General features: G+C 33.6%; 10 protein-coding genes across 14 annotated transcripts in view; 5 read left to right on the top strand and 5 right to left on the bottom strand.

The window, feature by feature from the left end:
• The window catches only part of LOC114720827 (prolyl 4-hydroxylase 1-like), an 11577-nt gene extending 3703 nt beyond the window's left edge, over positions 1-7874 (bottom strand). The window contains exons 1-5 of the mRNA XM_028906547.1: positions 7766-7874; positions 2352-2399; positions 1728-1780; positions 1349-1414; positions 809-883 (exon numbers count right to left, since the gene is read on the bottom strand). Of these exons, the coding sequence (XP_028762380.1) occupies positions 809-883; positions 1349-1414; positions 1728-1780; positions 2352-2399; positions 7766-7874 (351 nt within the window). The remainder of the gene's footprint in view (positions 1-808; positions 884-1348; positions 1415-1727; positions 1781-2351; positions 2400-7765) is intronic.
• Positions 7875-22876: 15002 nt separating this feature from the next.
• On the top strand, positions 22877-40292 carry LOC114720805 (uncharacterized). 4 transcript variants are annotated; one of them, XM_028906513.1, is made up of 20 exons: positions 22879-23942; positions 24697-25239; positions 25334-25453; positions 25533-27506; positions 27579-27695; positions 29440-29622; positions 29717-29779; positions 30687-30758; positions 30851-31114; positions 32020-32139; positions 33364-33423; positions 35607-35647; positions 35751-35828; positions 35934-36018; positions 36594-36759; positions 37902-37952; positions 38609-38672; positions 39234-39294; positions 39908-40012; positions 40091-40292. In XM_028906513.1, exons 1-15 carry the CDS (start codon positions 23136-23138, stop codon positions 36726-36728), a joined length of 4662 nt encoding a protein of 1553 aa, XP_028762346.1. In that variant the 5' UTR covers positions 22879-23135; the 3' UTR covers positions 36729-36759; positions 37902-37952; positions 38609-38672; positions 39234-39294; positions 39908-40012; positions 40091-40292. The 4 variants fall into 4 exon arrangements, with proteins under 4 accessions (XP_028762348.1, XP_028762347.1, XP_028762346.1 ...); XM_028906514.1 differs by lacking the exon at positions 37902-37952 and having other exon boundaries at positions 22878-23942; positions 36583-36759; XM_028906512.1 differs by lacking the exon at positions 37902-37952.
• A 15490-nt stretch (positions 40293-55782) lies between these two features.
• Positions 55783-64519, bottom strand: LOC114720826 (prolyl 4-hydroxylase 1-like). Its single transcript, XM_028906546.1, has 12 exons — positions 64468-64519; positions 63851-63898; positions 62104-62156; positions 61291-61356; positions 60737-60811; positions 59928-60002; positions 58933-59003; positions 58794-58845; positions 58620-58709; positions 57332-57424; positions 55954-56062; positions 55783-55826 (listed from the first exon to the last, which is right to left on the bottom strand). The coding sequence occupies exons 1-12, from the start codon at positions 64517-64519 to the stop codon at positions 55783-55785; spliced, it is 828 nt and encodes a 275-aa protein (XP_028762379.1).
• A 3427-nt stretch (positions 64520-67946) lies between these two features.
• LOC114720825 (prolyl 4-hydroxylase 1-like) lies at positions 67947-76191 on the bottom strand. The gene is made up of 10 exons (XM_028906545.1): positions 76140-76191; positions 74590-74642; positions 73772-73837; positions 73238-73312; positions 72348-72422; positions 71335-71405; positions 71196-71247; positions 70991-71080; positions 69539-69631; positions 67947-68072 (listed from the first exon to the last, which is right to left on the bottom strand). The coding sequence occupies exons 1-10, from the start codon at positions 76189-76191 to the stop codon at positions 67947-67949; spliced, it is 753 nt and encodes a 250-aa protein (XP_028762378.1).
• Positions 76192-78665: 2474 nt separating this feature from the next.
• LOC114720824 (WUSCHEL-related homeobox 8-like) lies at positions 78666-82012 on the top strand. Its single transcript, XM_028906544.1, has 4 exons — positions 78666-78789; positions 79590-79599; positions 80428-80756; positions 81873-82012. The coding sequence occupies exons 1-4, from the start codon at positions 78666-78668 to the stop codon at positions 82010-82012; spliced, it is 603 nt and encodes a 200-aa protein (XP_028762377.1).
• A 486-nt stretch (positions 82013-82498) lies between these two features.
• LOC114720803 (prolyl 4-hydroxylase 1-like) lies at positions 82499-90683 on the bottom strand. 2 transcript variants are annotated; one of them, XM_028906507.1, is made up of 12 exons: positions 90480-90683; positions 89878-89925; positions 88901-88963; positions 87734-87786; positions 86960-87025; positions 86356-86430; positions 85600-85674; positions 85047-85117; positions 84906-84957; positions 84713-84802; positions 83769-83861; positions 82499-82750 (listed from the first exon to the last, which is right to left on the bottom strand). In XM_028906507.1, exons 1-12 carry the CDS (start codon positions 90529-90531, stop codon positions 82643-82645), a joined length of 846 nt encoding a protein of 281 aa, XP_028762340.1. In that variant the 5' UTR covers positions 90532-90683; the 3' UTR covers positions 82499-82642. The 2 variants fall into 2 exon arrangements, with proteins under 2 accessions (XP_028762340.1, XP_028762339.1); XM_028906506.1 differs by having other exon boundaries at positions 88901-88969; positions 90480-90682.
• A 21430-nt stretch (positions 90684-112113) lies between these two features.
• On the top strand, positions 112114-127691 carry LOC114720823 (putative E3 ubiquitin-protein ligase LIN). Its single transcript, XM_028906543.1, has 11 exons — positions 112114-113784; positions 114121-114369; positions 114484-114511; positions 114622-115231; positions 119788-119929; positions 122449-122715; positions 123135-123441; positions 124188-124299; positions 124392-124429; positions 125950-126013; positions 127586-127691. The coding sequence occupies exons 1-11, from the start codon at positions 112114-112116 to the stop codon at positions 127689-127691; spliced, it is 3594 nt and encodes a 1197-aa protein (XP_028762376.1).
• Positions 126025-131608, top strand: LOC114720802 (cyclin-B1-2-like). Its single transcript, XM_028906505.1, has 5 exons — positions 126025-126452; positions 128506-128679; positions 129119-129219; positions 130953-131050; positions 131421-131608. The coding sequence occupies exons 2-5, from the start codon at positions 128551-128553 to the stop codon at positions 131519-131521; spliced, it is 429 nt and encodes a 142-aa protein (XP_028762338.1). The 5' UTR covers positions 126025-126452; positions 128506-128550; the 3' UTR covers positions 131522-131608.
• Positions 131609-134113: 2505 nt separating this feature from the next.
• LOC114720822 (GDSL esterase/lipase At5g03610-like) lies at positions 134114-140920 on the top strand. The gene is made up of 6 exons (XM_028906542.1): positions 134114-134118; positions 135349-135425; positions 135542-135703; positions 137454-137728; positions 139754-140075; positions 140513-140920. The coding sequence occupies exons 1-6, from the start codon at positions 134114-134116 to the stop codon at positions 140722-140724; spliced, it is 1053 nt and encodes a 350-aa protein (XP_028762375.1). The 3' UTR covers positions 140725-140920.
• Positions 140921-142238: 1318 nt separating this feature from the next.
• Positions 142239-143616, bottom strand: LOC114720821 (pentatricopeptide repeat-containing protein At3g05340-like). The gene is given in 2 exon segments (XM_028906541.1): positions 142239-142633; positions 142750-143616. Coding segments are annotated over 2 exon segments (1023 nt in total). The 5' UTR covers positions 143378-143616.
• Positions 143617-144179: the final 563 nt, after the last annotated feature.

The raw sequence follows: 144179 nt of genomic DNA, 5'->3' as shown, positions 1-144179 counted from the left end.
CCTGAAACAAGTTTTCATAGACCAAAAATCATTGGTTTCAAATTTTAGGGACTGAAACCAAAATAAGGTTAAGTTTTAGGGACTAAAGATGATCTTAACTCAATATTAACAATATACTACTATCTCTGATTGTTAATATAAGAACTAGTTTGACTTTTAATTTGGTCCTAAATATAAAATCCTAATCTACTTTCTTTTTTATATTTATCCTTTTTTTCCCCCAAAGTAGTCATTGTAGTAGTTGCACATATTAAATGTTCCATCAAATAGTAGTTTTAGTTAATACACATGATTAGCAAGAGTATTCTAGGAAAAGGAACATTTATTACAAATAATTAATTTAACTAAGTTTTTTAATCTCTCTAAATTAGTTAACTAAGTCTTATATTAAAGACCAGAAGTAGTATGTACAATAATTGTGCAGACTAATTTAATGTCGCTAATGATGCAGATTGTCTTACTGTCAAACAAAAGGTTTCATTCTCTTTTATTCCTAGCTTCTGACGTTATAAGAGTGAGGAAAGGAAGGAAAAGGCTTGTTTCAAAACGATACTATGACTTTTTCTAGTGGCATTTGACTTTCCAATCATAGTTTTCTATGGTTTCTTGGAGACCCGCCCAACGAAATATACCCAACATGCCTCACGCTACACCGTCCTAGTTTTAACTGAAGAAATGTAAAGCTAACCTCATTTGTTGCATCTAATGGAAGAGGTATCATAGAAAACCACCAAAAGAATTATAGGCATCTAAGTTCATATTTTGGATGTCTAGATAATGAAAACCAATAAAAATTAAACCAAGGTACCTTCCCTGTTGTCCGATTTACCACTTGTGTATGTTCAAGGTGAGGGTACCCTAACTCCTTGAGATACTCACATTCCTGTAAAGAAAAACTAGCTTCAATTTCAGTATAAATGGCCCCGCAAAGTTGTAATGATGAACAACTTTTTATTCAGAAGCTAAATTTGTTAAAACTGATTAGCACTGATGTTATTGCTCCATACAAGTCATGACTTTTTTTTTTCCCTCCTTAGGCCTTCAATGAGGTTGCTGAACAAAATAAGGACATCGTACACTATTTTACAATTCCAACCAAGGAGTACCACATGGGAAGTACCAGGAAAAGATCCGCCAAAAATTATGCTTTTTCTGGAGAAAGTAAAGTACGCATAAATGAATGGAGAAAGTGAAATATGGTTACAGCCAATGCTTGATCCTATTTTCCAGAACCGATTTGAAATAAACTGAGTCAGATAGCCATGGTAAAACATGCATTTGTGTGTTGTTAAAGAAAAAAAAAAAAACAAAGAAAAGCATAAACTTGGCCATCATAAAAAAGTCATACCTCCATGCTTAGGAAGTTACGCAGTAAAATAATTCTTGGAGACCAGCTAAGAACTTCAGGTTTGATCTACAACCAGAATTAGGATCACAAGCGAAATTAAATTAACAAAGGGAAATCACGTGTTTTGGACTTTAGTTGACACCCAAAAAAAAAAAAACACAAGACATTAAAGTAACAAATATCATAATATACAATCTCGGCATATTAAATTCTCTCACAGGTGTCTGGACAAAAAACGATAAAATACTTCCTATAGTTACGCTGGCCTTTTTACTTTATCTGAGGTTGGAAGTTCTTTTAAAATTACTGAACAAAAACTTTCAAACAAGAATAATAACTTCAGGTATTAATTGTTGGAGAAAAAAAGAAATCCACATACATATCCAAGACGTAAGGTTTCTGCTTCCGTGTCATTTTTCCAAAATGAAATACCTGAAAAATCAGAAAATATAAATTTAAAAAAAAAATTAAAAAAGGGCATGGTCACCATCAATGTTCATAGTAGCAAACATTAATTGTCCTTTATTCTAATCCTTTTCAGCATTTTCTTTTCTTCTGCAAACACCAAAATCTATTCCTTACCATCTTTTTCTCTGGTTTGGGAGGAATTGCAGTATCTTTATAGTACAAGTTTCTAATGGTTTCCATCAATGCTTCTCCCACAAGTCTTCTTTTTGGAAAATTTATTTTCTCTGCCAATAATTGGGTTTCGGATTTTTTTAGGTCAGGATTTACAAACAGAATGCAGAGTTCTTTTGAGCTATTATTCCACTGTCATAATTTCTTAATAATTCCATTTGATTTCTTTCTTCTTCTTTTTTTCTTTCTTTGTCATGAACGCCTATTGGCCTACCCGAAAAGAAAACAAGATAAATAAATATATAGAACTGGTATCTCAGTTCCACATGAATATTTCAATAGTTGTAACCACACTGCGATGGTGGAAAGTCTATATATGTAACAAAACAGAACAATTTCAACATATCCAAAAATAAATGTTTACCAGTTGAATCTTGCCGTAATTGTAAAAGTGCCAATTGAGAGACAACACCTGTTATTCAAAAACAGAAAACAATCCATTCATGTGATTGCATTAGGCCAAACTTTTCTGAAATTGCTAATCAGTCATCCATTATTTCTGACATATATCATCATTCTATTTCTGTTATCAGCTTTACATCAAAGTGGAATATATCATTCTCCTTTTTTTTTTTTGGGGGGGGGGGAGGAGGGGAAGGTTGGGACTTTCATCCTGTTTCTTGGAAGCCGATAAGTTTTTCATGAAGGCAAGACAGGCAAGTTTCCAAAAGAACAAATTCCCCAGTTGTGGTGGTTTCATGTTGTTGGATGCATTCGGACATCATCTCTTTTGTTGTTTTGTTCACATTTTTAGGTGGATAACAACAAAATCAGGACAAAATATATTATGGACGAACAGGTTGTGGGCTCATCAAGTGGGGTCCATTTCTTTCTTTTTTTTAATGAATTTTTTGTCCTTTTTTTTTTCCTCCTTCCAATACATTGTTTCTTTTTCTTAGTAACTTTACAGTGAACAATAGTGCAGAAAAACCAGAATGTTAGTAAGCTCTAATGAATTCATGATCACCCTCACAAAACAAACAAAACAACATGAGCACATATAATTTTATATGCCATTTTTCATTACCGATGATCAAGCCAATGGTGGCAAATGAGAGAAGTCCACAGATGAACTTCATGGTGGTCGAAACAATGCAAAACTTTCGGTGAAGAGACAAATAGAAAATGAAGAATGAAAGAGGAGTGAAAGAAACAAATACATTGATGGCCCTTAAGAACACGAAGAAACAACATTGATGGCCCATCGCTTGTGAAGAGTCAATAATGACTCTTCTTTCTTTCACTTTCAAACTTTGATTTCTTTTCGGTAAAGAATCATACTCCTATACATGGTATTCATTCAAAGAATAATTAACCCAAACAATAATTAATTGAACTAAAATTAACTCAAACGAACTTAGGCAAATTTACATGTTCAAGTTTCTCTTTTTCTTTTCTTAGTCGTAGTTCTTTTTTTTTTTTTTTAAGCTTTTCTTAGCTTGAATTGTTTTCTTCTTATTGCGAAGTAATTTTCCATCTTTAAAATTCATATTCTTTTATTATGGTCATGTCTAGCATATAAAACATCATTTTCATTGAATTGTGTTTCAAGTGACGCCTCTTGGAATGGATCATCTTTAATTGTACTATCTTCATATTTTATCTTCTAATTTATTTTATTAGTCAACAAAACAATATGTCATTCCTTATTAGCAAGATCAAAGACATAGAACATTTGTATAGTTTGAGAAGGCAAAGTAAAAAGCTCTTCTTTATACCCCATGCTTACTCAAATTTAATTGTATAAACCGTAAGTCATTAACTCTCAAGGCATTATTAATGACAATCTAATTGCTCCCAGATATTGAGACCAAATTCCAATGTAATATAACTCTCAAATATGCTTGATAACCCCAAAGTACTCATTCCCATAGATAGGACTATTATCTTTGGTACTTGATATATGTATGATATTAGCTACAAGAATTACACCACTATTTTATAACTTTCCTCAATCATCATGTTCTTTGGTATATAAGGTGAGCTCATTAATGATGTAGTTTGTGTAAGAAAGTATATATTTGCATAGATTGTTTCCAAAGAACTTTAATTTCTAAAAAACTTACTCAGGATCAACATCATACTTATCATGCATGTGCTCTTTCAACTATATTGTAAATTATTTATTGTGTACTTTAGCATACTAATTTTTTTATTTTAGGGTTAGCCTTTTTAGGTTCCTCCCTATTCTTGTCTATAAAGTCTTCAACCTCTTTGAAGTTGTGTAATCCGTACAGATGTGATTTCGTGTTGGTTTGAGATCATAACAACTTTCCTGCCCATCATCCCTTTCTCACTTGTCCTTCCCTCACACTGAAACACTAGGAGTCTAATATCACTGACATTTTTTAAACATTTGGTGAAAAATTTAACAACCTCTTCGCAAATATATCATTCAACAATGCAACCCTCTAGTCGACTATGATTTCTCACATAACCTTTTAATATCTTTTATGTAGTGTTCAATTGTGTATATCCATCTTAAATAGGTCGAGTCACTCAATTGTATAAAACCCACGAATCTGTCAAAATTCGCTTGAGCTTTCACGGCTGCTCGACCATTGGTCACCGGAACTTTAGTGACCAGCAATTTTTTTTTTTGAGATTTTTATAACTCTAGTAACGTGGTTAACAAGTTCTTTAATGCTATTAAAAAGTTCAATATAGTAGTTAATAATAGGTTTTTCAGAAAATTTAAGAATCGGCATTTTTACAACTTCAATAATACAGTTAACAAGTTCTTTAACTACCACTGCCACGGGAAATAAAGAAGAAAAGATGGGATTCTTGGAAGATTTCATAAGGGAAAAAATGACTCAAGAAAACTAGATATATAGTGCTGGTGGGGGCGAAGGTGGGGCGGTGTATATGGGTCAAAATGAGATGAATATTACTAAAAATCAAAAGCAGAGAGGAAGAGAGGAAGAGAAAAAAGCTGTACAATTTTCTCTCTCTATTTTTTGAAATAGCCCTGCGATAATGGGGTTGATTTTCTCCCTATCATGAGAAAACAAGAAATTTGAAGAGATTAAAGGCACCGCTAAAGGTTGAAAGCTTGTTGGAGTCTCGAACTATTTTAGTTCCTAGAGTGTTCTCGAACTGGAATGGCAGAGGGATGAGGGATTGATGCAAGGTATGATTGTGAAGGTGCTTGGGAATGGATTTGATGACAGAAACATAAGAGGAGTGATAGTGGAGTTTAGGGTTTCTCTTTTTAGGTTTGGGGATCCATGTTTTTCAAGGTAGGATTTATTTTTTTTAAAGGTTGGATTATTAGATATTTAGACTTGGACTGAAAAATAGCCCAACTTTTTTATGCAATTTAGTTTTTTGGTTATAACCAAATTTTTTTTTACTCCAACTGAACTGAACACCGAAAATTGAACAAATGGCCGATAAAAACAAAAAAAAGAAAACCGAAAACTGAATTAATCAAACCAAAAAAATCAAATTGATTTTGGTTTGATTCGATTCTGAATTTTAGTTCGGTTTTGTTCACCTTTAGTGGGAGGAGCCAAAGTTTAAGATGTCGTCACACATTAAGTGGTCTTTACGACCTGTCGTGGTTGGCATAGCACGTTAGAGACAACGGTTACAGTGGGCATTCCGGTGAGTAAGCAAGTTTAAATATTTTTGTTTGTTGCTGCAAATATGTGTAGTTGATTGAGGAGAGGGATTGACAAATTTAGGGCAAAAAATGATGATAACCCAATTGTGATTGATTGCCGAGATTGTTGAATTCAGGGCTGGAAATGACGATAAGCCAACTGTGATTGACTGGACGTACTTTTATATTACGATTTTTTATTTTCAATAAAAAAATGATATATATTAATTTTTTATAATACGTAATTACATAATACTGTGTATTTTGATTATATTATACGTCTAAAATATTGTGTGATATAAAAAATATAATATATAATGATATAATATATTTATTATATAATTGAAATAATTTATTGAGGACTGAATTGAATTATATTATTAATTTTTTATATTTAATAAAACTTGTAAAAAAAAAAAAAGGGTAAAACCGCTCACATTGTCCCCCCCCCCCCCTTTCTTGGGATGATATGGCCATGTGCTTTTAAATAGATATATAGGCGGATGGATACGGCGCTAATGAAAGACGTAATAATTAAAACAAGATAGTACACTTAAGTCATACCCAAGAATTTAGTTAATTCATTTTCACTACTTTTCCGTGGTACTACCTCCATTTCTTAATATATTAGAGCTAGTAGAGGATTTGATTTGGTTTTAAATATAAATTTTTAACTAATTTTGTCTTAAAATATCTTTATTAATTGTAAAAGTTTCCATCAAAGAATATTTCCAATGCACATGATTAAAAAGAGTAGTTTACGGAAGTCATTGTTACAATTAACAAACATAATTAATTTTTTTAATCTCTCCAAATTAGTTATATAGCTCTTATATTAAGGATTAGAGGTAGTACTTGACAAATTAAATCTAAAATTTTGGTAAAGCAAACTGTTTATTTTAAATATTTAATGACCAAATCAAGTAATACATTCCTAACTTCAAGAATCAAATATTTTAAAATATTTATCATGCTTCTTTTAATTTTCTTATCCAGAAAGAGCTAGCTTTGCTCAAATTATTGCATTGCGGCTTCACTCATTACTTATGACAAGCAATTTTTGATATGGATGCCTAAGAATTTCTCGATTACTTAGGGTATGTTTGGATTGGTGATGGGCAAAACTGACTTCTAGTCCAACTGACTTTTCTAACTGAAGTTAGAGTAAAAGTTAGTTGTGGTATGTTTGGATAAGTGCTTTTAAAAAGTCAGTTGAAAAAGTTAAAAGTTGTTTGGATGAATAGAAAAGTTAGTTCAGTTGTAAAATGACTGAAAATAGCATATACTATATTGAATAGTAGTGTTTGATATTTTTAATGTGATAACTGTTAAAAAAATAAAAAATTATTATGATAAAATAAAAATAATTTATTTGTGAGATTATAAAATAAAAATATATGTTACCAAGAAAAATTTAAAAACACATTATAGATAATTAATTAAATATATATAATGGACAAACATGAACATAAATTAAAATTTATTTCGTCTCTAATTAGAGTAAATGAAATTACATAAGTAATTAGATCGTACTTAATTAAATATATATAATGGACAAACATGAACATAAATCAAATTAAAATTCATTTGGTCTCTAATTAAAGTAAATAAAATCACATAACTAATTAGATTGTAAGCTTTGCACAATTTGGTCTCTAATTGAGTCATGAACACGATTCATTTGTGCGATAGATGTTAAACTTGACGAGGATGCTTCACCAGCTGGATGATTATTGTCTTCATCTATTATACTTCCACACTCAACTTGTATAAAGCAGTCATCAGTTGGAGAATTTTGCCTGATAAAATTATGGACAGCCATTGTTGCATAAACTATGCAGACCTGTGCTAGAAACTTGAATCTAGGCATATCTCTTAAGATTGCAAACCTATTCTTCCAAACCCCAAAAGTTCTTTCAATAGTGCATCTCAAACTTGAATGATAATAATTGAAAGCCTCATTCTCATTTCTAAATCCTGACTGACGATTAAAGTCTGGAAGGTGATAGCGCTCACGTCTGTACGGGCCAAGATATCCCACTTGTGATGAATAACCAGTATCAACCAAATAAAATTTGCCTAGAAAATCATGACTCAATTATGTTAAGGTGAAAATAATGCAATTGAAGCTTAATTTTAAAATAATTGATTTGAAATTTACAGAAACATACCTTCAGGTGGATGACGGAAATTCATGGATGGAGTTGAAATAGTAGATTGAAAGACACGAGCATCATGTGCACTACCTTCCCAGCCCGCCAACACGAACGTGAAGCACATATCCCAATCATGATATTTTGACTTGTCTAGCTTGACTAACTTGACATTTTATGTGGGTGCCATCAATTGCGCCAATTGCATCCTTAAAAAATGGGAAGTATCGTGGATCATTTGCTATTTTTGGGTGGCAATAGGAGAATGCAGGATCAATGGGCCTGATATTTTCTCGAGATAAATTGAGGCAAGCATCCAACACTCTATGAAAATGCCGACTGACAGTTTCTCCTGAACGCTGAAACCTTTCTTGAATCATCCTATTACACTGACCATGCGCAATTGTATTCAAGAACATGGCAACAGATTCATGGACATCTATGTACTTAGAATTTTGCAACCCATGTTCAACCAATTTAGAACATAACCGATGGAATGTCTCTGTTTCCATTCGAAACATTTCCTTAGACTGTCCTTCATGCCCGTGCAAAAGTCTTGAACCCATAAATAACCTGTTTGTTCGCTAGTTTTGCATGGCTGTTTGCATAGAAAAAGTGTCACATACTGACCCATTAACACACTTAGTTGTGATAATTGTGTTGTGTGTTCATGTAAAGCGAGAAGTAATTGAGACTGTTCGTCGTCCCAACCCTCCCCCCAACCCTCGCCCCAACCATCCGTTGAATCAGACATGGATTATGTTACCTGTGAGTAGTTAAATACTATGTGAGTACTATTTTCACAAAAAAAGAAGAGAAAAGATAAGTGATAAATAGCCATTAAATTGTAACATAATAATTATACATAGTCATGAAACACAACATTAAACAAAGTCATGAAACACACAATATTAAATAAAGTCATGAAACACACATAATCATTAAACACATTGTCATGACACACAATAACCAAATACATTAAGATAGATAAACAGAAATCATAATAAGTCACTAGGCACAACTCAAGGATTCTTGGGTGCAGCATATGGTGGCGGGTTTGCAGCATTGTGCTTCAACCAAGCTACTAATACCTCCTGATTTTCTCTCAAACCAGCATATATGTCCCTGAATGTCTTGTTTGCCAGCAAATTACAACAGATGACACATAGATGAGTGTCATTGACAATTTCAGGCATACTCAGTGGATCAGTGGTAAGCTCAGTAGTATTATCACTGTTGGGGATTTTGTTTATTGCCTTTGCTGTACTAATTGAAGCCTTCTCAATCGAACTCACTGAATCTGCTATTCTTCTTGTCGCTGGCATTTTTTGCTTCTTGTACTTGTCCACCCCTTTACCTCTCTTCCTCTTCCCTTGACTCCCTGAAGCACTAGGTACAGTGGGTGCAGTGTTCGATGTGTTTGCAGTTAAATTGATGCGTCCAAATAGTCCGAAACTCCTGCACAGCATCCAATGTCATCTTCACTATCCCCTGAACCTTCTTGCCAATCCATTGTTTGTTGGTAGTCATTTGGCTGATCACCCCTCTCTGGCTCAGGCACGATCCAAGATGGTGCCCACATATCATCTCCTGATGCCATAGTGTCCTTGAATATAGTTTCCAATTCAGTGAGAAACCTTAACCCATGGTGCCTAAACTTTTCATATGCTAGATTTTCTGTAAAGTTAAAAGTAAACCAAAGTTAAATATATTCCAAAAGTATAATACCGCTTCTAAATTAACACAAGCTAGTTCATACCCGTAATTTCCTCTCCCACCACTCATCAGATGCCACCACTGTGTTCCTTTCAGGGTCCCACCCTATACCGGTCTCCTTAGCAATTAGTTTATCAAATGTCTTCCACTCTTTTCTCAAGTTATCTAACCTATTTTTTAGCTACTTTCTTTCATATCCTCTCCCTGTCTTTTCATTGAAAGTTTTATGAATGTTGTCCCAATCTTGTTTTGTAAATGAAGATCCTTGACGAAATTTGCTATAGATCTGGTCAACACATATTTTGAGAAAAACACCTGTAATGCTCACGTCCCAATGTGCTTTGCCTTTATCGTTACTCATAATTCTTGTTGAAATTACATATATATCAAACCCACAATTAGTCAAGAATCAAACAGTATAATCAAGTAGTATATACCCAGAATATATGTAAATCAATTTATCACCAAAAGTGCATTAATTCAAGCAAACTTGGGGTATGCTAACCTTAATACTAGAATTTTTAGCTTAAACAAGACCATAACAGATTCAACTCAACATGGGCGATGAATTGAAATGGAATAAACATCACTAAAAATTGGCAAAGCTCTAAATTCATGTTTGGATCAAAACTTCAAACTCAATGCTCAATGTAGCTGGAAAAACCATAAAATTTAAAATTGGTCATGACTGAGTACGGATAACAGATTGTCATTAGATAAAGTCGGGTCATTATAACATGACCCTTTTACACCCAAATACAAAAATTATAGACAAAGTAACACAAGATAACAAGGAGTAAAAGATGCAAAGCACACACCAGCTGCCACAAACTCAACAGAAAACATAGAATCACAAAACACAATAGATTTGCCAAACTTTCAATATAATCAAGCAGTATAATCAATCGTGTGAATGATTTCTTTTTCCAATATTCAGATTGTTCATACATGCTAAATATATCCACATATCCAAATATAACCATGTGATTCAAAAGCTTCAACCAAGCCGGAATACATCCACATATCCTAGCTAAATATATTCACATATCCTTGATTACCATCTTTGTATTTTCCCCCCTAAAGTTCAGAACATCGCACACTCATTTTAATTCCTCCACTTTCTTCCCTCATTATTGTTTGAGAATTCTCAGATGCAATCGAGAGGAGAAGTAGTAGATCGAAATGAGTTCTAGATATCTCAAATCTGAAAGCAAGTATCTGAATTGCGCGTAAAGATTGGAGATCAGAAATGGAGAAGTCATGCACTCTACTGGTTCACTTTGACAAGGGTACACCAGCACTTGCCAAACTATCATATGCTTCGGTCAAAATAGAACGTCCGCAGGAGAAGGGAAAAAAAACAAAGAAGATGATTCTTTGCACACACAACAACAACTACAACCAGAGGAGAAAGGAAAAAAAAACCTCACCTCCTTCAGCCACGGTCAGCATCGACAAGGAGAACAGAGGATCTGAAAGTCGAATAGGGAAAAGAAAAGAAAAGCAACCACGGTACCTTGAGCGGTGGAGGAAGACAGCATCAATTCTTTGCACACACACGCCGGTGATGGTAAGGAAAATGACACAAATCTGTAGCGACAGTGATGGAGGGAGAACAGCCGCCGAGACCCACGAATGGAGACGCCGGAGAGAGCGACGAATGGAGACACAGGCAACAGCAATGGATGGAGACGCTGGCGAGAGAGACGGACGGAGAGAGTGCCAAGAGTGATGGAGGTAGAAGGCCGAATACAGAGCAAGAGGAGCCTCCCTGTTTGTTGCTCGGTCGAGGTGTTCTGAAGGAAAGATCTGCTTTGAAGAGGGTTGGGTGGAAATGATAGTTGAGAGAAACTGAATACCCATTAATAGGGCTGTTCACGGGACGGGACGGACCCGTCCAGGTCCCGTCCCGATAAATAGTAACGGGACAAGAAATTTGTCCCGTTTCTCGTCCCGTCCCAATATTGTCCCGGTCCTGATCGGGACGAGATGGGACCAGGACGTCCCAGTACTCTGTTTTTTTTTTTTGAAAAAATGCTGTGGGGCTTCTGAAAATGCTGTGGGCCTTTTAAAAAATGCTGTGGGCCTCTTTAAAATGTTGTGGGCCTTTTAATAGGGAATTTTAAATGATATGGGCCTTCAATAGAAGATATACTATCCATATATCAACAATTTTACAATCTAAACAATAACAGACAGCTTTATATCTACTCATTTACTAAATGCTCATGCAATATATAGTGAGGATACACTGAAAAATAAACTATTACCCAGCAACATCATGATAATTCAAGTATTCAATAAATGGGACATCACGAAAACAAAGTTAATCATGTGATGGATCTTGTCATCTTGGCGGGACAGGAAGTAGGAACAACTAACAAGTAACAAGCCAGAAAATAACAAACGGAACCAAATCCATTGACTGGAAAATGGTCTCAAACCGTAAAGAAACTTAACAAACAGTCCAAATGTCCAAGGAGGCAACAAGTCCATCACCAAATGACTACACTACATCAAAAACACTTGTCCAGAAAATAAGCCAGAAAATAACAGAACCAAATCCATCCAGCAGCACACAATCCAACATTTACTGGTTATTCACTTATTTGGTTACTCCTCTTCATCCAATAAATTTGAGGCAGCTGATTCTTCTACAAATGAAGACAAGGAAAAGAAAAATTGTTAAATGTTAATATGAAGTTAATAAATCAGATAAAAAAGGAATTTTAAAACTGTCCATAACAAATTATGAAAATAAAAAAAATGAAGGAATGCCTGGATTTGGAAAACCATTCAATTACTCAACCGGTGCCATTGACTTGAGAAGGCATCCAAATATAACAAGTGCGCAAAGGAGACAGCCACACTGATGATATATAGGCCTTTCAATACATGCATCAGAAGCATAAAGGAAGGATTGTCCCATTCAAGTAGAAATATTGAAACCACCTTCCCCTCCTCCCCAGTATGTTGAAAACTCATAGTACCAATTCTTTTCTTCAAAAGAAACGAAGTTGACATGAATTCATGTTCTACTTGCTTTGCTATTGATAAGAGGTGTGTGATCATATATCTTCAAATAAATGGCCTTGGACCACAAATAAAATTTACTATGATTATCAACAACTTTGCGCACGCATTGGGAGGACAGCATTTTTTCGTTGTTCAAAATTTTCCAGAATTTATGTATGGAGAAACTAAGAAAAAATCTTCAAATATTAATTTTCAAGTCCTTTAACAAAAATTAATGTGGAAAAGAACTTTTAAAAAAATTTAATGTGATGCTAAATTGATTCAGTAGTGATATTGTAATAAAATACTACTCGAAAGGGCCTTATGCTTAGAAAATGTTTAAAAGGAAAACTGCACAGAACTTTTAGATGCCTAGTAATCCATATAATCTTCAAGTATTAACAAACATGATTAAGCATGCAGAGACTAAACCCAGACCCTGATAAATTATAGAATTAACAGATTCGCAATTGGCATCAAGTCCAAGACTAAACATGTTTGACGAGGAATTATATGAAATGTTAAAATTTTTTTGGCTTCAATCAAATGCTACTAAAAGATAGATATTACCATGTGCCGCAATCTCAGTTTCATTGAAGTCATCAATGTCTAGTCCTTTCATCTTCACTCTTGATGGAGATAGCCAATTTTGTGTACAAATTAATGCCTCAACCATTTTTGGGGATAAAGAACTCTTGAAGTCATCAATCACACGACCCCCCGTGCTAAATGCAGATTCTGAAGACACGGTAGACACGGGTATGGCTAAAACATCACTTGCAATCATTGAAAGGACTCTGTACTTCATAGCATTAAGGTTCCACCAGGCCAAAATGTCAAAGTCAAGCTCATGTGCTTCAACTAACTCAGCTTGCAAATACTTCTCCACCTCTGCATACTTATCTGATTGAGTCTCAGTCTCAAATCGGGCAACAAACCTTCGAGCTGATCACTTACGATGCACAGAAGTTATAGTTGAGCCTGATTGTTCTGAAGCACAGGTAGATGCACTAGTAGTTTCACTTACAGCTTGTCTATTCCTTTGTCCTTGAATTTGCATATGAAACTGAGATGTGTCAAGCCCACCCGAATAACAATCATACAACTGATACAAGACGGTTGAGACTATTTTTAACATGTGTTCACGTTGTGTTTGGCTTTGAAACATCTCCTCAACGGCAAAGGTGAGATATTTCATTTTATACCTGGGATCAAGTACCACTGCTATCACCAAAAGAGGATTAAGAGTTTGCAAGTCACCCCGATACTTATCATACTTAACCTTCATCCTCATAGCCATCTCACATAGCAAAGAATTAGGATCCTTTGCATATTCATTTAGAATAGTAAACACATCAGCTATATTTTGAAAGCATATATTTGAGGTGATAGTGGTTGATCCAGAAAATTGCAATGTGATGTCATGAAACTCTTGCAAGAAGCTACAGAAAACTTTAGCTTGTCTCAAATCATATGCATCAGGAGGACCAATTAAATTCTTCTCCAAGAAGTGGTTTGTGTAATCCCTATCTTCTTTTGCCATTCTTTCAAAAACACTACTAAATTTAATAGCATTTTCCAGCATCATGTAGGTTGAATTCCACCTTGTTAGGCAATCCATGCTTAATAGACTCTTCGAATCAATTTTCATTTTTTCCACTAGATCCTTAAACTTACGAAACCTTGCAGGTGAGGATCTTACATATTTAATGGCATTCTGAATTGCTTCAATACACCTATGCATCTCCTTCACACCATCAGAAACAATAAGATTCAGAATATGTGCACAACAACGCAAGTGTAAGAACTCCCCATCGCAAACTAGACCATTCCAATGTTTCAACACATCTTTCAAAGTTGATATTGCAATGTCATATGAAGAAGCATTATCCACTGTTATAGTAAACAACTTATCAATGCCCCAGAATAACAAGCATCTCTCAATCTCTGCTGCAATAGTATCGCCTTTATGGTTTTCAACCACACAAAAATTCAAGATTCGCCTCTGGTAAGCCCAACAATCATCAATCCAGTGAGCAGTTAGACACATATAGTTGGTATTCTGATTGGAAGTCCATGTATCAGTGGTAAGAGAAACACGAGCATTTAAAGTTTTAAAATACCTTTTCAACCTTCTTGCTTCTTCATAATATAGCTTTAAACAATCCCTAGTTACTGTTGCTCTTGAGGAAATTTGAAAACGAGGTTCTAGTGCCCTTAACAGCTCTTTAAAACCTTCACCCTCCACTGTTCGAAAAGGCAATTCTTCCAACACTAAAAATTTGACTAGAGCTCTCCTGCAAAAGTCTTGCCTAAAGACATGATGAGTCAAACTTTTACCACTAGCCCCTGTTGAGAACATGCATTGCTTTAGCTTGTTAGCTCTGTGGGGATTTCTAGGACACCTCTGTAAATGTTTAACAAGTCCACCTGTCCCGTGTGTGGTAGGGTGGCAGGCAATTGTCGTTGGGCAATACTTGCACTTTGCCCTTGGTTCTCCATTTTTCCACTGCTCTGGAGGCAATTTCTCAAAATGTAACCAAGCTAAAGATTTTTTTTTCTCTTTCTTGATCCATCAACATTTGATTCATCCCCCTCTTCTTCACCTTGTGATGTAGTAATTTGATCTTCATTATCTGCTTGTCCTGAAGCTCTTTCAGTAGTTTGTGACTGTGTTTGAGTATTTTCTTCAGTCGTTTGAGTGTTTCCTTCAGCGGTGTTTGTGACGGAGTTCATGTTTTTTCACAAAGAGAAGTTCTTCAAAATGATCATAAAGGCTCAATTAGCTTTCAAGAATAGATAGTAAAATTTTCATACAGTTTTAATAGGAACATCTAGAAATCAAACACTGAACTGAATCTACAATCATGTATATATTACTACTTCACAAACCATCAACCAGAGAATGATACATACAAATTATAAAAGAATTCAACAACCAAGAAAATTCACAAAACTAGCGAATGAGGCAAATCAGACAGATCCCAATCGGCCAATCCATAGTCCATATTCATACAAAGAGGCAAAATATCATGCTGGATATTAAGATGAAATCAACAAGCATAGATAGAGAAAAAGATATTAAAAGGGATTTTTAAAGACCCCAAGATCAAGAAAAGCAGTGAAAACTCACGGGTATGAGAAACATAGAAAGCAGAAATTGAGGTTGGAGATGAGATGAGGCCCGTCTGCAATCTATACTCTACAGCAAAGACCAACGCCGACGATGGACTGGGGGCTGGAGAGAAGCTACAAAGCTTGCGACTTCAATGGAGGCTAGAACTGGAGAGTGGGACCGTGACTCCGTGAGTGAAGAGTCGAAGCCGAGACAAGAGAGGCAGAGTGAGTAAGCACTGAGCAGTGAGCACTGCTCTCCGATAGCCTCTTTCGCACTTTGCAGGTGAGAGAATAGCCGAGAGCGGAGACTGAGAGGTGACTCATGAGAGTGCGACCAGCCACGCTTCACTGCTCTGTCGGCCGTCGTTGTCTAAAATCTGAAGGGAATGGAAGTGAACATTGAAAATTGGAGATTGGAGAGACCGAGAGAGGCTACGCCGTAGAGACTAGAGACAATCAGACATTCAGACAGGGCTTACTGGCGCCTAAGGGCTTCCGCTTCGTATTTCATTTCTTTTTAGTTTTTACATTTTAACATATAATAATATTAATAGAAACTGATAATATAAATAAAATATAAGAATTAAAAAAATATATACATATCGGGACGGGACCGGGAGGGGACGACCCTGTCCCATGTCCCGTCCCGTCCCGAACATATTTTTGTCCCGTCTCGATTTGTCCCATTCCAACAAATTTCAGGACGGACCTGTCTCATTCCAATAAGACCGGGATCAGGACGGGTCAACCGAGACGGGCCAACTATGAACACCCCTACCCATTAATGCTTATTTAATGGTAAATTTCATTTTGAAACGGTGGAGAAGCTCCTCCAGGTAGCGTTCAAAAATAAGCAACTTTTGCTTATAAGTCAGTTCTAAAAGCAAGACATCCAAACAATCATTTTTACTCAAATAAGCCAGCAACCTTAGTTACACCCTTTCCTAGGTGCTTTTAGCTTCTCTGATGACAATCCAAACGTAGCCTTAGATACACACAGATTTTGAGATCTTATGGTGCTGGCTTAGGTTGTAACTATAGTCTTGATGCTGGTGAGCCAGTAGGTATTGGGTAATGCACTTTTGTACTTTTTCTTTTTGCTAGCCTTTATTGTACTAGTGATTCCATTAATAAAATGCATTATTTTGTTAAAAAAAATTAATAGAAGCATCCTTGGAGTGTAAATCAGGTCAACTTCCTCCCTTCAATCCTTTGCCTGCTGCTATACATGGTTGTTATTCAGATAAATCTTTTTGCAAACCATCCACTACCTTCTCAATATTAAATCGGCATGTAATTTTCTATTTACAGGTACCCAAGAGCGTGTAGACAATATATGGAGACTTATATGCAGATGGCAAGTACCTAAGAAGATCAAATTGTTCTTTGGCTTCTTTTACATGAGAGACTTCATATGACGGAGCTAAGAAAGAGAAGAGGAATGCTTGAGGTTGCCTCTTCTCCATTTGGATGCCAGGAAGAGGAGGATATCATGCCCCTAATCAGAAATTGCTCTAATACTACCAACCAATTAGTGGTTTTTTAGGGCAAATAGGACACCTTTTTCTCCAGACTCAGTTTCGGTGTGAAGCATAATGAAGAACACTAAGAGCTCGTCATTAATGCACACTGTTTCATTAAAATAAGAAGTGAGTTCCCTTTATTCAGATGCCAAGCGACTTGGCTTCATCCCTCCTTAACTAGAAAAAAAGTTTTTCAGCTGATAGAAAATTGCCTTCATAACTTGCTGCTGTTTTTTTTTTCTAGCCTTCATAGCTTATGCAATGGGTTTTTTTATAGCCACAAAAACCACACATCCAACATTGTCACTATTTGATTAAAGTAGGAACCGATGCGAGATTAAAATAAAAAAGGCAACCTTCCACCCTAAATTCATTTAATTATACCATTGATCATAGGTTGAATGAAGTTAAAAGTAAAAGTCAAATGGTAGCATCAATGATCACAAAACCACCAAGCTCCAATTCACTTCTCAACTTAAGATCAAAAAGATAGGAGTAAGATTGCCCTTGTGCAAACTTAAACTAGTGAAGTAGTTCCAATAAGGTGGCACTTGGCATTAGAATTGTCCAAGAACAGTAGCAAGGGAGAAGAGGATACAGTCATATTAGAGCAACAAGTTATGGAGGCAATTATCTGTTATATGAAAGCCTTTATTTTTTTGAGTTAAAGAGGGATGAAGCGAAAGATGCTAGGTGACGTTGCTTGGCACCTGAATGAAGGGAACTCACTTCTTATTCAAGTGAAATGGTGCGCATTAATGATAAGCTCTTGGTACTCATCATTATGCTTCACACCGAAACTGAATCCTTTTTCTCCTTGTATCAGGAATGAAAATAGGCCAGATGACTTGTCAAGAGCCTATAGCCTTTTTAAAGACCTATTTCCCTTAACAATCTAAACCCAAGCTCTCTGACAAACCTATTAACCCTGTCAACTGGCCTAGGCCTATTATATTTTTTTAAAGGTTATAATTGTAATTAACCTTTCTATAGAAACCTATTTTGAAAGAAATGAAAGAATCAACCTCTTCCTTTCATAAACCTAGTCACCACTCTTCACTTTTTCCTTCAACCTTCAATCTATCATGCTCACTACTCATTCCCAAGTTTCACTCTCTGTCCTTTCTAACCTCCATTCTCCATCCAGTGTAGTTGAAGAACACAAGAGGTAGTCAAATCAAAGAGCCTTGATGCAAAATGCCCCTATCACTACCTCCCATCCTTTTCTTATCTGTTGGCATCTTCACTCTTCAGTCTTGAGATATTCAACTTTTCTTCCCTCAGTGTTTGAATTTTCTTCTTCATTGACTATTTAATTTTATCTGTATATGTGGGTGTGTGGATGTGAATAAATAGATTGGTATCTACTGTAAATTTTAACTTTTCTTCTTTTAGTGCTCGTGCTCTGTGCTTTTCTAGTGTTTTAATTATATATTGTTATGTTTCTCTTTTGAGGATATTTTAATGGAAATTTCTCTGCTCTGGGTGCTTGTTTTGTATTTGATGTTGTGATGATTTTCTTTTGTTTTTTTTTTTTGGGCAGTTCTAGTCTAGTGATTCAACTGTCAAATCTGTTCGGTGATATGGTCCTTACAGTAATAGTTTCTTAATTCATATTCTGGTGACCATGACATTGTCAAAACATTGCTTCAAGTGTTGACAGATGTACTTTATCCATTTGAGGATGCCATTTATTATTTTGGTTTGAACTAGATAGGTTGTTTAGAAATAGTATTGAAGTGCATTTGTTGAATCATGCCACGCATATCTTTTAGTCTCAAGTCTATGAATGGCATTATTAAGTCTAAGATGATTTGCCTTCATTCCTTTACTCAATTTCTCAATTTTTTTTTTTACAAATTGATTAGAACCCATCAATGGATTATGTTATTATTGATCTAATATACATTTGATTTCTTCTTCTCGAGGCATTTGAACAAGAAGAGGAAATTGTGTTGAAGATTTGATGCTTTGCCATTTGAAGATTTGTTGTGATTGTAATAAAAATTGTTAAGGTATTTGGTGTTGTCTTCTTCATTGATTAGATTATTTCATATTTTATGCTTTTATTTTTGACCATTTGGGTTGAGTTGTTGTAATTTTGGATTGATTTATATATGTTTGAAATTCAAAATATACAGGCTTCTTAATAGGTTTCAAGTCATGCCAAGCTTTTGTGCAGGTAAAATCTAGGCTAAATACAAGGCTTGTCATAAGCCATAGGTCAGTTTCAGGCTAGCAGGCTTCAACACAGACCTAGCCTGTTAAGGATAAAGCCTAGCTTGTTTCTGCCCCTTCTTGCAGGGATCAAATTAGATTAAATGGAATCTACAACATGACATGGAAGTAAATCATGCCAGGAAAATTCAATGGAGTGTTTTCTTTGGATACATATGCCAAGATATGTGGGTCCCTCTTTGTGGACAATTTTTTGATCTATTGACTAGAATCCAAAATGAAAATGCAATTGACACCCTGTTCCGTGCAAGCGCAGACAAGAATTTGGCTGACAAGTGTGGTGTCTACAATTACCAAAGAAAGAGAACAGATACATGAAGTGGATGCAGTTATTTTGGAAACAAATGGTTTGGTGTTGCAAAATGGTTAGAGTGGCTATGGAGGAGTACTATGATTAGGACAGGGGGAGTGGGTATGCAGTTACCAGTGCAAACTTATTTTAGTCCCTCCAACAATAGCTAAAATTTTTGGAATTTTGTATGGTTTAAACACATGTTGGGCTAGGAGATACAGGAACATAGTTGTTTTTTCTGATTGTACTAATGCTATTAATCTTATTATGAGGGGATGTGATCTTGACCACCCCTTTAGGGGTTTGATAGATGATACTAGACTAGTTGTTCATAGGAACTGGTAAGGTAGTTTTTCAGATATTCATAAGAAATATGTTAGTACGGTTGATTTCTTAGCTAGCTCCTCTCCCCAGGTGGGAGATGCTTTTTGCATCCTTGATCACCCTCCACTAGAATGTCGAGAGATAGAGTTTGATGAAGAATTCTGATCACTGTGGCTTTTGTTGGGTTTACCTCACTTGATTGAAATACAGTGTTTTACTCAAAAAAAAAAAAACAAAAAAACCTTATAGATAGAATGGAGGGAACAAAATAATGATAACTAAATTTTATAATCTTTCAATAACGAAAATAACTGATAACCTAAACAAATATGACATCGCTAAGAAGTCATAACAAGTGAGCAGGTAATAAAATCCAACGACGAGATTTTTTTAAGTTTGTCCTTTTATCTCATATTTAGATTATTAATATCAAATCATCAATTTCTTATTATTTTTAGTATGCATGATACTATTCCATCAATTAATGATATACTAATTATCAGCCACATAATTGTAAATTATATACATTTCAAATGGTAACGTGTTATAAGATTATTTATTCATGATTAATGATGCTGAATTATTGTGTAATATATGTTTTTTTAAAAATATAATGCTAGTTTATTTCTACAATGTAGTCCATATAAAGGTGATTATCAAATTAATATTAATAAATTATTTGTGCATAAAAGGTAGTTAAAAGTAACTAATTCATAACCAAACATAATATTTTTCTGAATATTGCCTACAGCCTTCTTTAAATACAAGTTTATCCAAGACCCGTTTTATTTTATCTCGAGTAGTTATATGTTTTTCACTTGTTCTGCCAACAATTATAGGGTTTTTACTACATGTGCAAAAATTATTACATAAATATCTAAAATTGTTATTTCACATGTATCATTCTGTCAATTCGATTAATGATATACTAATAGCGACTACTCTTGTACTAAATATAAGCCATTTGTAGCATATATAATGTTTGTTTTTCAATTTTTTTAAGGAAAAAAAGACAAAATGATATATAAAAGTCTAAATGTCACAGTGAGATATTAAGCGGATAAGCTGCCTTAAGGAATTAAGAAAAGAAGATAAAATTTTTTTATCTTTATTTGATTCTCATGGGAAAGAGAAAAAGAATGAAAAGATTTAAGAATAATTTGTAAATGTACAAAGATGTTTGGCAACTCTCAAAAGCACTTTAAAAAAAATACTTTTACACAAATTAAGATAAAACTGTTTTCACATGCTTATCTTGAACTTTGTAAAACCATTTTTAAAATTATATTCAAACAATCATGTAGAGAAAGAAAGAGAAAATTTCAATAAGGGTAAAATTAAAATTTTTTTATCAATTTAATACATTTCTTGATATATAAAAATGTGGTATAAATGACTTACGTTAAAAACTAGAACCAAAAAATTGGTTAAGTTACCCATTTGAACCCATTTAATTTGAGAATGGAGCCTGTGATTTGGGGTTTTTACTGATTAAATTGAACTTAAAAGAATTAGCCTTGAAGAGTGGAGACTGATTGACTAGATATCTTATTTATATTTACTTGTCGTCTATTTATTTATTATATTTTTTTAAACTTTAAAAAGCAACACAACACTCAAACTCTCCCCTCCGACTCACTCGACACTCTGGTTCACTCTCAGCTCATGTCTCTCACCCTCCCCTCCAAAATTTTTAACTAAGGGTGTGTATGGCTTTATAGAGGAAATGAGAGTGGGTATTTTAATAGAGGGAAAGGAGATAAAAGAAGATGAGGAATTTTAATATTACATTATTTGGATTAATATAAGGAGAGGGAAGGAATTTTAATATTAACTTGTTTGGTTTAGGAAGGGAGGAGAGACAAAATATTTTTTGTATGGACAATTTTGTCCTTATATTATTTAAGTTGATTTTTACAAACTTTATAGAATAATTAATAAAATATAATTATAAATAGCATTTAATATATAAGATCAACTTTTTATAATTAACCAAATTAAATAAATATAATGATAATACGTAATTAATATCTACTATATATCCAATGACTATAATTGTATTTATATCCAAGATATTGTCTCATGAAGTAAATATGTTTAATATGAGTATGTTTTTTCTAGCTTTCATTTTCTTTTGTGTTATTGGTATGAGTAGTCAGATAACTTTTTTAACGACAACATAGATAATTTATTTGTATGTTTTTGTTTTGTGTTCTTGATTTGCATTTGAAAATTACAGTGCTCTTGCTACGAATCCATCCTGTTTGTTACGAGCATTCTGTGCGGCACGTTTGGTGCGTTTTTCCATCCCAAATTTGAAATCTCATTCATTATCCTTCATGCTCAAAATTCTTGCCCCGTGACGGGAGTTTTACCCCTTTTTTTCCCTCATAAACTTCCCTCCAAAATTGAGAGAATTTAGGAAGAAAGGGTAATATTTTGACTTATATTGATTAATATGTTTATATTATTTTCTTCAAACTTCTTCTCTTGGCATGTCAAGAAAGGGCTTCAATTGCGAAGCTTCATGCTTTGATAATCTTGACTGGTCCTTTCACCCAAAATAACATTGGTGGACAGCTCATAGCATCTTATGTACGTATTGGTTCTAAACTCCTTGCTTCCATTCTTTTTCATTTGGGTTGAAGATTATCAATTGTCCTGTAATTTCCAATTTTCCATGTCGATTGTTCATATAAAAACAATTTATATTAGATAATAAAATATTGAAACTTGAAAATACGGTTGATGAAAGCCCAGAAAGCCATCTTATTTAAATAGGTTCTGTATTTTAGTGGTGGGGTTGAGAGATGCGAATTTATTTAATTACTATATTTAGCTCTAAATATACAAACTAATTTAATGTAGGCCTCGTAACCTATCATAGCATCTAGGGAACGTCTCTCCGAAGTTCGGATTAACGACGAAATGCGGCACTTAAATGTGACGACCCTCAAACTGACAAGGAAAGGAAAATTGGGAGAAACAGAAACCGTATAGGCGACAAGTTGACCTTTCTCAATGCTCTTGAAAATGCTCAGCAGGCATTTCAACTTGGAATCGAATTCTGCTTACCGCGGATGGATACATATCTTGCTATTTACGTCTCTGCTACTGCGATGATTGATAATCGCTGAACGGAATTCTAGTTTCACGCTTCTTCATGGCTCACCAGCAGCTTATCGACTCACTCACCTCCCATATCTCTCTCTACAATTCTCAATCCCTTCCTTCGAACCCCAACCCTAACCCCAGGTCTGCAATTCTGAAATGGTTCTCATCTCTCTCCGTTCAGCAGCGCGTAGCTCATCTCACCACTGTCGATTTTAAGTTCGTTCAGGTTCTGATTCAAATGTTGTGCAAGGTTCGAGCTCATGGCCATTGCTCCTTCATCATTCTTCCCGATCTTCCCTCGTGGGATCAATTACCCAGCCTCTGTTGCAAGAAGTCTCGTGGGCTTTTGTCACGTGTGGCCGAGTCGAACGAGTCAGAAAGGTGGGTTTTTGAGTCCATCCGGTTATTTGGGTCGAGGGAAGGGGAAAATATCGAAGCTTGCTCGTCTTCAGTGAAGGGACTTGATGCAATGACTGTGACGGAGGCCTTCGTTGAGAATGTGGATCGGATGGTGGAAGCAATGGATAGAATTTCAAACGGAGGTTTTTTGAGAGGTGACACGAATGAATTAGGAGCTGATTGGGTGGAATTACATTGGTTAAAATCAAAAGGATATTACAGTATTCAGGCTTTCGTGGTGAATAGGCTTGAGGTTTCCTTGAGGCTGGCTTGGATAAACTGCAACAGCAGTGGAAGAAAGAGAGGGGTGAAATTGAAAGAGAGGTTAGTTGGGGCAGGGGTTTCAACTAATGTGTATTGGAGGATAAAGGGTTGCGTGGACTGGTGGGGGAACCTGGATGCTGCAGCAAGGAAGAAGGTCCTGACGACTATCATGGGGAAAGCAGCCAAAAATTTGGTATTGATTTGTTCCCTTTAATTATCGTTTATTTGATATTTATGCAAATTGGGTTACAAATGCTTTGTACTAGCTAACAATCCAAATTAAAAACGTAGCAAGGTTATGGTAAGTTATTTAGAAGGGTGTTTCTGACAACATTATTTGATTATCCCGTTCTGGGTTAAATTTATACACATGGATAATATGTGTCACTTCCAAGATCAGCTTTAATGGACCTGCCCAACTTATCAAATTTAGCCTTCTGGAATTGCTCACTTCTACTCATTTTGCATCTAGAGTTTTCATCTGGGAGCTCAATCTTGTTGGGCTTTGTATCAGCAAACGTATTTAAGAAAATTATACCTGAATTTGGGTAAAAAATAATTTTGAAAAATTTTTAAGATCTGATAGAGTAAAAATGCATGGAAACCTGTTTGCTAGTTTCCTAATTGCAAAAGGAAACAAAAAATTTAAAAAGTAGATGTAGTTCTTTTATAACATTAACCAACTGACGATACTAAGCTTGGCTTAATTGGTTCCTATTTCATCTGCCCACGGCCTTGTGCTATAAGCTTGATTCAAAATATCATGAACAGAGACATCTGTGTTTATATTATGTTTAAGCATTAGAGCCCCCTAGCATCGGGGACTTAGTTATATGAAGGCTTTCTTTGTTCACAATAACTTTATAGCTTCTGGGACTTTCTTTTGTATTTTCGTAAATAGGCCTTATCTAATCCCCATGCTGACTTTTGATTTACATGTTTTTCAGATTTATGAGGTTTTCAAAGTGGCACATGATGCTTTGGAAGATGACACATGGCTGTACAGTACAGGGGTAGGACAATCACTGCCATACAACTATTCTACATCAGCTGAAAGGTTGATTCGGATATTTCCTGATGATGTAGAATTTGGAAAAACTATCAGGCCACCCACATTTTCTAGGAGACCTGCTTCTTTAGCCAGAGCCTTTAATTCATTATTAGTGCTTCAGGATCTTAATAAAATGATATCATTGTGTTGTAATAGTGATTATGATATAGAAAAACTATTATTTAGTTCTTTGTGTTCTGTTTGTACCATATCTGATTGTATAACAAGAAAGTTGCGAGGGTTTTTGATGGTTATTTCAGTTGACTCCACAAGACTTGAACTTTTAGGAGAGGAATGTGACAAGTCTTCATCAAGCAAAGCTAAAGAAAAGCTCAGTAATTGTAGCCATAAAAAGAAAGGTCGGGCCCGCAATTCTAAAAAGCTAAACCCTTTACCAAAGTCATGTGTGAATGATATTTCACATAAAATTCCTCCAAAGGTACTAATTCCCATTTACTTAGGTGGCTGTAACCCTGTTATTATAGACATGCTACCTGTTTGAATTGTAACTTGTTCCCTAAATGTTATTCTAGGATGTCGTCGGTGTAGTGGAGAATCAACAGAAGACTAATTCAACAGGACCCATGCAACTTCCTGATGTATCTCTGGGGAAGGATGCTTTTAGGGGAAGCTCGTCCTCAACTGCTGAAATGGTTGTGATCTAAATTTTTCTTCTCAAGTTTGAATCTTATTTCGAGCTGGTGATTAAAATGTTTTATAATGTGTTATCAGGACCATAACCAACAATGGAATGTTGGGAAACGTCGAACTTCTTCAAGAAGAAGAAAAGAGAAAAATAAAAATAGGAAGTCTCTTGTTGATTGTCAAGTTGGAGATTCTCAAAATTCAATTACAGTTACTGCCTCTTCACTTGTTGTTTCTGAAGTGGAGGTGGCAATTGCTGATCGTTTTTGTGATACTTCAACTGTTGAGAATGTGAAAAAGGAATGTGCAAGTGGTACATTTGTTTGTCCTGCAGATTCAAGCTTTGTTAATTCTCATAATGGACCTAATAGGGAGGACAACTGTACCCAAGAAATTCAAGATTATGTTGAAGATTTTTCTGAACGTTGCAATAGTGTAGGTGCTCAGCCTTGTCAATTGTTAAATGAAAAGAAAATTTCATCATGTACATTAGATAATTCAACTTGTGATGGAGATTATGTTAAAACTCCACCTGTACCTGCCTTGAAACTTGGTGGACTCTTTTGCAATGAAGACACTAGTCCTTTGAACTCTTCATATCTTGCTGAATTAGATGCCAAGTCAAGTTTTCTGAAAAAGCCAATTAGAGAGGCTCAGTTGAAAGAACATCTCTTTTTGAAGGAGCAAAATAGAGGCTGCCTATTTGAAAGTCAAAAACCAATTTTTTCAAAATATCGTCCATATGAATGGCCTGGTGTGCCCTCTATATATTTTCCATCAATTAATTCACACCTCCCTCCTGCTACTGATAGACTGCATCTGGATGTTGGACGCAACTGGCATAATCACTTTTGTCACTCTTTTGTTCCCACATTTCAGCAGGGGAGGAATGCTCCTATTGATGGTGGATGCAACCCAATTCTGTCTCATCCTATTCCTATGAGTTCAGATTGGCCTCCAGTTTTTCGAAGTGGCGTGGCTCCTTCACCGAGTTGTAATTATGATTCTGGATTCATGCCCGGGTGGCACTCTAGCTTGTCAAATAGTTTGGCTTCTCATGGTGTGCAGGTTAATGCAGCATCTCCTGATGACGAAAGAAAATATCATGGAGACTTACCTGATTTGATGAATGCACAGGAGCTAGCTGATGAATATGACAATCACTGGTTATCAGAGGAAGAGTATGAGGTTCATGCAGTTCCTGGTATAGACTATAACCAATACTTTGGTGGTGGCATAATGTACTGGGATCCTTCTGATCATCCAGGAACAGGTTTCTCCCGAGCTCCCTCTCTTAGCTCAGATGATAGTGTTTGGGCTTGGCGTGAGGCTGATGCTAATAGGGCTGTGGATGACATAATTGCTTTCTCATCTTCATATAGTACAAATGGTTTGACTTCACCTACTGCCGCTTCATTGTGCTCACCATTTGATCCTATGGGAACTACACCCCAGACTGTTGGATATGTGGTGTCAGGTAATGAAGTACCTGGAAAGGTGTTGCATTCTTCATCAGTCACCAGTGCAGCAATGGAGGAAGATACCTCTGGGTCTCTTGGTAGTAATTTACCTTGTGAAGTTGAAGGGAAGACAGGCGATTCGCATCCATACCCCATTCTAAGGCCGATCATTATTCCTAACTTGTCGAGGGAAAGATCAAGATCTGATTTTATGCGAAGTGTAGATCATAAAAGTCCATGTGTTCCACGTACAAGGCGGGATCAACGTTGCATCAAACGGCCACCATCACCTGTAGTGCTCTCTGTGCCACGGGCTCCGCGTCCACCCCCACCTTCTCCTGTGAGTGATTCTAGGAAACAAAGGGGTTTTCCAACAGTTAGATCTGGCAGTTCCAGTCCAAGGCACTGGGGTGTGAGGGGTTGGTATCATGATGGAAATAATTTTGAGGAAACTTGTTTAAGAGTGGATGGTGCTGAAGTTGTGTGGCCTTCTTGGAGAAGTAATAACCTTGCAGTGCAACCCAAGATCCAGCCTTTACCTGCTGCCTTGCTGCAAGATCGCTTGATTGCAATGACGCAGATAACACTTGATCAGGAACATGTAAAGTTCTCTATTAGCTGGTTTATTTTATAGATTTATGCTAGTGCTCATTGTTTAATTTTAATCATACAGCCAGATGTTGCCTTTCCCCTGCAACCACTTGATTCTCAGAGCTGTCCTACGAGGAGTGCATCTTTGGCATTAATGCACAGCCTCCTTCATGATGAGATTGACTCTTTCTGTAAAAAGGTATAAAAATTAGTTTGCCTGACCCTTTTCTGTCTTGGATTTCAATCTTATAACTGAATAGTAGTACTGTTTTATATTTTTATTTGTTCAATTGGGGTCCAACTGCAGAACTTTATTAGTGTTACCAAGTTTTATAATGAATGAGTAAACTAGGATATATTAAATTTTAGCTGAATTCTTCGTATTATTATTTGCATGTATGAAATCATTTTATCTCTAAATTAGTAATTAACTATTAATTAATATTAATAATACATATGAAAAACGATGAAAAAACATTTGCTTGGCAGCAATAATCTTCATGTGCACCATAGTCACCAAGGTTTTAGACTTCAGTCATTTGGTTGCACTTTTGTTCTTTAAAAAACTTTTTTATGTAGTTTTTCCAGAGTAAATGGCATGATGCTTTCTATATTGCCCCCTCTAGTTACGGAAAATTACAGTTTATTTTTGGGTCCAAAATCAGTTGCTTCTTATGGTTTTAAGTGTGTAATTCAGTACTCTTTTCGGTTTGTTTGGTTACCTCTGGTTACCTTGTAGTAGTTTCATTCAAATTTTGAAGAAAATGATAACTCAAATGTTAAAACAATGAGCATTTTTTGGCTTAAATTTCTGTTTTACTCTTATATTGAATATATCCACTGTGTTTCTAAGTTTCATTTATTAAATACTTTAGATTAAATCCTAGTAATGGCCATGAAAGTCTTTTGAAGTTGTCAAGGTATAAATAAGACGTCTTCTTTTACAGTATTTTCTCCTCCATTGATTTGAAGGCTGGTCCAGGTTAGCTGAGCCTGCTGGCTCTACCTAGAAGCTGGACTTGTCCTGTTTTTTTATCACATGCTGACTTGGGCTGGGCCGACTCACCTGGGCTGGGCCGGTTATGCTCACCCTTGAAGAATAGTGTTTGTATTAATGTCACGACAAGCGACAAGGCAACAAAATGTAATTTAATTAAAAAATAAAGGCCGTATAGGACATACTGTTTTTGATTTAATTGGATCAGTTTGAGATGAGCTTTCAACTCATTCTACAATGTTTGTACTTTTAAGAAAAATATTAAAAAGAAATGGCAAAAACGGGTGTTCATGCATGTGTATTAGATTGGTTGGTATTGTTTAAATCCACACCTTGACCTATAAATTCAGGCCAACTCAATGAGCATCCCTTACGTGAACAGTGTTGGGTAGACTGACTGGTTCAAAACTGTATGGCGCACACTGATTTCCGTCAGTACAGGCATTACTGGTTTAAGAATGGTGATGAGATTGATGCTTGGCTCGTTCCCATTCCATCTTGTTGATCTATCAAGTTTGGTACTTTGGTCCTTTATATTTTTGATCTATAGTAGAAAGCAGTATGTCTTCATTTAGCCCCACAGGATAAAAGATTCTACGGATGTTATGATGCGCCCTGGTTATAGAATAGGTATGGAATTTTAGGGATATCTAGCATCTTGAATAGCTCAAGAGTGTCTTTCTATTTTTCTGCATTGGTTTCTATTTTTGTGTAAAAGCAATTTTCCCTATTTCTAATTTTAGGGATATCCAGCATCTTGAGTAGCTCAAGAGTGTTTTTATATTTTTCTGCATTGGTTTCTGTTTTTGTGTAAAAACAATTTTTTCTGTTTCTTTGGTGTTTTAGTTCCATTAATCCCAGTATTCTCATATACTTTTTAGTGCATTTGTTTGGGTTTCATGACGTTACTTGGCGTTTATTCTTTGTATATATGATGCAACCCAAGGTTGCTGCGGAGAATATGTCTAGGAAACCATACATTAATTGGGCTGTCAAGAGAGTTACCCGGTCTCTGCAAGTTCTATGGCCCCGATCCAGGACACACATATTTGGTTCTAATGCAACTCGCATGGCTCTTCCAACAAGTGATGTTGACCTTGTGGTTTGTCTTCCTCCTGTGAGAAACCTGGTAATTTTTCCATTTTTCTTCTGCTGTATTGTCTATGCTTTTATTTTGGTGGAGTAACTCATTTTTTTTTTTTTTTTTAAATATAATGGTTTAGGAGCCAATAAAAGAAGCTGGAATACTTGAGGGCCGTAATGGTATCAAAGAAACTTGTCTTCAGGTATATTGGCGATAAACTATGCCATGCCAGTCTGACACCTTATGTGTCCCCTGTATGGCATCTATGTTAAGTTTGATTATTATTGAATTTTTCCCATAATTACAATGAAAGATTATGAGGCTAATGGTCTAATACTTGTCATCTCATGCTGGATTTCTCTTCCATGAAGTTTAAAAAACTGGTTTTAAAGCTGAACAAGAAATGGAAGTTACGTGAAGTGAGGGAAGACAGAAAAATCATGGGAGCCCGTACATGTTCTTAGGAATTCCATTTAAAACTATTTAGTTACCAAAAAGAATAAAAAGTCACTCTGGCCTATTACTGAGGAGTTTGATCCTTTCCGCTCTGACTCTTAATCAAACTAAATTTACACATAACGTGTGCTGGGTCTTTATTTCTCCCATGTTTGAAGCCCAAGGACTTTCGCTACCTGCTCCTACATCACATTTTAAGCCTTTGGGAAGTAGTTCATGGTGGTGTATATATCTACACTACTTTATGACAAAAGTCTTCTTTAAAGGAAAAAAATGTCTATGGAATGGAGGATGTGAAACCAAATCCTATTGCAAGGTATGCCTGAGGATGGCTTCCTTAAATAATTTGAGACACGAGAATACTTGGTCTTCTGTGTAATTAATCACACACATAATGTGCATTTTCCATACCATAATTGTTCATTTCTGTAGTCTGCTTCATGGTTGATTTCGAACAAACATTTCATGAGGTTTATGAGTTTATATTGTGATGTACTTCGATAGTTTTCTTGTTTTGCCCTTTACTTGTGGTATGATTCGGAGGATATCCAAGCTAATTTTTTGTACCTTATGATCTTTTTTCTGTTAATGCAGTTATTTCAATTTTGTTTTAGCGGTCATAAAATTGACCCTCAACTTTATTGCTTTGCCAGCATGCAGCTAGGTATCTTGCCAATCAGGATTGGGTAAAAAATGATTCTCTGAAGACAGTGGAGAATACAGCTGTAACATCTCTTAATTTGTTTTTTCACTAGAAAACTTCATATAATCTGATCTTATCTCTAATATGTTCTCATTTGGTTCCCTTTTGTTTTAGATACCTATCATTATGCTTGTGGTGGAAGTTCCTTATGATGCTGTCACCTCTTCTGCTCCTATTTTGCAATCTCCAAATGGGAAGTCGGCTTGTACAGCTGGTGAAAATGGGAATGTTGTTTATTCTGATGTGATTCATTCAGAAGATTTAGCAGTGGTAAAATGCTCCCCGGTGAATAGTGACACGGCAAAGAATTCCAAATCAGTACGTCTTGACATCAGCTTCAAGACCCCCTCGCATACGGGACTTCAAACTTCAGAATTGGTAATTCTTTTGATTATGGCACTAAGACTGTCCGTGATTGGCCGAAAAGGAAAAGTGGATATACCTGACTGCCTTCAATTGTGGATATTAATTATTGCCGTCTTAAGCTATCATCCATCTTATTATATTTAAGGAAAATAAAAAAGCATTCTGAAGGTTTGATATGACTGAATAACTGTAAGCTTCTGGGATATCCTAGTTGTTTTATAAAAAACTTCCAAAGAGTTACTTAAGGAAATCCGCAAAGGATGACTGGATAGAAAAGCTTTAAAAATTGAAAATTGAATTTAATATTTATAATTATTGTTAGAGCAAATCAAGTCTTTTTATGGGGGAAAAATGGGAAGGCAAATGGAAATCTGATTGTTTGATCACTAGTTAAGAAAGATGAAGCAATTAAAGAAAGAATGGGAAATATTTTCGTTGGAAATGGAGAAGGGTGTTAACTGTTGTGTTGGTGAGGGGGGGGGGGTATGGTCTATGTTGTTAGGAGGAGAGGTGTTAGGATGCAAAGAGAAAGGAAAGATGTCAGGCAGTGGATATGGGGATCATCGCTAACATAAGGAGGGAGGAGAAGGGCTTTGTTTCTTGCCCTTTTTTTTCTTTTGGGAGGGGGGTTGTTGGGACAAAATTGTCTGGGGGCAGCAAATTAACTTTTTTGTTTTTCCAAAAATAATGTAATTTATTAGCTAGTTGCACAACAACCTGGCGCTTTTACCTTTCTTTTTTTCCCCCCTGTTCTTTTTATCCCAAAACGTACTTCCATTCTTGGGTAGTTTGATTTTAGTGTTGGTTTGTTGGTTTGCTGTTCAGGAAGCAGCAATCCAATCTCTTGTGACATTTAATCCATTCATGTCTACATTGGTTTTTGATTGACCAATATTGCATTCTACTGCTTCCTATAGGTTAAGGGTCTGACAGAACAATTTCCTGCTGTTACACCTCTTGCTCTGGTGCTAAAACAGTTCTTGGCAGATCGTAGTCTGGATCAGTCCTATTCTGGTGGCTTAAGTTCTTACTGCTTGGTATGCATGCTTAATAATTCGACATGAAATTTTGATTTCTAGATGTTTTCTCAGAGTTCTCTTGGTTCAGAAGTAACACAGATGGGATTTATATTTTCCGAAAATCTAACGAACAATGAAATTATCAAATGTCATATTTATTTTGTTGTGTTCAATATTTGTTAATTTATTAATGAAATGAATAATTAGTAATTTGTACTAATGATCTTGAACATTCAATATATTTAAGTAGTATATAATTTTAAAGGAGCATGAGAGATAGAACAACAAAGCAATAATAATCACTTAATATAGGACCAGTAGCAGAGAATAAGAAAAGAGGGGGAGATAAAAAGTAAGAGGGAGATATAGAAGAAATAAAGGGAGAGAAGGATGTAGAGAATCTGAAAATATCTCATACTAACTAATCAGGCCTAAACCTGGTTGGATTGTTGGGGCCTTTATACTGAGCTCGAGAGATAACTCCCATAGCTCAAATGAATGATTATATTAAATTGCATTAAAATATAATTATTAAAGCATGATAGCAAAATAATTGAGCCTATAACTAATATAAAGCAGACAAAAATTGATATTGAGTCCTTATTGTCATCCTCATTTAAATATTGTTTCCTATATTTATGTTTATTCTTTAGATTACAAATAATAACACCTCCCCTATTCTTTTTCCCTTTCTTTATTATGATGCCCATATACAAAATCAGCAATATCAATAAGATGTAAAATTTATGACAAGTCGTACTATTGACAAGTGGTGAATTAGTGCAACTCATTCTTCAAACTTTGTACAATGCATGGTAGGCCACCACTTAGGTGGTTATGGAGATGATCGGTATTAGCAAACTTCCTTTTTTTTTTTTCCCCCCAGTAGTGGTCTACATACTGGAGCCTCCTGAATAGAGATGTGCAATTGGAATTATATAGGTCTTTTGTATTGAAGGTTTTCAGTTTTTCCCCCCGATTTATCCTTTTCCTTGAGACACTATCTAATCCCCAACTGTTTGTGCTATCTTCCTATTAATATGTGTGCATTTAGTTCTTTATATACTTGTCATATTTTAATTGAGTAATCTAATAAGCATGCAAGTTTTTCCCATTATTTTATCCAAAATTTGAATCGCTCCTGTAAAATATCTTCATCTTTAATTCAAGGAAGATTGTCTACTACTATATAAATTTTCTTGTTTGTGAAAAAATTGTGCATAAGCTGGATTTCTATTATAGGTGTTGCTAATAATACGCTTTCTTCAACATGAGCACCATCTGGGTCGGCAGATTGACCAAGTAAGATTTGGTCCCTCCTTTACACTCCAAGTTTGTTTTTATTGTAATCTTTCTGCTGCTGGTAAGTGAGAATGTTACTATGGCCCTAACAAAAATATCAATGCGGATCATAATATTTTTGTTTGATGATGAGATCATATGCATAATTTAGGAGCTGGCATGGATGAATGCAATTCATTCTCTTTTTATTTGGTAGAATGCTTTCATTCTTAATTATTGTATGATGTGTTGGACTTCCTTTTATATGCTATTTTATTGTGGGAGTGCCTTGTTCTGGTATTTTTGCCTTGTAAGAAACTAATGCTTTGAAATCTGTTTGCTTGGTTAATGACTAGTTATGGAAAATGGGATAGTAGTTGAATCTGATTGGGATGGGAATTATGCAAGCTTGTATGCATTAGCATAAAAGAAATTAAAAGGAAAAAAAAGAGTAAATTGAATGATATAAATACAAATACTAATGCGTGAATGTGATTTAAACCTACATATGGAAGGTTTGCTTTGGCTTGAAAGTGGCAAATGAAACACTTTCATGTCTGGCACTTCTCAGAAATTGGTTTCTTAAAGAAGTTGAAACAATAATAAGAGCTTGGGTGTTTAAATGTCCGGACAAAGATCTCCATGCAAAAGAAAATTTTAACATGACAATTGAAACTGAAAGAGTTGTATAAATTGTTATACAGACTTTCATACTTGCTGATGTTCCATTGCAATTTTACCATCACAATTTGGAAAATGCATGTATATCTTAGTGGTTGTGATAAACCATGGAGGCTTCATTTGGCCTTCCTTTGTGATAAGGGACAATGAAATATAAGCACAATTAAAGGCTGGCTTTTATATGCCGTTAAATTTGTTAATTCTTTTCCAACGAATGGTTTCTTTCCAACAAAAAAATTGATTGCTGTAGTGGTTACTTGTACTGATTATTGCGATTTTGTTAATATTTCTCATACCTACTGTTTGAGTTTAGGAAAATTAGCTAAGCATTTGATGACTTAGTCTCAACTTTATTCAATGAGTTTAATCAGTACATATAGACCCCTAATTAGGGTAAATCTAAGATAAAATAAAGAATCTGATAGGATAAAATTAGATATTACCTAATCTAATCTACCCCTAAAATAACGAAAAATAATTAACAATAGATAAAAGCAACATTAATAAGTGAGCCCAATCAGGTGGGCTTGGGCCGTGTCTTTCAACTCCTACATAATCTAGCCACTATGTATCTCTATATTTCAGTGTTGGTGAGTAACTGGGTATTGATTTCAACGCTTTGTTTAAACTGGGAATGGAGAGTATTAACTCGCAGATATTTAATATTTTAATCACTTGCAAGTGCTAATCTCACACAATAACAGACTGTAACTATCAAGTTCAAGTTCTCATTCTCCTGCAAGGGACAGTTTTCTTCTTGACAAGTCAAGTTGGAGCTTAAATGCTTCAGTTAAAATCAAAGCCTGGGTCAGCAATACTCGAAAGCATAAGCACAAATGACTTGTAAATTATACCGGCCAGTATAATTTATTCTCTTGACATCTGTGTAACACGCTTATTAAGCTCAAAACTATCCCCATTTGATTTCTCCACTCTCTAGACATGTGGAAATGTGTTTTGTGGTATTCTTTGGTTTGTTTGGTTGGGGAGTGATTTTCACATCTTTAAGGGCATATCTTGGCCTTCAAATCTTTTATGGCATGGATTTCTGCATTTGGCTTCTCTTTGGTGCTCTACAGTCTACACATTAGTGTAGATAAGATGAAATAGAAACAAAGGCATATAAACCTTAGTTACTCTTATTCCAATTCTCTCCCTATCTCAATTTTACAGCACCATGTGCACTAATTTATTTGTTGTAGTCTGCAGAGGATCTGAAGTCTGGATTTGGAGTGATTTAATTTAAGGGATATTCAGATTTTTTTTTTTTTTGGGGACAATTTTCATCCCATCTACTTGTATGTTGAGCCTGTCAACTACTGATTCACATCTCTTTCCTCACTTTCTCTTAGTTGGCAAAAGCAATTTTTATTCTGTTTATCTCAGAGTACATGAAAATTTACCAATGAAGAGCAAAGCTTTCTCTTGGAGGCATGAATTTGTGACAATATTGCTAAGTGTATTTTTTGTTGTTTAACATTATCTGACCGCTACTTAATAAACTTGTCACTATTACCTTGCAGAACTATGGAAGCCTTCTAATGGATTTTCTCCACTTTTTTGGGTTAGTGAGCTTTCTTGTTGCAAATGATAAACTACTGATATGTTACCATCACGAAGTTTTTCAGACGGTTTTTTCTCTCTCTTTTTGGTTTGTGCCTATTTAGGAATGTATTTGATCCCCGCCAAATGAGAATTTCTGTCCAGGGAAGTGGAGTTTATCTAAAAAGAGAAAGAGGTTGTAGGTAATAGTGAACCCAAGCCCTATTTTTTTTTTTTGAATATGACATGGTATCCTTTACACTTATATTCGTCCCCTGATGTTGATGACCGACTACTTGATTTTGTAGCATTGACCCAATACACATAGATGATCCTCTTTTCCCAACGAATAATGTGGGAAGAAATTGCTTCCGCATACATCAGTGTATCAAGGTAACAGTTTTATATGGGGTTAAGGTGCAAATTTGCCCTGAAAATTTTTTATTTAGGAGCATTGTGCGCTCAGAAGTTTTTTCTATTTGTAAATTTGCCCAGAAAATTTAAAATCATAGTAATTTTGCCTTTTATCGTTAAAAATATTAGCGGCCAACTTCACTAGTTTAACAGTCAATATTAGTTTTATTATGATAGGTGGTAATATTGCTATGATTTTAAACTTTCGTGGCAAATATGCCAAAAAAACTTCCGGGTGCCTAGTGAAAACTTTCAAAACAAAGTTGCACCTGAACCCTTTATCATAATTACCAAATATGGTGCTTTTTCAGTCTAAAATTGCTTGTCTATGCAATGACAACTATTATGATAAATTAGAAATGAAGTTGAATGTCTTGATCTATATCTTTCATTAGAATTCCTTGAAAGAATGCTTGAAAAATTTAGCTTTTTTTCTCCTTTGTTAATTGCTGTATCTTTCATCATCTTTTTTATGGTTGTTTCTAAATATTGGGCTAATAATTTAGCTTTTTTCTAGTTATGTTTTTAATTTTTATGCAAAAGTTTTGGTGCAGGCATTTTCAGAAGCTTTTTCCATTCTTGAAAATGAACTTTCACGTTTAAATTTTGATGGAAATGTTGAAGAGCCATGTTCAAGGCCAACTCACCTGCTGCTTCCGAAAATCATTCCAAGTCTTGATCTATCATAGAGATTCTATTGCTGAAGAGTTTGTGTGGAAGGTATTTCATTCGCCAGTGATGATATTTAATTATAATTTTATACTTAGGTCTTGCAATTTCTGTGCTCCTCGGAAGTTGGTGCAAAGGAAAAATAAAGGTTAAAATAGTATTTGGTTCCATAAGTTTATTTATTGTTTCAATTTGGTAAGTCAAGTTTGCTTTGCGCCAGATCGGCTGCTCTACTTTCAGTTCTGTCTGCCAGGTTACACATGGCATGCCATGCTAACTTTATTGGACCGTTTTTCTTTTTGTCTCTTTTCTGTTCTTGGACAAGACTTGTTTGCCAGCAAAGATATATGTTTATGATGCATGTGATTTGGTTTTGGCCGATGTCACCAAATTGGGATCAAGGGCTCCAAGTGAAAATGATTGAACTAATTGTGGAACCAAAATACTAATTTAACCGAAAATAAATTTGATTTTGAATTTTGATTTGGTGATGATGACCAAATGGGGAAAGAGCAAAGGAATATTTACGGAGGTCTAGCTCTTTGTTATTTGTAATTTGATATCGGGTTTCTTGGGTCTCATCTCAAGGTCCTGTTTTTAGAAAGTACTTGCCCTTCATTGAGACCTAGGCTGGTGACAAAGTATATATTGTGGGCAAAATTGCTTTCTACTGCTAGTTTGTTGTCAACTCTTCCTGTATAATGGAATTAGTTCATAAGGACCTCTCTGCCTTTCACTTCCTTGTCCTTCAATCTTGGCTTCTGTTGTTCCTTCCTGTTGCACCTTCACCACCCCATCATCGCCCAACTCCAATGCCATCGTTGCCTGCACTTATCTCCTACACTCTTCTTCAGTCTCCTATCTTCTCCAACTTCAACCTTGGTCTCAGACTTTGATCTTGGTCATCATCATCTGCTGCTTCTTTTTATTTTGTTTGGCGCTACAATGAATGTTGTTCAGTCTTCATCTTGCTCTAGGGTCTCTTTGTCCTCCCAGATCCCACAATTTTTCCTCTGATTACTTTTGACATGGTGGTGCATTTCTGATCTGAGCCTTTTTGTTATATGAACCAGTGTGTTTCATTGGTATATGCTAGTGTTTCACCATTTCAAATTTGGTTTTGCATTGTGGATATGGTATATCAGTGCCTTTACAACTATACTCTTTGATCTGGTTTTGCTTCTTCATTTTAGTATTTTCCGGCGAGAGAAGATAAAGTTCTGTGATGGCTTGTGGTGTTGATGGTGAGCAGGGATTGAGATTTTTTTTTCCTTAAATAATTTTGCCCATGGCATTTTGATCTTTTAATATTATAATGTATATATAAAATAAAATTAGGATTCAATTTTTCATACTAAACATGTTTTTAAGCTCCAAATCTATGCCGAACTCTGGTTTTGTTTCCATTTCCTTTCCAATTTCTTTAAAAATGATTCAAACATGCCAAACGTGGCCCAAGTTAGCTCTTGGTTGCTGAATTAGCTATTTGTTTCTTTTTTCGTTTTTTGAGATTTTCATCCGTATGCATGAGGTGTTTTATGTATTTCTTTTCAGCTAATTCTTATTTATAATTGTTTTATGCATGAGGTGTTTTCTCTGTATGCTTGGCATTTGATGTCTTTGTACCGATCCAAGGAAATCAGTGCTGCCTTTGCATTTCTTTTAGAATTTTAAATTGTAAAATAAGCTGTTAAGAGTGGATGAAATTGTTTTGATGGTCTTGTAAATCTGACTATATTATTTAATATTTTTTCCTGCCTGCACGCAGTTTATAGTTTTCTTGTCTGATGCTTTTAATGCAATTGATTATGAATTTTATACTAAGAAATTAAATATAAATCATGATTGGCAACATCACCTTCAACTAATCAAACAAATATGATGTTTCTTTTTGTGTTAGGTTTGTGAAAAATTGTTACCTACCTTACAAAAGTTGGCCTATTCGGTGGAAGGAAGTTATGCAGGTGAAATCAATTTAAGATTTTAGATGTTTAACTAATAGTCTAAATTTTGCAGTTTGTTTATGCATAACTGTGCCATTGATGTTTATCTTCTTTATTATATCATGGTTGTACAGGTTGCCACATTTCCATGTTTATCTGTCATCATGTTTCCTTGGTTTTGGTTTATACTCGGCAATGATTATTTATTAAATGAGCATATGGTTCTCCTTGGCTTTATAAAACAGTACTATAATGGAGATTTGTTCTGCGGAGGTAGTTTCATATTTTGGCTCATTTTTTCCACTTTCAAAATCCTAGTAATTGTTCCCCCTCGCTCTCTCCCCCCTCTCTAAATACTACCATCATTCCTACATATAACATTCAGTTTGTGGTGCAAATTTGATTCATAGTTCAAAGTTTGTAGTGCAAATTGCACTACAAACTAGGTCATCCATTTAAGACTGGAGGTAGTAAAATCTAGGGATTTGAATTTGAGTGTTTATGTTGTTTGGTTATATCCCATTTGCTGTGCCAGATTTCTGGCTACTTCTAAGCTATACTTACACCAATGTTGGTTCACAGCAAGTGCATCAACGCAATGCGACCACAGGCACCAACTGAATGATTCTGCTTCAAATGACAGGTTTGACGTCTGAACTTGTATTTATCATTCTATATTTGCATTTAGAGAGAAACACACTGAAAATTTAAGCTTGTTTTATCTTTCTCGTCCTTCAATGACTATCTAAACTCCAATACGGTTCCAAAATTGACTATAATTATATTTAACTTAGGCCCTGTTAGCAGGGAGAGAAAGCAAGGTCTTCCAATGGTGGTTGTCTGGAGTGTTGATAGCAAAAGTGTTATGATCAGTCTCTTATTTCTCTCTGTGCTTGTGTTTTCACTCTCAAGTATTATCTGTGACATCCACTGAGAGATATTTCATATCGCTAACTTCATTAATTTGGCTAGTTAATCTTTGATATGATCCTCTGTTACTTATTTCTGCTTCAAGTCAATTTGATTATATAGATTGAGTTTGAACTCAAACCCTTCAGTTTTAGAGATAAGATAGATGCCACTGAGCCAAATTTTATTGGCTGATCTTTACATTCTTTCTTTATAAAAATGTAGTTTGTTGTAGGGTAAAAAAAAAAATCTGATTTATTATATTTGCGGCCACTTACTAAGCTACTTTAGGACTATATTATGAAACTTTATTTTGCTCTAAATAATGTTATTTTGAAAAATACCAGGGTTTGTGTGAGGTATTGTACGAGTTCTAGTGTAAATGAGTCTCTGGCTGGTCCCAAAAAATTGGAGTTTCAGGTGCATCATTCTTGGTTCAGAATCTAGTTGAGGTAACTGACTATCCCATGGAATTTTTTTCATCCATGAATGCCTTTTCTCACTCACACTTCTGGCTTTCATCATTTCAGGAGTATTTCAAGAACAGAGCTTAATGTTAGTGCATAATTGTGATCTTTGCTAGTCTCCTTGTTTGGGGTGGATGACTGAACTATTGACTGAGAGCAAGGCCGGGTAGGTAATGAAAATCCATGTAAACAAGCTTAACCAGCTCAGCCAGTATAATGTTGAATTTTAAAGAATGAGAAAAATGAGGAGATAAATTTATCCTAATCCATCTTGTTGCAAATCTGACCCACATCTCACTATAGTTCATTAGACTATGGCATCCCTTTGGCAAATGTAGACTAGAGATTGAGATGATATGTAGAAATCGTAGGGGATAACAAGAAAAGTGTGAAAAGTTGGAGTTTGGGTTACGATCGTGATTTCTCAGAGTGTAGAACAAAAGGAAAAAGTTAGATTATGTGAAGAAAATGTATACAACTCTTAAAATGATTACATGGTTACACGACGTATAATGAAAATTTTATGGTGATATATTGCTATTTTGCCTACAACTCTTCAATGATTACTTGGTTGAACCATGAAATGAGAAGCAGTTAAGTCGTATATTTACCTTATCGATTGATATTGTTTATAGTAATTTACAATTTAATTTAAAGGTAATTGTGATATATACAATATCAGTTGGCTCTTCACATTACTACCAATTTGATAGGCCTTGTTAGGACTCTCAAAGATACTAGAATTAAGCTTAGAAATGCAGTGGCTCAACTCTAGATTGATTCACAAGAAGGCTTGTTGTTCAGGATTCTTGTTAATTAAATGCTTTTGCAAATTACTAATAGTGGAAGTGATCTGATTATGTCTAATTGATTTAACTATCTATTCTACTTTTTATATTGATTTTTTGCTTTAAGATGAGTGATGAGTGATTGTGGCAGGAATGTAGGAATAAGCGAAATGCAGTGATGATAATCTTCCTAAGAGTGGCAACCTAACCTTCTTAGCCTAATAAGAAATAGAGTTGATTGTGGTCAGAAGAATGGAAGCGTCGGATTATAAATGAATGAACCGAAAATTTCCAAGGTAACATCAATAGATAGTTATCACGTATTAATCGACCCAACTACAAAACCAAATCAAACTAGATTCAATAATGCAATCAAGTCTACTCTGTATTAAGGAACACTGTTAGATTCATAACAAGACTAATCTAATTACAATATATCCTAAAGAAAACAATCCTAACCCAATCGAGAATCGCAATTAAAATACAACCATATATCAATCATGAATTAGGGACGTTGATAGACTCTCTTGTCAGAATAGAGGCTTCAGTTCGATCACACCTCTTAGGAAGGTGGAATATTAGCTGTGCATGGTGTCTTGAGTTGCTTCACCAAGCTCCATTGAAGGATCATCCATTGCAACAATGGACAAGAAAGATGAAATCTAGAGGTTGCAGGTTGGCGGAGAATCTACGGTGGATGAGACGGAGAAGTTGAGAATTGAAGAGAGAATGGAACCGGAGGTGGAGAGAATGAAAGATGCTAGAAGATGATAGAGGTGTCGAAGGAATATGGAGAAAAATGGGGAGTGACAGAATGGTGATGATCCGTGTAGGGAAAAAAATGATGATGATGAAGTGTAGAATCTGACGGAGAATTCAGCTCCTCGCTGAATGAATCAAGCTCCTCTTTATCAAAACGCACAGCATCTACTGGTCCCCTTTGGTCATTTTACAAATTCCATTCTACCATTACTTTGGTCCTTGGATGTAATTTCTGAAATCTTCATTAAATCTGTAATAATTCTCATAAAATGATGTGATACCCAATATCCCAAAATAGATAGTAATTAGTGCAATTCAACTCATAAAAGATAATAAAACCCCTAAATAATCACATATAAAACATAGTAAAATATGGGTTTATCACATATCATTTAAAATTAGCATCTAAGAGTTACATAAATGTCTTCATCATTTTCCTTTAGTGGAGATATTAGGATATTATATTGTTATTCTAAATAGTATAGGGTCAGATATTATTCTTAGGAATATTATTCTGTCGTTTAACAGCCATTAATATTGAGGTTCATCCCTCTTGGCTCCTGTACATATACCCATTCTCTAATCATGAATAGACATAAGAAATTTATATTATCTTTCCTATTTCTCCATGTGATATCAGAGCAACTCTTTTAGTATTCTGTTTCCCTAAAAATATTTGTATTTTGCCACGTTTGACATGTAAACACTTCCACTCATTTTCAACGATGTACCATCAGTGCATATGATAAAATCTACAATAAACACATCATTTATAGGCATCAACAATGTCTATTTGCTCTTATAAAACAGGCATATATGGATACTAACCATACTCCAGAAAAGTACTGCATTTCCTTAAATAGGTTTCACGTATAGCCTTTTAACAATTTTCCCACCACAGTTACATTCACCTGAACCACCCTGCAATTCATTTATGTACATTATATGTAAAACTAAAAATAAAGATGCCAGCATATTATATGAGTCATCATCATCTTACCAAGTCATTATATGTTTCAAGAAGGTAGAATCAATATAAACTAAAAATAAAAATAGTAGTAATAATTTTTATTAAAAAAACAAATGGAATGGATTGATTAACATAACTGGTTTGAATTAAAACTCAGGAGCAGGACATTAAGAGCCTTACTTTTGTAACTACAGCATAGGACATTATAAACTTATAATAAAAATATATTAAAAAATTGTTAACAACTAAATTCACATGAATATGGGCTCATGTTTTACACAACGTCTAAGGTGAGTCGGGTGCTTATGACTTGGGCATAGTACCATGTAGATTTAAGGAGTCAACCACAATGGTATCAAGTGTTTCTTCTTGTTCATGTGTCCATACTGTTACATCATCAAGTCATGCTATCTGTTGCTGTTTGCAAAGAATCCTTCCTCCTCATATGGACTTCATCAAGTTGCTGTTCCTAGTAATTGTCTGTGTCTATTTTGCTGTTGAGCCTACGGCTTAAGTGTCGTATTAGGTTTTTATGAATGAATACTATTAATGAAAGTTGAATCTAACAAAAAGGGCTAGTCCTTCACAACATGAGGAACCAAAGTTTGAATTCCGGTTAGGAGATGTGCTCACATTTAGTATCCGATAGTGCTTCAAAAGGATTATTTTTAATAAGAAGATACTTGTACTTAGGGGGCAAAAAAAAATACTGTATTGCATGTTCGCTTCTCTTTACACTTATTCTCTTTCTTTTATATCTCTATATTCAGCCTTTTTGTATGTTTCCAATTTTGTATTTTTAATTTTTTTTCCATATTTCATAAAATAAAATGAAACCCAAAATAAAAGTTAACCTTTTACTAATAATATAGATATTGAAAAGTTTAGAAGAGAAGCCTGATACACACTCACACGTGTGCGCAAAAGTGCAATTGGCTTACACATACCAACATTTGATTTAAATCAAACATGACTTCTTATCTCACATACAAATGAACCTATATTTGTGACACTAGTCAATCTACATATTGGCTTCATATCTATCATCTAATAATGGCTTACAAAATAAGCTAAATGAAATGTTTCAAGAAGCAAGAATTTTACCATTGAGAAATGTGTTTCACCACTCCCAGCATTATCACTTATATACATAAGCATCGTCGCTATTCACTGTCCACCATTCTTCAAGTTGATCTGTTGTCAAAACAAAAGAAAAGGCACAAAAATGTGCAAATTGCTTGATTAAAACCACTTCAAGGCAATTCTTATCATTGCAAAATGGAAAAGACAGGAAGGAGGGGAATAAAACTCACAGGATCAGTAAAATAGTCAAGATGGCATTTCTGAAACTGATTTTTCTCATACCTGTGATTCTGCAGACGTTAGCCTTGGTACCAGGAAAGTACGTCTTTTTCTTTTTCTGGAAAAGAATGGAGGAAAATAATCATATCCTACCTCAAAATTTGAATATCCTCCCCATTTTCAATTGGTACTTGAGCATAAATTGAAATTCTTTTTCAATCGCCTAGATGTGAGTTGAACATGTATTATCAAAATGTTCAATTAGTCCTCACCAGAAAAAGGTTTCTCAAAATTATTCGAATGAATAACCAAATATGCACCACAAGTGCAAGCACAAAGCAGAACTAACTAATGATGTTGAAGGAAACTAAAATCTTCATGTGATAATGAAAACACTAACCATTAAGAAAAAGGCGCACAAGAAGAAATGAGGTAATGAAGTAAAAGCAAAAATGTTGGGTGTTGATAATAGTGGAAGGCAATTCAGATAAAAGACTAAACAAGAAAGTATACTTGTAGACAAACTTACCTGCACCACTGTGTGTTGTTTATCTTCCGAACTCAGGAACATACCAAAGCTTGTTCTCATATTAGAGATATAATGCTGTGAAAGATGACGGAAAATCAGATACGATGCAAGCTGGAGGCTACAAACTACGATTCTTATTTGAAGGATACATACAATAGAGTAAGTTGATAGGCTATAAAAAAGAACATCTGTAGAAATAGGATAATCACTGCTTTATACATTTTCCCTCATTTTCTCTCCTTTTTCTAATGCTTTCTCAAAAACTCATCATCAATTCTTTATTGATATGTAAAGAAGGTAAGATCCTTTGGTGTTCCGCAGTATCTGCAGATATTTTGATGTTTATAGTGGAAGATAAATACAATAATATTCAACGAGAAATTTCAGTATTGGAACCTTTATAAGAAATATTGCCGTATTGGGTTATGTTAGGATAGCCTTGCACCCTAGATACAACTGTGAAAATGAGGTGTGACATAGTTATATTCCAACTGTTTCTACCTACCGGCGAAAATGCAAATTTGTGCATAGTTGTCGCATTTAATATAAAAGTTTTTGGGTTAGTATTATCTTTAGTCCCTGAAGTTTGATTGAATTCTGGTTTTGGTCTTTGAAATTTGACCTAATTTTTGGTTCACCTAAAGATTTTTTTATCCTTGGAATAGTGTTTTTGGTCCAGGAAGGTTCCTAAAACAAGTTCTCATGGACCAAAAATCGTTGGTTTCAAATTTCAAGGACTGAAACTAAAATGAGGTTAAGTTTTAGGGACTAAAGATGATCTTAACTCAACATTAACAATACACTACCTTTTATCCTTAATATAAGAACTAGTTTGACTTTTAATTTGATCCTAAATATAATATCCCAATTTGCTTTGTCTTTCATATATATATTTTTTCAAAATAGTCCTTGAAGTAGTAGCATATGTTAAAAGTTCTATCAAATAATAGTTTTAGCTAATACATATGATTAGTAAGGGTATTTTAGGAAAGAAACCACATATTTATTACAAATAACTAATTTAACAAATTTTTTTAATCTTTCCAAATTAGTCAACTAGGTCTTATACTATCTCCGGTCTTAATTATAAGACTTTATTTATAGTCTACAAATAAGATTTTATAATTAGGACCAAAAGTAGTATTAAGAACCGGAGGTAGTCTACAATAATTGTGCAGACTAATTAATGTCGCTAATGATGCAGATTGTCTTACTGTCAAACTAAAGGTTTCCTTTTCTTTTGTTCCTCGCTTCAAATGTTATAAGAGTGAGGAAAGGAAGGAAAAGCCTTGTTTCAAAAATGTTAATGTGACTTTTTCTAGTGGCATTTGACTTTCCAATCATATTGTTCTATGGTTTCACGGATACCCAAGGAAACATACTCAGCATGCCGCGCTGCACCGTCCTAGTTTTAACATAAGAAATGTAAAGCTAACATCATTTGTTGCCTCTAATGAAGGAGGTATCACAGAAAACCACCAAACGAATTATAGGCATCCGAGTTCATATTTTGGATGCCTAGATAATGAAAAACAATCAAAATAAAACCAATGTACCTTCCCTGTTGTTCGATTTACCACTTGTGTATGTTCAAGGTGAGGGAACCCTAACTCCTTAAGATTCTCACATTCCTGTTAAAGAAAACTAACTTCAATTTCAGCATAAATGGCCTAGCAAAGTTGTAATGATCAACAACTTCATTCAGAAGCTAAATTAGTTAAAACTGATTAGTATTGATGTTATTGTTCTGTAAGTCATGATTTTTTTTTTCTCGTCTCATGTCCATGAGAAGACCTTAAACGGGGTTGCTAAACAAAACAACAAGAACATCCTACACTACTTTACAGTTCTAACCTAGCAGTACCCCATAAGAAGTACCAGAAGAAGATCCTCCAAAAATTATACTTTATCTGGAGAAATTAAAGTACACATAAATGAACAGAGAAAGTGAAATATGGTGACAGCAAAGCCTGATACCATTTGCCAGAACTGATTTAAAATAAACCGAGTCAGCTGTCCATGGTGAAATCTGCATATTTGTGTCGCTAAAGGAAAAAAGAAAAATAGAAAAGCGTAAACTTGACCATCATCTTGGTCCTTCATTTTATAAAATGAGTCCAATGTCCACATGTTAATACCAATAACTTGGCAATCATAAAAAAGTCATAACTCCATGCTTAGGGAGTGACGCGGTAAAATAATTCTTGGAGCCCAGCTAAGAACGTCTGGTTTGGTCTACAAGCAGAATTAGGGATCACAAGAGAATTAAATTAACAAAGGGCAATCACGTGTTTTGGACTTTGTTTGACCAAAAAAAAAAAAACACGACATTAAAATAACAAATATCATATATACAATCTTGACGTATTAAATTCTCTTACAAATGTCTAGACAAAAAACTATAAAACACTTCCAATAGTTACGCTGGCTTTTTACTTTATCTGAGGTTGGCGGTTCTTTTAAAATTACTGAAAGAAAAACTTTCAAACAAGAATAATAACTTCAAGTATTAATAGTGGGAGGAAAAAAAATCTACACACATATCCAAGACGTTAGATTGCTGCTTCAGTGTCATTTTTTAAAAATGAAATACCTGAAAAATCAGAAAACATAAATTAAAAAAAATTAAAAAGGGCACGTTAACCATCAATGTTAGCAAACATTAATTGTTCTTTATTCTAATCCTTCTCCGCATTTTCTTTTCTTCTGCAAAAACCAAGACCTGTTCATTACTATATTTTTCTCTGGGTTGGGAGGAATTGCAGTATATTCATAGTACAAGTTTCTAAGGTCCCGTTTGCTACGAAACATTAAAAATGAGGGATTGGGATATGGATTAGAATTGAAAAAAATTATTAAAATAGTATTTAGCATAAGTAATTACTTGTTATATGGGATTAGGCAAACCCATAGAGGTGGGATTGAGGAATACCACTTCCCCCCATGGTATTCTCCAATCCCACATACATGGGTTTAGCTAATCTCATATAACAAGCAATCTCTTATACTAAATACTCTTTTAATAAATTTTCTCAATTGCAATCATAATCTTAATCCTTCATTTTCAGTACTTTCTACCAAACGCAATCTAATGGTTTCCATCAATGCTTCTCCCACAAGTCTTCTTTTTGGAAAATTTATTTATTTTTGCCAATAATTGGGTTTTAGAAGATGAATTTCTAGGGAGTTCCCTCCTCGATTTACATTCAGATTTTTTTAGGCCAGGATTTACAAGCAGAGTGCAAAGTTCTTTTGAGCCATTATTTCACTGTCTTGGTTTATTAATAATGCTATGCAAGGTTACTTATACACCATTTGATTTCTCTGTTTCTTTTCTTTCTTTGTCATGAACGCCTACTGGCCTACCCGAAAAGAAAACAAAATAAAAAAATATATAGAACTGGTATCTCAGTTCCACATCAACATTTCAATAGTTATGACCACACTGTGATGGTGGAAATTCTATTCATGGAACAAAACAGAACAATGTCAACATATCCAAAAATTCCTAAGCCACAATGTGACATAATATGGGTGCAAATGTTTACCAGGTGAATCTTCCCGTAATTGTAAAAGTACCAATTGAGAGACAACACCTGTAATTCAAAAACAGAAAACAATCCGTTCATATGATTGCATCATGCCAAGCTTTTTTTGAAATTGCTAATGCCATCCATTATTTTTGACATGTATCATCATTCTATTTCTGTTAACAGCTCTGCATCAAAGTGGAAGATATCATTCTCCAAAAAAGGTTGGGACTTTCATCCTGTTTCTTGGAAGCTGATAAGTTTTCCATGAAGACAAGACAGACAAGTTTCGAAAAGAACAAATTCCCCAGTTGTGGCTGTTTCATATTGTTGGATGCATTAGGACTTCATCTCTTTCATTGTTTTGTACAAATTTTTAGGTGGATAACAACAAAATCAGTAAAAAATATATTATGGACGAACAAGTTGTGATCTCATCAAGTGGGGTCCATTTCTTTCTTTTTCTCTTTTAAATCAATTTTTTGCCCTTTTTCCCATCCAATACATGTTTCTTTTTCTTCGTAACTTTACAGTGAACAATACTGCAGAAAAACTAGAATGTTCGTAAGCTTTAATGAATTCATTCATGACCACCCTCACAAAACAATAATAAAACAACATGAGCATATATAATTTTTATATTCCTTTTTGCATTAACGGTGATCAAGCCGATGGTGGCAAATGATAGAAACCCAAAGATGAACTTCATGGTGGTCGGAACAATGAAAAACTTTCCGGTGAAGAGACAAAGAGAAATGAAGAATGAAAGAGGAGTGGAAGAAACAAATACATTGATGGCCCTAAGAACACGAAGAAAAAACATTGATGGCCCATCGCTAGTGAAGAGTCAATAATTTCTCCTCTTCCTTTCACTTTCAAACTTTGGTTTCTTTTCAGTAAAGAATCATACTCCTATACATGGTATTCATTCAAAGAATAATTAACTCAAACAATAATTAATTGAACTAAAATCAACTCAAACGAACTTAAGGCAAATTTACATGTTCAAGTTTCTCCTTTTCTTTTCTTAGTCGTGCTTTTTTTTTTTTTTAAAGTTTTTCTTGGCTTGAATTGTTTTCTTCTTATTGCGAAGTAATTTTCCATCTTTAAAATTCATATTCTTTCATTTTGGTCATGTCTAGCATATAAAACATCATTTTCATTGAATTGTGTTCATCTTCAACTGTATTGTCTTTATATTTTATCTTCTAATTTATTTTATTAGTCAACAAAACAATATGTCATTCCTTATTAGTAGGATCAAAGACATAGAACATTTGTTTAGTTTGAGAAGTCAAAATGAAAGGCTTTTCTTTATACTCCTTACTTATTCAAATTTAATTGCATAAATTGTAAGTTATTAGCTCTCAAGGCATTATTAATGTCAACCTAATTGCCCCTAGGTATTGAAACCAAATTCCAATGTAATATAACTCCCAAATGTGCTTAATAACCCCAAAGTACGCATATTCCCATAGAGAGAACTACTATCTTTGGTACTTGATATATGCATCGTATTAGTTACAAAAATTACACTACTATTTTGTAATTTTCCTTAATCATCATGTTCTTTGGTATATTAGGTGAACCAATGTAGCTTGTGTAAGAAAGCATATGTTTGCATATATCGTTTACAAAGAACATTAATTTGTTAAAAACTTAATCAGGATCAACATCATACTTATCATGCATATGGTCTTTCAACCATACTGTAAATTGTTTATTGTGTACTTTAACATACTAAGTTTCTAATTTATTAGGATTATCCCTCTTAAGTTCCTCCATATTCTTGTCCACATAGTCTTCAACCTCTTTGAAGTTGGGTAATACATACAGATGTGATTTCTCTCATGTTGGTTTAAGATCGTACCAACTTTCCTGCCTATAATCTCTTTCTCACTTGTCCTTTCCTCATGCCGAAACACTAGAAGTCTAGTATCATTGACATTTTTTAAATATTTGGCAAAAAATTTAACAACCTCTTAACAAATGTATTGTCCAACAATACAACCCTCTAGCCAACTATGACTTTTTACATAATCTTTCAATATCTTTTATGTAATGCTCAACAGTGTATATCCATCTTAAATAAGTCGAGCCACTTAATTGTATAGGACTCGCAAATTTGCAAAAAATGGTGGGTTAGGGTTGGCTAAAAACCAACCTAACAATAAATAAGCCTTTTTAGCTTGCATTGCTAAGCTTACAACCCACCACGAGTTACCCCACTAACTCACATGTTCTTTATTTTTTTAATTTTATTAATTATTATAATTATATTAATATATAATATATCCTATCTAAAAAATTTTAAAATGCCCATATAATTTATTTGATGCTTTCAATCAAGTATTTTAAGAAAAAAATTCATTATATTTTTTTGGTATATTGTATAAGAAAAATATTTAAAAAATAAAAAAGTAAATAATTGTTAGCAGGCCAACTCGTAAATCCACCAAGGTGGGTGCCTGCAAGCAAGTTTTTTTTTTGGCCCAGACTGCATAAGCTCAACTTATGGGTTGATCCATATTACCACCTCTATAACACTAGAGGGAAATGTATCTCAAGTTCACATAACTTATGTAACATCCCAAAATTTCTAACCTAGCAATAGGGAAATATGTCATACCCTGATATCTTTAGTATGATTAATGAAAGATTTAGGGCTGACCAAGGCCAGGTGAGATAAAAGATAGATAAACAGCATAACAATTGAAGTGAGAACTGAAAAAGGACCAAATTGTCATTTTTAAAATGATTGGTCTACAAAGGGCATTATCGTAATTAGTGCCCAGAAATCCTAAAAATTTTCAGTAAATCATGAAAAATAGAATTAATGCCGTAGAATGGTATTTGAGGTCTAGAAAGTAAATACAGGTTGAAAATAATTTATTAAAAATTATTTTAATTATTAATATTCTGGCTAAATTAAGGAAAAATTAGCCAATGTTAATTATTAAAAATATTTAGAGATCTCAGAAAATTATGAAAATTTAAAGGAAATTTATTTAGGAATTATGGAAATTTATAAAATTATTTCCAACCCTAAATGATGAAGAGGTTAGCTTTAATTGAATTTAAAGCTAAATTAATATCGGTAGATTGTCTGTTTTTACAGGAATGACAATTTAAGAAGTTATAGAGGGAGAAAAATTATGAAATTAATCAGAGAAGTTCCCTTTACTGAGACATAATTAATGGTGAGTTGATATAAGAATTTTGAGATACTAGAATTTTTCAGCTATCAGATAAAATAAACCAGTACTATATTAAGACTCAGTGGACTATCTGGACAACAGGGGTGATAAAATTTCCTACAGATGGACAAGGACACATGTCACGCCTAAATTGGCCTAGAAAAGAAAAAAAGAAAAAAAGAAAAAGAAAAGAAAATAATAAATCAAGATAGGTTAAAACCTAATTAGGTTTAAGTAAGATGATTAGGGTTAAGTCATCTTCCGTAGGATTGTGACATGTGGCAAACATGGTTCATTGGATGGCTAGGATTCAACCATCTACTTTTGAAAAGTCAAAAGTTTTTAGAAGGTTGATTAGCCAAGTTAATCAAGGGATAAGAGAGTAAACCTTGATTAGAGCCTAATTAATCTTAATGGATAAGAAGAGATGACATAAGCCCTAATGACTCATCATCCAAGTGTCAACATATTAAGCTACCTAGCCTAAGATTTGTACATGTGGAAAGAGGTAAAAATTGGAGGGCTAAGATTAAGTCTTATGCAAGAAGGGCATATGTGGAATTAGTGAAATATGAAGCCTATAAATACCCCCTCACATGTTCATTTCATGCAAGACCTTTCAAGTAGGAAACCTCTTGCAATTTTCGTGTAGAGAGAGAAAGAGGAGAATTCTAGTGAGAGAAAGTCATCTGGAAGCAAGGTAAGCTTCTAAAACTCTTCCATTTCAAGTTATAATGATGGTATGTTAGTTTTAGGCTATTTTAATGATGGTAGAAAGTCATTTTCCTAAGGGGAAATGCTGCCCAAATTTTATCAAAATGATAGGAAATGGTTTAGATGAAGATTAAGCATGGTTAAAGGTTAAAGATTAAGTGGTTACATGTTAGTTTGGTTGAAAATCCTTTTCCCTACAAATATATATATGGTTCGGCCAAGCTAAGTCAATGGGAAGGGATTGGATTTTCATAAAACTAATATGATAAATGGATTTTACATGAAAAATTATGTAGGAAAGGCCCAAGAAAGTTTAAGAATCAAAGCTAGAAAAATAAACCCTAAAAATCAAGAAAAAGAGGTTTAAAGGGTTATGTTAAGTTGTGAAGTTGCAATGATACTTAATGTTGTGTTATTGATTGCCTAATAGGCTATACATAACAAAGGGACAAAGATCTAGTCAAGAAGAAAGAGTTCAAAAGGAAGGAAAGCATTCAAGGTAGCTTTTGCAATTCATTATATTAGAGTATTACCTTACTTTGTATGATTATGGCTATGTGTTTTGCTAATCTGTTATGCTATGAGGTGGATGAGAATGTTATGTTATATGATGTTGCCTCCATGCAAATTATGCCTTGGCTTATGCTATGTTGAGTGCTATGAATGTTTATGATGATATGTCCTTGTCATAGCATGAACAAAAAGTTAAAGTATGCATGCATGTAGCTTGATTTACAATGTATTGTGTGACCTTGATAATGTATGCAATTGCTACTAAGATTCCCCAAGAATCTTACCCCAATATTTAAACAAACCCTAGGGCCTTCAACATCCAAGGGCAAAGGAAAGGAGTTCGCTCTTACTTGAAGAGGTAGTAAGCCATAGTAACTTTATATGGCTTTGAACCTTTCTATTTTGGAGGAATGTAATATGAAGCATGCTTTATGTTTCCAATAGTATGATTAAGGTTAGAGGTATACAAGTATGAGTAGAATGGTCCAAGCATAATTAGAAATAACTAATATAGCTAAGCAGAGTATGCTGTGATGTTAAGTGGTCAATTAAGTTAAGTTACCCTTCCAAAGGGGGTAAAAAGTCAACTAAAAGGGATCAAAGTTTGACCATTGACCATTTGAGTAAACGAGTGAGTTAGGTTTTGAAATTTGGCGAGCAAAGAGATCTTATTTTTCTTTTTAAAAGAAGGGGTAGTTCGCCTGATTCCGATAACCGAGCAGAAAGTTATGCCTTTCCAAAGTTAGGAAAAAATAAAGTAAAAATCTGAAAATGACCAAATGAACAGTAACTTTTTCAAAGAAAATTGGGCTCGAATTCCAAGGAAATCAGTCCAGGAACTATTTTTCCTCAAAATTTTATCCAAAGAGCTTTCTGTAGAACTTGGAATCACTCAATTTTAATTTTTCTACAATTAGTTATGAATTTTCGAAGTTTGCCACATTTTAAGATGACAATGAATAGTAACCCGTAAATGAAAATTTTCAAACTTGATTTTTCATCATTTGTAGCCTTCAAAAGTGATTCCAAATGCTTCTGCAAGATGAGTTATTTGGTATAAACATAAGGTGTTACAACTTAGCCATGCTTTGGGCTTGCAATCTTAGTAGGAGGGAAATACACACAGTATCCCAGGAGGAAAAGATGTTGTTTTGGGTAAATATATATAAAAAGCTTGGAGGTTGAGAAAATGAAATGGAAGAGAGAGAGTGTCTGTGTTGATTGTGATGATAGAAAGATAGATGAACTTAAAAGTGAAAAAAAAAGTGGAGAGTAAACATGACATTTGATAAAATCCAAAAGAATAAAGTTAATGAATATTTATGGGAGTTCATAAATTTTTTTTTTTTCCCCTTCCACGAAGTGCATGTATTTTTTTTTTTACTGAAGTAAACTTTATAGTGTCTAGTATCTATTAGTGTTAATTTTATTGTTAAAAACATACCTTAAAACTAATTTTATGGGCCTCACTAATTGACAAGTAATGAACGTTAACGGTCTTGTTATTTTTGGCCTATCTTGACAACTTTATGTGTAGTTTTACACTCAAAAAAACTTTATGGTGCAGCACCCCTTATTGCAAATTTAGTTGTTAAAATTACATGTTAATCCTTACAGCCTTACACTTTTTTACACTTTCTTTGTCATTGTTGTAGAAAGCCTACAGTTAGAGCCGGAAAAACGGGCAGAGCCCGTCGGGCCGAGCCTGTTTAGGCCTTGAAATTATGAGGGCCGGGCTTGAAATTTTTCTCCTTAAATGGGAAATAGGCCATGGAGGACCGAGGGCCAGCCCGTTTAGGCCATTTTATAATTTTTTTTGTTTTTTTAAATTTTTTTATGTTATTGTAATATTATTAATTTTTTACATTGTTAATAATATTTTAAATACTTAGTTATTATTATCATTTCAAAATTAGATTTTATATAATGGCTTGATTTATTTAGTTTTAGACAATAGTTTATCCAATTAAATTTTTAAAAAAAATGGGTTAATTTGGACTTTAATAATGATTTGATTTGTATTATGTGCGTTGATATTTTTAAACTATATATATTTGATAATAGAGTATTTTTATACTTATATAACTTGTGATTCTATAATTTGAATTAGAAATTCATGAGTTTCAACAACAATGTTTCTCACATTAAAGTAAAATAATAGCTAGATTGCAAAATTTAAAAGTAAAATTCCTATAAAGAAGAAAAACTTGATATTTTTGTTACGAAAGAAAAGCATACTCATGAAGAAGAGTAATTGTTTATAATGATGATGAAGTTTCAAAAGATTAATGATAGTGTTTATTTATTGTACAATTGCACTATAGATAAAACTTTTGGATGTTGTTATCTTGTTAATGAATGTTTTAGATGTTCTTGGATGTTGATGGATATTTATATACAATGATATTTTGTATTTGTGACTTAATTTTATTCATATTTATGTTTTTTATTAATATTTCTTTGGTTTATTTTTATTTTTTGATAAAAAATGAGAAATATAAAAAATATCATTTTTTCTTTAAACGGGCCAAAAACCCACAAGCCGGTCCTGAACCCACTAGCTTAAGGGCTGGGCCTAGCAAATTGAGATATTTTTAAAATTTTGGCCTTAGAGGGCCAGCCCTTTTAAGCTCACTAACCCTGAAGGGCTGGCCCTTTTAAGCTAACTAGCCCTGAAGAGCCGGCTCTAATTCCTACCTCTACCTGCGGTAAAAGCCATTTTTGTTTTCACGAGAAAAAAAATTTAAATAAACATCAATGGAGAACCCAATACGCATCAAATTTGTACAGTATGCATATATCATCTCTAGTGTAACTCCACTAGCAATATTAACAAATCAACTAATAAAGCTCATATCTTGGAGCATTTAATCTAACATCATTACCTTGTTAGAAGTGGAAATGAGTGGAGAGAAAACATAGTATTTGATGGAACTAAAAAGAATAAAGTTAATAGACAATTATAAGAGTCGATAATTTTTTTTAATTTTTCGTCTTTTTAGAAAATTCATGTATATTTTTGCATCCAAATAAACTTTCTGGTGCCTAATACCTATTAGTGTTTACTATATTATTAAAAATGCATATTAAAACTGATTTCATGTATCCCACTGATGGATAAGTAGCAGAAGTTAATGGTGTTGTTATTTTTGCCCCATTTTGACATTTTATGTATATTTTTGCACCCAAAAAAACTTTATGATGTCTAGTGCTGTTTGGTATAAACTTAATTGTTAAAATTGTACTTTAACCCTTACAATTTTTACACTTTCTTTGTCATTGTTGTAGAAAACCTGCAGTAAAAGCTATTTTTGTGTCAGTGATAAATACCTCACTTTCATGAGAACAAATTTTAAATACACATCAATGGAGAACCCAGCAGGCATCAAATTTGTACAGTATGCTTATATCGTCTCTTGTGTAACTCAACTAACAATATTAACAAATCAACTAATAAAGCTCATATCTTGGAGCATTTAATCTAACATCATTACCTGTCATCAATAATGATTCACAATCACTAGTCACTAATCTGTGTATAACTTATACGAAACATTAAGGGAAAATTCCATCAATGGAAAACCCTTCGTATAATTAATTTCATTTACATGAGATGCAGACCCTGATGGAAAGCCCTTTGTCTCATCCACTTTACTGCAGACCACTTTGTCCCAGAAAGTACCTCACATGCTTTATGAACGCTATTCAGATCTAATTGTCCACTTAGTCCCTGAATAACATACCAACACATAAATATGTTACTCATTTTCAATTATGAGGGTTACAAATAATGAGATCACACACACAATTCACTTACATTCTGATCAAATTGTGTCTGGTAGCACTTTAATTCATAGTATTTAAATTCTCTTATACTATCACACAAAATGAAAATATTATATATAATTTAAACTTAGCATCCGTGAGTTAAATAATTGTCCATTATTATGTGATACCTTTTGTCTTCATCATTTTCCTTCCCTAACATAATACCAAGCATGACATATTAAGGATATGCTTTTGCTGAACCAGCCACGGCATAGTTATAATCAATCTAAATCTTCTATGGTAAACATGGCCAATTGAAAAAAAATCGCAAAAGTAAATTTAATAGTGTATTTGGAGAGGTGGAGGAAAAAGAAAAAAGTTAAAAAAGGGGGCATGAACGTGAAATGTGAGCCCACAAACAATTATGTTTTGTTTTTGTGTCTCTCTTTCCACGAGCATCAATATATGAATGTGAAGGTAATTTGAATCATAATAGATACAAGGAAATGAAATAGAAAGCTAAAAGGATTCAAGAAAAAATGCTGATGATAATCCAGAACAAGGCTGGAGAACATGAACTTGCAACATATGATTATTCCAGCAATATATCAAATAACAAGAAGAGGAGGAAAATTTTGAGGTACCTGTTAAAAAGACACTTTTTCTATAGTGTGCAATGCCACGTCTGGCACGTAAAAATTTTCGCTAATTTTAAGCTCCAAAAAAAATTTTTTTTTGGGTACTTGTTAGAAATAAGAACTCAGTTCTGCAGCTAATGGTGACACAATCATCCTCTTTGACCCAAAGCCGAATCCGGAGGTGTTTGGGTAAGATCAAAACCATGGTTTCAGAAGTACTTTTATGGTATACGAGGTAAATATGTGGAGTAGTTTGTCTCGATTTGTGAAAAAGTATTTCTGAAAAATGCTTCAAAAATAACCAACAAAACAACCAAAAAAGGAAGTAATAGCACAATCAGAATAATTAGTTGCTACCTATAAAACACATATATACCGTTACAATGGCTCTTCCTATTGTGTTCTATGTCCATGTTAGAGTTCATATTTCCTAGGCAGATCCCATTTCACTGTACCGTCATCAATGTATTTATATAATAAAATCAACAGCAAATCGCATTATCTGTAAGCTTCAATAATGTGACTCATTTTTCATAATTGCGCAGAAAATGTGTCCAGTTACTATTATATAACAAGCAAATATTGATACTAACCATACTCCAAAAAAGTACTGCATTTCCTTTAACAGGTTTCACAGATAGCCCTTTGACAATTTTCCCACCACAGTTACACTCACCTGAACCACCCTGCGATGCAATGATGTGTGTTAAAAGCAGCCAGAGGATCCTCTGACAAAAGATTCTAATCAAAATTGCAGGTGATGCCAGCATATTAAGGCAGTCATTTTACCCGGTCATTAAATGTTTCAAGTAGAAGGTAGAATCAGGATAAAATAATACTCCTCCGATCCTTAATATAGGACTTAATTATTGAGTTGGTTTTCGTCCTAAATATAAGACCCATTTCTCATATTTATCAATTTTCTCTAAATTACCCCTATGGATACTCCCTCCACCATAATCAAGTAGAAGAGAGAGGGGGTATTAAGAAAGGTGATTATAGTGTTTTAGGAAAAATGTCTCACTTTTCTTATAATTAACTAACTTACTTAATTTTCTTAATCTAATCAAATTAGTTAAATGGATCTTATATTAAGGATCGGAGGAGTAATAAAAGTAGATATAATAATTTTTTTTATTAAAAAGACTTGATTATTAACATAACTGGTTCACACATAATGAGATAATTTACTGAGGTGAATCAGATGATAAAAAAAGAATAAATGTTTTCTTGGGTTAAAAAAAAAACCATAATTAGTACTCCTCCGGTCCTAAATGTAAGACCCTTATACACACTAGTATAAGGGTCTTACATTTAGGACCGGAGGAGTACCTTACAACTCAGGAGCAGGACATCTGGACATGATTAAGAGCCTTTCTTTATAAATATAAGATATGGCATTATAACCTTATAATAAAAATACATCCAAAAAGTGTTAATAATTACATTCACAAGAATACTTTCTAATCAAGTTTAAGATTTAGATTTTGGGCCCATGCTTTACACAATGTCTAAGGTGAGCCACACTACTCCTGGTTTACAAGTAGTGTGACTCCTTATAAGTTTTCTATATTATCCATGGCTATAGATTTAAGGAGTCAACCAGACATTCATGAACAAAGATTTTATCAACCGGAAACCACTATGCAGTTAAACGGCTTGTCCATGTCAGTGACACATTAGTTACAGACACCGACTATGACATGTAGTAAATTCCCCTGTTCTCGTCTCTTTCTTCCCTTTCTCCCTTCCCTACCTTATCTCATAAGGAAACGAACCTATAATTGTGACCCTTCAGGGTCAAGCTACATATCTGCCTCCTAATTATCATCTAATAATGACATATAAAATAAGCAAAATGAAAGACTTCAAGAAGTTCACCTTTGGGAAATATGTTTCACCACCCTCAATATTGTCACTTAAATACATAAGCATTGTCACTATTCGCTGCCCATTGTTTTTCAAGTCGTACTGTTGGTGAAGAAGAAAAGAATAAAAAGGCAATTCTTATCATCACAAAATGGAAAAGACAGCAAGGAGGGGAATAAAACTCACAGTATCACTAAAATAGTCAAGATGGGGTTCGTAATACTGATTCTTCTCATACCTGTGATTCTGCACATGTTAGCCTTGGTACCAGGAAAGTCACTTCTTCTAGTGTGAAAAGAATGGAGGAAACAAAGTCATATCCTACCTCAAAATTTGCATTGGCTCTCCATTTTCAACTGGTACTTGAGCATATATTGAAATTCTTCTTTCAATTGCCTGGGTGTGTTAGTTGAACATGTTTTATTAAAATTTTCAATTAATCCTCACCAGAAACAAAAGGTCTTTCACCATTATACAAATCAATAACCAAATATGCAACACAATTGCAAGCATAGAGCAAAACTAACCACTGATTTTGAAGGAAGCTAAAATTTTCATATTATAATGAAAACACTAACCATCAAACGGTTGTGCCATGTTTCAGAAATTTAGCATGTCAATATGATAAATACATAGAAATCAGATGGTAGGTGGTGCATAGTAGTATATAGAATGAGGCAATATATATATAAGACACTAAGGTCTTTCAAGTTGTGCAATTTAGCAATTAACATTAACAATAGTATGACTTTATTTTTGAATGAAACCAAGTTATCTCAGTAAAAGGCCACAAATATTATATTAAATCTGAGGATCAGAATCACAAAGCAAAGTATTCTCCAAAACAAAATACAATCTAAACAACCACACACCGCATGCTATCTTCTCCATCCTCTATTACTTTCTACTCAAAAAGAAAAAGAAAAAGAAAGAAAAGGTGGTAGGTGCGGAGCTCAAATTGATTTACAGGACATTAATTTGTTTAGGAAGTAAGAAGAAACTTATGCTTCCTTTAGAGCCTTAACCTCTCTTGTCAGCCCGTCACTTAATGGTGTTCAATAAGCAATTCCCTCGCTTATAATTGAATTACCATCTCAAGTATTAACTAACTTTTTTTAATCACATCCATGTCAAATTCATCAGTTCTTACAAGTTCCTTCTGTCCACATGCATGCTTCAACTCTCAAGAATTTCGAAATAACTTATCTATCACTAGGAAGCAACGATGCAGTAAATTTAAAACAAAAATGTTGATTGTCAATAATAATGGGAGACAATTCAGACAAAAGACTAAACAAGAGAGCACACTAGTTAACAAACCTGCACCATTGGGTGTTTTCTATCTTTTGAACTCAGGAACATGCCAGAGCTTGTCCTGCGTTTGGTGTCAACACCCTATGAAAGATGAAGGAAAATGAGATAAGGTGCAAGTTGGCAGGCTACAAACTACGATTCTTATTTGAAGGACACAGGCAGTAGAAAAGTTTATAGGCTATAGAAACTCATGTGTAGAAAGAGTATAATCACTGCTTCATACATTTCCCCTTATTTTCTCTCCCTTTTCTCATACTCACTCAAAACTCATCATCAAGGTTCTTCAGATGTAAATAAGATAAGATCCTTCGGGATTCTGCAGTGTTTGCAGGTATTTTGACGTTTATAGTTGGAGATAAGTGCAATAATATTCAACAACAAATTCCAATTTCTGCACCTTTTAGAAGAAAATATTTTTGGGTCATGCTAGAATAGCTATGCACCATAGCTACGACAGTGAAAATAAGGTGTGACCTAGCTATGTTCCAACTGCTCCACTGGCTGAAGTGTAAATGTATACATAGTTGTTGTATCTATAATAAAAGTTTCATATATTGTGCAGGCTAATGTCATCAATGATGCAGATTGTCTCCCTGTCAAACAAACTCAACATAGTGTCCTGTGGTTTCTCATAGTACTGCCCAAGGAAACATACTCAACATGCCTCATGCTACACGGCCCTAGTTTTAACATAAGAAATGTAAAGCCAACCTCATTTCTCACATCTAATGAATGGGGTATCATAGAAAACCACCAAAAGAATTATAGGCATCCAAGTTCGTATCTGGATGTCTAGATAATGAAAACCAAAGTACCTTTCCTGTTTTGTCATCTATCACTCGTGAATTTTGAAGGTGAGGGTACCCTAAGGCCTTAAGATACTCACACTCCTGTAAAAGAAAATTAGCTTCAATTTCAGTATAAATGGCCTTGCAAAGTTGTAACCATCAACGACTTTATGCAGTAGCTAAATTTGTCAAAATTTATTAGTACTGATGTTATTGTTGTATAAGTCATGAACTTTTCTTGTCTGGTATCCATAAGAAGACAAATGGGGTTGCTAAACAAAACAACGCATCCTACAGTACTTTATAGTTCGAACCTAACAGTAACACATGAGAAGTACCATAGAAAGATCCACCAAAATTATATTTTATCAGGAGAAACTGAAATACGTATAGATGAATGAGAAAGTGAAATATGGTGACAGCCAATGCTTGATACTATTTGTTAGAACTGATTTAAAATAAACCGACTCGGCTAGTCATGCTAAAACTTCCATATAGGTGTTGCTAAAGGAAAAAAGAAAAATATAAACTTGGCCATAATCTTGGTCCTCTATTTTATAAAATGAGCCAAGTCCACATACCTTCATGCTTAGGAAGTTACGCAGTAAAATAATTCTTGGAGACCAGCTAAGAACTTCAGGTTTGACCTACAACCAGAATTAGGATCAGAGGAGAATAACCAAAATCAAGTTTTTGTCACGTAAATCAACTCTACTCCCACAACAATGAGAAATGACCTGAATATACAACAAATTTGAGAAAGAGTATAAACTAATTAAAAGCTAAAATAAACAGGGAGACAAGTTCGATTAGTTTTAGCATGGCAAATCATTACATTAAAATGCAAGGAAGATAATGGTAAAAAAGAACTCAAATGAATTCAGTCGATTCATCAGCATGATAAGCATCATCATATGTTAGTATTAGTAATATGCTAACATAGAAGTTCATTTACATTGATAAAGAAATAACTTATTATATTTTAATAACAAAGGGCAATCATGAGCAAGTGGTCTTTTGGACTTTATTTGCCCAAACAAAAAAAAAACACGACATTAAAGTAACAAATATCACAATGTACAATCTCAACATATTAAATTGTTAACAAAGAGAACACAGGATTGACGGTTCTAGAACAGTCTGAATCCAAAAGAAAATATATAATTACCACTTTGAAAATGACAGTCTATCTATATATGTCCAAATGAGAATTAGGGAATATGAAGAAAATTCTCTTACTAGTGTCTACACCCCGGGGGGGGGGGGAACAAAAATGCTTCCAACAGTTGCACTAGCTTTTTACTTTATCAGAGGTCCAAAGTTCTACAGACTGAAAAACTTTCAAACAGGAATAATAACTTCAGATATTAATTTGGGAGGGGGGGTCTGCATACATGTCCAAGACGTAAGATATCTGCTTCCTTGTCATTTTTCAAAGACGGAATACCTGAAAAATCAGAGAATATAAATTTAAAAAATATGCAAAGGAGTTCTAATAACCAAAGGGCTGCATGCAACCTAGATATATTAAAATCATGAAAAATGATTTCAAATGAATAGTAGTGCAATGCCTCCACCAATTTTTTTTTTTTTTTAAAGAAAGGCATCGTTATTGTTGACATCTTCTATCGTATCTAGTATTTACACATATTGTAACCGTAAGATTATAATAAGAAGTTTATCTCTCCTGGCATGGAAGATAAATACATTATTTGGTCACTTTATTGTGCATTGAGTGTGCCCATTAAACTTAAACGTTTCCTCAGCCATTAAGTTCAAGGGCTTTGGGCATAACAAGGAGAAAAGACTGCTTTTGCAGATTTCTGTGTTAGCAGGCTTGTGATCTTCATAACTAGAACGGAATGTTAGTCTTTGAAGGACCTAGTTAGACTTATTCAACCTATAGTGTTGAAGCATTTGCAGAGCCCTTAGCCTCCATTGGGATCATAAATCCAATATAATGCGACTTTTTAAGACTACTTGGAATTGGCATAGCAGTGTTTAAAATCCTTGGAAGCATTTTCTCGTCTGGATTGTTTCTTGGTTATTGAAACAACACCTCTACTATAAATCTTTCTGACATTACGGGCCGTTTGTTTCTGGTTTTTGTTTTCTTGTTCTCAAAACAATTTTATAAAATTCTTTTTTAAAACAAGTTAAAAAAAAAAACAAAAGAATTTTTTTGGGTAATAAAAAATTATGTTTGAAAAAAATTATAAAAAAAATACTTGATAGGTGATAGTTTTGGTTGATAGTGGTAGATGGTGGATAGTAGGTAAGAAGATAAAAAGATTTCTTAAAATTTTTTAAAACAAAAAATAAAAAACATAAAAATAAAAACAAGAAAACATATAAAAGTTGTTTTGGCTTTTTAGTTTTTAAAAATATGTTACTGTTTTTTTGTTTTTTAAAACAATCAACTAAAAACAAATTACCAAACAACTTTTTTTGTTTTTCTATTTTTAAAAGCAAAAAATTGTTTTTAAAATAAGAAACCAAACAGGCCCTACATCTCTTGTATTTATCCCTAGCTAACTAGTTGTCGTATTAAAATTGGGAATGAGTTTGGATGCTCATCAAGACTGATGAGCACCCAATGCTTATCAAATCCGATCTGAATGGTCCAGATTTAGTTTTAGTTTTATTTTTATTTTTTTAAAATAATTATTTTTATAGGTATAGAATAACAAATAAAGATAATCTCTTAATTATTATTTTTTTAAAAAAAATAATTTTTGCTATTTTAAAATAATTATTTAAAAATATTAAATTTGGACGGTCTAGATTGTTCATCAAGTGATGAGCACTGGTGATGAGTACCAAAACCGGATACTATAAAGATGACTAACAGTTTCAGACCACAAATCACTCCCACCACGAACCTGAGACATGCTCATTTCCCATAAGAATAATCAAAACCATCCGCAAAAATTTTGGGAAAAAAAAAATCAGACACAAGGAAAAAGTAAGTAAAATTGCTATCTCAGTTCCATTCAAACAAACAGCGAAGGACAAACATTTCAATATTTATAACCACAATGTGACGATGGAAGGTCTATATATGTAACAAAACAGAACAATTTCAGCATCTTTGAAATTTCTTAAGCCCCAGTGTTACATAATATGAGTGCAAATGTTTACCATGTGAGTCTTCCAGTTGTCGTAAAAGTGCCAATTGAGAGATGGAACCTGCAATTCAATAAAAGAAAACAATCCATTCATATGATTGCATTATGCCAAGCTTTTTTGAAATTGCCAATGAGTAATCCACTATTTCTGTTATCAGCTCCACTAGTGGAAGATATCATTCTCCCTTTTTCTTGAAAAAAAAAAGGGTTGGAACTTTCATTCTGTTCTTAGAAGCTGATAAGTTTCCCATGAAGGCAAGACAGACGAGTCTCCAGAAGGACAAATTCCACTGGTTCATATTGTAGGATGCATTCGGACTTTAAGTGGGTTCGGTCTTCACCTCTCTCGTTGTTTTGCTCAAATTTTTAGGTGGATAAGAGCAAAATCAGGAAAATTTTATTATAGGGGAACAGGGTTGCGGGCTCATCTAGTGGGTTCTTTCTTTCTTTTGTGTTAGTAAGTTCTTATGTCTTCTTGATCACCTTCACAAAACAAATAAAACAAAATGTACTGTTTCTCGTTTGCTAAAAACACAACATGAAACTCAACTTGAAAATTACGCGCAAAAGTCAAACCAAACAACCCAAATTCATGCAAGCATATCAGTTTTCTTGTCCTTTTGTCATTACCGATGATCAAGCCGACGGTGACGAATGAGAGAATCCCAAAGATGAACTTCATGGTGGTAGGAACACTGAACTACTTGCCGGTGAAGAGACAAAAAGAAAATAAATGAAGAGTGAAAGAAACAAATATACTGATTCAATGCATGGACAACGTAATACGTCGCTTAAGAACACGAAGAAACAGCATTGATGTCCCATTGCTTGTGAAGAGTCAATTGATTTCTCTTCTTTCTTTCACTTTCAAACTTTGATTTGTTTTCGGTGAAGAATCATACTTCTATGCCAGTATTTAATCCCGTCGTACGCCAACGGATTTGTTATTGAATTATTTAATGATTTATCCCCTCTTACAGTTGTACTTTCACAGGTCAAATTTTTTTGTTTTTAAAATTCAACAGAAAAACACTTTTATTTTTATTTTTGAATTTTCTAGGAGTATAACCCTGTTATATAATAAAGGGTTAATATAAATTTTGATCCTTCAAATTTGTCCTCATTTTAGTTTTGGTCCCTCAAGTTTCGAATCATATGTTTTGGTCTTGCAAATTTTCTTTTATTTAAAATATTAATCTCTATAATCTATTAAAAACTTATACCATTTTGCCTTTAAGGGACTAAATCCTATGGTTTGAAACTTGAGGAACTAAAACCAAAATGAGTGCAAATTTGAGGGACCAAAGATTATATTAATCTTATAATAAAATATAAACTGCATCAAAATTAAAATAAATTATTAAAATTTTAATTTTATTCAAATTAGATATATCTGATTGCTCGTGAAGAGTCAATTTATTAAAAAAAATTGATTACCTATGTTTTAAAAAACAGATTAAATATGTAAGCTTTTAATAAAATTAAAAGTGCATAATTGATTTTTTTTATGAGAAATTTATTTATGTTATAGAGAAGATTTACATAATTTTAGTAAATTTGTTAAGTTTATCTTAGGTTTCAGGGGGGAAAAAAAAGAAAAGAAAGAAACTGCGTAAATATATCAAAACTCAAAATGATTATTATATATAATTTACTCAAAAAAAAATCGTCCTTCGAGTGTTTGGATTGTGTGGTCCAAAAATGGCTTTAAATAATAAAAAACATTTTAAGAAAATTTTTTTGGCTTATGAATTTTTGTGAGAATCTGTGTAAGAATATCAATTTATGTCATTATAAAACGTAAATATGTTTTGATGTGATTTTGTAATAAATACGCAAGAATATGGAAAAATGAATTACCATAGTTTAATGGGAGAATTTCATTTAAATCCCATGTAACTCTAAAAGTTCACTGTACCCTTTTGAGGATAAAATGAAACTAATTTCTAGAGCGAAAAGACAATAACAACATTGCAAAGCAAGAAAGAAAAGTGAATTTATAAGTAGAATACATAAATTTACAGTTAAGATAAAGTTGTTTATAACTAGTGTAAGGTTGTTTACAAGTGAAACAAATATTCACAATAAGTCAAGGAGTTAAAATTCACAAGCGAAATATGAGAATTTTCAAGAATTCAGAAACGAAATATGAGAATTTACAACTAAGATAATACTATTCATAAGAGTAATAAGACCATTTCTAAGTGGAGTAAGGCCATCTACTATTGGAGCTAATATTCACAAAGTCAAGGAGATTTGGGGGATGCTAGGAGGTCGTTAGGGATTAAATGAGATGCTCGAGTCTTTAAGATTGAGAACAAGGTAATTAAACATCTACATGGTACGATTTTAATTCCCGAATTTATCTTTTCTGACAAGGCTTTCAACAAGATTAGGAAGCCATATGAATTGAGCCTAATGCGGAAGATTATGAGCTGGCCGTTTTAGGAGGTCCTTGGATGATCTCTGACTACTATGTGATTGTCCAAAAATGGACACCCAAATTTGATCCTAAGACTGAAGCTCTTGAAGGAGTCTTAGTTTGGATTCGTTTTCTAGATTTAGCTCTGGAATATTATGAGGAGGAGATACTTGAAGCTGTGGGGAATCAAGTAGATTGAAGTAGACTGTTGCTACTGGTTTAATTTGTAGAAATTAAGAAAATTAATTGAATTAGTTATTTGTTACAAATGTGTATTGATCTCCCTAAACTTTCGTTTTTAATCATGTGTATCAGGTGATTGGAATCATCCTTAGTAAAAACCCTTTACAATCAATAGGGATAATTTGGATTAAAAAAATGAGAAACAAAATTAATTGAGAGTTTATATTTAGGACTATTTAATTATAAATTAGCTATTATATTAAAGACAGAAATTTGTAGATAAGAAAGAGTGATCAGTGGGGTTCTAGAGGCTAAAGAATTGGGCAGTGAGGAGAATTTTAGAAGAAGCTTGGGACTTGGGGTATCACCAAGTTCTGCTGCAAGTGGATTCAGTGAACCTCACTAGAACTTTAAAAGGAAAACGCATTGAATCTGGTTTCACCACAAGTTTGCTTCAGAGCATTTTTGAGCTTCTTGAAAGAGTGGGAGGAGAAGATTTGTCCAATCAAGAGACATGTGAATAGTTGTGCTGAGAGCTTGGCGAAGATTAGTTACAAAATATAAGAGTCAAACTTGCTTTTGGAAGTGATAAGGCTGTCCATGGGAAATCTGGCTTTGGATTGATTGAGAATGGAACCAAAAGTAGAACAGGATAGGTTGTGTGTGTGTGTGTGTGGCTTTGGCCACATTTTGTGATAAAAAAAAAAAAGTAAGAGCAAAAACATAGTACTATTCCAAAATTTTATATGAAATATTGAGTATTGATTCCATTATTTTACCTAGGGGTGCAAAAACCTGGTGATCCGGTCCAGTCCAACCCAAAGTGGTCCGAACCTATCCATTCAGTCTAAATAAACTATATAATGAAATTAGACTAAACTGGACCAGTTGGTCGAACTGGACTGGGTTTCAGACCAAGCAATCAAACCACCTGGATTGGTCCAGTCTAGTCGAGGTGAATTTTTTACTTTTCAATAATTTTAATTTAGATGTTACCTTTAATTTTTTTTAAAATATTTTTAGATATTTTTATATATTTATGATGAAGTCTTAATATTTTAGGATGGGTTTTATATGATTGTAAGTATTTTTTGTTGTTTTAAATTGTATTTATCATGATAAACTCTTGCTTCTCATAAAGAAAAAATAAGAGGGCCTTTTATGCGTTAAACTGATAGCCTTTTCTTGCCACAACAAAATAAGAGGGCCTGATTTCATTCACAAGACCTAAATATCAAAACAAGCATAAAAAGCATCTTCTTGATAATTTCTAACGTCAAACCAAATATACATCAAATCTGTACAGTATGCTTATACCATGTCTAATTTAACTCCACAAGCAATATTAACAAATCAACTAATAAAGCTCTCATCATGGAGCATTTTATCTAACTTCACTTGCATGTTATCAAGAATTATTCACAATCACTAATCTGTGTATAACTATACACAACTTAAAGGGAAAATTTCATCAATGGAGAACCCTCTGTATAATTTATTATACTCATATGACACGCTGAACCTGATGGAAGGCCCTCTGTCTCATCCACTTTACTGCAGACCACTTTGTTCCAGAAAGTACCTCACATGCTTTATGAACGCTATTCCGATCTGATTGCCCACTTAGTCCCTGAATAACTCAGCAACACATAAATATGTTACCTATCTTCAGTCATAAGGTTTACAAAATATGAGATCACACTTACAATTCCCTTAAATTATTGTTTAATCTTACTTGGAAAAACTCTAATTCATAGAACTTAAATTCCTTTAAACCATTATAGAGTATAGAGTCCTCTCTTCAAAAAGAATAGAGGAAAACAAAGTAGAACACTTAGTGAAGTTATTGAATGTGAATTTTGGTTGCTAATTTATTTTTTAAAAAAATGGTTACCAATAGAGTACAATGATACCATGCAATCTATGTAGTCGACTTCACCTAGTGGGGTAATGCTTATTGTTGTTATTGTTGTTATATCACAAAAATTATATATAATTTGAAATTAGCATATGCTAAACCAGCCATGGCATGGTTGCAGCCAATCTAAATCCTCCATATTCAAAAAACTAAACACGGTCAATAAAAAAAATCACAAAAGTAAATGTCAATAATGTGAATTTGGAGGTGTGGAAGAAAAAAAAGTTAAAAAAAGGGCATGAAAATAAAATGAGTCCACAAACGATTATTTTATATTTCTGTGTTTCTCTTTCTTTTTTTTTTTTTTTGACCTGAGTGTCTCTCTTTCCACGCGCATGAATATATGAATGTAAAGGTAATTTGAATCACAATGGATAAAAGGAAATGAAATGGAACGCTAAAATGATCCAAGAAAAAAATGCTGATGGTAATCCATAACAAGGCTGGAGGACATGGACTTGCAACGTGTGATTATTGCAGCACTATATAAAATAACAAGAAAAAGAGGAAAATTTTGAGGTACTTGTTAAAAAGTAACTTTTTCTACCTTGTGCAAAACATTGAATGATTTGTATATTGCCACATTTGACGTATAAAATTTTTTGCTAATTTTACTAACAAGCTATTAGTTAAGATGCCAAGTGGTCTCGTTCCTATAAAAAAATAATAAGTTCAAATTCCAAAAAATGTATTTATTGGGAGGGCTTTAATTTCGACAGAAATTAGTCTCAAACGCAAAGTGATTTAAGGATACTTTAACTTGCACAAAAAAAAAATCGCTAATTCTAAGCTCCAAGTGATTTTTTTTTTTTTTGGGTTGTTGCTAGAAATAATAACTCAGTTCTGCAGCTAATGATGACACAATAATTCCCTTGACCCAACGGATTCTATCTTTCAAAAATAACCAACAAAACTTCCAAAAATGGAAGTAATAGCACAGTTATAATAACTAGTTGCTACCTACAAACCACATCAATACTGCGACAATGTCTCTAGCTGTTGTGTTGTGTGTTAATTTTAGTGTCCATGTTTCGTAGGCAGATCCTATAGATAATAAAATCTACAGAAAATCACATTATTTGTAAGCTTGAATAATGGGACTCATTTTTTCCTAGTTGCATGGAAAAATGTGTCTAGTTGCTCTTATATAACAAGCTAAGCAAAATATGGATACTAACCATACTCCAGAAAAGTACTGCATTTCCTTTTATAGGTTTCACAGATAGCCCTTCGACGATTTTCCCACCACAGTTACACTCACCTGAACCACCCTGCAATGCATTTACGTGTGTTAGTAACAGCCATAGTATCCTCCTACAAAATATTCCAATCAAAATTTGAGGTGATGCCAGCATATTACAGCAGTCATCTTACCAGCTCATTATACGTTAGAATCAAGATAAAATATCAATAATAAAAGGAGTAATAATTTTTTTATTGATTAACATAACTGTTTTGTTCTATGATGAGATAATTTAATGAGATGAATCAGATTGTAACAAAAACATAAATGCTCAATACCTAATTGGTTTGGTAACAAAGAAACGTAATTGGTACTTTAAAACTTAGGAGCAGGACATCTGGACATGATTAAGAACCTTTGTTCTATAACTGTAACATATGGCTCAACCTTATAATAAAAGTATATCCAAAAAGTGTCAGCAATAACATTCACACGAACACTTTGAGTCTAATCACGTTTTAGAATAAGATTGTGAGCCCATGCTTTAAACAGTCTAAGATGAACCACATTTCCCATAGCTTATGCGACTTCTCATAAATTTTTTATATTATTGTTGATATAGATTTAAGGAGTCAACCAGACATTCATGAACAATGATTTCATCAACCAGAAACCAGTATCCAAAATTCTGGAGCTCATGAAGCACTGGCAAAAGATGACTCGAGCAAAAAGGCTTGTGACCAGTGAATGAATTGAGATAATAGTTTAAGGGTTAATTGTTAATTAAACCGAGGTCAACTAGTGGTCGAGCCAGTCATTTAGAATAATATAATTTAATTAAAAACATATGCATATATATTTTTGAAAAGTGTAATATTTAAATGAAAGGGCGTTAATTCAAGAGTAATTAGAAGATTCATATATAAACCATACATAATTTAACAAAAGGGAGTTAATATAGCGCAAATATGATGAACTGCTATTTTAAGCACAATAAAGCAAGGAAAAAAGATATACTCCTCCGGTCCTAAATATAAGACTCCTTTTGTAGTGTAAATAAGATAAGATGGGGGCCTTATATTTAGAACCGGAGGAGTACAATTTAACTCACTCAACCAGCCCAAAACTCAAAGCCGAACGGGCCAAGGAGCTGGTTCATTGGTATGACCCCCAAAACGGGTTGGGTTTTCATACTACGTGTCAGTCAAACATTAGTAACAGACACTGAATGTGGCAAAGTAGTAAATTCCTCTGTTCTTGTCACTCTCTTCCCTCTTTCCCTTCTCCATTTCTTGTCCAGATTATGAAACCACATCAGACTCCTTATCTCATATAGAAAGGAACCTATATTTGTGACACTTTAGGGTCAAGCTGCACATCTGCTTCATATAAAATAATGACATATAAAATAAGCAAAATGAAGGACCTCAAGAAACAAAAAGTTCACCTTTGGGAAATATGTTTCACCACCCTCAGCATCGTCACTTAGATACATAAGCATTGTTGCTATTCGCTGCCCACCATTTTTGAAATTGTGCTATTGTGGAAGAAGAAAAGAACAGAAAGGTGCAAATGGTTTGATTAAAGTCATTTCAACGCAATTCTTGTCATCACAAAATGGAAAAGACAGCAAGGAGGGGAATAAAACTCACAGTATCACTAAAATAGTCAAAATGGGTTTCGTAAAACTGATTCTCCTCATACCTGTGATCCTGCACATGTTAGCCTTGGTACCAGGAAAATCATCACCTTTTGTTTGAAAAGAATGAAGGAAATAAAGTCATGTCCCACCTCAAAATTTGAAGTGGCTCTCCATTTTCAACTGGCACTTGAGCATATATTGAAATTCTTCTTTCAATTTCCTGGGCGTGTTAATTGAACATGTTTTATCAATATGTTCAATTAATCCTCACAAAAAACAAAAGGCTTTTAACTATACAAATCAATAACCAAATATGCAACACAATTGCAAGCATAGAGCAAAACTAACCAATAATTTTGAAGGAAACTAAAAGTTTCATATAATAAAACACTAATCATCATTAAAAAAAAAAAAAAAGGTGCACAAGAAGAAAAGATTGTCAATATGATAAATACATAGAAATCAGATTGTAGGTCATGCATAGTAGTATATGGAATGGGGCAAAAACAAAATTAAAAAAAGAAGAAGAAGAAGAAGACAGTAAGGTCACTCAAGGTTGAGCCTTGTTTCAGAAATTTAGCAATTTCCATTAACAAGAGTATGACTTTATTTTTTAATGAAACCAAGTTATCTCAGTAAAAGGCCACAAATATTATATTAAATTTGAGGATCAAAATAATAAAACTAAGTATTCTCGGAAACAAGTTACAATCTAAACAATCACACACTGCTTGTTATCCTCTCCGTCCTCTATTACTTTCTACTCAAAAAGAAGAAGAAAAAGAAAGAAAAGGTGGCAGGTGCGCAGCTCAAATTTATGTACAGGACATTAATTTTTTGGGAAGTAAGAAGAAACTAATGCATCGAGAAGAGCCCTTTCCTCTCTTGATTGTCCATCACTTAGTGGTATTGAATAAGCAAATCCTTCCCTTATAATTGAAATTAACTTCTTTTCTTAGAATCACATCAATGTCAAATCATCAGTTCTTACGAGTGCTTTGTTTCCCACGGTTTCAACTCTCAAAATACTTGAAAATAACTTCTCGATGACTAGGAAGAAACGATGGATGAATTGAAAAACAAAGATGTTGGGTTTCAATAATAATGGGAGGCAATTAAAATAAAAGACTAAACAAAAAAGTATACTTGTTAACAAACTTACCTGCACCATTGGGTGTAGTCTTTCTTTCGAACTCAGGAACATGCCAGAGCTTGTCCTGCCTTTGCTGTCGACACTCTATGAAAGATGAAAGAAAATCAGATATGGTGCAAGGTGGCAGGCTACAAACTCCTATTCTTATTTGAAGGACACAGACAATAGAGAAGTTGATAGGCTATAAATAATCATCTGTAGAAGGAGGATAATCACTGCTTCATACATTTTTTCTGATTTTCTCTTCTTTTTCTCAAACTCTCTCAAAACTCATCATCAAGATTTTCTTGAGATGTAAAGAAGGAAAGATCCTTTGGTCTTCTGCAGTGTTGGCAGTTCTCAGTTTCTGCACCTTTTAGAAGAAAATATGGTCGTTTTGGGTCACGTTACAATAGCTACGCACCCTAGTTACGACCGTGAAAGTGAAGTGTGACCTACTAAATTCCAACTGCACTACTGGCTGAAATGTAAACTTATACGTAGATGTTGTATTTATGGGGGAAAAAACTAACTCTATACATGCAATAATTGATAATGTCATTAATGATGCAGATTATCTCACTGTGAAACAAAAGGTTTTCTTTTTTTCTTTTTGTTTTTTTTTCCTAACTTCAGATCTTATAAGAGCGAGGAAAGGAAAGAAAACCCTTTTTTTAAGTGGCATTTGACTTTCCAATCATAGTGTCCTATGGTTTCTTACAGTACTGCCCAAGGAAACATACTCAACATGCCTCATGCTACACGGCTCTAGTTTTAACATAAGAAATGTAAAGCTAACCTCATTTCTCACATCTAACGAATGAGGTATCATAGAAAACAACCAGAAGAATTATAGGCATCCAAGTTCATATTTTGGATGTCTAGGTAATGAGAATCAATCAAAATAGAAACCAATGTACCTTTCCTGTTTTGCCATCTATCACTCGTGAACTTTGAAGGCGAGGGTACCCTAAAGCCTTAAGATACTCACATTCCTGTAAAAGAAAACTGACTTCAATTTCAGTATAGATGGCCTTGCAAAGCTCTAACGATCAACAGCTTTATTCAGAAGCTATATTTATTAAAACTTATTGGTAGTAATCTTATTGTTCTATAAGTCACGATTGTTTCTCATCTCACATCCACAAGACGACCTTAGATGGGTTTGCTAAACACAACAACACATCCTACACTACTTCACAGTTCAAACCTAGCAGCACCACATGAGAAGTACCAGAACATCAGGAGAAATTAAAATACATATTGATGAATAGAGAAAGTGAAATATGGTGACAACCGATGCTTGGCACGATGTACCAGAACTGATTTAAAAAAACCCGAGTCAGCTAGCCATGCTACTAATATAAACTTGGCCACAATCTTGGTCCTCTGTTTTATAAAATGATCCCAAATCCACCATGTTAATAGAATTGGGCAAGCATAAAATGTCATACCTCCATGCTTAGGAAGTTACGTAGTAAAATAATCCGTGGAGACCAGCTAAGAACTTCAGGTTTGATCTATGGTCACAGAAACATAGTCAAAATCAAGTATTTGCATGCAAATCAACTCTACTCTCACAACAATGAGAAATGACCTGAACATTAAAACAAATTTGAGATTGAGAGTATTTAAAAACTAGAATAAACTGAGAGGCAAGTTCAATTAATTTTAGCATAGCAATTTACTACGCTAAAATAAAAAATAAAAAAGATAATAAAAAGGAACTCAAATGCATTCAATCTATACATCAACACAACAAGAATCATCATGTACTAATAATATACTAACACAAAAGTTCATTTACATTGATAAAGAAATAACTTGTTATATTTTAATAACAAGGGGCAATCACAACCAAATGGTGTTTTGGACCTTATTTGACCCCCAAAAAGAAAAAATCACAAGACATTAAAGTAACAAATATCATAACATATAATTTTGACATATTAAATTGTTAACAAAGAGAGCATATGGTTGATGATGATTCTAGAACAATTTGAATTATCCAAAATAAATTATATAATTACCACTTTGAAAATGACAATCTATCAATATATGTCCAAACGAGAATTGAGGAATGTGAAGAAAATTCTCTTACTGGTGTCTAGACAAAAAACTTCAAAAATACTTGCAACAGTTAGACGGGCCTTTTACTTTATCTGAGGTTAGAAGTTCTTTCAGAGATGCTAAAAAACTTTCAAACAAGAACAATAGATTCAGGTATTAAGAGTTGGGGAAAAAAAACGAACAAACAAAGAAATCTACATACATATCTGAGACGTAAGATTTCTGCTTCCTTGTCATTTTTCCAAAATGGAATACCTGAAAGATACAAATTTAAAAAAAAAAAATGAAAAGAAAGGATTCTAATCATGAAGGGGCTGCAGACAAGCTACGTATATAAATCAAGAAAAGTGGCTTCAAATGAATACTAGGACAATGGCTCCACCAATTTTTTTTTTGGGGACGTCTTTTATAGTATTTACACATTCTAACAGTAATAATATAATAAGAAGCCTATTTCTTATTGCATGGAAGATAAATACATTATTTAGTCACTTTTTTTTTTTTTGCTATGCATAAGTATTCTCATATTAAAGGCAATCCTAATCGAGGCATTGTCGGTTACTAAATATAAGTGCCTCTCCAGCAAACTTAAAACAACAAATCATTCCAGTAGAAACCTAAGACATGCTCATTCCGTAAGAACAATCAAAATCATTCCCAAAAAAATTGGAAAAAAATAAAATCTGACACTAGGAAAAGGTGAGTAAAATTCCACTTGAACAAACAGGGTAGGACAAACATTTCAACAGTTATAACAACAATGTGGCGGTGTAAAGTCTATATATGTAATAAAACAGGGCAGTTTCAACATCTTCAAAAATTCTTAAGCCCCATTGCTACATAGTACGAGCGCAAATTTTTTACCAAGTGAGTCTTCCGGTTGTCGTAAAAGTGCCAATTGAGAGATAGAACCTGTCATTCAAGAAAAGAAGACAATCCATTTATATGATTGCATCATGCCAATATCATGATTTTTTATTATCATCTCTACATCAAATTGGAAGATATAATTTTCCCTTTTTCTTTGGGGGAAAAAAAATGTTGGCACTTTCATTTTGTTTCCTGGAAGCTGATAAGTTTTCCATGAAGGTAAGAGAGACAAGTTTCTAAAAGAAAAGATTCTCCAGTACTGGCTGTTTGATATTGTTGGATGCATTGGGACTTCACTTTCATTCTTTTGTTCAAATATTTTGGTAGATGAGAACAAAATCAGCAAAAATTAAGGGTTAAGATACATCCAAAGTCCCAAATATTTTATCGGTGCAAGATGGACGTCAAAGTATTTTGTGGTATTTTTGAAGTATTTTTTTAAGTGCAGTACATTCGAAGTATTTTTTATACATCCAACACTCTAACGTATTTTTTTTAAGGTACATCCAGCATTGGCGTTGGATGCACCAAAAAATATTTCAAAATACTAAACACATTTAGAAAAATATTTCAGATACTAAAGCCAATCAAGTGGGATCCACTTCTTTTTCCCTCTTTTTTGGTCTTTTCTTTTTCTTTCTTCCAATACATTGTTTCTCTCTCTTACAGTGAACAATACTGCAGATAAATCAGAATGTTTGGAAGCTATCATGACTTCTTGATCACCTTCACAAAACAAACAAAACAAAATGTAGTATTTCTTGTTTGCTAAAAATGCAACATGAAGCTCAACCTGAAAATTACATGCAAAAGTAACAACAATGACCAAACAACCCAAATTCAAATGAGCATATATAATTTTGATATTCCTTTTTTCATTACCGATGATCAAGCCGACGGTGGCAAATGAGAGAAGCCCAAAGATGAACTTCATGGTGATAGGAACCATGAACTACTTGCCGGTTAAGAGACAGAGAGAAAATGAAGAATGAAAGAGAAGTGAAAGAAACAAATACACTGGTGGCCCTTAAGAACACGAAGAAACATCATTGATGGCCCATTGCTTGTGAAGAGTCGAGTGATTTCTCTTCTTTCTTTCACTTTCAAACTTTGACTTGTTTTCGGTGATGCCATTTTTAATCCCGTCGAACGCCAACGGATTTTGTGATGAATATTCTTCGCTACTTTTACAGTTGTACTTCCACACGTCATAGTTTCTTTTTTCTTTTTTTTTTCTTTTTGAAAAAATTTCCGTCAAAAAGTATTTTATATTTATTTTTGTTTTTAAATTTTCTAGGACTTTTTTATAAAAATAAAAGCAAATTGCATCAAAATTAAATTAAAGTATAAGTTGGTCCAGTTGGTATATATGAGAATATTTTTTATCGAGTATCTGTAAATATGTCTGTAAGATCCCATTTGGTACGAAGCATTAAAAATAAGGGATAAGAATTGGAACTGGAATTAAGAAAACTTATTAAAACAGTGTTTAGCATGAGAGATTTTTTATTATATGGGATTAGACAAATCCGTATATGTAGGATAGGAGAATACCATAGTAAGATGTGGCATTCTCCGATCCCACCTCAATAGATTTACTTAATCCCATGTAACAAGTAATTACTTATAGTAAATACTTTTTTTAATGATTTTATCAATTTCAATATTAATTCTTATTCCCATTTTTAATGTTTCATAACAAACGGAATTAAAGTTTCTTGTAATCTTGAAAACATATCCTATCGAAGAACTCATCTAGAGTTTTGACAAACAACTCACCTAAAGTTCATGCAACAAAAAACAAACAATTATAATTGAAAATTTAACATTATTAACATTAGACATATTTAATTGTTGTACGTAAAACATTGATATATGTTTAAGGCTAAATAATATAAAATTTCTTGAATTTTATATCATATACTACCACCAGTTCTTAATATAAGAGTTAGTTTGACTTTTAATTTAATTTTAAATATAAGATTCTAATCCACTTTATCTTTCATATTTATCTATTTTTTTCAAAGTAGTCCTTATAATAGTTGCATATATTGAATATTTAATCAAATAAGAATTGATTAGCAAGGGTATTTTAGATAAGACAATATATATTTATTACAAATAACTAACTTAACTAATTTTCTTAATCTACTCAAATTAGTTAACTAGTTTTTATATTAAAGATCGGATGTAGTATATAAATAACCTTTCCAACTTTTGAAATTTTACAAATGTTAATTTTTGGTCTCTCAAGTAGAGGAGGAAAAACGGGGCCAAGCCTGTCCTATTTAGGTCTGAAAATTGTGAGGACCAGGTTTAGAATTCTCCCTTTCAAATGAAAAACTGGCTTAAAAGAACTGATCCTGTAATGCCAAGGGTTTAAACAGGCTGACTTGTTTAGGGTTTTTTTTATTTATTTAGGCTTAAACGGGCCAGCCCATATTCTTTATTCTGATTTTTATTTTGGTCTCTTAAATTTTAAATTATAACTTCTAGTCCCTACTTAAAATGGTTTAGATTTTTATTTGATTATAAAAACCAATGTTTTAGATGGAAACAAGCTTAGTATGAAACTTGAGAGATCAAAATCAAAATAAAAACAAAATTGAGGGATTAAAATTTATATTACCTCTATTAATAAATACATCAAGCATCTAAAATCTTATATTTTCTCCTTCAATTGACGTATTAAATAAATAAATGAAAAAAGATACATCATCGACCATCGTTCTCGTGATCCGGATAAAATTATGTGCATAAACTGTAGGAATGAACTTTGCGGTGAAACTTCCAGAGAGTTTTATCAATAAACTTCTTTTGGACAAAAGTTTTATAAACATTTAGTGGGTGGTTGTGTGTGGAGAATTGCTTAAAACTAAAATAAGCGTATAGTGATCACTGATTAATTAATATTTTGTAAATTGAATTTACCAAATTAATCCACTCTTCACAAAATTGCAACCTTGTCTTGGATTTCCTTTCGCACCTCATCTTTGCATTATTAGGACCAACTTAAAGCGTAAAACACTGTCTCTATTTGACCAACACGGGGCTTTTAACTATGACCAAAATTCTACTACTGCTACTATTATGGAAACAACCAAACTTTTATTTTAATATAAAAAAGGTGATAATTATATTACATTACGACTTTTCAACACTTTCCAAAACCCAATCATAAAAAAGATTATATGGTATCTTTAATTCTCAGAAAAAAGAGAAACAAAATCAATCTTGGATTTGTTCCCCAAAACTTAATCCCCAAACTATCAAATCAAAATAGGAAAGTCTTGTTTATTTACGACTATATATTTGTGAGGGATATATTATATAATTTCGAAGAAGAAAAAACTGAGGGAGAAAAGATAGAAAATCAGGAAAGTTCGTAGGAAGATGGAAAATAAGGTGATGAGTGATGAACAAATAGAGACTCTTAGAGTGCAAATAGCAGCATATGCCTTCATATGTGAGAACCTTGCTGATATGTACAGCAGGCTTACCCTCCACCAACTTCAGGATCTTCCACTTCCAGGTCTCTTTCTCATTCCCCATATATATTTCTTCTTCTGTTTTATTTGTAATCAGATTTTTTTTTCTTATTATGTATGGATAAGCTTATATAGTAGTACGAAAGTAGGCATTGTTCATCTTTAGTATCTTAATAATCAAATTAATTGATTTTGTGACGGATTATTTTAAGAGTATTGCACAATTTTTTGTGATGGAATTCTACCACAAAATTTATCGCTAGGATTTATAACAAATTTTTGAAACGAACAGAAAATTTTTCAATTTTGTAATTGGTTCAGTATTTTTTATATACTTGTACTCTTCCAGTCCTAAATATAAGACCCTTATATATACATAAGGGTCTTATATTTAGGATCGAAGGAATAATATGTTTAAGTCTGTGTATATCAGTGTGGATGGGAAGAGCTTCTCTTTTATTGCGTAAGACTTAAGGATTGAGTTATAATATTTATAACATATATATATTGAAATTCTATATTGATAATTTTTTATATTGATTTTTTCAATTTTAAGTGCGAAACAAAACATGCAAGAATGAGACGGGAAAAAAAAAATTCACATCCTGTCCCGTCCATGTGTTCAGAAAAGTTCACCGACATAAGGAAACGTGTAAGAGGAACAGGAAGAATAATACCCCAAACAAAAAAGAAAAGAAAAGAAAACTATGAATTGTATCAAATTTAATTTTTCATATTTCCATGTTATTTAAACAATAAAATTCAGAAACTTTTCGACTTGTTAGGAGTATTTTTAATCCATAATATGATATATTTCTTTTACAGTCATTTTTGCAAAACTAAGGTCTCTATATGTCATTGCCCGTCTTTTAGCATTCTCAAGTGTCGTTTCCATATTGAAATTAAGAAAGCAGATTGAAGAAAAGCTTTTTCATTTTCTCAAAATGAGATGCATGTTGACATCTATATATCTATATATATATCATGTACTACCTCTCCGGTGCTTAATATAAGATTGAGTTAGCGATTAACCTTTGTTCAAAATATAAAACCTGAATTCATTTTATCTCCATCTTTCTCCAAAATATTCCTATTAATTATAAGAGGTTCCTACCAAGAGATAATTCTAATAATGCAATACGCATAATTGAGAAGGATAGTTTAGGTAAATGACCAACTTAATTAATTTTTTTGATATTTTTAAATTAGTTATCAAAATCTCATATTAACGACCGAAAGTAATACAACACTACTTTAACAATCTCTATATTATCTATAAGTTATAAATAGTAGGACTTGAAATAAGCATCAGTCTGGTCCCCCCCCCCCCAAATAAACATCATCTTAGATTTGTTGGATCATTTGATGCTTTTCTTTTTTTTTTTCTTTTTTATTTCTAATTAATTATATATTTCTCTCTTTTGTTTTTCATTCATTTTCTTTCACCTATTTTTTCCACTTATTCTCTCTTCTACTCACCCTCTCCATAAATAAGGGTGTTTTACAAAAATAAATTATTATTTTTACATATTTATTGCTGTTAACCAATTTTAACCACCTTTGTTAGTTGTGTAAGTTAGCTATTGGAATATTATTTACTACTATAATTTATGAACAGTACGACTTAAAATCATAGTGTCGTCTTTTTCAGAAGTTACAGTGGAGAACGCGCCACAACTTAGCGAGCCCTTGATGCTGTACGGTGGCCAAAGATGGAGTAGCAGAAGGCGATGGGCTCCGACACGGAACCAGCTTGAGATTCTGGAGAGTATATTCGAGGAAGGCGGCGGAGCTCATCCGAGCAAGCAGAAGATCAAGGACATTACGGCGGTGCTGAGCCACCATGGCCAGATTTCTGAGGCAAATGTGTACACTTGGTTCCAGAACCGGCGTGCTAGGTTGAAGAGGAAGTCGCAGAACAATAATGCAGAAGCACTTGATCGTCGTCATCATAATAACCATCCACAAGCCATGATGAAGATGATTCCAGTTGATCAGTTAGGATCGACCAGTACAAGTTATAATAATAATCATAATAATAATAATAATAATAATAATAATAATAATAATAATAATAATACCAATACCCAAGTTGAGTCCATGTCTAAGGTTAATAATTACGTTAGATTTTGAGAGTGAATGAGTGATTTCTTGTGCTTTAATTGTTCATTCTAGTTTGGAGATTTATTTTGTGTGTTTAGAATATGACAAATTATAATTGTATGTTTATATAAACTTTGACGGTTTATAACCATATACTCAGACTTTCATTGAGATATTTGCTTCTTTTTTTTTTTTTTTTTTTTTGCTACAAGGAGATATTTGCTCTTTGTTTTTGCATTTTGCTAGAAAACCGTGGGTTTTATTGCACATTGTTTGAAAATGCACGATAATGTTATTTATCATCATCTATATAACTAGTATATTATGACTTGTTAGAATTTTTATATTTTATATAACATATAAATTTGTGCATTACTTAGCATTAATGTTATAACAAAGTTTAGAAGAAAAAGAATAAAGAAAGCAAAGGTGCTTCAAGACTAACAAAATACTGAAGTATAACTTTCACCAAAAAAAATATACTGAAACAATCACTTATAAATCGTAAACAAGATCTCATCTCAGATTGAAGGGTTTTTTTTTTTTTTTTGGGGCCAAAAGAAAGATTGAAGGTGTTTGATTTAGCTTATTTTAAATAATTTTGTCACTATACGAAACAAAACAAATATATGAGAGTAATTTTATCTAGCAAAGTGCCAAAAAAAAAGAGCATATTTTAAGCTCTCTAACTCAATAATAGTGGCAGTACGTAAGTTCAGGGATTACTTTGCTGGTCTAACAGTCTTATTAGAAACAGAATTTGAGGAGCTCTATAAGGCTAGTTGCAGCGAAGTTTTAAGTGATACCATTGGTATGAGGGAAACGGAGGGAAAAGGAGGAGGGGAAAAATTTTAATGAGTTCATTTTAAAAAATTAAAGAAGCGGGATTATAAAATTTTGATAAAATAAAAATATAAGATAAAAGAAGAAGAAAAACTAATTAGAAAATTTTAACCCCACTTTTGTAAATTTTTAAAATGATACCAAACAAACCCCTTAGTGTCTGATATTCTCTGCGTGTTAGAAAGAAGGCCTTGCATTAAAATTGCTTTGGTTTCAAGGAAAGGGAATAATGCTGCTGATTTTGTGGCAGCTTGTGCACAAAGAGGGATGGGGTCCAATGGATTATTAAGTGTAGCACCGTCATCAGATTTTGTGAGCTGACCTTTGTAATGGAGAGCATAATCATTGGGTGAAGGAGGAAGCTGTCTGGGAGTTCGAGGAGGTGTTGGTTAGATAACTATATTTGTATTGCAGGCCTCATTTCCAGGCTGCGGATGGCTTTCGGTTTTTCACTTTCTTAGAACTTTCGTATTTTGATTCCGCCTTTATTAATAAAATTTCTGCTTTGACGTTAAAAAAAAAAAGTTAAACATTATACCTTTCCATTCAACATAACCAAAAAAATTAAATTATGGTAATTTTTATTGTTTTTAAAAATGCAAATTAATTTGGATATACTTTTACAATTGGAATGAAGCATCTTAAGAAATCTTTTGGACAACACGCTTAACAATATCCCAAGTAATACGGAACTTCGATCTTAAATATAAAATCTAATTTATAGTATTAGAGATAGTATTAACAAATCAAAATCAACTAAAGCTCATTCTTTCTGTCTCTCTTTCTTTTCTAATTAACACTATCATGTGATCTAACTTCATTATGTATTTGTCAAGAATAAATCACAATCATTAATCTGTTGTATAATCTATGCACAACATTAAGGAAAAGTTTCATCAATAGAGGAGTCTTGTATAATTAATTATATTTGTATGAGATGTTGAACTTAAGTCAAACGTGAGGGCCCTGCCTCATCCACTTCACTGCGGCCCATTTTTTCCCAGAAAGTACCTCACATGCTCCATGAAGAGCATTCGGATCTGCTTGTCCATTCAATCCCTGAAATAACCCACCAAAACATTTTTAAAAAAAAATTACTGATTTTCATATATGAGATTTACATAAATTGAGATACAATATACATTTCTCTTAAATTGTGCTAGGTAAAACATCAATGCATAATACTAAGTTCCCTAAGCTATCGCAAAAAATGAGAATAGTACAACTTAAAATTAGCATATAAAACTTCAGCTAAAAAAAAAAAAAGCATATAGAACTTAAAATGATTGTCAGTCACATTATGTGATGCCTTATATCATCACACATTCAGCAACACTAGAATATGGGGGTATGCTTTGGCTGAATCAGCCATGCCACTGTTACAATCAATTTTGAATTCTCTACATTCAAAAAGCACATACGGACAATTTAAAAAAAAAAACACACACACACAAAAGCAAATGTACATAGTGTACTATTACTATATTTTGTTACGCGTCCATATTAGTTTGCGAGAATTACAGTGAAATTCTAAAGAAGAAAAATAATTACTAAAAAGTCTTAATAACAACCCAAACAGCTTGTAATGATAAGTTTTAGAATAGAAAAGGGCAATTTTTAGGATTCGTTTTATAATATTTTTTTTTTAGAACCTTATTGTAATTCTCCCTATTAGTTTTCATGTTTCCTAAGCTAGTCCTATTTCACTGTACCATCAGTTTATATAATACTCCCTCAGCAGCCTATTTCAACTTGCAAAATTATCCTCAATGAAGTTCATCAATTATGCCATTTAATAAATTATGAGATGGTTTAATTGATCAATGAATATCAAAGCAAACGACATATAGAGTAGGGAAAACTAATGCTTTGGACAAAAGGGTGGAAAATTAACGCTTTGGATAAAAGGGTTTGATATTAAGGACCATGAGAGAGGTCCTTTATAAAAGACTAGGAGGAGTAAAATCTATAGTAAATCACATTGTTTATAAGCATGAAAAATGCAACTCATTTATCATAGCTGCAGTGAAAAATGTGCCTAGTTGCTCCTATATGACAAGCAAAAGTGGATACTAACCATACTCCAGAAAAGTACTGCATTTCCCTTAGTAGGTTTCACAGAGAGCCCTTTAACAATTTTCCCACCACAGTTACACTCACCCGAACCGCCCTGCAATACACTAATTATATTAACAACAGCCAGGGGATCCTCTTTCAAGAGATTCCGACCAAAATTTTAGGTAATACCAGCATATTACAGCTGTCATCTTACCATGTCATTGTATGTTTCAAGTAGAAGGTAGAATATATATAAAATACTAATAACAATAATAATGATAACATTTGCTTTGATTAACATAACTGCTTTGAACTATAAAGACATGCAACTGTTGAATCCATATTTGGTTCTTTGAGACTCAGGAGCAGGACAGGATTAAAAGAGCCATACATTTTTTTCTTTTGTAACTACAGGATAGGATATCATAGCCTTATAAAAAAAATATATATCCAAAAAAATGTTAACAACTACATTCACATGAATTCCTTGAGTACAAATAAATTTAAGACAGACTAGATTATGGCTCCACACTATTTATAGCTTATTAATAGAGGGGGTTCATGTAGATTTTATGTTATTTATAAACATGGATTTAAGCAGTCAACTGAACATTTATGATGATGACTTTGTCAGCCAGAAACCACTAGGAAAATGTTAAAGCAAACAAACTAGTACAATGCTTAAACGCATTGAAACTAAATAGTTCTGGAGTTTATGAAGCACAAAAGATGACTTAAGAAAAAGGACCTGTCCATGTCAGCTACGCATCAGTACTTAGAATAGAAACTGATAAACACACACCACCATTTATTTTAAATCAAACATGACTCCTTATATAAGACAGAGAGGAACCTATATTTGTGACACTTTAGAGATAATCGACACATCTGCTTGATATCTATCATCTAATAATATGACATAATATAATCTAAATGATAGACTTCGGGAAGCAAGAAGTTCACCTTTGGGAAATATGTTTCACCGCCCTCAACATTGTCACTAAGATACATAAGCACTGTTGCTATTCGCTGCCCACCGTTTTTCAAGTTGTACTGTTGTAGTGGAAGAAAAGAACGAAAAGGTGATTATAGCCAGTTCAAGGCAATTCTTATCATTACAAAATGGCAAAGGCAGTAAGGAGGGCACAAAACTCACAGTATCAGCAAAATAGTCATGATGGGGTGCGTAATACTGATTCTTGTCATATCTGTGATTCTCCAGATGTTAGCCTTGGTACCAAGAAATTCATTTCTTTTTTGTTTTAAAAATAATGGATGAAATAAAGTGATATCCTACCTCAAAATTTGAATAGGCTCTCCGTTTTCAGTTGGTATTTGAGCATAGATTGAAATTCTCTTTTCAATTGCCTGGGTGTGTCAGTTGAACATATTTTATCAAAGTGTTCAATTAATCATCACCAAAAAAAAAAAAAAAAAGGTTTTCCACTACTGGACACATCAATAAAAAGATGCAACTTAAGCCCAAGCATAAAACAATGATTTTAAAGGAAACTAAAATTTTTTATATAATAATGAAAACACAAATAATTAAAGAAAGCTGCACAAGAAGAAGGGCACGTCAAGATGACAAATGCATAGTTTGTAGGTGTGTAGTAGTATTTGTTTTTCCCCCTTTTGAGGGGGATGTGGGGAAGCAGTGAGGTCTTTTGTGTTTGTGCCTCATTTCAGAAATTTAACAAATAACATTAACAATAGTATGACTTTAATATTTTTGGGAAGAAGCCACGTTACCAGTGAAAAAGGCCATGAATATGATAGTAAATATGAGGATAAAAATCATAAAACCATAAGGCACTCTCCAAAACAATTTTCAATCTAAACAAATATACCTGCACCATTGAGTGTTTTCTATCTTCTGAGCTTAGGAACATACCATAGCTTGTCCTGACATTGCTCTTGATACTCTACGAAAGATGAAAGAAAATCATATGAGAGGCTATTTGGCAGGCTAGAAACTCTGATGCTTATTTGAAGGACACTGACAATAGAGAAGTTGACAGGCTAGAAAAGACTTCTTTTAGAAAGGGAATAATCACAACTTTATAATGTTTTCCCTCATTTTCTCTCCCTTTACTCATGCTCTCTCATACTCCCTCAAAAGTCATCATCCAGGTATTCTTGAGAGGTATGGAAGGTAAGGTCCTTGGTGTTTCCCGGTGTTTGCAGATATTTTGTATGTTTATAGCTGGAGATATATGCAAGAATATTCGACGATAAATTTCAGCTGCTACCCCCTTTATAAGAAAACATTGTCTCGTCGGGTAGCTGTGCATACAAGCGAGGACTGTGAAAATTTGGTGTGACCTAGTTTTATTCATATCTACAATAATTGTGTAGGCTAATGTCATCAATGATGCAGATGGTCAAACACCCCCCTCCCCATTTCACGCTTTAGTAACGCCCGAGTATACATACCCAACATGCCTCACGCTACTTCTTCATAGTTTAGACATAAAATAAGTAAAGTACCTTCATTTCTCACATCTAATGAATAAATCATAGAAAACCACAAAAAATAATAGGCACCCAAGTTCATATTTTGGATGTCTAAATAATGAAAGCCAGTCAAAATAAAACCAATGTACCTTTCCTGTTTCTCCATCTACCACTTGTGAATTTCGAAGGTGAGGGTGCCCTATGGCCTTAAGATACTCACATTCCTGTAAAAGAAATATAACTTCAATTTTCAATTAATATGTAAATGGCCTTCATCTGCAAAGTTGTAATCATCAACTTTATTCAGAAGCTAAATTTGTCAAAAATGATTAGTATTAATGTTATTGTTTTTAGTAGTCATGATATTTTCTTGTCTCACACCATTAGAAGAACTTATATGGGGATTTCCCAACAAAATAACAAAAATAGCCTACACTACTTCACAGTACACAGCAAGTGGCACCATGTGAGAACTACCAGAAAAAGATCCACTAAAATTATGCTTTGTCAGGAGAAATTAAAGTATATACAGATGAATAGAATGTGCAATATGGACATATGGTGACAGCTGATGCTTGACACCATTTGCCAGAGCTGATTTAGAATTAACTGAGTCTGCTACCCACACCAAGACAGTAAAGGGGGGAAAGCAAAAACATAGGCTTGGCCATACTACTGATCGTCTATTCTATAAGATGGGCCTGAATCCGCCATGTTGATACAGAAAATTTGGCAACCAGCAAAAAGGCATACCTCCATGCTTAGGAAGTTACGCAGTAAAATGATTCGAGGAGACCAGCTAAGAACTTCAGGTTTGATCTACAACCAGAATTAGGAGCACAGGAGAATAATCAAAATCAATATATGAAGCAAATAAACTCCACCAACACAACAATTACAAATGATTTAAACCAACAAACAAGCGTGAGAGAGAGTCTATAAACTAAGTAAAAACTAAAATAAATGGAGAGACATGATCGATCAATTTTAGCACAGCAAATTATAATATTAAAATGCAAAACGATAATAAAATGGATCTCAAGTGCGTTCAATCCAAACATCAACACAAACAGCATCACCATATTTTAGCCATACACTAGCCTAAAAGTTCATGTCCATTGATAAAGAAATAACTTATTCTACTTTGATAACAAAGTGATATCATGACAAAATGTTTTGGACTTTATTTGAAGATGTTCAAGCAATAAACATCATAATATACAACCTCGACATACTAAAATTGTTGACAACGAGAATACAAGATTGATGATCATAGAACAATCTGAATTATCCAAAAGAAAAATATATAATTACCTTTTTGAATATGACAACTTATCTATATATGGACAAATGGTAATTAAGGAATATAAACAAAATTCTCTTCCCAGTGTCTAGCCAATAAACACCAAATACTTGCAACACCCACACTGGCCTTTTACTTTATCAGAGGTTAACAGTTCTTTTAGGGAGATGGAATAACATCCAAACAAAGAAAGTTCACTGGGAACAAAAGAGAAATCTACATACATATCCAAGACGTAAGATTTCTGCTTCCTTGTCATTTTTCCAAAATGGAATACCTGAAAATCAGAAAATATAAATTAAAAAATAAAAAATAAAAAGAAAGAGTTCTAACCAGAGGACTACATACAAGCTACATATATTCAGATCAGGAAAAATGATATCAAACAAGTGCAATGGCCGGAAAAAAGAAAAAAAGGCAGGGTATAGTTAATAGTGACACCTTCTATAGCATTTAGTATTTACACATATTGTAACAGTAACATTATAGTACGAAGCTTATTTCTCCTCCTCGCATGGCAGACAGAAATATTATGAAGTCATTTGATGGTGCAGTGAGTGTGTTCAGAAAACTTAGACTTTTTCTCAGCCACTAAGTTCAAGGGTTTGGGCATAACAAGGATAAAATCTGTTTTTGCGATTACTGTGTTCGCAGCCTTGTGATCTTCATAATTAGAACTGAATGTTAGTCTTTGAGGGTCCTGAACTTATTTGACCTGTAGTATTGAAGATGAATGAGAGAAGAAGGATAAAAGAGCGAATCAAACTGGGATAATTTGGGATGAGCTGGCTAGAGGGGTGCAAAAGGGAAATAACAGTACCAACTAATTCATATGGGTTGCGAGGCGTAGGAGAACTAGTCCACTGGTACAGAGTTTATGTGAAGTGAGAGGTCAGCGAGGGGTTAAGCAGGAATTTGGCTGTTTTGTGGGGGAGTCCCAAGCCTCTCAAATGCTAGGGGAATTTATTTCTGTCTTTTCTGCATTTTCTTTTCTTCTGTAAACATTAAAATCTGTTAGCAGCGTCTTTTGTTCCCATAAGTCTTCCTCTGTGGAAAAATTATTTCCTTGGTCACTCAATGGGATTTAGAAAATCAATTTTTTGGGAGCTACCGTCATGGATTTACAATGGAAATTTTTTGGCCAAGATTTACAAACAGATTGCAGAGTTCTCCTGAGCTAATGTTTCAGGGTCTACACTATTTCATTAATGCTATGTGAGGATTACTTATGCACCACTGGATTTACTTCTTTCTTTGTGCATCAATATCTATTTGGTCAGCCCAAAAAGAATTAAGTGTCTAAAACCCTGACTGACAGCAACATTTCCTGTAAGTAATAAAGCAAGATATTACCAAAACAAATAAATTTTTTATACATCTAAGACACTGACCTCTGGGCAGTTGAAGGAAACCATCCCTCTGGTGCAATCTTCTAAATCTTGGAGACTTTGTGCCTGTGCCTAAAATGAAACAGTTAGGCTATAAAGAGGATAATGATAAAATACTCCCAGACACTAAACAACTAATTTTAAATCCCAATTTACAATTACATCATAAATTAGTACAATCACCATCATTATCTTCTTATATTAATAAAAATTTCAAGGGGCTGGAGTGTGCAGCAGAATTAAGTTCCCTGAGCCTCTGTAACACTATCTTACCGCTAGAAGTTACCATTATACCACCTCCAAATTCACCCATAAAAGGCCCAAAGGCCTCCCAAGTATGATTTCCACTCTCTAAACTCCCCTCATTGCTGAAGACTCTTAACTATCACAAGCATTAAACTTTAGCAGAGGCCTCAGCCTCCATCGTGATCATGCTGAAAAAGCCCTCAAGCAACTTCTACAAGTTCAGCCCCACCTTAAGGACTGCTCTAATTATTCATCATCATAATCCTATGCAACTTCTAAGACAGCTTGGCATTAGCATGACAGAGTGCAAAAATCCTAGGAAGCATTTTCTCGTTTGGGTTGTTTCTTGGGTTATTGAAACAAAATCTCTACCATAAATCATTCTGACATTACATCTCTTGTATCTATCCCTGACAGTTCATCGTATTACATGATCTACAGTTTCATACTACAAATCATTCCACTAAAATACGAGACATGATCATTTGCTAGAAGAATTATCAAAATCATTGCAAAAATATTTTTAAAAAATCAGACATCAGGAAAAAGTATGTAAAACTGGTATCCCCGTTCCACTTAATCAACAGGGTAGGACAAACATTTCGATAGTTATAAACGCAAACACCAAAACAATAACGTAAAAGTGGAAAGTCTATATGTATTAACAAAATAATTTCAACATCTTCAAAAATTCTTAAGCCCCACTGTGACAGAATATGATTGCACGTGCTTACCATGGGAGTCTTCCAATTGTCGTAAAAGAGTCAATTGAGAGACAGAACCTGTAATTCCAAAACAGAAGATAATTCATTCATATGATCGCATCGTGCCAAGGTCTCTTGAAATTGCTAATCAGTAATTCAATATTTTTTTGACATGTATCGTCATTCTATTTCTGTTATTAGCTTCAAAGTAGAAGATACCATTCTCCAGTTGAGGGGAGGGAAGAAAAACACAGATAAACAAAAGTTGGGATTTTGCATTCTGTTTCCAGAAAGCTGATAACTTTTCCGCGAAGGCAATATAAACAAGTATCCAAAAGAACAAATTCCCCAGTTCAGGATGTTTCATCAACTTAGATGCATTCAGACTTGAGGTTACCCCTTTCACCGTTTTGTTCAAATTTTCAGGTGGATCTCAAAAATGCAGGAACATTTTATTATGAAGAAACTGAATGTTAAGAGGCTATCATGAATTCATGATATCATCATGAACTTGTTAGTAACGCATAGACAAAACAAATAAAACAAAATGCACTATTTCTCCTTTCCTAAGGAAACAACATGAAATAAAACTGGAAAATCACATGCAAGAGTCACACCAAGCAACCCCTTACCGATGATCAAGCCGATAGTGACAAATGAGAGAAGCCCGAAGATGAACTTCATTGTAGGAACAATGAATTACTTGACGGTGTAGAGACAGAGAGAATGAAGAAGGAAAGGGAGCAAAATCAAAGAAACGAATACACTGATTCAATGGGAAACGTTGTGCGTTTTTTAAGAACAAGAAGAAACCGCTTTGATCGCCCATTGCTTGTGTTTGTGTCAATTGGCTTGTCTTCTTTCTTGCCTTTTTAAACTCTGGGCTGTTTCCAAGATCACAACAATATTTGAATTCGCCCATTGCTTGTGTTGAGTCAATTGGTTTGTCTTCTTTCTTACCTTTTCAAACTCTCGGTTTTTTCCAATTCCAGGTTCATAGCAGGATTTGATCCCGTCGGTCGAGCGCCAACGGATTTTGTGCAGTCTAGTTTCGTCTTATTTTACACTTTATTTTTCCAGTACCTGAATTCGCCCAGGTCAACTTTTTTCCCCAGGTCAACGCTTTATTTCAATCTCACTTCTCTCTAGATTTCTCTCCTGATTTTTTTTGTTAAAATAGTTTTGAAAAAATCTTTAAAAAAATTAACTGTTAAATTTTAAAATTTTAAATCAGTATTAGTTATTATACTCATAAAAAAATAATTATACCTAAAATGCAAATAACAACAAATTTTTGTAGCAATTTTAAATTTGTAGTTTTAATTTCAATATTTATTTTTTATAGAATTTTTCCCATCATTTTCTCTCCTGACTAAAACTAGAAAAAAATCTAATCTCTGATCCTAAGCAAGTAAGCCCTACATAATTTCTTTAAAATATATTTCTATATAATATTAGATTTAAAAGTAAAATATTCTAGCGTATTTTAAATTTGTCTTTAATTACACGGACTCCTATTATATTTTGAAAATATACATTTAAATACAAACCATTAACTCCATTCAAAATATTAAAAAGATAGTTTTAATTAACATTTAGGGAAAATTTTAAAAAAAATCTGTAAAATTTTAAAATTCCAAATAAAAAGTGATTATAAAAATATGTTGTCGTTTATTTTTTAAATATTGTCAATTGTTATTAAAGTATAATGAATAATACTGATTTGAAATTTTAAAATTTAAAGGTTTTTTTTATTCTTCTTAAAATTTATAGTAAAATGCCTTTTATTTATTAATTTATCTTTTATCATACTAAAGCCATAATTTTGGCTAAAATTGTTTTAAAAAATTTAGGAATTATTTTTCTTAATTTTATTTTTATTTGGAAAAATAGCAAATAAAGACCCCCAATATATAAAATTGCTAAATGGGTTCCTCAATCTGGAAAATAGCCTCACCAGACCCGATCCTATATTACAAATATGAAATGATGGTGTCCGAAATGCTCCTCAGCTATTTGAAAAAAAAAATGATATTTACGCGCCTACTTCTCTCTCCCCTCGTTTCGATAACTTCCCTCCAGTCTCTCCACTCTCTCCATTCTCTGCACTCTGTCCATTTTCGCGTAGGAGGTTGCTTCCATTTTGCAGTAATAGTATCGGGAAGAGAAGTATTGTGTGAAAGAAGTGTGTATTTGCTATGAGAGAGGCGAATGGAGTAGCGATTGAGTAGTGATCTGTTAGCAATGTCAAAGGCAGGGGAGGAGGTAGAGACATCGTCACACATTTGGTGGCTGTCATGTGTGGTTATCAGAGTTAATAGTGGCATTCAATGACAAAATCTGGTAGTAAGTTTGATGCTTTGGCTTGTTTGGGTTGGTTGCTGCATGTATGATAGACTAAAGAGAGGGAATGTGTTTAGGGCACGAAAGTGTATATATGTTTTTTTGTCAAATAAGTTGTGATTGATTGGTAAAAAATAGTTGGGTGTGAAATATACATGCTCTTTTGTGGAAGAACATGTGCGAATGGGTTTGGCTAGGAAGGGAATGACAAGATCAGTTAGAAAGATGACAAGATTAGTTTGGGAAATGACGATATAGGAATGGATAAAATGCAAATTGAATTGGTTAAGTGTTAATTGAATTGAAGACTTGTTAAAGTATTTGTTTGGTTCAAAATGACAACATGAAACTAGGTATTTAACAAGGTCAGTAATTAAAATATAAAGTATGTTGAAATTGCAATTGTGAAGTTGAGAATAACAAGTTGAGTAGGGGGATTGGCAAGTTTATAATATGAAGTAACAAGTGTGAAATTGACAAGTTGCTAATAGGAAATAACAAGTTTAATATAGTGAATAACAAATTATTGAGTAGTTGGAAATAACAAGATTGCCATGAGGTCTCACAAGTTAACAATAGGAAATGATAAGCTTATAATTAAAAATAACAAGGTAGGAATAACAAAGCTGACTATGACAATTGGAGGAATTTATAATCTGGAATAACAAGTTGATAATTGTAAATGACAAGTAATGATTAGAAGTAACAAGCATGAAAAGTAGTTGAGAGTAACAAGTTTAGTGTGAGAAATTGACAACTTGTGTATAGGAAATTACAAGTTGATGTTTTGAAATAAGAAGTTAATGGTGGTGATGTAAGAAGGCTACTGGTTAAAAATAAATAAATTGTTAACAGAGCTGTTAGTTAATTAGTAAATGTGGTTGTAAATGATTGTATGTTGAATGTTTTGCAAAAAAAGAAAGATAGCATCAGATGGAGCCTCTGGATCCAAAAAGACACATAATGGTTAGTTATTATTCAAAAATGAGTTTTTGGCCACAATAGCTGACCCTAACATGAAAGACAAAGAAAAAATAGATGCTATGTCAAATGTATGGAAAGCTCTGTCCACTGAAGAGAAAATGAGATACATCGAGGAGGCGAAGAAAATAAGGCCGCAAAAGGAAGAAAAGGAGAAAAAGAAACATTTACCAACCAAACCCATTCGCGAGTGTCCCTGAAGGGTTTAAGAAAATTATTGTACTTTGTGAATAATAATGAAGACTTAAGGGAGAGGGTTGAGAGGATAGGCTTTAGGAGACAGTTAAAGGTTGGATTAAAGAGACTACCCTATGATCTCATTCTAACCATGCTGAGATCATATGACTTACCAACACATCAATTTACAATCAGGAGGAAATTAGAGGAAATAGGAGCAAAAGATGTTGAACAGCTTTTAAGAATCCGTAACGGTGGGGAGAATTTGACAACTAAACTTTTCGAGGGTACTGCTATGTATAAGGACCTAAAAAATGAATATCAGAGAGTGTTATTTAGTAAAATACTGAAAGACATTGCTTTGAAGGAGGAGGATGATAGATTTGAGCTTTTATTTGTGCTATACACACTAGGTACTTTTCTATATATGAAATCAAGTTCAAAAGTGAGTGAGAAATTGGTTAGAGTCATGCTTTATACAATAGTTGACTTTGAAAAGTATGATTAGGCTACTTATATTATAAAGAAGCTCTGGAAAGAAATGAGAGACTAGGTGAAAGCGTATAGATAGAGTAATGAAGGGTAGGAGAGCAGCATTGTTAGTAGCTGCATATACTTGCTTTTGGTATGACTATTTTGTTTGTCATTGTGTTTGCATTTTATTACCAATATGCATAACATTAATATTGCATATATGTGGCTGGCTTGTAGTGCAATTGAATACTGGACAGATCAGAAGATAAAAGAATTGCCCAGTAAGGAAAGGAAGAGTGTTAGGAGAATTACTATGCAAAAAAAGGCAATGAAGTTGTGACTAGGAAAGAAGAAAGGATAAGTGTAAAGTTTTTGGACCCAGTATGTGATATAATTGGTAAACTGAACTTTTTATTTACTAACCTGAACTTCTTATTTGCCATAGTTAAGTTTTCGTTTGCTAAACTTAAGTTGTGATTCACTATAGCGAGATAGAACTTTGCCATAATTAACTTGCAACTTGGCAAACCGAAGTTGTTATTTGATATACTTATGTTGTGATTTGCTATATTCAACTTGTCATTTGCTATATACCATTTGGTATACTGAAATTGTGATTTGGTATACTTAAGTTATGATTCGGTAAAGTGAAGTTGTCATTTTCTATAGTTAGGTTGTCAGTTGTCATACTTAAATTGTGACATAGGGAGAAATAAAGTTATTATTTGCCATAGTGAACTTATCATTTAGCATACTTAAGTTGTGATTTGACATATTTAAGTTGTCAATCACTATAATGATATATAATTTTTTATAGTGAACTTATCATTTGCTACAATGAACTTGTCATTTGACATACTTAAATTGTAATTTGGTATATTGAAGTGTCATTCGCTATAGTGAACTTGTCATTTGCTTAAGTGAAGTTGTTATTCTTTATATTTAATTGCTAAATGTCTTTTGCATGCAGGAGCTAAAAAAGTTATGAAAGTGCCTAATGAAAAAGATAGAGGAAGGGCAAAAAATGCTGATAAAAATGGTGGATAAGGAGCTGTTGAAGGTGCAAATCCCAAGACAGGAAAATGGTAGGAATGGTAACTCAAGAGAAAAGGCTTAGGTTGAGACAGTGCCTACAAATATTAGAGATTCTGAAGATGATAAAGAGGACAGGTGTAATAATGATGACACAACTTAGAAAAAAGAGAAGGATGAAAGAGACAGTAAATATGGAAATAGTCATGGGAAGGGTGACAGGAAGGGTGAAAAGGAGGATGATAGTGAGAATGAAGAGAAGGACAAAGAGGGTGATGGGGATGATAATGATATAAGTGAAGGGGACAGTGAACACAAGGGTAATGGGAAGGATAATGACAAGTAAATGTATAAAATGAAAAGTGATATACCATGAACTAGTTCCCCATATAGAAGTGTCACCTAGTGTTGAAAGTTATGATACAAAGGGTGATATACCTATAGCCAATTCTCCTATGGAAGTGTCACCCAGCGTTGAAGGTGATAATGTAGAGGGTGACATACGAATAGATGTATCCCCCTGGCCATTGTTCAATATGTTAAGCCTATTCCAGAACCTGTATCTGTGGAGCCACAACAAGTAAGGAGATCTACTATGGTTCACTTTAGCAAGATCATGTTGCCTTCGTTGGCATTGAAGGCACAATCTAGAGTGAAGAGGCTTGTGAAGCTCAAGGATATTTTTTTCACCTTAGTCAGTTGAACTGTCAAAGGTGATGAGGGTGACATGTAAGCAAAATTCTTATCTTATGTGATGTTATTTTTTGATGACATGTTAGCATAACACATCTACTGACTCACTCGAATAAGTTTCAGTCCTTTGATTAGAACATTCAATAAAGACATCCCCCGATAATTGCCGTATTTGCTTGGTGGAAATAACAGAGTAAGTAACAAGATGATGTCATTGGTCTGTAAGGTTGTGGTGCAAGAGCAGTAGGATGTTGAAGAGCACGTTAGAAGGCATATATTTGATGCATACTTCATAGTGAGCTTTCTATAATATTGTGGTTTCAACTACAGATATGCTAATTACTAATGTACTTTGTAAATTTACAGGTTTGCAAAGGAAAATGGGAGAATAAAGTGTGTTACTATGAATACTAAGTTCCTTTTATGCATTTCACAGGCTATAATGATCCGTGATCCAGCTTGTTAGGATCCTAACCAACATGCACGACAAATACTTCCAGATTACGTTGGGTACAACAAAGGCGACTGCAACTTGATTATGGGTCCTGCTCTTGTTAGAGAGCATTGGTTCTACTTCGCTCTTGAACCAAAGACCATAAAGTTCAATATCCTTGATTCTATGCGAATAAGTTTAGAACATAAAATACCACCTCTAAATAGAAGAAGGCAGCCACTTATGACCCTCAAGAAATGGCCATCACAGACTATGTAAGAAGATGTTTATCACCGTTGTATGTTAGATAGGGAAATGATAGTTTTATATTATTATCCTTTTGATGAATATGATATATGTGCAAAGGGATCAGTTCAAAGACATACTTTATCTAGTTAGACCAGATTTGATTCATAAGATAAATTTGGAAATTGTCCAGCATAACATAGCTCAGCAAAATAATTTGTGAGTGTATACATCCTATTCATGTTATATGTTGTTTGGCTGTGTTGATTTGAGGAGCTTAAATTATTAGGATAGTGTTGTGGGCAGGCAGGACTACGGTGTGCATATCCTCATATGGCTTAGCAAATAGGAACCTGATGTTCCCCTTGAGTACAATCAGGTAATGTGGTTACCTTATTTATTGTATAATCAACGGCAGTTATCTATGATTCATTGGGTGTTAAATTTGTTGTGCAGGCTGATGTGTCTGCTTTTCGATACAAGCTAATATGGTGGTTGGTAAATCATGATGACAATGAATGTTGTTAAAATGCATACCATCTTATCTCACAACCAAAGAAGGGATCAATGACTAAGAAAAGGAGAAAGTCTTCATAGAGTAAGAAATAGGAACATGTGGATATAATGTGGATAATTTTGGAGAGCATTTAACTTATACTCTATAAATTTTACTTACTTTCTAAGTAGACTCATTTTTTAATAATTAATGTCAATTGTGCATTAGTTATGATATGATTGGATTGATGTTATAACAGTACTTACATTTCAAGTGACAATTTCCACAATTGTTAGGCCAATATCAAGTTTACTAAGGTAAATGACAACTTTAGTAACGCATGTATCAAGTTCTGATAAGTATTTGATAGGACTTTAAATTTCTATGATAAAGTGACAATTTCCATAATTCCTGGGCGAATGACAACATCAATAAAATGAATGACAAGTTTAGTAAAACCAATGATAACTACTGTGATAAATCCTGATTTTATATTGATTTTTCATATCTTATTTAGGATTTTTATCAATTAAATTGGGCTTAATTGCATTTATTATAATTAATTGGGATTAATTGTGATTGGATGAAAATATTGCTAAAAAGAGCAAAAATATCATATTTTTATGATTTAGTTTAACTGATTGATTTTTTGGAAAAAAATCATATCATATTATCTCAGATTTTGTTATAGAAAATTTAGGAGATATTGTAAGGTTTGAATTTAGGGTTGCATCATCATCACCTTCTGAAAAAAAAAAAAAAAAAAAGGAACAGTGGTGGCGGCAAGGCTTCAATATGCATCTTTGTGTGTGTATATATATATATGACCGCAGGGAGAGAAAAAAAAAGGCACCGCACACCAGCCCCCAATCTTCGTACACCCATCCACGCCACCTCGCCATCCTTCATCATCATTCTCGGTTTTCTTCATCAACTCTGAAACAAGGGAGGCAGCAAGTTGCGACCTTCACTGTTTGAGTAACTGCCAGCAAGTTTGAAGCATCATCGTCACCTTCCTTTTTCCTCCATCAACACCGGCGAACAAACTCTCTCTCTCTCTGCATCAGTTCCTCCGTCACTGCCTTCAGCCAGACCCACAGCGCCTATTTATTCTTCTTCCATGGCCAAAGTACACATTGAGCTGATGTTGGGAGAAATTCAAATCATGTCCGGCTAATTTCATCGAGCTTCTTGGAGATGGAGCATTGGGTTTAAGCTTCAGAGTTAATTAGGGGAGTTTTTCTGTTTCAATTCTTTTAATTTAATTGAGTAATGGATTTTTTGAGTTAGAATTAATATTATTTAATTAAATTTTCTGAGATTATTAGTTGTAATTCTTAGTTTAGAATTGAATTTTTGTGATTGAGATTGGATTTTGCAATTTGAGATTTATATTTATATCCAGTTTAGAGTTCTATATGGTTATGCTATTCATTCATAGTTTGGATGAATGTTATAATTGTATGGTACTTATTGAATATCTCAAGTTGAGTGTTCTTTACATAGAGACCCGAATTACATTAATCTAATCTTAATTGCACACTAATCGGTTTTCAAAGGTAATTTTAATTGGTAATTGTAGCTAGAGTCTTAGGACATCTATTAATTAAGATTGCTTGACTTAATCAGTGATTAAGGTTATGATTTTAAATTAGTGAACAAAATAACTCCTAGATCATTTTGAGCAAGGATAACCCAATTTCCATTTTTCAAGAAGCATTATCTCATATCTCCTTAAAATCCAAAATTTTCATTTGCTACTTTTTTTTTAATTAATTTTCTTTCAATTTCAATTTCAATTTGGAATTATCTTTCAATTTTTATTATATTAAAAAAATCCCAAAAATAAATCTCTTTTTAATAGCAATTTTGATTTTTAGTTAATTTAGGAACTAGTTAATTTTTTGCTCCAATAAGAGAACGACTTTGGTTTGCATCACTTGTTGCATTCTAAATTCCATAATTCCTGGGCGAATGACAGCATCAATAAAACGAATGACAAGTTTAGTAAAACCAATGATAACTATTGATAAGCTGTTTATAAAAATTTGAGATTCTCTGTTAAAATGACTGAATTTCTAGATTTCTTTAGGATATGACACGTTCATTAAGTCAAATAATAACTTCAATGGAACGAATGACAACTTCTCATATGCTACTCATAAAAATTTAAGATTCTCTGTTAAAATGACTGAATTTCCAGATTTTTTTAGAAAATGACAACTTCAGTAAGGCAAATGACAACTTCTGATAGGCTACTCATACAAATTTAAATTTTTTTTATCAAATGACGATTGCCATATTTCTTTGACAATAATCAATTCTGATAAGCAATTAATGACAAGTTTAATAAGGCTAATGACAATTTCTGGTAAGGTATTCATAGAAATTTAAATTTCTCTGTTGAAATGACAATTTCTAGATTTTTCTTTATAGCAGCCAATTCTGACAAGTAATTTATGATAAGTTTAGTAAGGCAAATAATAAGTTCAGTAAGGCCAATGATAACTTCTAATAAGGTATTCACCTAGATTTAAATTTCTCTTCTCAAATAACAATTTCCAAATTTCTATTACAGCAATTGGTTTTTACAAGATTCAGTGATAGGTACACATTAACATGCTCTATCCACTTAAGGTCCTTTGTTACCAAACATAAAACTTACAAAAATATATGTGCACATCTACCTATACTCTTCTCCCAAAAAAATTAAGGGTGGCACCTATATACACCAAAAATAGTTAATTGCCCCATTTGTAAGTTGACTTCAGCTTGGGTTAGGATTTTTGTAAGTCCTCTTTATATGTTCAGGCTGGTGACATCTAGTGCAATAATATATTTTTTTTGTTCTAGAATTGTGATTCCTTCTTGTTTGTTCTTGGTCTTTCAGGAAGCCTAGTAGTGATTAGAGGTAAAAACAAGGTTTGGGTACAAGATTCTCAAACATATAGTCATTTAGGTCAGTCATATCAATTGTCACCACTGCAACCATACTCTGGCCATAGATTTTCTATTAGGATGAATGTTTGTAACACTTTTGAATATAATCATAAACATTTCCCCCTATGGTCTTAATGGCTACACAAGCATGTAAGCATGAAATTCCTAATATTTACCAAGCTCCACAACTGTATTGGTGTAGGACAAGGTCTACTCTTTGGTCTCCACATGATATGCGCATGCATGTTCTTCCCCCTCCATAATTCTCACAGTGCATATACTTATTGAAATGCACATGTTCCAACACTTTTGCCTTTATTTTTGGCCCAACGCAATTACCCTACTTAGTCATTACCACATATGATTCATGCATTTTTCTTGCTACTTTCTCCTGGTGCTCATAAATCATTTGGGCCACGTTATGCCTCTTCTCCCTTACCATTCAAGTATTGAAAGATTTAGCTAAATTAGTTGTATATTATCCCATCTTTTATATGGGAACTTGTTCATTGCCTACCTATTCACATCATCTTGATTGATAACCCAACTAGCAATGACTCCCCGTGCGATGCACGGGAAGAATTTACTTCAATGCAATTAATTACTCCTTCCAGTTTTATTTATAAGTTTTATTTTTAAAAAAATGTCTGATCCAAAATATAAACTTCATTCTTGAGTTTGTATAAATATTTATTATTTGTTTCCTATTTTGCATACTCCCTCTATCTCATTAATATTACCCTCATATATTCTCTTTCATAGTTTTTTTATTTATTGTTTTTCTTATTTACTCTCTTAATAAATAAGGGCAAATTTTTAAAAAAATTTCTAACTCATTTATTACTTTTAACTAATTTTAACTGCTAGTTCATTAAATATGATTCGATTATTTGAAGCTTATATATAAAACCAAAGGGAATAATAATCTCAATTCATTATAATCTTCACAACTCCAAATTATCAACACAATATCATTGTAATCTATGCACCAAAAATGCTACAATCACCTTTGTATAACTAAATCTCAACTCAATCTCAATAACCTTGTACTTCCTAAAAATCAAACCTTACCAATAAAATCTTTATTTACAAATAGTAAATACAAAAACAATTATATCACTTGAAGAAAAAAATTACTATATAACATACTTTCTATTTTACTTGAATCGTAAGTGGTCAAATAGATTTTCTAAAAGCCAATTTCATCATGTCACAATAACTATCAACAGTAAGCATCACAAGCGCAAAATTATACACATATTGGTTATCCAACTTCCTTACATACAATCTCAATGTTTCCATCAAATATCAAATAATTATTCAATTTGTTGTATGAAAATTTCGAAACACCTCTGTTTATCAATATTGGTAGTTCTTGGCCTTTGTTGTCCCTATCATGCAAAAAAGATCTTCATCATTCAATACTTTTCACCCATAAAAGAACATCATATAGTTGGAAACCTTAATTTTTATTAACAGTAAGCATCACAAGCCCATATAGCTTAATAATTGCTCTTAATTTTAATGGTAATTGCAAATGAAAGAGTAATTAATTGAAAACTCTCTTCTTTTTCATACAGAAAGGCACATGACTATTATTAGAAGGATTCACGTACATTCAAGGCATTAGATGCTTTTGATTTGCATTTAATCTGCTCAATATTATAACTTCAATTACAAATTTGATTACCAAGATGAGTAAAACAATAAAGAAATCTTGAGCAATTTTGTTTCATTTGTATGTGCCTTAAAGAAGGGACCGGTGAATTTTGGTTTTTGAAACCTGTGTTCCTAGAAAACCAAAATGCCTTGCCTTAGAAACTTGATCAGAAACCAATGACAGATCAGACTTACGACATATGCAGATCCTGTAAAGATTACAAATACTCAACTAATAGATCCTGGTAGGCCGAATTCAATCCAAGAATTTGAGGGATATCTGTCACAATCCTACAGTCATCATCTCTCCTCTGTAAGAACGCCATATGAGGAAGTGGATAATAGCTTCAATATAAATATGATAATTAGTAAATCCAAGATTTAACAATTACAGCATGAAGAGATAGAAAAGAAAGCACAAAAAGCCGCACAACAAAATCGCAAGTGAGATCTTTGCCCAAAGTGCACATTGAAATAAATAGGCATGTGGCCGAAATCCCATTTCCATCATTCCATGAATCCCTCAAGAAATCCCTGCACTACCTGCTATTACATAAGTGGCGCATGCTGAAATAATAATTCCCCACAGCTTGTAATATCTAAAACCAACGGGTAAATCCTTCTAGCCCTGCTAGCCCCAAATAGATACAGATAGATGGCCATACTTTGCTTTTTCATAATTAAAAGAATTGAATCGTCTTCTCATTCCTTCGTGTATATATGGCTTTAATCACTACCTTTTATGATTACCAGATATTTTGGTAACCAATATAGCGGATCACATAACAGGATAAACTATAATACTTGTTCGAGTAAAATTATCATACCAATGCATATAGGATGAATGAAGGTCAATAATCACATGAGAGGGGAAAAAAACTGAATAAACATAAATAAACCGTCTTGAAATTAATTGGCAAATAACATCCACACTCGTCTTGTTTTTATTTGAATGGCAACACTGAGATACATAGGAGTGGTTGATTCTTTCATTATTACCATCGGATACATCAAGCAATAAAATTAAGAAATATCGGAAGGTCAAGCATACTAAATAGCAAGTCTGACATTAACTGTCGTGCAAGTAATGTTCATTGAGTTTCCAAAGAGTATTTGGTTTTGTTTTGATTGGCATCACTTTGCAGCAGGAGTTACTTGTCAATCATGATAATAACATGCATGAGAATTTCAGAACTTCTTGGATTGTGTATCACCAATTCTGCACAAGTATGGTTTAGTTCATAGCAAATAGGCAAGCTTAACTTACTCATTGATCTCATCCATTCAAAGAGCAACATTCAAACCGTCACGCGTGGCATTAACTCGGAGATAAAACAGTATAAGATCATTACACCATATCTGAATTCTCTGAAAAATCAAGGATGATATCTTTGGCAATCTTTCTGGCATTTTCGTATGGACTTATTGGGAACTGAGATTCGAAAGCACACCTTTGGCCCAAAAACAAAGATATAGAAGAACACCAGTGTCAACACTATGTCCCCACTGGCATCACCGAACAACATAATCAAAACATTAAAACTTAGACTTTTCAGCCACCATGGAAAATGAAAAAGTAAAACATGTCTTAGTCAACATATGCTTCAAAAGCAGGATTTTTATTCAGCAACCATCCCTACTGACTAAATGGGAGTTATAATAAAACAAAGAGTACCATTCCCGTGGAAGAAATGTATTGATGGAAAGGAAGGAGAAGGATGACCTTTCTAACTAAGTGGCGGCGGCGACAGCTGCGTAAGGTAGTAGCTGGACCAATCCTACCTCTTCCCGACAATGAAGAAGAGAGGGAGAAGGTTTTGATGCAAAATACCCTATGAGCAGTAATGGCAATGAACCGGAGCGACAACAAAGGAATGATTTCCTGCCGCAACGTAATGAAAGTTGAGTTCGACAAGCTTATTGCAGAATAGTGAAGCTTCAGTAAGGAATATAAGATGATACAAGCAGAAAAAGATGAAGAATAAAAAGAAAGAATTATCAAATGAACTTGAAAATGTATTGACGGAAGCAGCATGGACGGCTCTTGAAAATGGGGTATTTACAATCTAGGGAGAGGATAAAGCTTCCGTTTGAACATGAGAATGAAAACCCCTTTGAAAAGAAAATTTGCCTCACATCGGGAAGGAAAAATTCAGTGAATGAACAATGGGGGAAGGACGAGTTCAAACGTGTGCCCTAGCGATAATGTAAAAAGAAGAACCAAAGAAGGGATAATGAATCAATGTGGATGGAGGGAATTTCAAATTTTGAAATTCAAATATGCCAAATGTGCGCCCTGGTGATGAAGCCACAAAAATAGAGCCGGCACTGTTCATTAAGTCGACACTGTTCATAGAACAGTAAAATGAGAGAGGAGCCGTAATGAAGACGACATTGGCTCGGCTTGACACTGATTTTTATTTATTATATAGGTTGATCATATAACTTATAAGACATGGTTCTAAGTTCATCCAAGACGTGATCAAACTCATTCACAAGTCTTGCATAAGTCACTTTATCCAGTAGCTTCAATGCATCTTCTTTTGAATTTTCAATTGTCCTCCTCCAATCTCTGTTTAATTTGATATGTTTAGAACTAAAGTTCTCTTTTACACATCTATAACATTATGTAGGCCTTTCATCCCCAATTATTACTTGCACAGCTCCTATTATGGAATTATGTTGGTTAGACATAATAGTCAATTGCATTGAACCATGTATCTGTTTAATCTTGTGAAAAAACTACGTCCAGTCCTCAAGACTCTCTCCTTTTACCACTGCTATTGCGAAAAACAATACTCCCTCCATTCCTTATTATAAGAGACATTTGATGCTTATGGTATATTCCTATATATAAGAGACACTTACAAGTTGTCTCTACTTTTTTGTGTTGATTTACTATTTTACCCATATTTATTATCTCCAACTCACACTCTCTCTCCCTCCCATTTCTCTTTCTTTCAATAATTTAATTGTTCTCTCTCATGCTCTCTCTCCTTATTAATGAGGGCATTTTTGAAAAAAAATTATACTTTTTACACATTAATTGTTCTTAACTAATTTTAACTTTTTTTTTATCAACGTACTTCAGTTATTTATCTCTTATAATAAGGAACGGAGGGAGTAACTTATTATCCGCATCATATACCAAAGCTAACAGTAAGGTCCCCTTATATGGACTACTTAAATGAGTATCATCAACGTATAATATAGGCCTTGCACTGTTACAAAAAGTCATCAATACATGCAACATATGTAATGAACACATACTCAAATCTATTACCAATAGAGGCCCATTTAGTAACTGTTTTGTCATCAATTTCCTTTAATCTTTCATATAACCATGGTGTTAACATATAGGACTGTTCTAGTTTTCCACATATTTCTTCCATTGCCTTTTCCTTTGATCTATAGGCCTGATAATTTGTAAGTCTCACACCATACTTCCTCTCCAACATCTTTCTTATCTCAATGGGCCATTTTTCAACATGGTCTCTTATCTCCTCAACTATTACTGATGATGTCAACACAACACTCTAACTATGAGTCACAATCAGATTATCTTATGCTAAATGAATGTACTCATTGCAAAATGTAGTCACACATAATAAAGGAGTGTCCTTCCTAACAGCATTTCCACATATCTTCCAAGGATGCCTTTTTATATTACACCTCACATTCATCTTCTCCTTACTATTCTTGACATATCTCACTGCAAACTTCTCTGTAATGCTAAACTTGTACACAACTTCCCTAAAAGCAACAACATGTAGAATATATTGGCCTACTCCTACAAACACTCCTGCCTATTTCATACAATTCATCTCACCTATTAGTGCTTTCTGACTCTTTAAACTACTACACATGGTTCTCTGACTTGATCCACCCCTTCAAAAGTCATGTATTCACCTCCATTCTCAAGATTCACTGGCTCATGTTCATTACCAATAGTCATTTGAGCTTCATTCATTTCTTGTGAAAGTCCCAACAAATTCTCAATCCTGCCACTATAATACCAAGTTAGGACACCTATATTTACATGACAGGTTTGATTATCATAGTAACAACTATGTTAATAAACATGACAACTTTAGTTACAAAAATAACACGTCTGCATATAGTAATTATAACATTAGTAAGTGAAATGAATGGTCTAGAGATGGAAACTCCTCTTTATAAAATAACATGTCTGCATAGCTAAATAATAGCTGAGCGTATGATTATTACAACTTTAGTAACTAAAATAACGAGTCTGTATATACAAACTATATGTTAGTAAAATAACATGTCTACATAGATAAATAACAAGTCCACATATGATAATTACAACTTTAGTAAGCTAGAGAACAAGCCTCCATGTAAAAACTACTTGTTAGTGAAATAACATGTTTACGTATCTAAATAACAAGTCTTTATATGGTTATTACAACTTTAGCAAGCAAAATAACAAGTCTAAATATGGAAACCACTACTTTGTCAAATAACAAGTTTGTATTTCTAAATGACAAGTTTAGAAATGGAAATGACATGTCTACTAAGTTGAATAACAAGTTTGGATATAGAAATTACAACTTAGGACTGCAACATCGTTAATATAATTACAACATTTCTATGCAAATTAGCAACAATCTATTAGCAAATAATAAAATTCAATTCAAAAATATAACCACTTACATGTATGCATCATTCATTGCTCTAGGTTCCTTGTCATTCCCCTTCCCTCCTATATACACACGACTACTACTGTCATTATATCTAAACAAATTGGAGATATCACTATCATCATAAAGATCAATCAATGTACTCTCACCAAACTTAACTTTATACTTAATCTCATTTCCATTACCATTATTTAGAGTCGATAATGTGGGTTAAACCTGCGAGTCTAACCCGTTAACCTATCAAAAATGACGAGTTCAGGTTGGCCAAAAGCCAACCCACCACTACCTCAAAAAATTTAACCAGCACCATCATAAGCCGAACCCGTGACGGGTTGGTCCACTAACCCATGGGCCAACCTGCCTATTTTCTTTAAAAAAATATATATTAAATGATGAAGATAGAAGCAAGACAGACTTCCACTTCAAACGTCATTGCCATTAGAGATAATTAGATCAAGCGAGTTATTTAGTATTGCACGTTGGTTTCATTGGAAAAAAATTTGTGACCTTGTGTATTATCATATTTGGAAATTAGACAATCATATATTGTTTGTATTTTAATGTGTTGTAATTTTTATTCAGATTTTTGTAATATTTTATATCATTTCTAATGTTTTTATTTTTGATTACATATAACTACTAACATTAAAAAAAAAGAAAAATACAAAATACAAAAGGTATTTTGGCAAGTTAGTGGGTTAGCCAACCCGTTAATAAATGAGCCTTCTAAACCCACACCAAGTAACCTGTAACCCACCACCCGTATTACCAGCCCTACCATCATTGCCTATCCATTGTGATATTATTCCACACAACTCATTTAGTGTTATTCATGCTTTCATACTAGTGACCCTTACACTCCCTCCAATATATTTAACTCCCCCTTCACAATTTGCTTCAAAATGCCCACCAACATGGACGTAATAGAACAACTCCTTCCTACGGATTCTCCCATTATTGAAATTTATTTTTCATACTAACCTGCAACAAAAATTTACATTTAGTCAATACATCAGTTTCACTAATAAATATTTATACATTTATTCCATCAACTCAATCATTTACATAACAAAATAAAAACCAGCGACCTAGTGTCTTCCCAAAATCTCTTTAGAGCTTGACAACTTCAACATTCAAAATCACGGCATCCTCATTCCCTCCGTCCACTACAACACCTGAAACTTCACACTCAAACTAACAGCCATTATCCTGCCCACACTCTACCAAACCACTAAATTCCTAACGCTTCACTATCACCACTAACACCATGCACTGCAAATGACAGATCACCAATCACAATAGAAAAACAAAAATATCCCTCCTCAAACTAACTACAACCTCCTACAACTAATATCTTTTATCTTCAACTATACCTCTCATTCCCTTCCTTCCTCAATCCTCCCCACTCACACAACAAATATGAAAATAAAGAATATCACAATGCCCATCTCTTAGAGGGAAGAGTAGAAGAGAAGTTTAGTCAGTAAGTTACTTACTTGATTACCAATGTTGGATGCTCTTCAATCCCAATATCACATGCACGTAGGGTCTTCTTCCCCCAGCTCTTCCACCATTAAATTTCTTGTCTCTACCTTGATTAAAGAGTCGGAATTACTGAGGGGCATTTCGGATATTTTACCATCATTTCATATTTGCAACAGATGACCATGCTTGCTGAGGCCATCTTTCATACTAAGAAACCCATTTAGCAATTTCACATATTGGGGGTCTTTATTTGCCATTTTTTCCTTTTTTTTCAAATAATTATTTTTTAATGTTTTTATCATGTTGGACATATACTTGAGCAATTTATTTAATGTAAACATAAAAAATCTAATTGAAAATTTGATTAATTATATAAATAAATGTATGATTAACTAAGCATGTTTGCAAACATTTGCAACAAATTTTCTAATTAAAAAATTTAGTTTATAAATTTAAATGATTTGAATAAGTTCTTTAAAAATGTGATGAAAAAACTTACATTATTTATACCATATGATGGAAAAAATATGTGTGAAAAATATTTTTTTTACAATTGAAAAGAAACCTAAATAATAAGTTTCAATAAATGTGATAAAAATTAAAATTATAAAATTTTATAATATAATCAAAATTAATAAGTTTTGTACCATAGTAAATATTTTGAAAGTATATTTTTTGTACAAAAAATATTTTCTTTACAAATACAACTCTTATGTTAATAAGGGGTATATTGGTTGAAACAAAATTTTAAGAACCAAACTTAATGGTCAACTAACTATTGAATTGATGGAAATAGAATCTTAGGTATATAAAAGAGGTTTATGAGACATAGATTTTGATTTTAAAAGAGGTTTATACATTTTTTTAAGATAGAGGGAATGTTCTTTGTGATTTAGATAAAAAGGAGAGATAATTAGTGTATTTTGCTCTAAATTATATATCGGTTTATAAATTAAATAAATTAGTTTATAACAATGATAAATATGGGGATAAAATAAATGTTGGGATTAAAGTATAATTTTATTGAAAAGTGTTTAGTAAGATGCAATGGATATCTTGAATATTTAAAGGCAAAATATTCCATCAACGTCTTAAACACAACCGAATTCTACAGAATAACTGATGTGGGGCCAGAAGGCCTTTGCAGAAGAGGATCACAAGTACGAAGATATTGCCTTCTTTTAGCTGTTCTTATAACTACTTTAGGGTTAGAAGTTGTTTGGATATTCTAAAAGTATTTTTTCATAAATTGAGACAAATTTTTTCATATATTTATCTCGTATATTATAAAATTACTTTTAAAACTATAATTGGTTTCCATCCAAACATCCCTTATACATAAAACATTTTGGGAAGCAATTATGACAAAATAAAAAAAAGACTAATTGATTACTGATTGAAACTGACATGGATTAGACTAAATGTTGATGCTTCAATCAATTAATATTTGGAAACAAGGTGCATGTGGAGGGCTTTTTAAGAATAAGAATGAAAGTTGGAAATGCAGTTTCGTGAGGGGGGAAAAAAAAAAACAGAGAGAAAAATTGGGCTATCACCCGGGTGCTCTATGTAATAAGCATTAGAGGAGGGTTGAAGCTTTGTTGAATTCAAGGGTTGCTAAATTGTAGAATAGTTTCGAACGTTGATCATGTGCAATTGGGAGATATACTGAGTGGCGCATGAAAATTGTCTCAAAATATGATTGTCGAGGAGAGCATCATCAAGAGCCTCCATCCCATTCTTTTTCCAGCCACAACTATTTTTTTATTGGAAGTAATCATACTTGAGTGTTAAATATGAACACTTCTTTCAGTAAAGATTTGAGCCTCTGCCATATTGCATAGACGTTATATGACTTGATTTGACTAGGAAAGATACTCAATATTACTGCCAAAGAGGCTTTTTTCCCTCTTTGGAGTGCCTAAAATTAGATTGATTATTTAACCGATCGAGACAGTAATTTAAGAGTCAGTAATATAATTGTGATTATAAATTAGGATCAACCCATTACCCAATCATAATTAGAGTAAAATTCCATCCATTCTTTTTTATAAGAAACAACTACCGCCTATGCCTTGTTCCTATTTATAAAAGGCATTTGGAGGATATTTCAAATTTTGTTCATTAATTTTTCATTTTGTTTCTATTTAATTACTCATTTCAATACACCACACATTCTGTTTTTTTCACAATTCTCTCTATTTTAATAATTTTCTTATTCTTTCTTGTAGTTTCCCTTAAGAGTATTTTGAGAAGAAAAGTTATAATTCTTACATGTTTATTGTATCTAATTTTAATCAACTTTTTGATCAGTGCAATATGGTTAAATATTTCTTATATACAGAAACGGGAGTATACTTTAATTAGTCAACAAAAATAACGTAATTTCATCAAAATATATAAAAAATGGAAAAAGTGAGATAAATCCCTTGTTGAAAAATTAATTGTCAAATAGTCCTTGCATTCAATTTAAATTCTCTTATGTGTAATCGATTTTGCCTTACATGCAATCACTTCCCCTTGTCTGTCACATCTTCTCTTCATACAATCGAACTTTTCTTGTGTATAATTCATCTTTATTTATATGCAAGTTATCTTCTTTATAGGCAAATTAATCCCCTATGTCTAAATAATGTTTTGCACAAATCATCTTCCTTATATGTAACTCAACATCTCTTTTGTATAACTTATCTTTTTTTTTCGAGGCAACCCGTTATCTTAGGGGCTGTTTGTCAGTCAATTTTCTAACGAGAGATTTATCCCCAATTTTTTCTTAAAAAAATTCAAATATAATTATGAAAAAAATAATGCTGTTTAAATAAAAGGCATTAATTTATATCCGAATTGAAGTGCATATCATTCAACAAATCAAAGTTCCTAAAACATAAATATTCTATTTTCTTTAACTCCAAAAAAAAAACGTCACACATGTTTCAGGTCCGGGGAAAAAGGTTATAAAATTTTAATTTTGGGTAAAACTTTTAACTAGAAGACTAGTTTGACCCAAATTGAGTTTTAACAGCATGCTATTAAGAAGAAGAAACATGAAAGGCTAACTGGAAAAAACGTCAATTGATATTTGATAGTTAGTTAGTTGGCGCTCACTAGCGTTAAAACCTGCAACGGCCGGCCTATACGGAATCTATTAAACAACTGATAATGGCAGCATTCACCAATCACGAGCCAGATCGGTTGAAAGATTCAAACAATTCCCTTACGTCACAACCCGTCGTCTTCACCTGAACACTCATCATTCTCTCTTGTCGCCAATTGTTGTTCTTCTCATTATTTTTCTATTTGATTTTTTCCTCCTCAATCCTTATTCTTTAATCATCGCACGACGCCCTCATATGGACTTTCTCCAATCACCATGCTTCTTAATTCGTTTTCTTCCTGAAGAATCTCTCGAATATTATTCTCAAATTTTCTTCTATTGGATTTGGAGACTCGGTGGTGCTGGATCGATTGGATTTCAGGTGTTTGTTTCAACGTTCCTGGATTGCGGGTGAATGGAAATCTCTGAATCTTCTGCGTGGTGCGTCTCATTCTTTCTTTTATCTTCTTCGTTTATGTGCTGCAGAGTTACTGTTTACTTGTGATGGAAGTCTCAGCATGAATAATAATAAAAAAAAAAGAGCACAATTGTCGAAGATGAATATAGTTACAGATCCTAATATTTCTTTAATTGTGTCCCTCAGCTTCATGTTTAGGCGAACAAGAATGTGATTATTATTGCGTCTTTCTTTATCCATTTCATATTCTTTTTCATAAAGTTAATAACTTGAGATGGAAGGCACTACGAATAGTACATAAGGGCACCATTTCTGGAATTGATTCTAGTTACAGGCCCTGATATTTCTTTGATGTTATCTCGTAGCTTCATGTTTTTTTGGTTTTTTTGGCGACACTCTTAGCTTCATGTTTAGGCGAACAGGAACGTTTCTGATTAATATTGCGTCTTTCTTTATCTATTTTATGTTCTGTTTCATATCAAGTTATTGTTAACTTGTGACAGAAAACATCATGAACAATACAAACACTATTTCTGAAATTGATCCTAGTTACAGATTCTGATATTTATTTAATGATATATCCTAAACTTCAAGTTTGGAGAACAGGAATTTTTTAACTATTATTACTTCCTTTTTTAAAATCTATTCTGTATATTTTTTCCGCCCACAGTTGTTGTTAACTTGTGACAGAAGTCAGCATGAATACTAGGAATATCATTTCTGAAATTGCTTCCAGCCAAAGATTCTGACATTCCCGTAATGTCTTTATGCTAAGGTGAACGGGAGAATGTCTTTATGCTAAGGTGAACGGGAATGTCTATGATTAATATTGCGTCTTTCCTTATCTGTTTTATTTTCTTTTCCATATTCTAACTGTTCACTGATCATGGAGCTCACTTCAGCAGGAATTCTAAGAAAGATATTTATTACTGGATTTTTTTTATCTATTCTGATTTTGATATTCCTTATCTTCAGCTCTTAGTTATATATTTAGGCTTCATTGAATTGTTTCTGATTATCACTATGCTCTTTGTATACAGGAAGGAACACCATCCAACCAAAATATTTTAACTTGTGGATTGAGCTTATTCTTTCCTTGTGAAGATTACTGCATATATCTAATTTCCAACATAAATGGCTTCATCCTTGGGGAAACTCCTAGCTGAAGAAGGGTTCAAGGGAAGCAGAAGAATCACAAGATCCAGATCTTCCGTCCAGTCTAATCCTGATAAGATGCCCCATCACTCAATCAGGGACCAGGAAAGGAGACTATCTGTATCAGATGACAGAATTAGAGAGGAGAGAACAAAATCTTACATCTCACAATATCGGATTGGGGATGAATTTTTTAATAGAGATACTGCTCAGCGCGGGAGACCAAGGGATAATCTTGCTGAAAGAGGGAAATTGGATGACGGATTGAAGAATGAAATTGCTGAGAAATCTTCCAGCAATGCGAAGTTGAGTAAAAAATTTGATAGCAAAACACCAGGACACACACCTAGAAATGAGATAACCAAGGTGGACGACCAAGAAGACGGCAAAGTTAAAGATGTTTATTCCAATGAATTAATTGCAAATAGAGGGAAAGAAGAGTATTTGAATGACTTTAGGAATAGGGATAAGTGGCCCAGGATGCTACTCAAGGATGCAAAGCTGGATAAGAGGCATAGCAGCAGTTCTAGTACACATAAGGTTGGACAGTTGAATGGAAGTGCCAAGAAGAATATAAAGCGACAGGAGAGATCATACGGTCGATCAACTAACGAAAGCTTTGAAAATAGTTATGACAAAAATCATGGGCATGCTTTGCAAACAACAGCTGATGTAGCTCTCGATGAAGTTGCTGTGCAAGCAGTTGTTTCTATTCTAAATGGATATATAAAACGCTTTCTAAACGATGAAGATTTTCGGACCACATGGCGTCACAATTGTTTTTCTTCCTTGAATTTCATTGAACTGGAAGATGAGAACAGTACTGAGACCAAAGTCATAAGAAGTCTTGAACAAGCAATTGATACAATAGAACAAGCTGCTGAGGAATCTGTATCTGAAAAAGAATTGAAAAGAACCTCTTTGCAGCTAAGCATTATTACAGGTCTAAGCTTAAATGAACTGAAGTATGGTTTTACATGTGGGATACCGAATTATAAGTTGTCAGCCTGTGCTCATCTTTACCTCAGTGTTGTCTATAAGATACAGAGAAAGGATAAGGTATCGGCAAAGCATCTTTTGCAAGTATTTTGTGATTCACCTTCTCAGGCACGGACAACATTGCTTCCTGAATTGTGGGAGTGCTTATTTTCTCCACAACTTTCTCTTTTGAAAGAATGGTACAACAGGGAAGTTCATATGCTAGTGAATATGACAAGCAGAACAAGAAAAATGAAGCATCTTGAAAAGGTGTATAATGAGCATTTGGATTCTGGGACTCATTCATTTGCTGTGTACTACAAAGACTGGCTCACTGAAGGGGGAGAAGCTCCATCAGTTCCTTCTATCACCGTTCCTTCAACATCTGCTTCAGAAAGTCATTACGGAAGTTCCCTTGGTCATTCTTCTGAATTAGCTTCTTCCGTTGATTCATTCTCACCACAGCCAATGGTTAGCAAAAAACTGTATGATTCTGTCTTTGGTAGCTCGAGTAAAGCTGGAATTGAAGAAGAGGAAGATAATGCCACGGAAGATAACTTACACAACAGCAAGGGACACTCATGTGTTTCATCTATTGCTGAACAAAAATTAACATTTGTCTCTGAAATGGTTGAATATACCGATGAAGACACTGAAGAAGATTCCCAGAAGGTGACGCTTGCTATTGAGCTCCATACTGTATGTTTTGACTCATTTTTATTATTTCTTCTCATCACATGTCTTAGAGTGCATTAGTATAGCTATTTTCTCTATAACCATATGACTATAATGTGCACGCACTACCACAAATATGCATAAAGTGAATAGATTATTCTTACTGCTCTACAACTTGATATTGAAAATCTTTTGCAGTTACATTATGATTTTTATAGCATGTTTTTTTAAATAAATTATAGAGTCACATGTACTTATTTGTTTCTCTCTTCTCTTGCTCTGCATCTAACACATCCTCACATTTGTATATAATTTTTGACATTTTTGGTGTAGAAAGGAACCTCAATGATAGATGAACAAATGTGGCAAGGAAGAAGTGTCAGTGATGATATTGCTAACTCTTTCACACATGTAAAAAGCAACATGCTAGATGATCTACCGTATGAGAGAACTAATGAAGTCCCTCTTACGAAGGTGACAGGATCTGTTTTAGTAATGCAAGATGCCAAAAGGCATTTTGATCACATTGTGTCTACTGGTTCACTGTCCAGTGAGGAATCAGTCTCCAACTCTGTTGCAAATGTAACGTGCTCTTGGCTATTTCTATTGTTTGATAGCGCCTTCTGCTTTTTGTGTCCTTTTTTGTTTTGTGTTTTTTTGGGTGACCTCCTCTAACGTATTATTACTTTCATGCAGCCAACAGAGACGAGCTCTTCTCCTAAAGGTGAAAAACAATTACATTTCATTAATTTAAGCTCCATGAGAAATCGTGTCTTGTTCTATCATCATTTAAGGGATGAGTGGTGAATGAAGAACATAACTACTTTGTTGCAGGGTTATATTTTCCAACTATTCCGCAGGAGTTCATTTGTCCTTTGACTGGAACTTTATTTGAGGAACCGACTACCCTTGAAACTGGTCAAACCTTTGAACGAGCAGCAATCAAAGCCTGGTTTGAAAAGGGAAACAGAACTTGCCCGGTGTCTGGAAATAGTTTAGATTGTGTTGCCATGCCATTAACTAACCTTGTTTTGAAGCGTTTGATTGATAATTGGAAGTCAGAACAATTTAGTCGCATACTGGATTTTGCTTCTCAAATCGCGGACAAAGAAAGCCATAAGCTGAAACATGAAGAGGCTGCTGTCTTTAATTTGGAGAGTCTCATCACTTCATTGAATGGAGTAAACAAAAGAAATTATGTCAGACAACTCATCTCTGTAGGGTTTCTGTCATTTCTTTTTAGGAGGTTTGAATTGGGAAATGTGGAAGAGAAAACACATGTTTTGGCACTCTTGGTAAATTGCAGTGAAGCAGATTCTAGCTGCATATATCAGATCGCGAGGAACATTGACAAAAAATGTCTTCTACACCTGCTTTGCAGTGTGGATGTTGCCCCAGGAACAAGTGCAATTTCGCTACTTACTGAATTATTTTCTCTTAAAAGGTGAGTATTATCATTTTTTCTAATTTCTTGGGTTTTGTCTGGCACCTTTAGTTTAAAACTTTACCATATTACCGTTGGTCTCACTCGTTTGGAAGTCTCTTTCCTATTAATGATTTGGTTTGGTTCTTTTGCAGTAGCGCTAGCTGCAAGAGAGGGACAAACTGAGGCCCCAATTTTTCTAGCTCCCCTTTACAAATGAAATAAATTATTTATTGGAGAGGATTTTGACTCTTAGTGCCCGTTTGGTTCATTGAATGATATAGAATGTAATGCAATGTAATAGAATATAATGTAATGATGATTATATGAGCTTGTTTGGTACGTCATTACGGAAAAATGATGTATAGGTATAAAAATGTTTGGTTGGATTATAAAAAACATGAGAATAGGTAAAAATAATATATCAAAAGACAAAATTACCCTTATCTACATTCTCATATATATATATATATATATACACACACAATTAAAATTGTTTATTTTTTAGTCCAAATATATAATAACCGTATCCACTATAACATATCAAAATATAAATTTTTATATATAATAGGAAAAACTATAAAATTGGCTCGTATCCATATATTTATATATATTAAGTATAATGTAGGTTTGATAATTAAAATTGTATCTATATAATGTATATGCATTTTTTTTTTATGTGCCCACATATTATAACAATAACTATAATTTGTATATAAATCTAAAATACAAGTCACACAAGTGTTAAAGATATACTATTACAAGCTCACCTTAATAGCTAATATAGTCAAACAAAAACATTCAAATATGAAAAATATAGGTCCAACTCAAATAATAATTTACAAACATTATCTATTATTCCTATGAGCCCTAAAAGCATTAAACATTTCATTGGCTATATTCTCCCAGAAATTACTCCAAGCATTTGATGGTTCCATGGTTAATATTGGATTATTATCATCTTGGAGATTTGGTTGATCTATTGAATCAAATTCAGCCACAATGGTATCATCCATATTATCTCGCATAATGAGATTATGCAATAGACAACAAGCAACGATATATTGGTTTTGAGTTCGAATGGGGTAATATGATGGGCTCCTTAATATTACCCAATGCATCTTTAAGATCCCGAATGCCCATTCAATGACATTTCTAATAGATGAATGTCGCATGTTGAAATACTCTTGTGGAGATTCAGGATTTCTTCCATTATGCCACTCACTTAAGTGATATCGCTATCCTCTATATGGAGCAAGGAAGCCTTCACAGTTTGTGCATCCCGCATCAATTAGATAATAATTTCCTACACATAACATATCACCACTATTAAAACATAAGAAGTAAATCAAACTATACATACACGATTTACATTCATACCTTGAGAGACCTTGAAACCATTTGGTCTAGCAATTACATCTCTCAACACCCTACTATCGGCTGCAGACCCTTCCCATCCTGGAAATACGAATATAAATTCACCATTTTGAGAGCAAACCCCAAGAACATTGGTAGTTATGTCTCCCTTTCTATTCCTATACCTACCTTTTATTTCCGTAGGTACTTGAATCCTTATGTGGGTTCCATCAAGTGCATTAAGGCAGCCCTACAAATGTTCATCAATCAAACAAAAAAAAAAAACTGACTTGAAAAAATGGACACATGGGATTTATGTTTACCTTGAATCACTCCCACCTCTCATCAACTAAATCTTCAAGAATTGGTTCAGGTGTTTTAAAGAGCTCACCTTGGAGGCGAACAACTGCTTTTAAAACTATCTTGAAATATCGACTTATGGTTTCTCCTGACCTTCCAAACTCAAATTAAATAACTCTTTTTTTCACATGATGAGCAAGTACATGCACAAAGATTGCAACTTGCTCATCCACTAACATATGCCGAGTCGATTTAAGACCACCTATAGTCTCTAACATACTACAGAGTCGAAAAAATGTAGTTCTATACATCTTAGTTTGGTTAAAGCAAGTTATATCACTACCATACACCATCTCTCTAAGGCACCTTCTTTTCTTATGGAAATCAAGGGTGTAAGACCGGTCATGAATGTATTTAGTGTTATAGACAGCCACACTAAACATCTCAAGAAACATCTTCCGAACAGCATACATAATCCTAATGCAGGCCAACATTGTATGAAAAATGACTTGTTGCCTGTCTTCATCCATAATTTACTGTACCTAACCAAAATAAAGTTATAGCATAAAATTTTAAGCAACATTTTAGATGGGATAATATAATCTCAATATATAATATAAACATGTTACTATAATTTCAAGCAAATCATATATATAAGCAAACATATAAATAAATTATTTAGTAAAGGCATATTATGAATAGACATCTAGAACCCAAAAATATATAAAGAATAGGCACACACTAGTTGAAGATAATTACAAGCTTCATTTTTTTTGGTTAAAATTGTGATGATCAAGAAATATAAAGAATAGATTCAGATTTTTTATTAGAAAAAATGCTAATGAAATTGGTGTCATATTGGATAAATATATTTAAAACATTTGATAAAGCTAGAGTTCTTTAAATTCATCCCATACATTTGTATAAAATATTATTCTTTTTTCTTGAAAAGTGCTTTTGAAAGAATGAGCTCCAACTTCTTGATAAGTATGCAGAATTACAGTCTTGGAAAAAAAATGAGTTAATCTTTTTCTTTCAAATAGAAAATATTAATTGAAAAGGTTTGTTAAAAAATTGAAGTTGATTTGAAGGGTCACTTGATAGCGACAAAAATCATAAAATGCTAAATAGATAGTTTGATAAAGTTTCATGTTTAATGGATATAGGTCCATTGGTATTTTCAGGAAAGAAAAGCATACTCTTCATATGCACCTAATCTATTTAATATTAGCTTATTATCTCCACAAATAGAAAAAGAATATAGCGCACACCAAAATTGATGAAAAATGTCACAAAAGAAAACCAAACGAAAGAGGCAAGGAGTGATTACCTTTCCAACCTGATGGATGATCGTTAGCAGCAGTGAGGAAGACAACAGTTGTAGTGTGAACACAATTGATACCAATTGATAGGGTTTATGAGTCTTTCATTAAGGGTAATCTGGTCAATTTTAAAAACTATAAGGGTAATAAAATATATTCTATTTGATTACAAGAGGTCTGCATCCTCATTCATAGGTCTTAGCTATGTAATCTCCATGCATCTACTTAAGGTAATTAGGATTACAATATGTAATTCTTTTTACATTATAAAAGTCCAACCAAACAATTGAATCAGCTCATTACATCAGGATTACATGTAATGAACTTTCATGGAATTGAACCAGACGGGCTATTAATGTTTTCTGTATTTATTCATTAGTCTGCGGAAAATGGAAAAGCATGAATCGTAGTAGTCTGTGTCTTTGATGGGTTAGCGACAACTCAGTTTGAATGCCTTACCTTAGTTGATGATATTCTTTCTCCATCAACTCCTTTGTCCACCGCTTCTAACTCTTTAAGCAGTTATCATTCCATATGTTGCTTCATTAAAGCTGCTGTTAAACTCAGTATTTTTCCACCTTTAAATTTTTAAATGTTTAAGGCAATATATTTTCGCATCTTACGCAAACAAAGCATTATTATCTTCCAAAATATGTTTTCGCATGTTACGCAAACAAATTTAATACTACCTCCAGTCTTAATTATAAGAGCCAGTTGACTAATTTAAGGAGATTAAGAAAGTAAGTTGAGTTAGTTATTTGTCTTAAATAAGTGTTGTCTTTCTTAAAATATCCTTGCTAATCAAGTGTATTGATTAAAACTATCATTGTTAGAAGGGTTACTTTGGAAAAAAAATTGTATAAATATGAGAGACAAAGTGGATTGGGGTCTTACATTTAGGATCAAAATAAAAATCAAATAGGGTCTTATGTTAAGGATCGGAGGTAGTATTTCTTACTCATCCAAAGTAGAGTACCATACAAAGCACCTTGAAAAGGTTAAAGTTGTAAGTCTAATCTTCTTTATAACCATTAACACTGGAAAATTTTATTGAACAAATTTAAAATAAGAAAGAGTAGATACATGAGTTGCGAAAAGGCGTCTGCACATATGGACTTGTGCATATTATTACCGATTTAGTACCACTGTACTAGTACTAAACAAGGGATGAAGTATTGTTTAGCTCTGACATGTTGCCGAAGTGAAAGCCCATTGGAATTGAAATGCATGCCATAGAGTCTTACAGCCGCCGAAGGTAAATAGTACTTTACACTACCATAGCCTTATGGTCTCAGGGGTTGTGCTCTAAATTATTTGATCAATTAGACTTCGATATCATGTCGATGAACCACTTGGTCTAAAGATGAAATTCTTAGATCAACATAATGGTTTTAAAAAGTCTAATATGATAAATGATTGAGCTATTTAGTTTTTAAATCATGGCGGCATCATGTTGAACAAATGTTGAGGGTAACTCCTTTGGGCACTTTAGTATATATAGTACTAGAATTTGAGTTCCTGCATAATTATAGCTCTTAGAATCACTAATATTGTTATTTCAGCTATAAATTACTTTATTTTTTAATACATTTGCTGCAGAAATGATGTTATTTCCTTCTTAAGTGGCTTTGCTGGTCCGGATTTATTGAACACTATGGATGTTCTACTTTTGTATCTTCAGAATTCTTCTCTCCGTCAAAAACCCCTTGTTGCTGTTCTTCTGTTGCACCTTGATTTACTGGTAAGTGCCAATACTCTTGAAAGCCTTATTCTGGTTTCCCCATCACATTCATTCAATGTCATTTTTCTTGTACTGTCAGAAACAATCTTGACTGTTCTGACATGAAAAGCATAATGCCCCGTTTGGTAGCAGGGAACTGGAGGGAAGGAAGTGGAACCGGAAGTAGAACCCATTATTTTATGCGTTTGGTATGCGTGAAGTGGGTTCTTGGTGGAAGTCAGTTCCATCAAATTTGATGGAACTTGGTTCCTTAGCTAGACCGGGGAACTGAGATGGGTTCCATGGAAGTGAGATTTTCTGACCATTGTACCCTTCAGTTGTTTTATCAATTGACCAATTTGCCCATCCCTTCTCCGTCAAACCTGACGCCATCCTCCTCCGGTGTCCATCTCCATCATTGACGATGTCCCCCCTCTGGCATCCCCTTCGATCTCATCTTCTCCCTTCTCGCTTCCTCCTACACCTTTGACAACGTTGACCTCGCGAGGACGATGAAGACAAGGCAAGGTTGGCGTGGCGACGAGGATGATGTATGATTGCGGCGGTTTCAACCTTCGATTTTCATTTTGGCTGCTCACGATCTTGCATCCTCTTCATCTATTTCTTCCATCAACGACAATGGAGAGAGATCAACATTCGGGTCTCTCCAAAGAGTATGGTTTCTACCATCGAGAGGGAGAGATTTCTCCAGATCTGCGAGTCTTCTTCTCCAGAGACGATAGTGCTTTGTTTTTTTTTTTTTTAAGCTGAAATCTCTATTACAATTCGCAGCCCATTTTCATTTCTAACAGAGGTGGTTCTTTGATTCGATGCTGCAACAATGGAAGTATTTTCTTGTCAAATTTTCTGCTATTATTTTTTTCCTATGATTTTGGTTCTTGACTTTGATAGCTGCAACCATCTTCTTTGCAATATTTTTTTTTTTGGTTCTTATGCTAATTTTCTGGAAGATTTCTTGTTTAAATCCTGTGTTAATGGCCGCCATTGATAGCAGCGTAGCTGGATTGTAGGAAGCGGTATGTGGAGTATGAGAAGAAGCAAAGCTAACTTCTTCAAGATATGGGTGTTTTGAGTGGATTAATTGCTATAGGAAAGTGGTTTGATCAGATTTGCAATTGAAAAAATCCTATCACAACAGTTCTAATTCCTGAATTGTTTCCTCCGACGGCGTGCTTCTTTTCGAACATGGATTTCTTTTCCTTGGGAGGAAGAGAGTGATTTTTTTTCAGCAAGGACATTTTAGTATTTTCATATTATTAATATATATTTTAATTAAAATTCAAATTCTACTTCCATGGTCACACCAAACACATTTTTAATCTCATTTCCACTTCCATTTTCACTTCTATTTCCATCAAAAACTCTTCCATTTAATCAAACGGGACATAAATGGATTGGGCAACATAAAAATCCTAGCGCATTTAATGTAGGTACCTTGAGAACGAGTGTCCTAATCTCTCACAATTTCTTAAATGATATAAGCTGGATATCGGAAAGTAATGACCTTTCTAATTAATTACTTGCATCAACTAGGAGCATGTTGGAATTGCCGGTAGCTTAGAGAAAAGCATGGTGCAAACTTCAAAAGCCACGGTGGACACTATTTTTGATAATTTCTCTTGTTTGGATTGGCACTTTTCGAGATTGACTTATGCCAAAAGTAAGTTCTTTTTTTTTTTTTTTCCAACGCCACTTTTGGTTGCCTTTTTATCACACCGCTCCTGGCTTCTCATCACCCATTCTTTTTTTCTTATTTGTTCTTCCATTTTTGCCCTTACTTCTCAATCCTCATGCTTCTTTGTTGTCTTGCCTATGTCCTGTGTCCTATTAGTGCAGACGTAGTTTTGGGATAATATTATTTATATATATAGTTATTCATTTTATTTCCTTAAATTACTTATTTTATATCATTTTTATTCGAATAATTTATTTAGTATTTATAATTTTTCCAACAAATATTTATTATTTTATTTGTCTAATTTTAATTTAAATATTTTTTAGAATTATTACGTTATATACATATAACATTTTTATTTTATATTTATAATTTTATTTATTTTTTAACTATTATCATATTAAAAACATATAATATAAAACATTACGATTCAGTAAAATAGTAATATTTATGTCTTGTCCAAACTTACTTTTCTATTAATAATCTAAATAGGTTTTAACTTTTTAAACTGATTTTTTATAAATATCAATCCAAATATAAATCACGTTATACTAACTGATTTTTACTCAAACTCATATTTGCAAAAGTCAGATGGAATAAAAGTCAGTTTTTCAACCGCTAATCCAAACACACCGTAAATGACATGCAAGTAGACTTGACGTGCAAGAAAGCAATATCAAAAGTTTGCAAAATTAAGATGGAAATTACACATTGACGGCTAGAAGAGAAGTTATTCAATAAAAGTTATCGCTAAAATTTGGTGTCTTTCCATTATGTCCTCTTTCCAACCTGTGATGTATGAAATCTGATCTCTGTAATTGGCTAGGACAACTTCTATCTGAAGACTGAGCCTCCAATGCATTGCGCATACAGAGAGGAGGCTGTGAATGCCATTGCAGTTGCTCTTGATGCCAGCTTACATGATGACAAGGTTCAAGAAAAGTGTTGCAGGGCACTGCTTATTTTGAAAGGACTTTTTGCTTTCAAAAGAAAGAAACAAGCCAAGGCTAACATTTTAGAGCAAAATGAAGATGAAAATGATAGTTCAGCAGTCAATTCTTGTGAGCATGAAGAAGAGGGCATAATATCATTGGTATGTTTGCTTTCCAAAGTTATCTGATTGTCTCTCATGGCCTTTTCCCCAATTATATTAACATTATAAGTAACTATTGCAATGACTCGCGGAAGTTTTTGTATTATGCATGTAATGATGATTGCTAATGTCACAATTATGTGATTTATTTCTTTTCATAATTAACATGAATTTTTAACCTTCCAGTTTGCATTTGTTGCTACAATTTTTGTTTCAATCTTATAATGCTTACCTCAGCGTCTAGATAGCTAAATTTCGTTATGCACTCCTTCAGCTATTGCAGTTGTATGCTTGTTTCATTGACCAAATGAAACTAGCACTCAAGCTTCCAGAAATATTGATTCTTATGCAGAACATTTTAGCACTGTCATTGGAATCTTTTTTGCTTGCACAATTCACATGATGTAACTTGGCTGATATTTTAAATGAAACCGTAGGAAGATGAAGAAGAAAAGAACCAAGAGTGGCTGATGAAGTTGTTAGAATTGTTGATTGGTGATGGAGAAAGCCCATTTTTGAAGAACATTTCAAGATGTTTAGCCTCTAGATACCTTGATTTGGTGAAGATATGCTTATTAACAGTCACATGGCTTAGTTCCAGACTTTCTGTACTAAGTAATTCTGGTTCACCCCTTCCTGCATTCCCAGCCATCATCTATCAGATGAAAGGAATACTGCAGAGTGGGGATCTTGAGTTCAAGACTCTTGCGTCTTTGTCCTTGTTTCATTTCAGTAAGATACCAGGTTTGTGAACATTTTCTTCTCTTTATTAACTTCTTAAAATTTTGGCCAATTTCAGAACTACTGCAAACAAGTACAATATTAGCTGTGAAAGAGAGAGAACTTTAACCCATTGGGCATCAAAATTTTTAAATTAATGGCTCTAAAACACCTGGAATCATAAAATCCAAGCTAAAAGAAAATTGCAAAATATGCATTAAGAATTATTAGATTATGAAGATTTTCAGGGTTTTAGTTTCTCTGAATTATTTTTCTATATGGAGGAAAGACACACAAGTAAATGAAGGGAAGATACACGATAAGATAGAAAACAACCTATATGTGAGATGCATGCCAAGATAGAATAGTAAGGATAGCGTAAACTAGCTAATTAATGTCAGAAAAAGATCACAACAGAAACCCCATTATTTCCCACACGCTTCCTTAGGTTGGGAAGTGAATATTAATAATGCTTAGCTTGATCTCAGTTCCTCAAACTTGATCTTTGGCTGGTAGGCCCGGAGGTATTATTCAATTAAGTGGTGACCCCATCCCTTGTGTTTGGAGGTTGTGATATTCCTATTTAATATTCTTTTCTGGTTAATCGAGTTATGTTGTGAACATTTTAAGGGATATCAACAAGCCATATTGATAATAATGGTAAAGATAAATGCTTTTTTAAAATTAATGCATACATCATTTATGCACAGTTTCATTATCTACACAATTTCTATTCTATAGTCTAATACCTTAAATCCGGAATGTTGCAGAAAGCAGAGCCCTTATGATGACTATGGCAGAAGATATTGCTACTCCTCTTCATAGAATTGTTGATGTAACATGGAGTGCAAAGCAGCTTCTTATCATGTTAGGGAAGGATTTGTAATATTTAAGGAAATAATTGCCGTATGCCATTCTGCCTGTTTTCAGGTTCCAGTTTTGGTGCTCTCAAATTTTTCTTTTAACTTATGTAGGCTGAATTTGACAGGACCTGGCATAATCCATCTCCAACGTAAGTTGTTTGCCTGGAAATGCGTTACATTAATTATTGATGTGTGTGTGTGTGTTTCGAGTTATGATGTGATATTTGTCTGTATATTTTTATATTTAAAAGAACAACTGCAATACAATAAAGCAGGATTCAACTAGTTTTGTACTGGCCTTTCAACATTTACAACTAGAAGTTTTCAACCCCCGTGTTTTGAGTGAGAGGAGTGTAATTTCATAGAAAGAATACAGAGGCAGCATTTGGTTTACGAAATTGACACTAGGCTGCAAATCAGCTATACATAGGAGAAAACAAAAGCTAAAGAAGCTAGCAAGGTAACAGCTTTATAGCTTTAGTTTCATGAAAAAATTTTAAGTTATGATGATTGATGAGCTAATGCTAAGACTTCGTTCTCTTCCTTGTACCGTGAAAGAGGAAGCATTAGCAAACAGCCGTTTGTTTCTAGCATTCCAAAATTTCCAACAAAGTAAACCCAAAATAGTTCTCCAAGCTTGATTCCTGTGGCATGGGTTCAGATTGGCAGTTAAACATCTCTTGAAGCATGGTAAAGAACTTCATTCTATATTCCTCACGACGTACATATCAGCTGCCCGCTGGAGGAAGCAAGAGGCTAATCCCACATGAACAGAGGAAGGAGTGCATTAGTGGGAAACAATTAATGTTAACAGTCAATATTAACTTTTTAACAGTAGGACAAAATTATTACGATTTTAAACTTGACAAATTTGCACGTTAACTTTTAAAAAAATATCCAATATCTTTAACATCATACAAAACAGATTCATTATTGTAATCAACATTCCATATCATTTTCTATCATTCCATTCCACTCCTTATTATTTTATGAACTAAACCGGCCAAGTTTACCAATTATATTTTCACATTTCACTTTCAGCATATACAACTAAAACATATTTATGCATGTTAGCTTTTAGTTTTTACAAGTCACTAAGCTAGCTCATTGATAGGTTTAGTTTACTATATATACAAAAGTTTTTACAAGTCACTAAGCTAGTTCATTGGTAGGTTTTGTTTAATATATATACAAAAGACAATGATAGTTTTTATACAAAATAATAAAGAGTTTTTCACTCTATGATATGAAAAGAATAGTTTTATGATTTAACTGTTAAATATATTTCCCTATGAATTTATTCTTCTAGGCATAAAGGTATACTGTTCTTGTTTATTATAGTTTTTCAAATTAAAAAAAAATACGTTTTTGGGAAAATCATTCTTAAAAAAAATTTTAAGATGTTCAATTTTTTTAAATATAAATAAAAATTATATTTCTAACAATTTTTATAATTTAACTTGATTAAATTATTAACAATAATTAAATGTACTATATGCAAAAAATAAAAATAAAGAATATACATGGAAATATTATAAAATATGAAAACTAGTAAATACTCAATCAATTTTAGGATCATAAAATAGTTTTATTTGTTTATAAAATTTAAATAATAAATTACTTTCCATAAAATTTCTTTTTTTTTTTTTTTTTTGGGTTGTTTAAGCAGCCATCGTCTTCACCATCGCGAAGCCAGGTCCAAGTGTGGAGTTTCTTGATACAGAAGAACATCGGTAAGGTCATCGTTTTGGTTTACTTTTGCTTTGTTTTCCTGTGTTTTCATCGCATTCTTTCTGTTGATAACGTTGATTGTGTATTTTGCTTCTAAATTGTGGGAAGACAAATGTGCGATGATTATTTTCTGTTTCTAGTTATTGGTGAAAGCTTTCTGATTCTGCTACCTTATGTTCGCTTTGAGGGTAAGGCGTTCATTTTATCGATCTGATTAACAGAGGAGGAGACGACGCGCTTAACATTTAGAGCAACCTCAGTTGACTATGTTTTCTCATAAGATGTGGGCATTTTATATTTGAGGTCCGTTTGCTGGAGAAGGAGCCAAGTACTAGACTTTTAAGGCTTCAGTTATGCGTGTTTTGGTTCAACTGAGTAATCATTTTATAAACCATAGGCCTTCTTGCTTGGAGAAATCTTCTACGGAATTTCATTCTCCTGGTATGTCAATATTTTGGTGTTCTGTTTTCCTTTGTGTTAACCTTATGATACGTACGAAAATCCAAGTAAAATTGAGTTTATTCTTATGCGGAAGTTCAAGGGTTGAAGTCTTTTCAGGGGGTGTTTGGCTTTTTTTCCAAACCATGGTTTAGTTTCTCAAACCATAGTTTGAGAAAAAATTTGCCAAACACCCTCTTTTTTTTTTAAACCAAGGTTTCTGGCAAAACCTTGGTTTTGGCCAAGAAAACCTTGGTTTGAGAACAAGCATGCGGGGGTTGGCTTTTGAGGCAGAAAAGTGGGTGTTGTCAGAGGCTCCAACAATGCACAAGTAACAATTCTATTTTCTACATATAAAAATACGGCGACAAAAGAGGAAGGTTTGTGAAAAAGATATGCATAACTTCGAAGAAGCATGATCGCTATCAAAGTTTTGCTAGAACCAGTCTCTTGAGTACACAATGGCAAAATAAATTATTTTACAAAAAACATATTTAATTATTTTATTAATATTTATACGTATTAATTTTTTTATTTATATTATTTATGCCTTATTTATTATGTTGTTAAAATATATATTATTAACAAATTTATTATTTCAAATAAACATATATTATGAAATATATCTTATATGTAATTATCATTTAAACTGATGTCCTTTTTAGTAATTTTTACATATAAAAAAGCACTTCTGACAACAACTATCCAAACACTCTCACTTTATCAAAATCACTTTTTCAGAAAATCTATTCTTTCAAAATCTATTCTCTCCAGAATCTATTCTCCATAAGCTATTCTCCAAACCGTGGTTTGCCTTCATCCAAACACCCCCTTAGTTCTGTTGCGGCCATTAGATTTTTTGGGCTCATTATCCCAACTCCCTCACAGCCAATAATTTGATTGATTAGTTTTGGTAACTTAGTGGTAGAGCCATTTCTTTCCTTCAGTGTTCTCCTTTTATGTTTCTTTCGCTTATTTTACTAAAGCTTCAGTCCACAACAGCAAACCATTCCATTAGTGCATGCCGAATTGCAACCGTGAGGAGACCCTATTCTATATTTTTCATTTTGATTTCTCCATTCTTGCATCAACTGATTATATCTCTGAACCAGCCTCTGTACTGTTTTTCATTGAAGGCATTTAGACTCTTTGGGAGATATTTCTGTGCTCAGGGCTGCCAGTGTGTTGAAAAATGGTGCTTTGGAGTTATATTGGGTGGGTGATATAGCTGTTGATTGTTAGCTTAATGTCTATCATTTGTTATTTGAAGGGTGAAAAGGGAAATATATTTTAATCTAAATTTAAAGCTAAGTTTTGAATAAGACCTTAGTTGTTGAGTGTTGAGTATTCCATGGCATGCTCTTGTGTTAAAAGCCTCTTGGATTTGGTGGTCCACGGACAAGATTTATGGAAGAAGATGGGTGTAGTGTAAATTTCAATAAAACGCAAGCTTCAATGATTTCTAATTATTTCTATGTGGGAGCTAGGTGAATTTTAAATCTTGGGGGAAGTCTTTCTTGTATTGTAACACCTTTGTAGAGTGAATTTGCGCTCTACTTATTGTGTCAAGAACAATCCCTTTTTCCATATTGATGCATTGGGAAGTGTTAAGAATTTGAACTTGGGATCTCTACAAATCCATACTCATCTAGCCACTTGATTCGAGCTCTAGCAATAAAAGACATTCCTGCTGACATCTGATTTTGACAAGCTACTGTTAGATCCCATTTTTTCCCCCAAGAATCATCTCTTACTTCTGAGTTACTAGCAACAAAATCAAGGTCATTAAGCTTGTGATTTGAGCCTTTGAGGATGTGAAATTTCTTGCTTTGAGCTAGACCTATGAGAAAATTTAAGTGAGTTGACATGAACGTTATTGCTAGAGTCCCTTGAACTCTTGTGTAAATTGTAAGAGCAATGATAAATCAATGTTCACCCTGGGGCTGAGGTTGAATTGAGCAGCAAGAATAAAAGACGATGTCATTGGCTTCTTTTCTCAACCAATAAATAATTCGTAAATCAATTTTCATTTTTGCTTTTTCTTTGCTTGATACAGAAGCTTGTGCTGAGCTGACTAGTTGCAGAGGCAGAAGACGCAAACATGGAGGGAGTGCCAAAGAACATCACACACCAAATTGGAGGGCTCCAAAATGACACACTTCGTTCTGGACTTCAGGGCGTCAAGAGTGACATCATTGGATCTCATCCTCTTCAATCCGCTCAAAAATCCGTAATCATTTTCTCTTCTCTTACTCTGGAATTCTTTGATGGGATGCTGTGTTGGAAGTTCCGATAATCAGTTTGCCTGGGGTTTTGTAGCTGTATCACCTGGGTCACAGCTGGATTTTCATATGACCCACTTTTTACCCTTTTATTTGGGCTTTTGCTGGTTCAATATAATTTGAATGTCGTTGATTTGTTCCCTATTGAGATTTTCTCTGCAAATAGGCTTTCTATTATTGCAACTTACTTCAATCATTGTTATGAAGAACTTGGTGGTTTGAAAAGTTGGAAATTTCTGATTAGTATTAACCATTGGGGTTGAAATAGACTACAAAGTGTAGTAATGTCAATTGTGCTTGCCTGTTTTTTCTGATGAAAATTGTAGAAGTCTTGGTATTGATCATGGTTTACTCTCTAATAAAGTTTCTACGCTCTGTTATTTTTAGGTAAGGCGAACACAGGAAACAATGAAGAGGAAGTGCATTATCAATACATATGGGTCTGCTTTTCCACTGAAGATGGACCTGGACAGGCAAATACTTTCTAGGTACGATATTGATGGTGTCTTTTGAACTTGTTGCAGCGTGTATCTGAAGCAATTAGTTTCTTCTGAATTTTTTTTTTTTTTGGAACTGATAGCTGGCAAGGGCAAGGATATGTTGTCTAGTCGGTCCTTGTAGGCCCCTCTCCATGGCCCCGCTATTTTTGTTTTAGTGGTACGAACCTGATTAAGTTTGGTCAGTTGAAACTGTAGCTTCTTCCCATCCCCCAATCTATTTTTGATTTACTGGTGTTTGTGAACTTGATCGTGCCTAATTCTGTGCCCTTTCAAACTCCTGCTGTTTCTGTGAGGCAAACATAAACTCGAGGCAATAAGAAACCACATGGTATAGGTCAATAAGACATGATACAAAAATTTATACGACAACTTATTTATATTCTTATAAAGCAATGATTAACATGTGAAGAATATCAAACCTATGGCATTGTGGGTTAATAATGTTCTGTTCTTTGGTGCATGTGGAAGAGAGCCTTATTATATAAGGTTGATTCACATTAATCAGAATGGTGAGTTAAATGGGATTTCAAGTCAATTAAGTTTACGTGACTTAAATTAATCTACATTACAAAATACAAACTCTTGTAAACAAATACTTTCCAGTTTTTCTGAATGCATCCTCTGCCAATAATATGCTGATATAGAAATATTTTGAAGTGTCAAATTGCATCTTGGGATAGTTATTCGATGTTTCCCATAGCAGGTCTTTAATCTGTATTTTTCCAATGATGCTGTATCTTTTCTTGAAAATATAGATTCTTCTGAAATGTATCCATATGCTCATGTGACCCTTGTTTGGACAGCTAATTTAAATTGAATTTTCTTCTAATGTGAAATATGTGTTGTTCTATTGCCTGTCTTTGGAATGTTATGTCTAACCCTGAATTTTCCACTAAAACATATGTATGTTGTATGTGATTTATAATTTAACAGGTTTTTATTTAATATCATCTCATTCTCCGCATCAAATTAAAGATTAAAAGAAGGCCAAATTGTACTCTTCTATTCTTAAAACAAGATACTGAAATTGGATACAAAAGCACGTGTCCTTATTCCAGAAGCATCGAGAATTAGAGAACGTGAATATTCTTTTAGCGTGGTTAGAGAAGGAATTGTGGCTTGAGTTCTGATAAATTCATTTTTATGGCTATTGTGGATTCATACTGTCTGCAATTTGCCATTGTAAGAAATGGTGAACCCATATGAGCTGATATAGGGCCTTGTCTTTGCACTAAGTCCTACAGGCCCACACATGACCTAATTCTTGGCCAGTGAGATGCGTTCTGGCATGGCAGTTAAGATATTTCTGCCTTGAAACTTCCATGGTCTGGCAGCCTTAGCCTGGCAGAACTGTTGACTTCTGCCCCTGGGTGGGGCAGTAGCCAGTAATGTTACCATATTGTCTGAGTTGAAAGCTTTGCATATTTCACCTTCTTTCTTCTCGAAGTAAGCACTGTGCTTGTGAGTTTAAGGTATATAAGGGTCATTTGTCTTTATCTGAATGAAAAGAAAAACGCTAAACCGTAGAAAACAAGCGTTGGTTGCTCTGCAAAGAAAGATTAAGTGGGTTGGAATTAATTCTCGCGTGATTTTTTATGCTGTACTTGTCTTGGCTATTTGCTGTGATTTGTCATCCTTACACCAGTTCCTCGTATGGGCTCCATCTTATTAGTGGCTTTTGTCTGCATATTTTATGTGCTTATTGCTACTGTCTCTCGTAGATTCCAGAGACCTCCAGGAGCTATTCCATCTTCGGTGCTGGGTTTTGAAGCTTATACCGGAACTCTTGATCACATTTGTTTTGAGGATTATCTTAATGGTAATAATATGATCAGCCCACATCTTTTTTGTTTCGTTTGCTTGTAGTTTATTTACTTATTGAAGTTTCCAAGTTTCTCGACCCTCCGAATAAAGGATTGTCTACATTTTAACGCTATTGGTAAATAAGAGATGAGAAAGACTGTGAGGATTGAAAATGTTACTGTGGCATTCTAGATTGTTAGGCAATTCTTCATTTGTCACTTTTGCCCCCTTTTGTTTTTGGAAACAAAACATCTAAAGTGCAGTCTTTCCCTTAGAACTAAATGATTACTAAAATATTAGGACAGTGATATATTGCTCTCCATTCTAATCACAGCACTGTTTTTCCCTGTCTCCCCCATTCTCAGTTTCATTTTTGTTGCCTGCAGATCCCCGAGAATCTGAATCTTTCCGGCCACCAGACATGCACCATGGAATGGAAGTTCGCCTTGGTCTTTCCGAGGGGCCAGTCTGCCCAAGCTTCGTATAATGAGTGCATCCGAATATTCATTACAATGAGAGGGATGGAGCTAGCAGCATGTTTCATTAGGGTACTATTTACCAATGCTAAGGATGTTTGGGATGCATGGTTAATGGAAACACAGCATTTATAATCAAAGCTAGGACAGGCTCTTTTGTTGTTTGTGATGTATTTATAGGTTCCAAACAATTGGCATTTAATGCTCGGGCTCTATTTCTGACCCTTTTCCAGTGTCTACTTTTCAAGCATGCTATGCCTTTCGGTGACACTAGAATTTGTAGTGTTCAAGCTGAAAGCGAAATCTAGCTGACAAAGGTGCCAACTTTAAGCTGGATTGTTGCCGTGGCTTTTGGGACTCGCTACAATTTTCCCTTGTCATGAGGGACGATAAATGGTTGGGGTTGGAGTGATCCTCACAACTTCCTTACTGTTCCTTATTTCCTCATGTAATAGATATACCCCACTTATTGCAGGACAATTTCTAGAAGAAATGAGTGGTTCTTATTATAAGTCGTCAATGTATTAATTATTATACTTAATATAAAAACTATTTAAGTTATTTGGATCGATTAAAGAAGTCAAATAATTAGTTAATTATAACAAATTTGATATGATTTTTTCTAAGGAAAATTCGGGAAAAATACCCATTAAGAAATTAATTAACAAATGAGATCTAAAGAACTTGTACAAGTGAACTTTTATTGTGTGCAAGTGATCTTCTGTGTTTGAGCAACTAATCTTTCGTGTGTGTGCAACTGATTTTCTTTTTGTGTAACTGATCTTTCTAGATTCCATTTGCTAATTAATTTTTCAATGGGGTATTTATTCCCAATTTTTGCTTTTTCTTTTAAAATATCCTGTGTAATATTAATTAATACTCCTCCGGTCCTAATTATAAGACCCAATTGACTTATTTGAGGAGATTAAGGAAGTAAGTTAAGTTGGTTATTTATAATAAATAAGTGTTGTTATTCCTAAAATATCCTTGCTAATTAAGTATATTGGCTAAAACTATCATTATTAGAAGGATTATCTTGGAAAAAAATGTAAAAATATAAGAGAGAAAATAGATTGGGTCTTATAATTAGGACCAAATAAAAAGTCAAATTGGGTCTTATAATTAGGACCGGAGGAGTATATCAATTTATAAGTCAAGTAAATTAGTTTGTCAAAAAATAATAAATATGAGAAATAACTAGTTTTTATATTTATGATAAGAAAGTATATTTTTTAATAACTAGTTTTTATATTTAGGATAAAAGGAAGTATATTTTTTTAAGGTTGCCCCAAATTAAAATTTGATACATTCTTCTTCTTCTTGTTTTTTTTGGCCTTTCAACATGTAATCAATAGTTTTGAATGTGGGTAAATTTAAAAATTTTCATATTTTCAAACAAATTTAACAACTTATATGCGATTACCTTTCCTTCTGCAAAGCACCTTCGAGTAGAGTGGCGTCTTAGTCCAATTACTTACCATTATGAGCGAATCTGCCAAAAAGAAGGGAAGTTAATTTGCACCTTAATTTCTTCATCATTCCCCATCGTCCTTTTCTTGAACCAGTTTCTATCTTGACTCCATTTTATAATTCATAATCCCAATTTCGTATTGATATTATTGTTGTTTTTTTTTCTTGTACCCTTATCAGATTATTGTTCAAGTAGTAACAAATATTAAAGAAATTGTTTTCCAAACATAAAAAAAATAATTTGACAACTTAGAGACACGATATATGACTCATCACTTTCATCTACCATCTAACCTTGTTAGGTCGCCCGTATCAACCCATAGTGGACCTTCTGTTTTCTAAAATTATAGGAGTTAAAGAAAAATATATTGATCATATGAATGTAAAATTAATGGATTCCTCATAAATATATGACAAACCGATCAATATTATTTCTTTGAAAAATCATATTCAGAACAACTTGATTTCTTGTGCATAGAAAAAAACTTTCTGGATTAACCATAAGGGAAAATTAGGGATAAATCCCTCATTAAAATTTAATTAGCAAATAGGACCTAGGATGATTGATTGTACAAGAAAAGATTAGTTGCACACAAATGATGATAAGTTGCACAAATAGAAGATAGTTTGCACAAACATTATTTGCATATAAGAAATTAGTTTACACACAAGGAAGATGACTTGCATATAATAAAATTTTATTTGCACAAAAAGAAATTGAGTTGTACATCACACAAAGAAAGAAAAATCATTGCACCAAAGAAAGATACATTGCACACAAAGAAAGATAAGTTGCACATAAAAGAAATTAAGTTGCACAGAATTCTTAGGTCCTATTTGCCAATTAAATTTTTAATATGGGATTTATCCCCAATTTTTCCTAACTATAATAGGTAATTAAATTCACAAAATTGTCACACATGGTTTGAATTAAGCATTCCTTGATCTGTGAGATTTTGTTTTAATCTTGAGCCCCCAAAACCTCAACTCATAAACTTTTCTTGAACCAAAAGAAATGTTGATTGCCCATTATCAAGCATGTTAGTTGGCTTATGAGATCTTATAATATAATTAGAAGGATTTAAATCTTGAACCTCTATTCATATATCCTATTATATTCTTGATATTGGACAATGCCGTGAGATTGGATTGAACTGGGTAGTTCAAGCAGTAGGAATATACAAAATACTACCAGGACAAGCCAAAAAGTGAATGGGTAGAAAATTGGTTAAACCCATTAAAACTGATAAAAATTAGTGGGAAAACAATCTTGAATTGGTTTTTTATTTTTTAAAAAAATTCAATAATTCAAAACTATTTTTTTGTGCTTTTTATTATCTTTTGACTATTTCTTCAAAGTTTTATGTGTGTGTGAGAGAGAGAGAGACAGAGAGAGAAAGAGAGATTTATTAGTAGTTTTGGTTCATTATAGAAGCTTGGCACGTTTAGTTGAACAATTAATCTGACATATTAAACGATTTTGGCGATTTAGAATAAACAACAAATACCTTTAATATAATCTTAATGTAAACTAGATTTGAACAAATATTCCTAATTTGGCCCCAAAATAAAAACCTTAAACCCGTACTCTAGTCTCCCAATCCAATTCTAAGAACATTGCTACTGGAGGCCTAGAGCTGGTATGAGGTGGCTCAGAACTTTTTGCTTTTTGAGCAAAAAGCTCCGAACATTTTAATTAATCTTATTTGAATGTAACTTCTATTAACGAAAGAGCAACAAATATAAGCCCCAGAAAAATGAATTCCTTCTGAATAATAACCCATTAATTATACACTACTTCTAGTTCAAAATATACGCATTAAATGATTATATTGCCCAATTCAAGAAGTTGGTTAAAAAAATTGGTTAAAGACAATAAATAGGTTAAAAAAATGCAACTTATTTTCCTAGATTACCTTATTTACATAAAGGGTAAATGGGAGGGAGAATGAGTAGGAAAAAAAAGGAGAGAAACATATAGTTAATTAGAAGTAAAAATTAAAAAGAAAAAGAAGAAGAAGAAGAAGAAATGCATTAAATGATTATACAAATCCAAATTAATGCTTATAAAAAAAAATAAAACAAACTTGCTCAAAAAAAAAAAAACAAACAAACCTCTTCAAAAATTTGATGCTGATAATTCAATAATTAATTAGTCTTTGCAGAATATCTATATGTGTATATATATGACCTGATTAATGCAGATATGCACAATTAATATTTGTCTATCTCCCGGCCAGAGAAAAAAAAATTGTCTATCTCCTCCCCCCCACCCGATTAAATATAAAGCCTCTTAACCTTTTCACATATATAAAGCATAGCCATAAAGTTCCAACTCCTCAAACATCATCATCTTCTGTTTCTGAAGCATCATCAATGGCGAACCAAACTTATCAGACTCTTCTCTCTCTTCTGTCTTGCTTAGTCTCTCTGCCATTTTCACTGGTAATACTGAAAAATATCCCAAAAGCTTCAGTTATATAAATATATATATATATATATATATTCACATGACCATGTTATTGATTATGTGGTTTTATTTGCCTGAATTTATGTTGCAGTGATCGAAGGATCAGAGAAAAAGCTGTTTGTTTTTGGAGATTCCTATGTGGACACCGGCAATTTCTTAAACTCTCCGTCATTCAAGCCTCCCTACGGCGTCACTTTTCCCGGTACACCGGCCGGCAGGTTCTGTGATGGTCGTGTTCTCTCTGATTATTTAGGTAATGTAGTTTTCTTTTCTGAAAATTTGAAATTAAACACTCCATCTCCCTCATCTTGTTACAAAAAATTTAGAAGAAAATTTTACACTTTTTTAGAATTGTTTTTTGTATACCTTTTTAACAAGACCTTAATTTTAAATATAAGAAACATAAGATCTCAATTAAGGAGGTTTTTCATTACTTTCCAATACAAACTATTAAAAGTGTATTTAAAAAAAATCAAGTCATAATTTTTATAAATAATTATCCAATTTAAAATCTAGTTTTTACATTTAGAATTAGAGGAAGTAGTTTAAACTTGAGACGCATCAAACTCTTCTCGATCCAAAAATTTCAGTCATATAATTTTGTACTCAGTTTCATAAAAACAAATATCAAATCCCCTATTCTCTTCTTCTTCCCTTTCTAGTTTAAAAAAAAAAATCTCTTTTCTCGAATCAACTAAACTGGTAGCAGTTTTATTTTCTTCACCAAACGATCTTATCAAACTAGATATGTAAGGAGGGAAACGGGTTTAATTTCACGGGTGATGGACATGAATTTATTACTCCATTGATTGCTTTTACTATCTGAAGGACAAAAGCTTTAATTGTCTTGTACTGTTTTCCTCAATTAATTTGACTGGTTGGCCGTTGTTTGAGTTCTTAATTATTAAACAAAATAAAGTATACGTTCCCCTTTTTTTCTTCTTCTTTGCCAATCAATGCTTTACAGTTATTATGTTAAATCACATCCAAACTTTTTTTTTGTGAAATAAAAAAATAAGTACATAACTTTCTATCAATATTTTTATTGAATTTATATAAATCTTTGCTCTATCTCTATTTTAAAGATATGCACAATCTTTCTCCGAAGATAGAAAAGAAGACCAATGCAGGCAAAATTTTGTTTATATTCTTAAAATAAAACGAATAACCTCTATAAAATGAACAAGTATTAATGGATTTACATGTAGTTTATTTTAAGTTTTCTTAAAAAAATGTATTTGTAAGTTTTGAAAATAGATCAAACTAAATCAATATGTGTGAAAGGCATGGAATTTTTTGGACGAAAAGTGAAGCCAGAAGAGTTGAAATAACAAGGAAAATATAGCATTCATATTTGGTTTGCATATATATTAGAAAGATAATTATAATCTTTTCAGAAAATTGTGTTATTATCCCTTTCACACACAGAAAAAATGAACTCGTCTCTATGTTTGCTTTCAAACAAGCAAAGTCTGCATAATTTTATAAAAATTATAATTTTTATTATTTTCAACGTCAAACTAAACATATATGCTCATATTCATGTGTATATACATACCTAGGCACGCACGTATATATGGATGTATATGTGTGGCTTCAAGGAACTTCGTTTATGAACACATCACCACCAATAGAAGTCAAAGTCAAAACTTTTACCACCTTTGGTCCTAAATAAAAGAGCTGATTGACAATCCTAAATATAAAATCCTAATCCATTTTGCCTTCTAATTTTACAATGTATTCTCAATAATATTCCTATTGATTGTAAAATATTTCCACCCAAGTATAATTCTACTGTACATAATTGAATAAGGGTAATTTAAAAAGTCATTACACATGTTGTTACAAATATGTAATTTAATTAATTTTTTTAATCTTTCTAAATTAATTATCCAGCTCTTATATTAAGGATCGAGAGCCATGTTTTATTTGAAACATTCATGACAGATAATAGTATGTGTGCATGTATGTATTTATGAATGTATGTGTATGGCTTCAAGCAGCTTCGTATATGAACATAACATCACCAGTGCCATATGAACAAAGGAAGTCTGTGAACCAATCAGTGATAGGAAATGGGATGAACTTTGGTCATGGAGGGACTGGTGTGTTTCAGACAATGGTGGATGGACCAAACGTCACCACCCAAATTGACTTGTTCCAACAGTTACTTCAACAAAATGTGTTCACCAAACAAGACCTTCAATCCTCCATTGCTCTTGTCAATGCCGCTTCCAATGATTATGACACTTTCTTAGTCAAAAATGGATCCACCAAGGTGAGTATTGGTTTAAGTGATTTCTATATTTACCTTTGTTTTTTTCCTTCATGTTTTAGGGTAAATCATTTGGGTGAGGTAAATTAGACAGATAGCAACATGAAATCTTTTGAAAAGGTAACTACTGTAGGGAGGACTTTTTACATCAGTTAGCATAGAGAGCTTTTCATGTTAGTTATAAGATACTACCTCTTATCCTTAATAAAAGACTTTATTTGATTTTTATTTTGATCCAATTATAAGGCCTCAATTTACTTTGTCTCTTATATTTATGTATTTTTTCTAAGGTAGTTTCTCTAATAATAGTAGTTCTAGCTAATAAATTTGATTAGTAAGGATATTTTAGGAAAGACAACACCTATTTATTATAAATAACTAACTTAACTTATTTCTTTAATCTCCTCAAATTAGTCAACTAGCTCTTATAATTAGGATCAGAGGTAATAATGCTACTCCCGCTCATTAATTTAAGTAAATTAAGAAAATTTGTTAAATTTGTTATTTATAACAAATATAAGTTAAATTTTCTAGAATACTTTTGTTAATCATACGTATTAGTTAGACTTGTTATTATTGTTGTATGATAAATCATCTAATATCATTGGCGGGTTGGCTCCCTATTGGGAAGAAGATTTTTCCCAACATTATTGTCTATCCGTTAATTCAGATTCCAGGTGGGTTCGACCTCTATTAAGAGAAAGCTTTTTAACATGATTATTCACGAGACCTGAAAATATTGAGCTTCTTGATTGTAAATATTGTATTGTACTTTTTTTTTTGAGAAAAAGACAAAATGATATTAAATAATACTCTTCCGGTTCTTAATATAGGACCCAATTATTAAGTTGATTTTAATTCTAAATATAAAACTCATTTATCATATTTATCAATTTTTTCTAAATTACCCCTATAAATACTCTTTCAACCATAATCAAGTAGAAGAGAGAAAGGAGATATTAAGAAAGATGATTATAGTGTTTTAGGAAAAATGTATCATATTTCTTATAATTAACTAACTTACGTAACTTTCTTGATCTAATTAAATTAGTTAAATAAGTTTTATATTAAGGACCGAAGGAGTATAAGTTTACAAGTTACAAAAAGTCAGTCAAGTCAAATAAGATCCTAAAAAACTGTTTGAAAAAAACTGATGTCGTATTGCAAATATCGTATTGTTTGAGTTTGAAATATAGTTTGTTAAGCTACTTGTGTTTCTCACTGTTAACGCCGTTTTGTTGATAGTTGATTTGCTACACATAATATTTTATTTTGTCCGAGTTTGATAGGTAGTTAAGCTACTTAGAGTGAAGAAGAATAAATAACTTTTATATACCTTCTGATCTTTTCTAAATTAGAGGTACAAATTATGGAGATCTTTTGATAAAATTATTAAAATCACATTTTTTTAAAATAATAAAACATACATATATCTTTTAAAGATAAAAAATAACACCGATATCTCTTAATAGAATTGCACATTCACTTTTTATTTTGGTTCTTGAAGATAAAAAAAGTACACTACACAAATGTTCTATATGTGTATACGAGTGTTGTTGAAATTACACGAATTTTACCTATATCAGTATCTATATTTAATATGATAGAATCTGATGCATGTTTTTGTTATTCATAAGCTATGAAAGTTTAGCTATTGCATTAGATTTATGCAAAGCATAGGAAAAAATGCTTAACCTTTACCCCAAAAAAAAAAGAGTTTTTTGTTTAAAATTTTAAAAGTATGAGAAAATATATGTAATCTGCTTACAACAAAGTTTCTATTGGAAATTAAGTTTGAAAAAATTAACTTGTGATAATGCATTGGATTCCTGCAATTTCCCTTTTTACAGAGTGCTCAAGTGCAACTCACGAAGAACTCAATCAAAAAATCAAACTATCTATTGGCAAGACATAGTCATACCTAAGTCCGATAACACTCGAATCATCTAATCCATTAGCATCAGATATTAGATAGTTGCATTAAGAGGAAAACAAAAAAACTCTAAATTATGCATTTTCCTGTTCCAGGATTTACCAGCCTTTGCTGAGTCACTTGTGAATCAAATTTCAGTGAATCTGGAGAGAATTCACAGTCTGGGAGTGAACAAAATAGCAGTAGGGTTAGTGGCACCTTTGGGATGTTTGCCACTTGAATCAGTGACCTCTTCATATCAGAATTGCAGTGATGAAGCAAACACACTGGCAAATTATCACAACAATCTACTTGTTCAGAAAGTCAAAGACCTGAACAAGAATCAATCATCAGCTTCAGGACAACCAGTTTTCATAACTCTAGATCTCTATAGTGCCTTCCTCAACACTATTACTACCTTGCAGAAAAAACGTGCTGGTCTGTTCTCCAACTTTCTCTGTTCTTTAATTCTCACGATTTATTTTGATTAGTAGTATGTTGTATCTATATATAAGTAATTGTCGTTATCTGTTTCTGAAAATGAAGGGAAAAAATTGAAGAGCCAGTTTGCCTTCACTTTTGGGGGGGGGGGGGGGGAAGGCAATTTTATAATGAAGCTTCTACCTCATATTTACCTCCTAGTAAAAGTGCTTTTTTTTTTCAAGTCGATCCTAACTGATCCTGAGACTTGAAGTGCCAATGAGAGTCAGCACAAATGGTTAAAAGACAAAGAATATTTTAAGAAAACCAACACTTATTATTTATAAATAACTAATTTATCTAATATAATTTTCATAAATTAGTTATCTAGCTCTTATATTTAGGAACAGAAGACTTCCGTCATAATTTATCTTAAATTTTGTTCTGTTTTACAGGAAATCCAACGTTGATGAATCCATTAGAGCCATGTTGTGTGGGTTTGAAAGGAGGGGGGTGTGGGATCGTGGATAAGAAAGGAGAGAAGCAATACAAAGTATGTGAGAAAGCAGAGGAGTCAATCTTCTGGGACAATGTTCATCCTTCTCAAAATGGTTGGCTTGCTGTCTCCACGGCTCTGCAATCTTCTTTCCGACAACTATACCTCTGATCAGCAATATTCAATTATAACTACCATATGCTTCACTTTTAGAATTTTAGACTAATGTAATATCTGCTTCTTGAATATCTCGATACGGCACTTATATAATATATTTCAGGAGAAGTAATAAACATATTCAGACATATCTGATACCATGCACTTAATTTATTTCAAGTTACACTTCTCTCTTCCAGTCTTCATTAAATTATGTAGCTTCTATTTAATTCTCTAACATTTTGCTTAGGTTTTACTTTTGCTTTTTTAATTTAATCGGTTCTAATTTAGTTGCTCAACTTTATCTCAACTTTCATTCCTTAATTTCGTCTGGCTCCACTTTTTTTTTTTTTAAAAAAAAGAATCTTAAGTTTTAGTGTTTCACTTATTGTTCTTTAATTTCATTTTTGTTCAACTCACTATAATTAATACAAAGATTTCATTTTTTTTTCCTTGTCAACGAGTCTTGTAGATTTTTTTTTATTAACAATTTCTTTCAATATTGTTAAAGAGAACAATATTTGAGTATAATTTAGATTTTTCCTAAAAATAAAATAAAATTAGGATACTTCTTGAGTGGAAGTAGATGTACCCAGAACACAGGATTTGAATTGGGTTTTGTGGCACCATCAAAATTCGTTATGACAAGCAGAAACCAAACCACATAAATTGCCTGTGAACGATTCACCAGAAGAAAACATGTGCGAGCTGGCTTACCCTCTAAACATCACCATCATCCTCACCAGACATTGAACAGTCAGAATAAAAGCAGCGTCTAATCTTTCAAATCCTGACCCAAGTGATGAAGAATGTACCCCATCAGGGACATATCCTTCATCTTTCAAGTGTTTCAACAAACCAGATAAAGTGCAATATATGATATCAGCTTGCGGGTGCAATCTGTCCCACACAACAAAGCTATTGATTTTATTCTCCATCTCTATCCAACTCATGCCTGCTTCTCTCGCTACTCCCATCTCCTTCATTCTCTTAATAGTTTTTGCCCTTGCCTTCCATTTCCCCTCAGTAGAGTATATATTGGACATCAAAATGTAAGGAGCTGGGCTATCGGGTGCGGCGAGATGGAGCTGATCAGCAGCATATTACCCATCCAGAATCACCATGTATGCCACAAGCACCAAGCAATGCTTGCCAAACCAATACAAGCACCAAGGTAGCTTAAAGTTTTAGCTTCCAATAAGGGCATTCCTGCCCTACCCAACATGTCCCGATGCATAAAATAAGCTTGTTCTGATCGAACATGCAGTGAGGCATCATGCAGGAGTTATCATTCTTTTATCATGCTTCATCAACTAAGCCTGCCTCAAGCATGAACTAGAACAAAGCATGTAAATCTGTGGGAGCTATACCTTGGGAGCATCTTCTCTTCACAGTTGAAGTTGCTCTACAAGCATCCCCATGGCGACCAAAAGCTGCAATCATGGAGTTCCATGAGATTGAGTTCTTCTGGGCCATTTGACAGAAGACTTGGTGCGAGTCAGAAAGATCTCCACACTTGGCATACATATTTATAAGTCCATTGCTAACAAAAGTATTATGAATAAAGTTCTTTTAATGATTAAGGAGTGAATCTGCTTGCCAAGAGCCAAAGAAGTGTCAACACTAAATACCCCCAGAACAGCTGAAATCATGTTTGGATCAATTTCAATCCCTGACTTCACCATTCTCATAAAAATCTGGATAGCTTCTTCCTCCAACCCATTTTGAGCAAAAGCTACGAGTATCACAGTCAAGGAAACCACATCCAGTTCTTCAGCTGACTCAAAAATCTTCCACGCAGCTTCTATACAGCCACATTTTGAATACAAATCCATCAATGCACTTTCAATGAGCAAACCCGACTGCATTCCTAATTTCCAGAGCAAGCCATGAATTTTACGCCCTTCCTTCAACGCTTGTAAACCTGAACAAGCAGTAAGCGAGCTTAAATATGTCAAATAATTAGGGTTCACTGATCCAGAACACCGCATTTGAGAAAATAATTTTAAACTATCATCGTATAATTCATTTGTACAAGACCTGACATCACTGCCGTCCAGGTTATAACATTCCTTTCAGGCATTTCATCAAAAACCTGCCTTCCATGACTAAAACAACCACATTTGAAATACGACGTTATTAGAGCATTTCCCACTGAAATTTCCAGCTCAAAACCACCTACAAATACCTAAACCTTATTTGATCACTCATTTAGACCTGAAGACTCACCATCACAAGCTATAGCAGTTGCAGAGTATGCTTTATCATATCGCTCACGCTCCGACTGCTGCATCTGTTTAAACAAACTATATACCGAGTCAAAATCCCTGTTACTCAAAAACCCAGAAATCACTGTGTTCCAAGATACAGTATCTCTCACAGGCATACGGTCGAACAGCTTAACGGCATCCAATATTTCACCGCATTTCGAATACATAGCAAGGAGAGAATTCCAAATGAATAGGGCATTGCGGATACCATTCGAGCTTCTGAAATCAAAAGGCCGTCTCTCCTTGATGATGCGGGCATGGATTGTAGCACCAAGTTGAAGATTTCCATCTCTCCCGCAAGCTGAGAGAAGGGAACTTATGTCTGCGTGGTTGAGAACAGATCCTGAATTCGACAAAAAGGGGTTTTGAATGCACGAGAATTTCCATCTGGCTGTCATCCATGTAAATAGAAGAGACTACTGAACTGTCGGGGGATGAAGGCAAGAGAACTTCAAAGACGGGAAAGAAAATATTTGAAAGACACCGGTATGCGAATCAAACAAATTCTTCTCTTCTTCAAAGATTTTTAATATAATAATCTAATAATGCTACTATGTCTTAGTCCCATCGTCCGCCACCCTCCACCACCATGCGTCATTCGCTGGAGCTCAATCGCCGTCTTAATAGTTTCCTCGCCGTCGCCGGTTTCGCAACCCACCGAAGAACCAACCACAACGTCAACGCAGCAAATCATCCAAGAACCACTACCGTCGGCACCTCGGACCACCATGCCGTCACCGTTTCACAGCCATCTATACCGCGTTGCAATACGCTCGCCAGTCGCTCCCCCCTACCAGTTTCAGACGTCGAGAGTCTTTGCAATGAAAATTCCGTCTCTAATCATTGGGCGGCTGAGATTAGTTCCTACCCAACGGCTGAGATTGCTTCTGGTGCACTTAACGGCGTTCGTTTCAGCACTGTTCCCTGGTCGTTAAATTCCAACCCTTGTTCTGGCACCCGTCATGAGCCATTGGCGGGAGATTGGGGGACTGCGAGAATCACGATGAAGAGGATCATAAAAGGGTCAGACTCTTTCCTCTTTCATCTAAATCTGGTGCCTGACGAATGAATATAACAAATATCAGTATATGTTTAAAAATTACTTCAAAGTCGCATACAGAGCGGAAGATATGAAGATTGAGATCTACTTGAAGAGAAGGAGGAAAGCGCAGTTCAAATGAGGATCAGCTATGGAAGAAA

This window comes from Neltuma alba, unplaced genomic scaffold, assembly GCF_004799145.2.
Source record: "Neltuma alba isolate B1F8T4 unplaced genomic scaffold, ASM479914v2 tig00012000_pilon, whole genome shotgun sequence".
NCBI classification, from domain to species: Eukaryota; Viridiplantae; Streptophyta; class Magnoliopsida; order Fabales; family Fabaceae; genus Neltuma; species Neltuma alba.
The sequence above is the reverse complement of the archived record's forward strand: the minus strand, read 5'-3'. Positions and strand labels throughout refer to the sequence as shown.

Bases quoted from the DNA above. Each gene is read 5' to 3' on its own strand.
- LOC114720805 (XM_028906512.1), top strand. From the start codon at position 23,136: ATGGCTCACCAGCAGCTTATCGACTCACTCACCTCCCATATCTCTCTC. The intron at 25,240-25,333 runs GTACTAATTCCC...ATGTTATTCTAG, and splicing joins CACATAAAATTCCTCCAAAG to GATGTCGTCGGTGTAGTGGA. The intron at 29,780-30,686 runs GTATATTGGCGA...TTGCTTTGCCAG, and splicing joins TCAAAGAAACTTGTCTTCAG to CATGCAGCTAGGTATCTTGC.
- LOC114720826 (XM_028906546.1), bottom strand. From the start codon at position 64,519: ATGAAGTTCATCTTTGGGATTCTCTCATTCGTCACCGTCGGCTTGATC. The intron at 62,157-63,850 runs GTAAACATTTGC...CTGATTTTTCAG, and splicing joins ACAACTGGAAGACTCACATG to GTATTCCGTCTTTGAAAAAT. The intron at 58,846-58,932 runs GTAGGATATGAC...GCAGAATCACAG, and splicing joins GAGCCAATGCAAATTTTGAG to GTATGAGAAGAATCAGTATT.
- LOC114720825 (XM_028906545.1), bottom strand. From the start codon at position 76,191: ATGAAGTTCATCTTTGGGCTTCTCTCATTTGCCACCGTCGGCTTGATC. The intron at 74,643-76,139 runs GTAATGAAAAAA...TGTATCTTTCAG, and splicing joins CACCGTCGGCTTGATCATCG to GTATTCCATTTTGGAAAAAT. The intron at 73,838-74,589 runs GTATGTAGATTT...CTGTGACCATAG, and splicing joins AAATCTTACGTCTCAGATAT to ATCAAACCTGAAGTTCTTAG.
- LOC114720824 (XM_028906544.1), top strand. From the start codon at position 78,666: ATGAGTGATGAACAAATAGAGACTCTTAGAGTGCAAATAGCAGCATAT. The intron at 80,757-81,872 runs GTACAAGTTATA...TCTGCGTGTTAG, and splicing joins TGATCAGTTAGGATCGACCA to AAAGAAGGCCTTGCATTAAA.
- LOC114720803 (XM_028906506.1), bottom strand. From the start codon at position 90,531: ATGAAGTTCATCTTCGGGCTTCTCTCATTTGTCACTATCGGCTTGATC. The intron at 85,675-86,355 runs GTACATTGGTTT...CATCTTTCGTAG, and splicing joins TAGATGGAGAAACAGGAAAG to AGTATCAAGAGCAATGTCAG. The intron at 85,118-85,599 runs GTATATTTGTTT...TGACACACCCAG, and splicing joins GAAAACACTCAATGGTGCAG to GCAATTGAAAAGAGAATTTC.
- LOC114720823 (XM_028906543.1), top strand. From the start codon at position 112,114: ATGGCTTCATCCTTGGGGAAACTCCTAGCTGAAGAAGGGTTCAAGGGA. The intron at 124,300-124,391 runs GTAATATTTAAG...TAACTTATGTAG, and splicing joins ATCATGTTAGGGAAGGATTT to GCTGAATTTGACAGGACCTG. The intron at 124,430-125,949 runs GTAAGTTGTTTG...TTGTTTAAGCAG, and splicing joins TGGCATAATCCATCTCCAAC to CCATCGTCTTCACCATCGCG.
- LOC114720802 (XM_028906505.1), top strand. From the start codon at position 128,551: ATGGAGGGAGTGCCAAAGAACATCACACACCAAATTGGAGGGCTCCAA. The intron at 128,680-129,118 runs GTAATCATTTTC...TGTTATTTTTAG, and splicing joins TTCAATCCGCTCAAAAATCC to GTAAGGCGAACACAGGAAAC. The intron at 131,051-131,420 runs GTAATAATATGA...TGTTGCCTGCAG, and splicing joins TTTTGAGGATTATCTTAATG to ATCCCCGAGAATCTGAATCT.
- LOC114720822 (XM_028906542.1), top strand. The intron at 137,729-139,753 runs GTGAGTATTGGT...TTCCTGTTCCAG, and splicing joins TCAAAAATGGATCCACCAAG to GATTTACCAGCCTTTGCTGA. The intron at 140,076-140,512 runs GTCTGTTCTCCA...TCTGTTTTACAG, and splicing joins CTTGCAGAAAAAACGTGCTG to GAAATCCAACGTTGATGAAT.